Source organism: Miniopterus schreibersii (assembly GCF_964146895.1).
Source record: "Miniopterus schreibersii genome assembly, chromosome: 18".
In the NCBI taxonomy this organism is placed as follows: domain Eukaryota; kingdom Metazoa; phylum Chordata; class Mammalia; order Chiroptera; family Miniopteridae; genus Miniopterus; species Miniopterus schreibersii.
In genome coordinates this window covers 30353262-30495107 of record NC_138121.1, presented here as the reverse complement: position 1 = coordinate 30495107, position 141846 = coordinate 30353262, and the positions used below count along the sequence as shown (strand labels likewise).

General features: G+C 52.3%; 2 protein-coding genes across 4 annotated transcripts; both read right to left on the bottom strand.

Annotated features, from left to right (window-relative positions):
* Positions 1-43949: 43949 nt before the first annotated feature.
* KCTD15 (potassium channel tetramerization domain containing 15) lies at positions 43950-59571 on the bottom strand. 3 transcript variants are annotated; one of them, XM_081119980.1, is made up of 7 exons: positions 59428-59571; positions 57752-57850; positions 56333-56425; positions 55548-55723; positions 50535-50679; positions 47972-48297; positions 43950-46773 (listed from the first exon to the last, which is right to left on the bottom strand). In XM_081119980.1, exons 3-7 carry the CDS (start codon positions 56396-56398, stop codon positions 46635-46637), a joined length of 852 nt encoding a protein of 283 aa, XP_080976106.1. In that variant the 5' UTR covers positions 56399-56425; positions 57752-57850; positions 59428-59571; the 3' UTR covers positions 43950-46634. The 3 variants fall into 3 exon arrangements, with proteins under 3 accessions (XP_080976106.1, XP_080976105.1, XP_080976107.1); XM_081119979.1 differs by having other exon boundaries at positions 47972-48277; XM_081119981.1 differs by lacking the exon at positions 59428-59571 and adding an exon at positions 58127-58378 and having other exon boundaries at positions 47972-48277.
* Positions 59572-78312: 18741 nt separating this feature from the next.
* CHST8 (carbohydrate sulfotransferase 8) lies at positions 78313-141139 on the bottom strand. Its single transcript, XM_081118261.1, has 4 exons — positions 140483-141139; positions 136430-136645; positions 80411-80448; positions 78313-79882 (listed from the first exon to the last, which is right to left on the bottom strand). The coding sequence occupies exons 2-4, from the start codon at positions 136557-136559 to the stop codon at positions 78776-78778; spliced, it is 1275 nt and encodes a 424-aa protein (XP_080974387.1). The 5' UTR covers positions 136560-136645; positions 140483-141139; the 3' UTR covers positions 78313-78775.
* Between the last annotated feature and the right edge of the window lie 707 nt (positions 141140-141846).

Sequence of the window (141846 nt, the reverse complement as noted above, 5' to 3'; positions counted from 1 at the left end):
TTATTGAGGATGTTCTGTCTGCTTGTGCTTCTGAAATTATGGAGCTCACACTCTAGATTGGAAAATGTCAAAGAAGAAAGCAGTCAAAGGGAAGGATGGAAGGCTTTGCAGAAGAATTGGTGTTTGAAATGAGTCCTGACAGATGAAAAGGAGTTCCCTGGGTGGTGTCAGTTCATCTTCTGTAAGATGAGATGTTTAGGCCAGGTCTATAAGGAGGTCCCATTTAGTCCTAATAGATTCTATGACTTTAACCTGCCTGGAACCATTTTTAATTAAAAAAAATATTGATTTTAGAGAGAGGAAGGGAGAGAGAGAGAAACATCAAGGTGAGAGGAAGAGGGAGAGGGAGAGGGAGAGGGAGAGGGAGAGGGAGAGGGAGAGGGAGAGGGAGAGGGAGAGGGAGAGAGAGAGGGAGAGAGAGAGAGAGAGAGAGAAAGAGAAAGAGAAAGAGAAAGAGAAACATTGATCGGTTGCCTCCTGCGCTGGAACATTTTTTTTCTTCTGTGTGCATCCGTCCAGAAACTTTAGAGGCCACCATGGACTTCTTGTCATCATCTCTTATTTTGTTACCTGAAGCAATCCAACTTGAACTGTTGGTCTTGAATCTCCCAATTGTGTTTGGAGGCCAAAGCATGATCACACTAGCCAGTCTGTAAACTTCTTAGGGAATGGCCTCTTGGGCTTGCAGATTTATTTCTATCCATGTAGCTCCCAAGGTATTTCACTTTGTAGCCTTAGCTATGCATTTGCTGGTAGTTATACCCAGCCTTGGTAATAAAGCCTATTTGCTCATCAAAATGTGAGTGCCTGCAGTTGATACCTCAACTATAGGCATTGTCTTCTCTCTCTTTCTATAGGACATGCAGTTCAAGATACAGCCTACAGCCTGGCCTTTGGGTTACCAGTTCATCCTGATACTCTACAATAACAGGTTGAAATTTGTGCTTTTCTGGCCTTTTCACCCATGAAACATGAGCCATCTATTAGGGCAAAGCTTGAAACAGCAGTGGTTCTTTGACAAGTGGTTGGCCATATCGTATCTCTGCTCTGTTATGGAAAATTATGTTTGTGATTTCTGTTTATTCATTCATGGATGTTTGAACTTTAAAAGAACAAATTATGAAACTTTTGGAGAAGTAAAATAAGAGTCTTTAAACTTGGTTGCTATATGTTTGCTGAGTGAGTTTGCCTGTGCTAGGATGCAGGGTCAAATACATTATTTTCTTAGGGACCTGACAAACATCTTGCAGTGTTATCCAGAGCCTGGCAGAGGGCTTGGAATGCCAGGAGCTCTCCTAATTCTTGCTGCTATAAACCAAAGGTATATATCACTATGGGAAAAAGTATTGGGAAGTTAGCTGTAATATATTGTATGTTTCCAGTAACTGCTAAAAAGCTTCTTATACGAATTTAATTAGAATTATTTACCTTAATAGAAAACTATAATTTTCTACTTTTTCCAGTTAGTTGAACCAATTTGTACTTCGTTTTTGCCCACCCAGATGGAATTTATTACTTCACATCCAATACCCCAAACCTTCACTTTTGTGCTAACCATCGTTATAGCTGAGGGATTATGCTAAAGAAAGAGTTGAAACCTCTGCTTCTGGCTCTGGAAAACCAGCCTGGATCAAACCAAGGCTTCTGCCTCAAACAACTAGAATAGCTGGGAAATATTTAAAATCTGTCTGAAAATATCAGAGATCTACCCATGCAGTGAGAACTTGGAGAGGGCAAGTTCCTAGAGAGAAAGGGCGCACAGAAAGATGAACCTGACAGCATTTGTCTTAATGAACTTGGGCTGCTATAACAAAATACATAGACTGGGGGCCTTAAACAACAGATATTTACTTCTCACAGTTACAGAAGCTGGAAGTTTGAGATCAAGGTGTTGAAAGAGTTGGTTCTTGGTGAGGGCCCTCTTCCTGGCTGGCATATGACTGCCTTTTCTCTGTGTTCTTACGTGACAGAGAGTGGTATCACTCCCTCTTCTTATAAGAGCACTAATACTACCATGGAGGCTCTACCCTCATAACCCCATCTAAACCCAATTACCTCCCAAAGGCTTTACTTTCTTATACCATTATATAGGGGGTAAGGGCTTCAATATATGAATTCGGGAGCACACAAACATTTCATCCATAACAGCACTATCTATTTTCCTCAAGGCATTTACTTCTAAAAACAGTGACTTAAAGGCTAAGAAGCTGAGCAGAACTTTGGCAGTCTCAGAGAAGCCCTGGTAATATCCTAGGTTTTTGGTTAGGATCTGTGAAAGGTCATACTAACAGTAAGAGAAAATAAAAAAAGAATCAACTGTCACAAAGATACAACTTTGACTCACCAAATTAAGATGATCTGCCTCTACACTAACTGCTTTACAAAAGCAAAAGACAGTCTCTACAGAAACATAGCATGATCCACAGTATCACATTGGTTCCATAATTTTTCATATACAACATGTAGCATTTAATCTAAATTTCCTAGGCAAATCAAGAGATAAGACCAAATGACCCAAAACCAAGAGAAGAAATAGATAATATAAACTGACCCACAGGAAATCCAGTTATTGGAGTTATCAGATTTAGATTTCAGAATAACTCCTGATTAATACATTCAATGAGATGAAAGACAAAATTTCACAAAGAATAGAAATATATTTTAAAAAATTTTATAACTGAAAAAAATGTAGTAATTAAAATTAAGAACATATGAGATGAGCTCAAAATAGATTAAATACAGATGAAGAGAGGATTAGTGAATTGAAGAATACATCAGAAGAAAATATCTGGACTAAGGCACAAAGAGACAAAAGAATGGAAAGTACAGAAAGAATATGTCATATTTTGGATATAGGGAAAGGTTTAGTACTATTGTAATTGAAGTCCCAGAAGAGGGGAGAAACAGAGGGAGAGAAAGAGAGAGAGAATGGAACAGAAGCAATATTTGAATAGATAATAGCCAGGAATTTTTCAAAACTGATGAAAGATACCAATTCACAAATTGAAGAAGCCCTGTAGAATCCTAAATATAAATACAAAGAAAATCACATCTAAACACACCATAGTAAAACTACTGAAAACCAAAGAATAAAAGATACTCTTAAAAGTAGCCAAGTAAGCCCGGCCAGGCATGGCTCTGCGGTTGAGCATTGACCTAGGATCCAGGAGATCGAGGTTCGATTCCTGGTCAGGGCACATGCCCGGGTTGCAGGCTCGATCCCCAGTAGGGAGCATGCAGGAGGCAGCCGATCAATGACTCTCTCTCATCATTGATGTTTAAAATAAAATAAAAGTAGCCAAGTAAAATGACAGATTACCTTCATTGGAGCTAACATAGGACTTACAGCTAACTCTTCAACCAAAACCATTGAAGTCAGAAGTGAAATAACATCTATGCAGCACTGAAAAGCTAATCTAGAGTTTTATAATCAATAAAAATACTCACCAATAATGAAGTTTTCAAAATATACAAAAAAATGAGAGCATTTGTCACTAGAAAATATGCACTAAAAAAAATACTAAAGGAAATTCAGACAGAAGGAAAATTATCACCAAACTTTAGAAATGCAGAAAGCAGTGAATGTAGAAATAGCAAAGAGAGTAAATAGATAAATCTAAGTGAGTAATGACAAAAATAATGTCTTGTAGGGTTTTAAATACCTATAGAAAAGATTTTTTAAAATATGTAAGAATTAAAATGTATGACAATAATAGAACAAAAATTAGGAGGGAATGAATAGAGTTAAGATATATTAAAGTCCTTGCATTACTCTAGAATTAGTAAAATTACTCATTTATTTGAGATTTTAATAAGTTAAAGATGAATGCTGTAATCTGGATTAGTCTACCTGGGCTGCCATAACAAAATACCATAGACTGGGTTGCTTAAACAACAGAAATTTATTTTCTCACAGTTCTGGAAGCTAGAAGTCTGAGGTCAGGGTCTCAGTGTGGTTGGGTTCTAGTGAGGGCTCTCTTCCCGGCCTTCAGAAGGCCGTCTTCCCATTGTATCCTCAGATGTGTGTGTGTGTGTGTGTGTGTGTGTGTGTGTGTGTGTGTGTGAGAGAGAGAGAGAGAGAGACAGAGAGACAGAGAGACACAGAGAGAGAGAGAGAGAGAAGAAAGAGACAGAGGGTAGAGTGGAGAGAGAGAGAGGGAAAGAGAATTCTCTGGTGTGTCTTCTTATAAGGACACTAGTCCTATTAAATCAGGGCTCTACCCTTATGACCTCATTTAACTTTAATTACTTCTATGAAGGCCCTGTCTTCAAATATAGTAACATTGCAGGGATAGGGCTTCAACTCATGAATTTGGTGAGGGGGACACAATTCAATCTATAACATAATCTTTAGTGTATGGCTACTAAAAAAATGGTAAAAAAAATATAACTAACAAGCCAATGATAGAGGGGGAAATAATTGTTCCAAAAGAAAGCAAACGAGGTGTGGCCAATAGAAAAAAAATAGAAACATTGTATATTTAAGCCCAAATTTTTAAGTAATTAAATTAAATGTAAATGAACTAAACTCTGCCATCAAACCACAAAAATTGTCAGAGAAGATAAATAAGCGAAACCCAACTACATGTTGGGCCACACCTTAGGCATAAAGATAAGAAAGGCAGAAAGCACAAAAATAGAAAAATATATACCATGCAAACAATGACTAGAGAGATAGTTGTGAGGCAAAAAAGATAAATATTTCTAATGTGACCATACAAATTTGCCATTATCAATAGCAATGAGTGGAAAATGTGTTTTTCTGACTTTTATTGAGTCAAATAACTGTTCCCACATGCCTTTGAGGCCATTCATTTTCTCAAAGCAGAGTCACACTCTGTCTTACCCACTACTCCATCCATAGAGGCCTTCCTCCCAGCCTGGAGAATTTGGCTATCGAGTGTGGCAATCTGCGTGTAGGAAGGAAACTCTAGGCACTAGAAGTTTTCTTTCCATTCATCCATGTTTGCTGAGCGTTGCCAGGAGTCAGGCTCAGTGTTGGGCAGTGCCTGTCCTAGTGGAGCTCACAACACCACAGAGAGACAGACACACACAGAGAAGACCCCGAATCTCCGAGCGTGCACAGGAGCCTGATGAGAGGGACCCCTTCTTTCTGGACAGTTCCTTTGTTCCTTTCTTCTTTCCTCGAATATTTATTGAGCAAGTACTATGTGCCAGGCTAGTCAACAGTGGGTTTTTTTTCTGACCTAAGACCAATATTCTAAAATACTTTGATATCTTTTTAAAAAAAAGAAAGTGGGGAAGATTTTTCTCCCCAGTCGGTGAACCTTGTGAAATACCGATAAAATTAAGAGCAAATGGGCAGCTGCAGAGGCCGAGGTAGGAGAGAAAGAAAGAACACCAACCTTTATAAAGCTCCCATTACTTATCTCATTGATCCTCATTATCACCTAACACAGGAGGGATTGATACGCTTTAAAAATGGAAAGTTAAGGCACAGAGAGGTTAAGTAACTTGGCCTGAGGCCCCAGCTTACAAACAGGAGCTGATCTATAGATGCCAAGTCTTTTGACTCTTGATCAAGTGTTCTTCCTGGCATTTCAGGCAGCTGAGAAGTAGGTGTCCTGGAGGCACTTTTCCAAACTCATGGAGCCCCTGAAATTGGGGGTGGCATTTGTGAATGCACTGCGAGGGGACCAGGGGAACACATTTCAGGCTCTGTGTCTGCTATTCTGATGGGTTGAAATGCCCCGATGTTCCAGGTGAGGTTGGAGGCTGATGCCTCCTCCACCCCTTGCTCACCCTTTAGTCTCCTTATTTTGGGGACTTTGCACCAGCACTGGCAGGTGATAAGATTGCACATAGGAATGTGGGGAAGGCCTTGGTCCTTGTGGGGGATCCTCTGGTCTCAGGGTCCCAGCAGTTCTTTAACAGCTTCCAGAAGGTTCCATAGTCATTAAGAACTGGTCTGTGAGATGGCTCTGGCGCAAAGCACTCGCCTAGTCACTGTCACCTTGGTCAACAGTGTGGCTTCAGAACCAAAAAGGAGAAGAGAGAAGAGAAGCCCATTTCAGGCTTCTCAGCTCAGGCTGCCATAATAAAATACCATAGACGGGGGGCTTAAACAACAGAAATTAATTTTCTCAGTGGTCTGGATGCTGGGTGCCAGCACAGTGGGGTTCTGGTGAGAGCTCTTTTCCTGGCTTGCAGATGGTCACCTTCTTGCGGTGTCCTCACATGGCAGAAGGAACCAGTTCTCAGGGGTCTCTTCTGATAAGGGCGTTGATCCCATTATGAGACCTCCATGCTCCTGACTCCGTCTAACCCTAATTACTCTCCAAAGACCCCATCACATCAGAGGTTAGGGTTTCAGTAGATGAGTGTGTGTGTGGGGGGGCACAATTCAGTCCATAGTGGTTGGTTTTTTGCATTCGGGCAAATTCCTTAATTTCTCACTAGTATAGTGAACATATTATGATTCCAAAGGGGTAGCAAGTAGGAGCCCTTCCTCGCTGTCTGTTTTTCCCCCTCTCTCTTCTCAGAGGCAACTTTGGCAGGTTCATAGCCATAGATCAAGAGGGGCTAGTCTCCCCCGCTGAGAAACATGGCCCCAAGTAGGCTTCCTGCTGTTTCCCCAAGTGAGTTAAGTGTGTGTGTGTGTGTGTGTGTGTGTGTGTGTGTGTGTGTGTGTGTGTGTGTAGGGGATGGTTATCAGAAGTCCCAGGTGGTATTGAGCACGAGTCTCGATTCTTGGAAACCTAGGGAAGGTGGTTGCTGCTCCTGCTTGAAGGTCATTGATTAAGTGGCTTTTGTGTGTTTTATATCTTTCCAAATGAGCTTCTTTTAAAACGTCCAAAGCTTGAACCTTGTAGGTTCAGCTGCTGAAAACTGAGATGCTGTAGAGGCTGTTGCCCCATTTTCCCTTATATGGACTTATCTCAGTCTCCCTGCCCCAGCCTCAGTCCCTATCCTCAGGAGACCTCCAATACACTAGATCTTTCTTTCTGGGACCCAGCCTCCCAGTGTCTGGTAAGACGTCACCCTGTGTGCTCTAGACAGAGATGGGGCTCCAGGCAGAGGCCCAGATGCTTTATCCTGGCCCTCCTCGGGTACTGAGTTTGCAGCTTGGGTCTAAGTAGGGCATCCAAGCCTCAGCACCTTTAACAGGCTGAGGATTCCTGACTGCTTCTGACTGGCCTGGACCTAGACGTCTCCCTTGACTGAACCCCAGTCCTTGCTTCTGACTGGTGATGCTACCAGCCCCATGTCCTTGTGCCCCTGAACCACTGCTGACTCTTCATGGCTTCCCAGGCTACACCTCTGCACACGCACACCCGCTCCCCAGGCTGTGCGCGACTGACTGGGTCTTCCTGAGCCTCGAGTCCTCCCTGCCCGCCCTGCCGAGGTGCTCCTGTGACCACACCTGCCAGGTGGCTTGTGAGGAGGCTGGGGAAGCCTCCAGGGAGGGCAGACTGGGTGGGGCAGAGCCGGGGGTGTGGAATGCTCTGTTGTGGCCTAGAAACAAGGTTTTACAAAATTGCTCTGTAATGCATGCTCTCCCAGGCTCTGAAGCTTCTCGATGGGATGATGGATTCACACAGAGCTTAGAAATCAAAACCAGCACTTCCAGTTTTGGCAGCTTGGCTTTGACAAAGCAGCCCCGAGACAGCTGGATCAAGCTGCCCCACGCCAGGAGGTTCTGGGACAAAAACCACGACTTTGCGTGTGCTCTCTTATTTAGCTTTCACAACCACTCTGTGGGGCACAGAGTGCTGTCTCTTAAAACTGAGGCTCAGAGAAGTTGGGTAACTTGGCCATAGTCACACAGCACATCCATGACAGGATAGAATTCAGAGCCAGACCTAATGAGGCCAGGGCCCATGGGGCACTTGGGCTGGCAATGCCCCTTCTGTTGTTCCACACCGTGCAGGCTCAGGGTAGGGGTAGGGAACTGACATTTACAAAGATATCTAGTCCTTTCGTCTTTAAAAAGATATATCACTCTGCATCTCTTCAAGAATGGCTGTGTTTCCAACACTGTAGCCCTTGACTAATGTAGAATGCACAGGACCAAGGGCCACAACAGGAGCTCCCTGGCAGGTTAACAAACCAGCCAGTGGGGGAAGATGCTTTCACCCGGCCTCAAAGCCTGGAGCTGCCCTTCCCTCCACCCCCAGATGTCCAGACGCTGCTTTGGTGCCCATTAGGGCTGTGCACATGGGACTGGGTAACTGGCAAGTAAACCTTCACCTTCACCAAAGTGACCATGCATCCCAAGGGAAACATTTACTCTAAATAGCACCTTCTGAGACTTAGAGCCCCATCCTGAAGGGACTACACCCAGTTTCAGAGAGTCTGGAGGAGGGCCTCCTGCTCAGGCCCCTCTAGGGACAGAGTAGAAATCTCCTCTCTGCAGCCTCTGGACCTGACTCACTCTTCCCTTCCTTTACTTCCCAAATGCTCCTTTTTTTGCAGAAATGGCCCCAACTCCCTGGGCCTCTGACTCCTGGCAGCCACATCTACCCAGCCACCACTCCCAGCTTCCCTGCTCCCCCGCACCAGGCACAGGGCCAGGCCCTCTGACAGTGGCCAGCCCGACAAGGCAGAGGCCTGGGGATGGCGGCCAGGCTGATTGAAGTCCCCGGTTCCCTTGTACAAAGCTTGGCAGCATAATTAATCAGGCAGCAACGAATTCAGGTACCACCGACTCGTCACCTCGAGAGAGAGGCTATCTGTGAGGGCTGGAATTCAAAAGAGGGAATCAGGTCACTGCTAGGATTTTTCAGAATTAAATGATAATATTAATATTAGGTGGAAGATTTATTGGAATTTGACTAAAATTTGATTTGTTGACCTCCAGGATCTTTCTCTGTCTCTTCCTCTATCCCCCAGTGGGCTCCTGGAGCCAGGGCACCCGGGTCGGTGACCCTCTGGCTGACTGGCCCTCCACTGAGGCCCTCTCAGGTCAGGATGGCTCTCCCCAAGTGCTTCTGTTACTCAGCATCTTCTGAGGTGGAGCCGTGGGGAGGGGAAGGTGAGAGTTCCCCTCACTGAGAAATGGAGCTCCCAGGACTCTGCCTCCAGTGCTCAGGCGATGGACCAGGGATGCAGGTGCCGTGGAGAGGGCACTGGGTGGGGGTGCTGGGCTCTGTGGCTGGGTCCTGACCGCACTGACTACCCAAATGCTCCCTTTTTTTGCAGAAATGGCAAAAAAGATGCTCAATCCTCTCAAATCTTAAGAGAAACGAAACTTAAGTGAGGTATCATTTGTGACCCATCAAATGGGAAAAATGTACAAGTCTGATAGTAGCAGGTACTAGTGAAGCCACCAGGACGCCGCTCGCAGATGCGGCTGGGCCTCGTATTGGTGCAACTGCTTTGAAGGGCCTGGCGGTGTCCTTCAGAGCCTGGCATGGGCATACTCTGCCACCCAGCAGTCTTCCTTCTGCCTTATCTACCCTCGAGATCGTCTCTGTGCAAGAGAACCACTGCGGCCGCCCCTGTGGCAGCAGAACTAACTGCCCATCAGTGCATTGCCCGCATAGATGGGGGCGTCTTCACAGCACAGTTTTCTACGACAACTTCTAAAAACCGTGTTGGACCTATACATACGCAAATAGATCTCCAAGATTTTTATGGTTGAGTAAAAATACCAATCTACAGAACAATATATGTATAATTTATATTAAAAAAACACAACAAAACATCAATAACAACAAATACTACATAGTTTTAAATGGAGCCCCATGTATGTTGCAAAAGTATAGGAAAAAGTCAGAGTATAGACAGATTCAGTGGTTACCTTTAGAGAGGCTGAGGAGTAGCCATGGAATCCAGGAGTCCAGAGGGACTTGAGACTTCTCTACAATGCTGAAGGTCTTGGGGAAGAAAACAGGTTAATGTACCCTATTAAAGGTTAATGTACCCCATTATAGAGGATAAGTTTTTTAAAAGGTCTGGCTGGGGAAACTGCATCTAGGGCCTCTTGGCATCATACAAAGTGAAAAGCTGAGACAATGGCTTAGGAGGACTGGAGGTGAGCTACTCCGTGCAAACACCCCCTGGGGCTTGCCAAGGGAGGAAAGGGGAGGAGCAGACAGACCCGGGCCGGGGAGCCTGGACACACAGAAGGGACCAACAGGAGGGAAGGGAAGAGCCAGGGTTAGTGGTTGCCTTGGCCTTGGCCTGGCTGGGAACATGACACAGAGATGCTTTTCCTGATGCTTAAGTTTGCAGCTGTGGCCACCAAGATTCTTGCCCACCCCTCTCCTTTTCTTCTTTTGAGCTGGAGATTTGTTTATCCCGCTGCTCGGACAGGAAGTCTTGATAATTTTGCATGAGGACCCAGAATTAAAAACCAGGGGTCCTGCTGCTGACGCCCCTGAAGGCACCATGCAGAGGAAGTGGACTCTGATCCTGGGCACACCTTTGCTGTGCTGGGCTGCCCAGCAAGGCAGGAGGCCTGCCTGTTCCCACGGCCGTGCGGATGGGGAACCTGCCTCTGCTGGGTCACACTCAGGGGCCCTCAAGCTTATGGGGGCTGGTGATAGTGGTGGTGGTGGGAAGTCCCGATTGCAGCCTGGAGACCAACCTGCAGCCCTGGGTTCAGCGTCTCTGCACAGAGCTAGGCCAGAATAGGTGTGGCTTTACTCTTTCAGCAGCTCCTTTCTCAGGCAGGTGCAGGTCTGCCCAGGTCTAGGGGACAGAAACCAGGAGGTGGGCCCTGTGGACTCGCCTTCCATCAGCACAGGGAGGAGCTAGAAAACCTTCCCAGACAATTCTTTTTGGAGTATGTATATGTTTTCTTTTTAACTTTTCTTTTTTGGTGACTTGTTGAGCATATGAGAAATTTAAACAAAAATGAAAACAAGGGATAGGAAATGAGAGTTTACAGTAGAAAAGTACACTTGAAAACTGTTTTGAGAAAGCCTTCCACTTTCTATTGTGGGATCTTTCAGAAAACACCCAAGGGTTTGCAAAACCAAGAACAATCTTCCAGGTTTAAGGGCCTTCACTTTTCCCCAACAATACTGCTGTCATAAATACAGGTTCAAGTGTAAATCACGTCTGCCCCTCTAGGATCTGAGCGCTCCGTGTACTTGGCTTGAAAGCTCAGCTGATTTGATCTCAGGAACACCCATCTCAAAGCCTCCATCCCTGACTGATGGGGCTGAGTGCCCAGTCAGAGAGGATACTCCCACCCAGGAGGAGACAGGAAAACAACCAGATGTTGGTTCAATGAGACAACCCATTAATTGGTTGAACACTCTCCTGAAAAAAATGGAATTAAGGGGGGAAAAAACCACAAACTATTTTTGGAAATTGGAAGTCATGTGACTAAAACCATTTTTGTTACAATAAAATATATTGAAATCAAATTAAATGACTGATATTATAACCATATACATTTATTCTGCCATTCTTCTACATATTTTAAAAAATTAATCTGAGAATGTTTAGAAAAAAGGTAAGCTATTTGTGGCCAATTATTTGTGGTGTGTGTCTAAACGCACAGCTGAGGGGCCCCCGTTCTATGGAGGGGGGCAGTGGGGGCTGGCCCCAGGACAGGTGGAGGAAACCGGGGGGACAGGAGCGTCTTCCCAAAGAAACTTAGTGGTGGCTGGTGGGTGGGTTTTGTTTCAAGTTTTCATACAAACATGGCTTTTTAAAAAAATCCTCACCCAAGGATACGTTTTTATTGATATCTAGAGAGAAAGGAAGGGAGAGAGAGAGAAACATCCACCCGGGGATCAAACCTGCAAACTCGATATGGGAGCGTATACATACAACCTGGGTATGTGTCCTGACCGGGAATCGAACCCGCCACCATTTGGTGCTCGGGACCACGCTCCAACCAACTGAGCCGCCTGACCAGGGCGACAAATACAGCTTTTGAAAAATGGATTCTATAATTTCTTATCTTAATGGCATTCTGTAAATTATTACTGAAAATGCCACACAAGTGAACGGTGAGGTAGAATCCTGTTTGTCCTTCCCTTTATGTGTGGACTTCATTCGAGAATCACTGTTTTCAGTACCTTGGTTTTTGTTGTTTTGCCAGAAAGTAACTTTTCTGTTCAACAGTATATTAATGCAGAATAGAAATAAAGATGCTTTAAAAAAATTCTTTCAAGCACAAAAGGAGATGGTTTTCAGCCGATAATTTTACATATTTACATATTTTACCCTAAGCATTTTGTAGTCTCTGCCTAGTGGTGAATGGATCAGATTTTTACACTCTTTCAAAATGAACCCGTTCGGCTTCTAAGCCACTGCAAAGGACGGAAATGAACCCGAAGTTTTTTTCACTCCATTTTCGCATCTTCACATTTCCTTATTTCACATGGTTTCAAATAAAATGCCTCCAGCATTATTTTTCCTTTCTCAAGAGCAAAGCGAATGTGACTTTTCGGAGGGGTCACAGGATGCCCGGCAGGCCTGTGGGTGTTGTTGGAGCGCTGCCTGCTTTCAGCTGGACTGAAGGGCTTGTCGGACTTTTCATCTCCTAAGAAACGAGCCCCCGGCGCTGGCCAGAAGCGGGAAAGGCAGCACTGTGCGGCCCACGCTGGTTCTTTCCCACCGACATCAAATCCTGAGGTTTTCAAATGAATCCCACACAAAGATAGCCCTTCATTGTGGGGCCTGTTTTAAATTAGACTCGCAATAATGACCTTTCTAAGATGTCTTGTTGTTAAGATAGTCCCCTGGTGAAACTGAAAGGCTGCTGGAGGGGGGGGAGCCCGAGTGGGTGAGACGCCCCAGCAGCCTGGTCAAGGTGACCGCCTGGCCTGGCCCGGGGTGCTGCCTGGCAGTAGAAAGTGGCTGCCAGCCCAGATGGCCAGGCCAGGCTCTCCCGGGGCCCTGCACCCTGGAGCCACCGTGGCTTCCCAGGCCTGAGCTGCTCGCCGTCCCCGGCTGAGAAACTCTTCACCCCCAGGTCAGATTCCTTGAGTTCTAACCAGTGTTTTTATCAAAGGGAACTGGAGTCAGAAAGGGGCTAAAACAACATTAGCAAAGAAAGCAGTCATCCCTCCGAGGACCAGGGGGCACAGAGCGGGAGCCCCGGGGACCCCTGCAGAGCCCCCAGACCCCTGCTTGCGTTGCTCACTGTGCACAGCTCTGCTCCCCACGCACCGTGGCTTCCACAGCAAACCGCCTTTCCCGGGTCACGGGCGAGTGGGGACGGCCAGGTGGGCAGCCCGGGCTCGGGCAGGGGCCTCTGCCCCCCGAATCCAGGGCAGCGCAGCCACCTCTCCGCTGGGCGCTGGGCGCTCACCCAGGGCCTCTGTGGTGCCTGCCGGGTGGCTAAGGAAACATTTTCCAGGGAGAAAGAGCGCTAACAGCCACATCTCCGCACTTTAATAATAACTGAGGCAGGACTTAAGCTCATGGGCCTGGAGTCTGACCTTCTTACCAGGCTGGACCAGAATAACAATTTAGTTATTCTCAATAACTGCTATGCTTCTAAAGAATTAGGTATTGCGATCGTTTCCATCAGTGACTGCGCCGAAGTCCTGTCTTAGCTGAAATGATCATTGTGCCACCGTGGCCCGCATGTGGCTCTCGGCCTTTAGAAATAGAAAGTGCGTGTTAAGCGTCTATTTTCTGTGCCGCACACCCGCAAGCTGCTGCTGGATTTCCCTGGTGTTCTTCTTTGGAGAAGGGCTCTGTGGTGTTGGATTTTGAGCTCCAAGTATAGTGTCCCCTGCAAAGGTTCTCTCTCATTCAAGTTGCTTCCTTCAAATCCTTGGCAGTGGTTCTGAAGAGAAGAGGCACATGAAGACTGTCTGAGTATTTAGTAAACGACCAAAGCTGACTTATCAAAAGAGCACTTTTTAGAGCATAATGGTCCCTGTCAAAGTCCTTTCTCTGTTCTGGAGGCTGGAGAATGTGCTGTGTCTGGTCCTTGCATTGGGGAAGTTAGAAGGACGCCTCCTTCTCTGTTTTAATATATTTCACCTCTCTGAGGCAGACTGATCAGAAGCTCACAAGGAAAACCGATGCCCTTTCCTGCAGCAAAATTAACCAGAATCACGTGGAAAACAATCCAAGCCTTGTAGGAAAGGGGAGCCATTAAAATGTGCCCTGAGCGATGGGCTGCACCCAATCCTGCAGCCCGGCTCGCTCGGTGGCAGCAGACAGGAGGCTGCTCCCCGGCTCGGAGGGAGCCTTGCTGTAGCGCCACAATTAAAATCAGCTCCTCTGCCAAAAAATAAAAGGGAGGAGGGAAGAAGGCGAACATCAAAGACAGATTGAAATGTGTAGTTAGTAATAAGAGTGGTCTCCTCTTGAACCAAAGCCTGCAGCGATTCACGGCCCCCTTGTTAATGAGAAATTTTGACCTCTGGTTTGTAAGTTAAACTTGTAATCCCAGCTAATGAAGTAAATCACTTCCAACTTGAGTCTGTTGTTCCCCATCTGCTCTGCACACTGGGTCTGAGAGTGGGGATCCATGTCCACACACACGCACTGAGGGGAAATATAATTCTTTGGTGCCTACCTGGTTTCTTGCATGTTGAAGATATGCTTGTGGTAATGTTGAAGGTATTATTTTACTGTAAGCATGCTGATAAGAGAGAGAAAGCTCTCTAGACTGGGTTGAACAGCAGGATTGAATGTGCAGGGAGGTAAGCCGGGGACCCTACACACCGCATTTCTTCATTTCTCTAGCAAACAGAAGCTCGCCTTACTCAGCTGCAGGCCAACGACCGAGCATCCAGTTCAGCGCTTTGCATATGGTGGAAGGAGATGCATATTTTCCAAAGAAATGCTGCTGGTTGAAGGAAAGACTGTTTGGGTGATTAGGGTCTTGGAGGGAAGACAGCTTGGCTAAGGAATGAGTCCAAGAAAGACAGCGCTGAGGAGCCTGAGAACTGGGGGGAGCAGAAAGGCCATTGTGTGAAACCAGATACAGCTGGGACGCTAAGGGCCTTTCTTCTTATGGTGACAGCTTATAGCTGAGAAAAACGGGCTAAAAAATTACCCTATTTTAATTGCGTGAGGGCCAAAGTATTAGGTGATTGCTTCGTCTAAAATGGATTTCATTGAGGTAACTGCTGCCGTCCTGTTTAACACTCGGAGGGCCCTATTTTCATTCCTTCCCACGACAGATCAGGTTCTGTTTCTCTCCGCTGGTCTAAATTCTCTCAAGGCTTTCCAGATTATTTTGTAAACCATCTTAGCGTCTGACTGGGCAGTAATGTTAATTTTCTGCCAGGAAACAACTCAGCCACACAGTGTGGTACCACCGCTGGGGCAGTTACCTTGGGGGCATGCACTGCTTAGGGGTGAATCTCATCCCTCCTCACAGTGGAAGATGCCTTTTCTGGAGCTCAGGCCACCCCCTTCCAACCAAGGCTGACTTTACTGTGGTGGGGAGGAGGCAGCCCCTTGCACCTGCTGGGGCTGCGAGGAATCAGTGGGAGTCCCCCAGGGGCAGGGGTGGGCACTGCCCACCTTCTCTGAAATCAGGATCTTTGGACAAAACTCCACAAGAGAAAATGGCTCTTGCTCAGAAAATGTGGGGAAGCTATCCCTTTTCCCGTCTCTCTCTTATATTGGACACCCTCTTTCCTCTCATTTCCCTTTGCAAGTATTCGTCTAAAAGGTTTCCAGAACCTTCTTCCAGCTCTCTGGGCATGAGGAGGGAGTTTGTGAGGGGGATGTTTTTAAACCACTGACTTCTGTTATTTCCGTTGAAGGGCACTCAGACGTGTCTCTCTGGTTTTTCATTAGACAAAGTAAAGCACTTGGGCATTTGTCCTGTTTCTATGACCTGCAGAGAGCTCTGGGGTGAGTTCAGGCAGGAAAAGTCACTGACTGGTGTTTGAAATCTGAGGACGTCTGGGGCCTGAGGCTGGACATTTAGGTCTACTATAAACAACAGCATATTATACGTAAAGTGATTTGAATAATCCAATTTTTCCTCTAAATTTGAGCGTGTATAAAATGTTAATTTTGTCAACAAGTGGAGAAAATGCCACGGTGAATCTGTTCTCAGATAGTGTACCTGGTATGTGGAGAAGCCTGTTAAGAGGGGCCAGGAACATAATCATGGCTTATTAGCCGCACAGGCTTTTTCCTTTGTTTCTACTCATTTAATTCAAAGTGAAACAACTCAGCATGCAAAACTAAAATTAGCTGGGAAAAAAGGGATAAGAGAATAAACAGTCATATCCATTAGAGTCCATGGGTTATCGGATCCCTTGCCACTCCTCAGACGGCGGCCTATTAAAAGTGGTAATGTCTGCTTCAGGCGATGCCCCCGGCAAAGAACGGAGGCCAAGGCAGGCCTATTTCACATGCATCAGACACAGGAATTAAATAGACCAATGTTCCCTAAAAGACTGAAGTACATCTCTTTCTGACGTTCATCTCAGGCAAAAATTCATTGATCTCAGTATGTCCCTTGGCAATTATAAAATATTAAATCCAAGTCACACTTTTCTAGTTGGCTTAATTTTTTCTCTTTTCACAGCTTTCTATTTGATCAATTTTAACAAGTTAGGAATAGCATCTAATAATAAAAAGTGCAGAATAAAAAAGTTTGTTCTTTTGACATTCTTTCCCTTTTATTTTGTTTTGGGTTTGCATTAACTTTGTGTTATAGAAGAAGACTTGAGTGCTATTTTAACAAACAGAAAGAACATGAGTGAGCCAGAAGGTTCTTTACTGAGAATGATATTCATTAGTAGGCATCCAATGACAAGGGCAGCATGATTTAAAGATTGTTTTTTTAATCACATGCCCAAACAGTCTCCTTATTGTCTCATAGTCATTAGCGCTCCCCTATTCCAGAATTACCGTGTGGTTTGAGCTGGGAGTATCCAGCAGGGCTAGAGGTTTGAGTCTGTTCCACTGAGATTTACACAAGATGCTCATTCCTTTCCCCACTTTTATGCATAAGTAATTTTTTAGCGTTTGATATTTGTTAATTCAGAATATAACATAAATGCTAGCGAAGACACACATGATAAAAATGTAGAATTTTGGGAACCCATTTTCTTTAGAATATCAATATGGGAATTATTTGGGGGCAAATGTTGCATAACAGTAGCATTACTCTTCAATTCTCCTTGCCATAAACTATGAAAACATTCCCTCAAATGTATAAATTTATTTTTATGATATATAGAATCATTTTATGTGAAATAACATTTTCTAAAACAAAATCTGTAGTGATTTTCTCGTTATGCTTAGATTTTCATATGAGAAAAGTTGTTAATTAATTGCCTATCATGTACCAATTCCTTTATTAAATGCTTTATTTTTATTATTTAATTTGATCCTTACCACAAACCCAATGAAGTCATGGTATGATCCCCACTTTTCAGATAAGGGGGTTAAGGGCCCCACCATCATCCAGCAACTCCCCCCTCTGGCCAGCCAGGCCAGTCCTTTGGGGGTTTTGTGTAGGAGAATCAGAAAGAAAGGGAGGGGGAGAGAAGGTCAGGGTCAAGAGAATAAGTCATGAAACCATAAAAATCCTAGAAGAAGACACAGGCGGTAAAATCTCAGACATCTCTCCTAGCAATATTTTTGCCAATATATCTCCTTAGGCAAGGAAACAAGGGGAAAATAAACAAATGGGGCTACATCAAAATGAAAAGCTTCTGCCCAGCAAAAGAAACCATCAACAAAATGAAAAGGGAGCCCACTGTGTGGGAGAACACATTCGCCAATGACACATCTGATAAGGGGTTAATTTCCAAAATATATAAAGAACTTACACCACTCAACACCAGGAAGACAATCCAATTAAAAAATGGGCAAAGGACCTGAACAGACACTTCTCCAAAGAGGACATACAGTTGGTCGATAGACATATGAAAAGATGCTCAGTGTCACTGATCAGAGAGATGCAAGTTAAAACCACAATGAGGTGTCGCCTCACACCTGTCAGAATGGCTCCATCAGTAAATCAACAAACAACAAGTGCTGGCGAGGGTGTGGAGCAAGGGGAGCCCTAGTGCACTGCTGGTGGGAATGCAGATTAGAGCAGCCACTATGGAAAACAGTGTGGAGGTTCTTCAAAAAATAAGACATGAAGCTGCCTTTTGACCCAGTGATCCCACTTCTGGGAACATATCCTACAAATCCTGAAACACTAATCAGAAAGAATATATGCACCCCTGTGTTCATAGCAGTGCAATTTACAATAACCGTGATCTGGAAACAGCCCAAGTGCCCATCAGCAGCTGAGTGGATAAAAAGCTGTGGGACATTCACACCATGGAATACGACGCAGCTGTAAAGAAGAAGGATCTCATACCCTTTGGGACAGCATGGAGGGACCTGGAGATTATTATGCTGAGTGAAATAAGCCAGGCAGAGAAAGACAAGCCTCACATGATCTCGCTTATACGTGGAATCTAAAGAACTTAATAAACTGATGGACAGAATAGATTCAATGACATGGAAGCATAGATGAGACTCACGAATGTCAGAGGGATGGAGGAGGGTGGGTGGGGGAGGGGGAGAGAGTAACCAAAGAATTTCTCTGCAGATATGCACAACCCAAGGACAGGGACAATGGTGGGGAGAGGGACTGGGGAGGGGGGTGGGGCGGGGTGGAATGGGTCATTGGGGAGAAAAAGGGACATCTGTAATATTTTAAACAAACAAACAAAAATAATAATAATAATAACTGAGTGGTACAAATGAAGTGACTATAACATTAGATTTGGGGGTTGTAACCAACTATCTAACAAAAGCCCCACTCCTTTTGCATGCACTGCCAGTCCTCTGTGGTTCTGATTATTCTAGAAGGCTTGTGAGTTTTGTTTTATGAGAACCTACAAACCTAAGAATCCAATAATAAAGTTCTGACCCAATTTAATGTCAAAAAAAAAAAAAAAGCTGTGGTACGTTTACACCGTGAAATACTATGCAGCTGTAAAAAAGAAGAACCTCTTACCCTTGGGGACGACATGGAGGGACCCGGAGAGTGTTATGCTAAGTGAAATAAGTCAGGCAGAGAAAGACAAATCTCACATGATCTCGCTTATATGTGGAATCTAATGAACAAAATTAACTGAACAAAATAGAACCAGAGTCATGGATACATGGTACCGACTGACAAGGGTCAGAGGGGGGGATGGGGCAGAGGGGATGAAAGAAGGTGAGATTAGCCAGAGAACATACACGCACAGCCTGTGGGCACAGACAAAACAGCGTGGTGAGGGCCAGAGGAGGGGAGGGCGGGGTCTGGGTGGAGGGGGCAAAAGGGGGGAAAATGAGGGACATCTGTAATAATGTCAAAGAAAAGAAAATAAAATTTAAAAGTGGGGGAGAGTGCTAGGAGTGTGGGAAAGATGGGGCCACTGCAGTACAGGGGAGAAGCCTGAGAGAAGGGGCGGGCTCCAGAAGCAGCGCTGTGGCCCGCGTATCTTCTTCAGGCTGTTGGGGGAGTGTCAGGATTGAACTTGGCTGACTTTGAAATGACATTTCAGTTGGTTGATTCTGTCTCTTTGTCTGAGACTCTGCCCTGAGACCGGACCACATGGGTGATGGCTTTATAAGCGCTGCAGTTGTTCTGAATGGCCAATTATACACAATGTTTCTAAGAGAATCCAAAATAGAGTTGGAGCGTGGGGACAAGCCTGGTGGCTTCTGGGCTCCTAATAGGCTTTGCCTGGGCCTCTAAAGGGGCCTCAGCTGCAGAATTTTCTGCAGTCTCTTTATGGCTCCCCTTGCCATTTTCTTGTTTTCATTTTTCCTTTACATTCAACCTCCTGCTCTCTCTGACCATGCAATGGTCATGAATGGCATTTTCCTACCTGAGAGGGCAAGGACTTGACTTCCTGAGGAGATTATTGGTGTCCTAGGAGCCCAAACTATGCTGGGAGCCAACTCTTATAGTGGTCCAAGCAATGCAGGGCTTGCCTGCCTGTGGGACTCTGAGCCCAGGGCCAGCAAAGTGTACAACGGTGGTAGGCTCACCCACCTCTGGGTCTCCCATAGTGGTGTCCCTGTTCTGAGCCACCAGCCCCGTTCAAGGTCTGTTCCTTTTTGTGCACACTGGGACCTCTTTTATCACTCCAGCACGTAGAATGTGGCTTGACACAGAATAGGTGTCCAAGAAGGATCTGTTGAAAAGAAAGATGATGAATGGATGGATGGATGGATGGATGGATGGATGGACAGATGGGCAGACAGACTAGAGGATGGTTGAGAGTATCTCGTAAATTCATGTTAGGAACTGAGTATGCTGCCCCTCCAAGGAGTGCTGGTGTTTTTGAAAGACCTAGGAAGGTTGCTGCACACAAAAAAATGTGATCCAAAATCAGGGTTTCTCAAGGTGTGCATCTCTGACGATCTGTCATGAGACTCACCTAAGAAGCCTATTCCTGCAGGGGGTCCCTGGACCCCATTCCAGACCTTAGTCAGAAATTTGTCTTTTCAGCAGGTGCTCCTGTGTTTGAGAACCTCTGCTTCTCTAAGGGTGGGATCTCAGGAGTCAGGATGCTGATCTGCTGGAGGTGGGGTGGAAATGCTTACCTGACATCAGCAGCTGAAACCATTTTGCACTCCCTGCTATTGGTGGGGTCAAGGCAGCTTTGGGAACCAGTCGGGCCTCCTGGACATGAGGTGTTCTCCCTCCCTGCCACCAGGCAAAGGCTACGCTCCCACAGCCCACACCCATCTCTCTCAGCAGCAAGCTTACTCCTCAGGTCCTGGGCTGAGGCTCAGGGTGGACTTTTGCAGCTTTGCCCTGTGCCCCATGCTACCCACATCAAGCTCCTTGGGTCCAAGGGGCCTTGTGTAATGAGAGGCCTCAGCTCCTCTGGGACTGTGGGTCATACATCAGGATTAGCTACAAGCTTGTCCAAATGCCCCAAAGGAGGAGATCTGGACCTTCTTTCTCCTAGGATTTCATCCCCTCTGAGAGAGGTCCTTGAAATATAGCAGCTGTCGGTGTGGGCCAACAAAGTTGTTTCTTCATAGATGGAGCCTCAATTATATCATCTGTAAAATGGGGGCAAAAATAACATCATCCTTAAGTCATTCAGAGGGCCGCTTGGTTGCTCCAGGCACCTCATGAATGTGAGAGCCCTTTGCAAATCTTAAATACACAAAGTCTGTGTGCACATGTGGCACATTTTAACCTCGAACCCTGAAGTACATCTGGGATGACTTCCTTCCTCCACAGCTCGGGCTGGGGCCAGCCTCTCCTCCTCCCCAGGTCTGAACCCCTGTGTGCCTTGGGGGGAAAGTGACTCTTGGAGATGAGTGTGCAGTGAAATTTTGTGCAGATCCTGCGTTGTAGCTCTCCCCGCATTCCCATTCTCCAGTTTAAATGTTTGAGTCTCTTGTTATATTAGGAATTTGCTCTGGTTTGGGATCATTGCACCCAAGTACCTGTAAAATACAGCAGTGGTCTGTGTCTAGGAATTGGCTGTTTTTGTTGTGCATGCGTGTGTGTATGCATGCGTGTGTGTTTAATGTGTACTCGAGGTAGGCGAAACAGTTTACGTATTTCCAACCTGTGTTAACATGATGTTCTTTACAGAACAGAACATGTTTCTGAAAATTCCCAAATCTTCCCCTCTGAAACTCAACACTATTGTTATTAAAATGATTGTTTAAAGAACCCTTTGGTGAACTTTATTTCCATTTAACGACACAGTCATTTGAAAGGTCACGATGCTGAGTGGCAGGAGCAGTGACCTAAGAATAACCCTCCTCTGCTACCTGCACTTCTGATCCGTGGCGTTAGCATTTGGAAATGCTCTTCCCTTTCGAGTTTCAGCAGCTAAATAAGTTGCAGCCCCTTCAGCTATACTCATAAAAATTTGCTTCCAGACAACATGGTCCGTTTATTGTGTAATAATCGAAATGGCACTAAATTGCACTGATTGCCGAACACTTAGGAATTGTATTAACCTCTTAAGCGCTAAGCGGTTTTCTGCGGTCTCCTCGCTCAGACATGCAGCCCAAATGTGTTTCTGTCACTATGCAGAAGTGGTGTCTACTCAGTGTCTCAGTCACTGTCAGGGGGCGGTGCTGGGGTGGGGGGATGGGACTATGTATCCTCAGGCCCGGGTCCTGCCCTGGGAACAGGCTGGGCCCTGCTTGAACCCCGCTAACCAGGAGACTGTCCCCGCTTGGGGGGGGGGGTACCCTGAGAGGCTGGATTGGCCAGTCTTGACCCACAGGGTCCCACTGCTGTCCCCTGGCTTCAGAGTGTTTTGTGTTTTATGACAGTCGGTTTGAGAAGAGATTCTCCAAAGAGCTGTGGGGAAGCAGGCCTTTCTGCTGGAGCGGGACGCTGCTCCTAGCGGGTGGGTCCCCGGGGTCCCCGGCCCGGCCCGGCCTGGCAGCCGAGGCTGCTGGGCTCCTGCGAGCCGCGGGCCCGGGAAGGAAGAGTTAACCCGAGACGGAGCGGCGCTGCCCGGGGGCAGGCAGCCTCCCGCAGCACAGAGCCGCGTTCGTGCAAAGGCAAGTCATTTCCCGAAACACTGCAGACACACGGCCCCGGGCAGCCGCAAACCTTTGGAGACCAAAATGGCTCGCAGGGGTTGGAAGTAATAAGGTGTTTTTCCCCTTCTTTTTCTTCCACTGAAATTCTGCGAGGTCGCTGTGCATTGCTGGCAACGGTGGTGCTGTTTTTGTGTGTTTTCTATGGGTATTAAGATCCATTACGCGGTGACATTTTTAAGATTGGTTATCCTGTAGTTTGGTGTTAAATTGAAGTTGTTTGTTTTGAATTTAATTCTTTCATTTTTCAAATGGAAAGCGGCAGCTGTGCGGTGCGGCGAGGCTGGCTCGCTGAAGTGGGCCCGTGGCCGGTCTGGGGCAGGTCCCGGTCATCCCCGGACCCCGGCAGAATCAGCCAGGAAAGAACATGACCTATTTCTCTGTTGGAAAGTCTCTAAGAATCCCTGGAGGTGACTTTCAAAACTGAGGACTGGGGGTCGTCTCCATTGTATCTGGAGAGAAACAGGGTCTGAGGTGGTTCTGAACAGAATGTTATAATCCGATCTGTTATGCCTAATGCAGCGCGCATATAATTATTACTACTCTCGGCTCCCAGCAGCAGCAAAATCAGCTCCCACCCAGCAAACGACCAGCAGCAGTGGGCCAGCCGCCTCCGAAATGACATCTGTTAACTCTTTGTCAAATGCCCTTTCGCTGTCCCTTTCTCCCAAACAGCTCTGTGGTTAATTACGACCTGAGCAAATGACACAGTCCTTGGAGTGGAGAGAACTGCTTAGGGGCAGGGAGAAATCTAGCTCCAAGAAATTCTCTTCTCTCTCCCTTAAAAAAAATAAAAGCCATTGCAAATTGTTTTAAAATAAACATTCATCTGTAGCACCAGACTAGGTTGTTGGAATATGTTTTGATTAAGCCCCAAGATTACAGGGTAACTGTATAGCGTTGCGTCTAGAGGCCCAGCCCTTTATGGAAAAAAGAATCACATTAAATTCTTGTCAAACCATAAAAAAGTTTCCATCAGAGGAACATGGGCGGCCTGTGAGCCAGGGATCTGGGGTATGTTTGTGTTGCTGTTATCAACTTCATTAATGGGGAAAGGCAATTTCATCTTAATTGGTCACTGGGACTTGGAAAGACCAATCTGCTAAACCAAAACTTAGGCCCAACCCTAACTAAGGGGGAAAGTGATGTATCCGTCCTGTTGCCTGAGGTTCATATGGGCTAGATTTCCTTCCTGGAGCTTGTATGTAGTGGCTCATTTCTCGTACTGGACCTGGGGTTGCATCTGGGAACGTCCTTACTTTCACTTCCCAAGGTGAGCTCAAAGCTGCAGAATCCTAGGCCTTCTCTTTAGGATCCATGTGTTGGCTCAGGGCTGGGCAGAGCCCTGGATTTCTGTGTTCTCTGCCTGCTCATGACCCCAGATTCTTGCTAAGTGCCTCTGCTGGGATTGCCTGCTAGCTCCTTTACATGGGGTTCATCAAAGGATTGGCCAGGAGCTGGGCTGAACCACCCCTATAGAACCAGAACAGCTCCAGCCTGGACTGGACACCTGTCCTGGCAAAATCCAGAATGGCCTCCCTATACTTGCCCATCCGGAAATGGCACTAAGGGGTGCTGCATGCCTCAGGAGGAAGCTCCTGATAGCTGAACCCCTATCCAGATTGAGGGAAGTGCCTGGAACCCTGGCAGCTTCCAAAGCTTTCAATAGAGATAGCCACGCTTTGCCTTTGGGAGCCCTGAGAAGATTGTCCCATCACAGACATGAACAGGGACTGTTCTCCAGTCTGTGGGCTGTAAGTGGACTGACATATTTGGGTACTATTTTCATTTCCTTTGCTGCTTCTGATAGAAAGAATTTTATTACAATTCAAAAATCAGATTATGATCTGCCCAGATCCCTTCCTTCCAGCAGCAGCCGTCGAGACGCCACCCAGATGGGCTCTGAGGCCCCTTCCCAGCTGAGGGGTCTGTAAGGGTGAGAGGGGTCCCTGAGAGTTCAAGATGTAAGCTGCTTGTGCGAATACTCCAGTGCTGCCTCAGACATCAATTTCTTCAGACGCGGGTATTTAAATGTGCCTTTGCTTAGAAATCAAGGCCAAAGCAAATGGCGGTGAATTTTGGAGTAGAGGGAGACACTCTGGAGGTGGCAAGCTTGGGGAAGGTGGACCATCGTTTCTGCATGGATTAATTCACCAAGATCTTGACTCAAAGCCACCAAAAGGGTCCTAGATCTTGAATCAAAATCAGACATTTCGGCTCTCTCTTTTGGTGCTCTGTCTCCAATCCCTGTCCTGAGTAAACATCTTGCGTGAGATGGGTTTTCTAATTTTTGGCAATCAGTTACTCCAACTAACATAAGTATATTCAACATAAGTTATGTGACAGGAATAGAACTGGAAGAGAGGATTGAAATGAGCACCCTGGCTTTGTTCCCTGCTGGCTGTGCCAGCAAGGCCGTGCTGCGGAACAAGTTCCTTGAACCACACCTCCTGCGCAGCCACATGTCTGACCTGATCTTACGTGGTCTGGTGCACATTGGGGAGCCCCAGCCCTGGGTTATCTGAGGCTTCGATCCTGCAGACAGCATCTTCCGCATTGTCTCATGTCACCCCTGCTTGCCTCAGAGTTTTGAGGCCTTGATCCTGGGAAAGGTAGTAGGAAGGGCTGGAGGAGTCGAAGCCCTCAAGCACCAACCCCATCCTGTCCCCTGCCCGCTGGCCTCTTTACCTCCCTTCAGCTGCCCGCAGTTGCCTGGAGACACTGAAAGCCAGGTTGCGAGTCTCCTTTCCGGAGGCATGCCCCCTGCCTACCTAGGACACAGGTGGGACAGGGACTGCTTCAGGAAGGGCCCTAAAAGGTGGCTCAGGGACAGTCCTTCCTTGCCACAGCCAGGGGGCTGAGACTTTGGGTCTGGAGGACTCAGGACCTGAAGTTTCCTTTCAGCCTCTGTCTTGGGGATGCACATGTGGATTAAATTAGAGCAATATGTTTTTCTAACAGCATCTTGGCTGAAAAGTCAAGCAGATAAATGGAAACAAACCCAGCTTTATGTGAATGAAATGTGGCTGATGGGGGTGGGGGGGCACTTCTCCCGGAAGCACCATAGGGCTGGCCTCCTGGCTTCTCCCTACCCCCCCTCCAGCCCTGACCCCCTCAGCCTGGCCTCGGAAGCCCTCACCACAGGGCTCCCCCTCCACTCCACACCCCTCACCCCGCCTCTGCTCCAACCTAACTGGCTTCCTGCCCTTCTGCTAGTGCTCTCTGTGCTGTCCCACCCCTCAACCCATGCTGTGCCCTCTGTCACCATGGGCAGGTCACTTACCTGTTTTCACCTTCAGTTTCCTCTCCTGTAGGGGCAGTTCTGGGTGAAAGAACTCATGCGAAGCCCTTAGCACAGCGCCTGGGACACAGGTAACATTTGTTCGCAGTATCATTACTATCACTACCCGCCACCTCTCCAAACTCCACTGGCCTCAGGGCCCATTTCTGTCACCTCCACGCTCACCACTTCCCACGGATCATCTTCAGTGGGTTCTCTCTGTACCTCCAACTGCTGCTGCAGGTCAGGAGCCCTCAGGGCACGGGTTTGACAAGGCAGCAGCTGCGACAAAGATGGTGGGTATTTAGGTAACACTTATTGGTAGATTGGTTTGTGATTATGGGTTTTGTTGTTGGTTTTAAGGGAGGGAAGAGTTGACCAAACTCTCCCCTAAAGGCAGCCTGTATCCATCACCCCTGGGCCTGCTCACAGGTCCTCGGATGGAGCTGTTCCCAAGGCTCCCTGGGAAACAGGTGTCTGAAGTGGGGTGGGGGCAGCCTTGTGGGACTGAGCCCTTAACCCGTGGGACCTAGTGCTATCTCCAGGTAGACAGAATCGAGTTCGACTGTAGGCCACGCAGGGGGTATTGCTGAATGGCTTGGTGGGAAAACACCCCACACATGTGGTGACTAGAAGTGAAGTGTTATGTGTAAGACTAAAGGAGAAAGATACAGGCAGAAGGACTGGGTTTCCTAATACAGAGAGAGAAATTGTTAAGACAACGGCAGTGTGGGTTTATTTCACTCTTAGAATATTGTCACACGCATCCGGTTGTGAGTGTGAAAGCAAGCAAGGGCACGTGATAACCCCTCTGGGTGGTGACCTTCAATGAGAGTGGCCTGTGGGACTAAGTGCCCACTTTCCTGCCCCTCTCGCATTCCAGTCTTGAGTAGCAGAACCCCAGGGCCTGGACCCAACTGGAAGCCAGAGGCTAAGGAGCCCGGTAATGCCGTCCACATGGGCCAGGCTTGAGGGCAGAGAGCCAGGTGGAGAGGGTACCTGCCAGGGCAAAAGGAACACATTTGGCAGGGAAGTGGTCCCCCCTTTCAGCAGCGTGCTCTGACTGGTACAAAAAGGGCCTTTATTCGCTTTGCTGATCCTTTCCAGCTGCGATGCTGATGCTTTTTAAATTCCCCAAAGATGACCGACAAAGACAGACTGGGGAAGGGTCGTTGGTTAGAGACAAACCTCAGCCGTGCCCACCTCCCACCTTTCTACGCCTGCACCCAGCAGGGCTGGACATCGCAGCCGGGCTCCGCGTCCCCAGTGCTGCTTTGGGATTTGCAGGTCAGAGCGCACGGCAAGGAGAGAGCAGGTCGCTCTTTTCTCCTTTAGAAAAAAGGTTACACCCTCCAGGCTACTCTTATGTTCATGTCCTTTAGCGAGACAAAGGGCAGGTAGGAAATTAGCAAGTAGGTATGTATGTTTTTGTTTTATTTATTAATTATTTTTCAAGGATTTGATGCCAATGTCTTAAGAATCTGGGTTTTTATTAAATATGTGAAAGTGCCAAACCTCAAAGCAAGTCTGTGGAGCCAAAGTAAGTGGAATGGTGGGGAGAAGAGAAATGAGGGCGAGGCTGTGATGTGGATAGCGCTGGAGGCCCCCGGCTCCCTCATCTCGCATTCGCGGCTCGGGCTCAGGCTGCGGGATCACAACGTTTCCCGGCGCTTGTTCGTATCTTATTGCTGCGGGGAGGCGGGCAGGCCGCAGCATCCCTCACATTCAAAAGCCCTGCGCCGCTGACGGGGAGCTCGGGCTGGTCCCTGGTGGGGAGCATTAGGGTCTCAGAGAGGCCTTATCCACAGGCAGTTTCCAGCTGTTCACCCCAACACTGCCCGCTTCTGTCTCCACAAAGTGGGGACCCCTTCTCAGGGTCCTTCTAAGCACCTCCCTCTTTGGACAATATATATACATACACACACATGCACATATATATGTATATATACACACATACATATATATGTGATTTAAGTTAATATAAACTTATTATATTTAATATAAGTACATATATCTTTAGATCTTATGGCCATGTTGATAGATATAGATTTAGGTTATTCATTTTAATTACTGAGTATATTGCATTATATGGCTATATTGCATTTTATTTATTTATTGCTCAATCAATGGAAATTTAGGATATTCCCACTTTGGGGCCCTAATCAATGCTGTGCTGAACACATTTTAATGTCTCCTTGTGTGTCCTCATGCACCTGGCCTTGAGGACTTGGGCTATATAGCTAATGAGAAACTGCCAGGTGATAGGGAAGTCCACCTCCAACTTTCCTAGCTCTTGCCAAATTCACCTCCAATTGTCATTGAAGATGCCCTTCTGCTGGCAACATAAAACTCTTCCCATTTTCCTGCATGCTTGCTGACAGTTGGTGTTATCAGATGACCACAATTTGCCATTCTTGTTTCTATTGCCCTGTTTATTGGACATCTTTGCACATGTTTATGGACTATTTAGTTTTTCTTACCTGTGGCTTATTTTCCTGATGATATCCTGGCCAGATTATTTGTCTTTTTCTAATTGATTTATAGCAGTTTGTGAAATATTCCAGACACTAAACGTTTTTTGGTTATATGGGTTGTAAATATCTTCTCCCAGCCTTTGTACTGTTTTAATTAACATTGATGGTGGTGTCTTTTGATATGCAGAAGATTCTAATTTTAATGTAGAAGAATCCTCCTCCTTTGTGATTTATAATTTTTCTATCTTATTAAAAAATTATTCTTTATCCCCAATGACATAAAATATTTTCTCCTCTTAATTCAAGGTGATTGAGGCATATTTCACACACAATAAAATACACCTATTTTAAATGGAAAATCAGTGCATTTGACAAAGGTATACAACCATGTAACCATGCCCACTCCTCACCCCCTGAAAATATAGGACATTTCCATTCCTACCCCAAAAGAATTTTCCCTCACCCCTTCCCAGACAATCTGCCTCCCTACCCTGGCTCCAGCCAGTGACAAGTCTGCTTTTTGTCACTATAGATGAGCTTTGCCTTTTCTAAAGTTCACATAAATGGAATCATGCAGCATATACTCTTCTGGCTTCTCTTGCCCAGCATAATGCTTTTGAGGTTCAACCATGCTATCACGCACACAAGAGTTCAATCTTTTTCATAGCTGAATAGTATTCCATTGTATGGATATACCACATTTGTTTTTACATTTATCTATTATACATTTGGGTTATTTCCGGTTTGGGGCGATGAACATTTGTGTACAAATCTTGGTTGTGGATAACATTTTCCTTTCTCTGGGTAAATATCTAGGTGTTGAATCACGGGGTCACATGGCAAGTTTACGTTTAACATTATAACAATTGTTAAACTATTTGCATAGTAGAATCATTTTACACTTTTAAAACGTAGGAGCGTTCTAGTTGCTCCTACAAAACTTGGTATTGTCAGTCTTTTTCATTTTAGTCCATTTTTTGTGTGGGTGATTAGTGGTAACTTATTGTGGTTTTAATGTGTATTTCCCTAGTGACTAATAATGTTGAGCATCTATTCATGTGCTTCTTAGCCTGTGGAGTGTCTGTTCAAATCTTTTGCCCATATTACTGAGTCCTCTGTAAGATATTTTATAAGTCCTTTGAAAGATATGTGTGTCAAGAATATTTTCTCAGTTTGTATCTGGAATTTTTTTTTAACAGTGTCAGAGAGCAGTGTTTTTTCATTTTGATAAAGTCCAATTTATCAAAAAATTTCTTTATTAAAAGAAAATATGTGCCTTGTCTAAGACATTTTGCTTACTCCACGTTCACAAAGATTTTCTCCTATATTTACTTCTGTAAGTTTTATAATTTTGTATCTTACATTTAGGTTTATTAATCTATTTCAAGTTCATTTTTGTGTAAGTCATGAGGTAAGTGTTGAGGTTTGTTTTTTTTCATGATTGTCCAATTGTTCTGGTTCTATTTCCTGGTCAAATAACCGCAGCACCTGTGCCCAAAAATTAAATGGCCATGTAAATGTGGGTCTATTTATGGGCCTCTAATCTGATCTATATTTCAGAATCAATATCCACTTATCTACATGTCTATCCTGACACCAATTTCACATTCTCTTGATTACTACAGCTTTATTGAAAGTCTTGATAACAGCTATAAGTCTTTCAACTTTTGTTTTCTTTTCTCAAAATTGTTTCAGGTGTTCTAGGACTGTACATTTCCTTGTAAATTTTAGAATTAGCTTATCAATTTCAACTGAAACAAAAAAGCCTGCTGACATTTTGATTGAGATTGTTTTGAATCTGTAGATCCATTTGGAGAGAATAGATGTTTTAGCAATATTGTCTTCAGTCTATGAACATGAAACATGTCTCCACCTACTTAGATCTTCTTTGTCTTAACAATGTGTTACAGTTTTAAGTGTAGAAGTCTTATGTATCTCTTGTTAAATATATTCCTATATAATTTAATGGTTTTAGATGCTATCCTACATTTTTTAAAATCTCACATTTCAGTCGTCTGTTGCTAGTATGCAGAAAAAAGGCAGGTTTTGTATGTTGAACTTGTACCATCAGGCTTTATTAAACTCACTTACTATTTCTAGTAGGCTTTTGGACATTTATGATTCTTTGCGTACAATATTATGTCATCTTTGAAGAAAGAAAATTTTCTTCTTCCTATACAATCTGTATGTTAAAAAAATTTTGTGTACTTCCCTTAGTTCATTGGCTAGGATAGTCAGTACAGTGTTGAGTAGAAGTGGTAGGGGTGGAAATCTTATTATTCCTGATCTTAGAGTGAAAGCATTCAGTCTTTCAGGATTAAGTGTGATGTTAGCTGTAGCTTCTTGACGAATGCCCTTTGGGTTGAAGAAATTCTTTTTTAATCCTAGTTTGCTAAGCATTTTATTTTTAATGAATGAATGATGATTTTTTTTCAAATACTTCACTTTGCATCTATTGAGATGATCATGTAAATTTTTCTTTTATTCTGTTAATATAGTGAATTCCATCAATTGATTTTGAAATATTAAGCCAATTTTGCATTCCTGGGGTACACCCGATTTGGTCGTATATTGTTGAAATTAATTTGCTAGTATTTTGTTGAAGATTTATACGCCTATGTAACTTGGATATAATTAGTCTGGAGTTTTCTCATGGCTTTGCCTGATTTCATTATCAGATCAATACTGGTCTCATAAAAATGAGTTGGAAGTGTTTCTTCCTTTTCTACAGTCTGAAAGGATTTATGTATACTTATGAATGAGTTCTTCTTGAGTGTCTGATAAAAATCCCCGGTGAAGCCACCTTGGCCTGGAATTTTCTTTGCCAGAAGTTTTAAAAATTATTAATTAATTAAAATTTCAAAAACAGATGGAAGACTATTCAGACTTTCTGTTTCTTCTCGAGTCCATTTTGATACTTTGTATCTTTCAAGGAGCTGGTTCAGTTCATTTACATTATTAAAGTTATTGGCATAAAGTTGTTTATAATATTTTCTTATTCATTTAATGTCTGTAGGATATTTAGTGATGACTCCTTCTTATACTTCATGTTGATAATTTGTGTCTCCACTCTTTTTTCTGTGATCACTTTAACTAAAATTTTATAGATTTTATTGATCTTTTTAAAGAATCAGGTTTTTATTTTATTGATTTTCTCAATTACTTGTCTATTTTCAGTTTCATTGATTCCCACTCATTTATATTATTTTCTTCCTTCTATTTTGATTAGGTTTAATTTGGTCTTTTTTTCCTAGCTTTTTAAGGTGGGATTTTACATCATTGACTTTAGACTTTTCTTCTTTTCTAAATATATGCATTGAAAGCTCTGAGTTTTCCTTTAAGCACTATTTAGATGCACTCAACTCCACATTAGCTGTGTACCAATAATTTAGTGTGTTGCATTTCCATTATTATTCAGGTCAAGATATTTTAAAATTTTCTGTGACTTCTTAACTCATGGGTTATTTAAAACTGTATTGTTGTTGTTGTTGTTATTATTATTATTTTAATCCTCACTTGAGGATATTTTTTCCATTGCTTTTCAGAAAGAGTGGAAGGGAGAGAGAGAAACATTGATGTAAGAGAGACACATCAACTTGTTGCTTCCCTCATGTGCCCCGACCTGGGCTGGGGATCAAGCCTGTAACCAAGGTACGTGCCCTTGGCCGGAATCAAAACGGGGACTCTTCAGTCTGCAGGCCAATGCTCTAGCCACTGAGCCAAACTGGCCAAGGTTAAAACTGTATTATTTAATTTCCAAGTATTTGGGTATTTAATAGATATCATATTGTTATTGATTTATTATATTTTATTTATTTAGTAAATTTTTATTAAATTTATTGGGGTGGCACCATTAATAAAATTATGTAGTTTCAAGTGTACAATTCTATAATACATCATCTGTATATTGCATTGTGTGTTCACCACCCAAAGTCAAGTCTCTTTCTGTCACCATATATTTGACCCCCTTTATCCTTTACTACCTCCTCCCATCTCCCTTCCCCTCTGGTAATTACTACACTATTGTCTGTGTCATGAATTTTTGTTTGTTTGTTGCTTTCAATTTTATATCCCACATATGAATAAAGTCATATGGTTTTTGACTTTTTCCATCTGACTTATCTCGCTTAGCATGATATTCTCAAGCTCCATCCACATCGCAAATGGCAGTATTTCATCTTTTCTGATGGCTGAGCAGTATTCCATTGTATAAATGTACCACATCTCTTTTTATCCAATCATCTATCAAAAACACTTCAGTTGTTTCCACATCTTGGCCACTGTGAACAATGCTGCAATGTACATGGGGCTACATTTATCTTTACACATAAATGCTTTCAAAATTTTCAGGTAGATACGCAGAAGAGGGATTGCTGGGTCATACGGTAGCTCTACTCTTAATTTTTTATTTAACAGTTTGTAATCAGAAAATGTGTTCTATGACTTCAATCCCTTTGAATGTGTTGAGGCTTGTGTGATACAACAGCAAATAGTCTATTTTAGTGAATGATCCATGTGCATTTAAAAAGAATGTGCATTTTACCATTATTAAACCTAATGTTCTATAAACACCAGTTATATCAAGTTGGTTGATAACATTTTTCAAGTCTTCTATATTCTTACTGTATTCTGTCTACTTATTTTAGCAGTTGAAGAGAAGTGTGAAAATCTCCAACTATGATTGTGATTTTATTTATTATTCCTTTTAGTTATGTTAGTTTGTGCTTTATGTATTTTAAAGCTCTGTTATTAAGTGCATACACTTTTAGGTTTTTATGTCTTCTTGACCATTGATCCTTTCATCATGATGTAATGTTCTTGTTCATCTCCAATGATACTCTGTCCTGATGTCTACACTGCATGACATTAATATAGCTACTTCGGGTTTTTTATAAGTATTTGTATAGTATATATATTTCATCTTATTTTACTTTTAACCAACCTGTATTTTTATATTCAAAGTGTTTCTTAAATAGTATATAATTTCATCTTGCTTTTTTATCCAGACTGAAGATCTCTGACTCTGAGTGTTGACACCATTTCCATTTAAAGTAATTATTAATGTGGTTGAGTTTAAGTCTACCATCTTGCTGTGCTTTTTCTCTTTTTATCCCATCGTCATTGTTCTTTTGTTCCTCATTCCTGTCCTCTTTCAGGTTAATTATTTTTTATTATTCCACCTCTATGTTGGATGAATACTTCTTTATTTTGTTTTGAGTCATGCTCGAGTGTCTACTTTGTACATCTTTCACTTATCACAGTGTGCCTCCAAGTAATATGATACCACTTGGTGTGCAGTGTTAGAAATGTACAATAGTATACTTCCTTTTGCCTCCTAGTGTCCTTTGTAGAATTGTTATCATATAGTCTATTTCTATACATGTTATAAACCTCAAACTGGATTTTTACTATTTTTCTTTAAATAATCTAAGATCTTTTAAAAGAATTTTTTAAAAGGAAAAGAAGGGCTTACATTTATCAACATATTTACCATTTCCATTTCTCTTCCCTTCTTTGTGTTGATCCAAGTTTCCATGTGATGTCACATTCCTTCAGCTTGAAGAACTTCCTTCATCATTTCTTAGATAAAGGTCTGCTAGTGACATATTCTCTGAAATGCTGAAAGAAAGAAAAAGTCAACCTGTAATTCTGTATCCAGCGAAGGTAACCTTCAACATTAAAGTAAAATACATTTTCAGAGAAACATTTTTGAAGATTATCTTTGCTGGAGGTAGAATTACAAATGGACTCTTTTTTTCTTTGAGCACTTAAAGATGTTCTGTTTTCTTCTTGGTTGTATTGTTTTTGACAAGAAGTCAGCATTAACTATTATCTTTGTAATCCTGTATGTAATGTGCTTTTAAAGAGTATATCTGTTTTCAGGCATTTAAGTATGATTTATTTGTGCTTTTCCTATTTAGGATTTTTGAGATACTTCTATCTATGGGTGGACATTTTCCCCCTCCATAAAATCTGGGATGTTTTGGATTATTATTATTATTTTTTTAAATATATCTTTATTGATTTCAGAGAGAGGAAGGGAGAGGGAAAGAAAGAGAGAGAAATATCAATGATAAGAGAGTCGTCATTGATCGGCTGCCTCCTGCACGCCCCTGACCGGGGATCGAGCCTGCAACCCGGGCATGTGCCCTGACCGGGAATCGAACGGCGATCTCCTGGATCCTAGGTTGATGCTCAACCGCTGAGCCACGCACAGTGGGCTGGATTATTATTTCTTAAGAAAAAAATTCCCCTCCGCTTTTATGGGTGTGTTAGACTGATATTGTCCCAAAGGTCATTGAGACTGTTCATTTTTTAAAGTCTTTTTTCTTTCTGTTTCAATTTGCTTCTATTCTATGTTTTCAAATCCTGTCTTCATGTTTGCTGATAATTACCTTCTTCAGTGTTTATTCTGATTTAATCTCATTTAGTAAAATTTTATTTCAAAGGTGTATTTTTCATCTTCATATGTTGTATTTGTGTCTTCTCTTCCATTAGTATCATTATGTTCCCTTTAAATCCTTGAGTTTTAAAAACGACACTATATATGTTTAAAGTTTCTTTGTCTGATAATTCTATCGTCTCTTTTCTTTCTGCTATATGTACTGACTTGTTTTACTTATGATTATAGACTGAAACATGTGGTGTTAAATTGGAATTGGAAGTATTGGTGAGAAGCCATGATTTTTCTCTCTCTATAGAAACATAGAAATAATACTTATGAAAGCATGAGTGCATGAATACGGGTGCTCCTTGACATTGTCCACTGAGGGGGCCTGGGAGAACTGACTCCCAAATCTTGGTTTCTAAATACTATTCTAAATTAAAAAAACAACACAGGGTTTTGTGCTTTGTTTTTGTTTTTTTGTTTTTTGCACAAAGGACTGACTTCAGGGCTGGAGCAGGGAAAGTACAAGATGAGCTTGAAATACCTCGTGCCAGGAAGCCAGGAGGTACTAAAAAATGATGGGGACATGTCAAAAGAACTTTAAAGCCAGCATAAAGGGGCACCCGCTGGCCAAGTCTGGGCCAACTGGGGCACCAAAATAAATAATGAGAGTAACAGATTATAACCCACCTCATGTAATAGAAATGAATGCATAGGAAGTCACTGATGTAAACAGATAAATGAGTAGATGAAAATTTAATGAGGACCAGGTATTACATAGTTTCAAAATAGCTACCCATAAAGTACTTTATTAATTATAAAGAGGAAGGAGCCAGGCCGGTGTTGCTCAGTGGTTGAGCATCGATCTATGATCCAGGAGACTGAGGGTTTGATTCCTGGTCAGGGTGCATGCCCCGGGTTTCGGGATCGATCCCCAGCAGGGGGCGTGCAGGAGGCAGCCGATCAATGTCCATCTCTCATCATTGATGTCTCTCTCTCTCTCCCTCTCCTTTCCTCTCTCTGAAATCAATACAGACATATTTTTTTTAAAAAAGAGGAAAAGAGTAACTTTATGGAGCAGAAAGCTGGTAGGCACCACCTTAACCTAGTGAGCAAAGTGAGCCTCATCTGTAATGGAACAAACAGAAAGCACGTGCTGCCTGGTAGGACGCAGTGAGACCAGGAACATCCTTCTGGGACCTTCCTGCCAGATGCATAACCAGGTTCTTTTGAAAAACTGAGGCGAAATTCACACAGCTTAAACAGAAACATCTCAGAGTGAACAATCCGGTGCCATTTAGCATGTCCACGATGTTGTGCAGCTACCACCTCCACCTAGCTCCAAAATATTTTCATGACTCCTATTAAAACCCTGCGCTCATTAAGCAGTTGCCCCCCATGACCCCTTCCCCCAGCCCCCAACAATCCCTAATATGCTTTCTGTCTCTATGGATTTACCTACTCCAGATAGTTCATATAAATACAATCATACAATATGTAAGCTTTTGGGTCTGGCTTCTTGCAGTTTACATAAAGCTTTCGAAGTTCCCCCAGGTTGTAGCACGCGTCAGTACTTCATTCTTTTTATGGCTGAGCAGTATTGCATTGTATGGTCACACCACATTTTGTTTATCTGTTCATCCACCGACGGACATTTGGGCTATTTGCACCTGTTGGCTATTGTGAATAGTGCTGCTCTGAATGTTTGTGTCCACGTATTTGTTTGGTCACCTGTTTTCAAATCCTTTGGGTATCTAAGAGTGGAGTTGCCAGGTCACATACCCGATCTTATCATGAGAAAATATCAGACAAGCCTGAATTGAGGGACATCCTATAACATACCTGGCTTGTAATCATCAAAAATGTTAAGCATATGAGCGTTAGGGAAAGACTGAGCAGCTTTCCCAGGTGGGGGAACTAAAGAGACATGACTGCTGAAAGCAGCACACGATTTAGTAGCAGCCTTGCTGCTAAGAACGCTGCCTGGACAGCTGGTGAAACCCGAATGGGTCAGAGGAGGAGGTGCCGGTGATGCATCGATGCACTTTCCTGATGTTGGCGACTGTCCGATGGTTGTAGAGGAGAATTCCTTGTTTATAGAAACCACACTCTGAAGTAGTTGGTGGGGTAGGGTTATATCAACAAGTTCCTGTAAAGTGGTTCATAGAAAAAATAATATTGCCTGGTACTTGCAACTTATATGTAAATTTGGGATTGTTTCCAAATGAAACAATTAATTTAAAATATTTTATCAATTTTCCCTTAAGACTTGTCCATACTTGTTTCCAATTTTCTCCTGTTCTCTCTTGAACATTCTCTGAGTAGTTCTTGCCTCCTCAATCCACTTGATAGGGCCTGTATTCAAGTCCCTGATGAGCTCCTTGCAGCCAGCCCCAGGCCTCAGAGGACCTGCCTCACCCCCCGCATCTGGCAGGCGGACCCCTTCTTCCCCCGGGGCAGCCTCCTGGCCCTCCTCCCACCTCACTGGCTGCCCCTTCTCAAACTCCTCTGCTGGTCCCTTCTCCCCTGCCCTGACTTCCAGACATTGGGTGTCTGGGGTTCAGTCCCCAGCACCTGGGACTCCTCCCCTTTCTTTCTACAATCATTCCCTTGGACACTGCACCCAGTCGTGGCTTTAAATTCCCTCTAGGTACTGATGACCCTCCCACTCTTACCTGCAGCCTGGACTCCTTGAAAGTTCCCCACGGTGTCCCTGACCATCTGCCCACTCAGCATTTTCATTCACATGTCTAACAGGCATCTCAGCGAAACATGTTCAAAGCTGAACCTTCTGTTTTGCTCTCCTCCCAACAATCTTCCTCATTCCAGTAAAAGATAACTCTATCCGTTCTTTGCTCAGGCCAAAACCCCTGAAACCACCCTAGACCCCTTACTGTCTCTCATATCCCACATCCGAACAGGCAGCATATCCATTGGCTCTTCCTTCCAAGGGTATCCAGAATCCAACCACCTCTGACCACCCCACCGCTTCTACCCTGCTCCACGCCACCTTCATCTCTCCTCTGAACCGTGACAGTAGCATCGAACTGGTCTCCCTGCTTTCCCCCTTGTCCCCTTCAGCCCGCATTGCTCCTCTGCTTACCACTCTGCAGCGGCTGCCCCCCTCACTCTTATAAATGCCCAAGTCCAAACAATGGCCAGCAGGGTATCTTATGTTAGGATGCTTCAGACACTGATGCTGAGACAAGAGCTTGAGTACTTGTGGTTCATTTGGGAGGTGACTCCTGAGAGCAAGGGGAGAAAAGCAGGGAAATGACGTAAGGAGAGGAAGAAAGCCAATACAGAGAGTCACTGAGTTACCTGAGTGCACAAGAGCTCAACCTCCCTGGGGCCTCTGGGAGAGTGCCTATAGCATGCTGCACAATTGTCAAACACAAGACACCCGAGGCTACTCCCAGGGGCATTAACTCCCTGGCCTGCCCCATGCACGAGGGCCTGCTGCACTGCTGTGGCCAGCAAAGGCCTCAGACAGTGAGCTGCAGGGGCAGAAATAAGCTTCAGGCTCTGTGTGCATCCAGCGGGGAGTGCTGAGGGGCTATAGGCAAGGCACTAGCGGCACCTTCTTCAAAGGCCCTACCTGACTTGACTTCCCTCCCACCCAGGTAGCCCTGTGACCTCACCTCCCACCACTCCCCACTCCCACCCCAGCCACACAAACTTCCTTCTTGCTGTTTCTCAAACATATGGTGCATCTGTACCACAGAGCCTTTGCATTTGTAGCCGCCTTGCTCAAGATGCTCTTCTACCAGGTACCTGCCTATCTCCCACCTTACCTTCTTTGGGGATTTACCTAAATGTCACCAGCTCAGCAAGTCCTTCCTGGGAAAACAGATGGCACTGTCCATTCAGGATAATATGAGGAGAGTCTAATAAAATACTATTTACAAAATTGTGAGCAGGGTACAGGGAAACCAGAAGAGTCAGCGAGTCCCCCCAGGGCTAGGAAATGCAGCCACAGTTACTATCCCTAGGCCTGAAGAACTGAAGAAGAGGAGGTATTTTGGGACCTGAGTGTGCTGTTAGGAATAGTCTCCTAAAAGGAGCTGAGGCCTTTAAAGGAGGAATGAGGGATGCTGACCACACTTGCAATCTGCCCTCCAGTCTCCTGATATGGTGTTTCAAATCAGCCACATCTAAAGGTGATTTTATTTTAATTAATTAAATTAAAATATATCTTTATTGATTTCAGAGAGAGAGAGAGAGTCATCATTGATCGGCTGCCTCCTGCATGACCCCAGCTGGGGATGGAGCCCCCAGCCCGGGCATGTGCCCTGACCAAGAATTGAACTGCAATCTCCTGCATCCTAGGTCGATGCTCAACCGCTGAGCCACGCCGGCCGGGCAATATCAGCCACATCTAACAGGGAGCCAGAGGGCAAGGGAGTCCCTTCATGCTGCTCACAAATGTTAGTTACCAGACACAGGGCAAAGAGAGAGGGGCAAATGGTAGATGTCCAGCACACTGACCAAAATAGCAATACACAACTGCTTATCCCCTTCACTGCTTTATTTTTCCCCTTAGCATTTAGCACCATCTAATCTATGGTACACTTTGCTTGTTTATTTTATTGTCCATTTCCCTCCACTGGTATATACTCCACAAGGTCAGAGATTTTTGTTTTCTTCATTCACTGCTGTATCCCCAGCAGCACCTAAACTAGTGCCTAGCATTTAGCACGTGTTCCATAAATATTTTTTGAATGGATAAAGTTGCTACCCAGCTGTGGAAGACAGAATAATGTCCCCAAATAAGTTCATATCCTAAACCTAGGAATCTGTGAATATGTTAAGTGACATGGCTAAGGGGAATTAAGGCTGTAAATGCAATTAAGATTAATCTGTTGACATTAAAAAAGGGAGATTATCCTGGATTATCTGGGTGGACCCACTGTAATCATGAGTCCAGAAAAGTCAGAGAGATTTGAAGATGCTCCATTGCTGGCTTAGAAAATGGCAGGCCCATGAGCCAAAGAATCTGGGCAGCCTCCGGAAGCTGGAAAACAAAGGAAACCAAATCTCCCCTAGAGTCACCAGAAAGAAATACAACTCTGCTGACACCTTGATTTGAGCCTGGTGAGGCCCATTTCAGACTTCTGACCTCTAGAACTGTATGGTGATAAATTCCTGGTTTTAAGCCATTAAATTTGTGGTAATATGTCACAGCAGCAATAGGAAGCTAATACATACTAGCCTTTGTTTTCAAGCAGGCACTCAGGCACTGGAGCCAGTTGGGGCTGCTCTTCTGGCCCTGAAAGGGGAGGAACCTTACGTAAGCCTTTCCTCTGCTGTGTAAATAAGACTGTTATTTGCTCCTTCATCATGGGTGTGGTTTAAGGATTTGGTAAACTGATGTCTGTGACATGCATGGCTCAGATCCTGGCCTCCGGGAACCCCTCTGCTGTCTAGTCGGCCCTACAAACACGTGGGAGCCTGTAAACAATACATATTTGTGGAAGGGTAAATATATTTCATCAAATGGTGTTCCATAATAGACTTCATCTTTCCTCTGTTTTTAGGATGCTGGGGTCTCCTCTCCTCATTTTCTGAATTTACTGTTGTCAATGAAATTTGAGAATCTCTTCGTGAATACAATTTTTTTTTGGAAATTAGTCTTCTGCTTCTTCAAGATGGGAGCCCCAGTTGGCTGCAAGACTGATGTTCATCTCATATAAGACGTGCTGTGGACAGCTGCCTACAGCTCAGGGTGGTTCAGCTCACCTGCAGCTGGACAACTCTCAGGACTGGGAGCAGCCCCCACCCCCCAGGGGCCAGCTGGGGCTGGAAGGTGGGGAGGGTGGAGAGGCAGACTAGAGGCTGTGTTTGAAGGTGCTTTGATGAATTATCTTCTTAGGCTGGGCTTCCACAGGGCTCCTCCACCGAGGCATGGGAACTGGGGGGGGCTGAGAGGAGAGAGCACCGAGAGAGAGTGAGGTGCGGCAGTCATCTGAGCCAAGGGAGCCTCTCCCTGAGGCAAGTGTCAGGGGCCAGCTCAGCAGCTCGGGTGGTGCCTGCCAGGGTGAGCACATCCAAACCACCCTCCCTCCTGGTGCTCGTCCAGAATCAGTGCTCCTGAGGCTGCACACCCACTACCTATGCGAAGAGATGGGGTTTCCCCCAGAGGTGTGGGTTGGTGCGAGGGCCTGGGCCCTGAGAAGGAAGGCAGGGGACACAGAAAGCAAGAAAGCAAGTCCCAGCCTTCTGCAGTGCCAGACCACTTTGCAGGCAGCATCCATTTGCCCACCTCTGTGCTACTTAGAGCTGGTGTCCCTAAAACCCTCCAGACTTGAGTTTGCAGCACCAAGGGGCACAGGGTTGCGAAGTGAAGCGAGCAGAACAAAAGAGGCTTTTCTGGAGAGGGAGGCACCTTCGACTCAGGCCTCAGGGCCTGGGGAAGTGACTCACTGGGCCCCTGGGATGGACCCACCCATGGAGGTTCAGGGGGGCTGGGAATGCAGCCCGGCTGCCCAAGCACAGGCCCCACGAGGTGGGAAAGGGACTGTCAGTTTCCTGCCTTCCGTGGGTGGAGCTCTCGCCAGTGCTGCCTCCCACTGCCCTCCCAAAGGAGCTGGTGTGCGCCCAGCCTGGGGGTGTTGGGGGGGGACTGTGCTCACAGGGCACTGCCGCTCAGGGCTGTTGCCACTGCTGCCTCCGCTGGGGGCGGGGGGTGGGGTGGGGGGAGCAGGCAGGGTCCTCTGTGCCCAACACTCACCCCCACTGGCCCAACAGGGACCTGGGCTCCCAGCTCTCAGCGGAGCCACACTGCCCCACATCAGCGCGAGGCCATCAGTGCCATCCCAAGGTGGCAATGTTGGCATCTGGCTCTGCCCCAAGCCCCCCCGGACGCCGGTGCTGAGAACTTGGAGAGCTCTGCGCGCCCAGCTTCCAGGCAGGGCAGTTGCACAACCTCCCCAATTACGCTCCGACTCCTGTGTGGCAACCCGGCGAGAATTCCAAGACCTTGTACATACTCGCAAGAATCTGCCTTCCTGCTGTTTGGCCGCAGGGCGAGGCGGGTCTCTGTGGGCCCCGGGAAATGGGGGTGTGTTCGCGTCCAAGAGGGCGTGGCCCGCGTCCCGAGTGGGCGCTGCCACCCCACCCTGCTGGTACAGGCGGTGCGCCCCAAACCGCAGCTTCCTCGGGAGTCCTGGACCAGGTCCAGGACACAGAGCAGGAAGCTCTAGTGACACGCTCGACACGGGCTTCGAGGAGCAGGCCTGGCCGGGAACAGCTGGAGCCAGGGGCAGGTGGCACCCCCAGCCCATCTAGCCAGGCATGTGGGGGTCTGTGTGCTCAGGGGGGCAGGGTGGGCATCCTCAAGGGACCCTCCCGAGTCCACCCCTCTCTTTAACACTTTGTCCTGGTTCGTGATGTCTGTGTTAGGTCCTCCACCATCCGGAACCATAGTCCTGGGCCCAGCACGGGTGACCAGCTGAGAGAGAGCTGTCAGAACTGGCTGCTCTGCGTAATGGAAATTAAGTAAAGAATCCAAGTGCAGCTGACCTCCAGCCCTCATGCTTGTGTTTCCCCGGGGCTTGTGCCTGCTTCTTTCCCTGGGCCTGCCATTGGATTTTTGGAGAAGCCTGGCTCACCATGGAGATGCCAACACTGAGGCCTCAGAGGTCCTTAGCCCCATGTACAAGTCAAGGAACCTGGGGGTCATTCATGCTGATGTCATGACAAACTTGAAAAGTGTGATATGGGAATTTCTCTTCCAAGTTATGTTACAGAGCCTCAAGCAAACAATTCTTGCCGATAAACAAATGTCTTCTCTCAGTCTCATGGGCTCAGTCTCCACGTGCCTGCAGAGGTTGGCACATGCTGGGCCAACCCTGGCCCTCCCTGGGTGGTTGGGAAGACAGGATCTTGCAGTAAGCAGGGACCCTTTTGATAATGGACGTCCAAAGCCTCCATGGTCACATTAGGTCAAAATCATATGAGCCTAAAATCACACACATTCTATACAAGACATCCTTCCACTGAGAGTAGGAGGGTGGGACTAGAAATAGAGCCTTTCTCTGTTAAACAGCAACCAACTGGAAGTTGCATGGGGAGACACACCCGCAGGAGGGGTCCCTCACTCGTCGGAGACCCCACGCTGCCTGTGGCTCAGGCAGATGCCTTGTTTGTCCAGCTCTGAGGCTAGGGGAAGAGAGCTAGCATCTAGTGTCCCAAAAAGGATCAGCTGGGGGCGAGGGGCGGGGGCTACCCAAAGGCTGGGCTCCCCTCTCCACTGAAAGCTCACAGAGAGATGCCTTTGGGCTTCCCGAGATGTGAGGGCAAGGACTGAAGCCAGGGCTCGGAGTCCAGGGAGAGTTTCTGGTCAGCCCTCTTTTCTGACCCTCAGCCCTCACTGGGGTTGTGTTCACTTCACAAAACTGATGCTTCTAAGAGAACACCACTGCTAGTCTTGCTCCTAGCAGGAAGCTGCCCTTAGCTGCCACCATTTCCTTTATCTGTCCCTTGGCCCACAAAGGGCTACTTTATGGGCCCCCATCTCCATCAAACTGTGACATCACAATTCCTATAACATCCCACATTAGCCCAGGTGTCAGGCTCAAGGCCAGCAGCAGCCTTCTCTGGCCAACTCTTGTCCCTCCAGCTCTGTCTAGAGGTCCCCACTGGGTTGAACCAAGCACCCCGCCTTGAACTGAAAATCCTCTGGCACCCCCTATTTTTGTATGTTTTACCTTGTCATCTACTCCAGAGAAACACCAATCTTGTATGTCCTAGAATGTCCTTCAGGGTCACTGCAGCTGTTCTCCTGTCTCCAGAAAATCAGGAGAGAGAACAGGGCTCAGTGGGATGGGGCCATCTTGGTAGGTCTGCCTTCTGGATAAGGGGGGTAGCCCCCCAATCCCATGCTCATTGGATCTGCTGGGCTTGGCTAATGAGTCTTCCCTTGGTCAGGAGCTCAATGGAAATCACATCCACATTTCTCACATCCATGCTTCTTTGCCCGTTTTCAAATGTACTAGTGGTTTGGCTCACACACACACACACACACACACACACACACACACACACACACAGTCAATACAATGCAAAAGGCCCAACACACCCTGAACACAGGAATCCAGGTTGGGGGTTCAGGAGAGGCGAAGGTAGTCCAGAAGTCTGCCTGCACTGCCCCTACTCACAGCAGGGTGCATGCTAGGACACTGGGGACCATCCAGCCCCTCAGATTGGGAAGGTTCAGTATTGGGGACCTGAGCTACTCAAGCCCTAAGTGACCAAGCGAAGCCCCAAGTGTGAGGAGTGGTGGCTCCAAAAATCATCCAAGCCAGAGTACCTTCTTGTGGCTGCCTCAGTGGAACAGAAACGAAGCACTAGCCCTGCATGTGTAATTTATAAAATATCATTTATTTATTCTAAGGAACATGGTCAAGTGGTAGCTTTAAAAAAAAAAACAAACCTTTTAAAAAGATACTATTTATTAGTGCTGTGACCTGGCTTTGAGCCCCATGTGAGCTGAGCAGCGGCAGAAGCCACCTGCTATGGTTGTGCCCAGGCCTCTCCGTCCAGTTGCTTATAATCAAAAGTAATTACTTTTGAGGTTTACAAAGAGCAGAAGTTAACATTTGTACTGCTGGTATTTGATCAAAAGATTACTTATATTCATTCCAGGAAGTATATAAATGTTTTAAAGGAACTGAAAATTGGTACTTACTGTTTTGGGGACTGTATATTAGAATTTTAGCATTACTACGGGAGCATAGTATTTCTTTACAAATTCAGAAATTCCCCAGTTTATGTAAAATTATACTTCCTGATTTTACTTAGTAAAGAAGAAATAAATTAAAAGTAACATTCAGTAAGGTACTTTTTTGTTTTTTAAGCACTATGGTTTACTCAAAGATCGTTTGCTTAGAAATGTGAGGGCATCTCCACCAACCAGCAACCGTGCTGGCTACCATACCAGAAAAATCCATGAACATACGTCGCAGTAAGCTGTTCTCACAAGACTTTCTTTCTAATAAACACACCACTTTCTCCTCTCAGATGCCAAAATGCAGATGTGCCAACTGGAGGCGCGTTGCTAAGCAAAGGAGGCGGCCAGCAAGTCTGTCCAGCAAATTAGACTGTAGCGGGGTGGCGGCTGCTTTGCAGCCGACAGGAAGCAGCTGTGCTCTCGTCCTCCAGGCAGGTCGAGGCTGGTGGCCTTTATCCGGCACATAAAAGGGTCCTCATGGGTTGAACATAAGGGCTTTGAGGAAAAATACAAAAAAGCTCATTTAAATTGGAGGCCTCCGTGAACACCTTCAAACTCCTTCCCTGGGTAGAGATGCACTGAGGTCTTACGCTGCGCTCTGGCAATCTACCCTTCTCAGGCCAGGGGCTGCATGTCCCCTGGCTGGCCCGAGCTGTGAACTGTCACCTTCTACTATTCTGTGGGGCTCTAAAGAGGACGTCAGCCTAAACCAAAAGCCAGAGAGGGAAAAATCTCAAACACTTAAGACTGGGTTCAAAAGCCCCTGGACACCTTTCGTCTGCCTCCCCTGGTTAGGGGCTGTGAGAATTCAGTCTGTGCGGCCCACAGGGCACAGGCACAGCAGTGAGGAAACAGCCAAGATGCAATCATAAATAATGGCCAGCTTGGGACCTTGCCCATCCCCCTCGAGTGCTGATGACACCCCCACCCCCCTGCACGACATCCAACGCAGGAATCCATTGCTGCTTCTGCACAGGACAGAGCCTCAGTCTTTTGCTTTACAGCATCGTTTATGGCATGAACGAGGAACGTAATGTGTTTACACCAACACGACAATTGTACATCAGCATCTTTACAATATTAAAGGAGTCATATACAAGTCTACAGGCATTGTATGCAGGATGGTGCCGGCTGGGCGCCCCACCCACTGAGCAGTTGTCTGTGGTTTCTCCACCTGGGAAGAGCCAGCTTGGTCAAGTGTGACAGGCTGGGGTGTCCATCTTTGGGCCTGTCATCTAAGAGGCAGGAGGTCTATGAGGAACCCTCAGAGCCAGTCCTTGTTAGAATCTGGGGCAAGAGTCCCAGGTATGCCTATATCCAGGTCTTACCAGCAGGCCAGTATAACAAATTTCATTAAAATTCAGTGTGCATATTAGTGTGGGAAAATCAGAGCTGGGACGGCTTCCTGAGGTGGGGACCCAGAGGATGCTGCTGACAGGTGGGCCCCTTCCCTGAGGGGCCCATTCATGAGGTAAGGATGCTATGTGGCCCTGTGGCTGGTCTGGATGGGGAGAGACTCCTCTGGGAGCCCAGGTGTGAGGACACACAAACTGGACTGGAAGCCCCTGGGTCAAGTGATCCACCAAGTGTGGCCCGCGCCCCAGGTGGCAGCAAGGTGAGGGTCTTAGGTGGTTCCACAGCCACCCGTCCCCCTCGCCCAAACCACCCTCCTCCCAGAAGCCCGGCTCCAGCTCCTACAGAGCTGCCCTCCCTGCATGTCCCTAGAGCAGGGACCAGAGCTCGGCAGCTCTTCCCCACGTGGCGGGCATGCCGCACGTCTGACTGAGAATGGAGCACCAAATAAAGAAGTATTGGTTCTTGTCCGCCTCTCTGGCTTGTGCAGTTGCAGTTACTTCTGTTTTAAATACTGTAGAAAAATAAGCCATCTCTGATGCAAGGAGGCCCACGGGAGTCTGCGACATGTGGGGGAAAGATGAAGAGCTCCTCTGCAGTGGGCTGGGGACGCCAGTGCGCACTCCGCCGTGGGGGGCCCCAGGGCCTTGGAGGATGCTGTGCCAGGCTGGGGAGCCAAGGGGCCCCAGGAAACTGGTGGCAGAGTTCCAACCGAGGCATCTTTGGGTCACATCAGCAATCCTTCGGTGAGCATGCCTCCAGCACCCCACATTCTGTTGACTGACACATGGGGTCCTGGGGCTCCCTGGGCTGGCCTCAGACCCTCTAGTCCCACCTTCAGTCTCACGAAGACCACTAAGCAGGTATATGCAGAACTTCCCAGCACTGTTTCCAGGTCCCTGGGCTGTCCCCAGGGCCAATGGGCCTCAGGTGGGCACTGAGGCAGGGCCTAGTCCAGGGGCTCCTGCTTTATCCGGACAGCGGTGGGGGTGGGCTGTGGTCGCCGCTCTTCCCGGCACAGCACATACTCGCTGAACTGGGAGGAGTCCACGCCACCCCCGCAGGACGCAGCCACGCTGAAACCCCTTTGGAACAGCCTCTCCAGGACCTGCCAGGAAGAAACACAGGTCAGCAATGCCCAGCTGCAAGTCTGCCCGGCTAGGCCTGCTGTGGAGCTGGGCCCTAGCTTGGGCAAGTCACTTTCTCCTGTTAACGTATCAAGTCTCATGACAGAGGTTCCAGAACCACCAGTTGGGCAAACGGGCAGTACAGAAGCGGCCAGGCTCCGGGGCCCTCCAGTGACCAAACCCAAGGGCTACTACACTGCTGCCTTCAGGGCCTCACAGCCTTGGTTCAGGGAGGGAGAAAGAGCCTTTGAGCCCTTTGTCTCTTCTCTAGGGTATAACCTGCCCTTGTCTCTCCAGATATGTGGTCCCAGGGCCCCCTCTTCACTCAGACCTTTCTAATAATAGAGAGACCCTGCCCCCGGCCTCTGGGCAGCCACCTGCTTCCCTGAGCTTCGAGTCCCAGATGGTCTGGGGCCTGGGGGCTCATCAGCTCAAGGGAGCTGGGGGTGGAGGAGGAGGTATTCTCTCTGTGTTTGAGTTTCTGTAGGCCTCCATGTCCACGTGGGTTTGTGCTTCTGTGAGGGATGGGTCTAGTCACTGTCTGACACCTGTGTCCTGCAACTAGCAAGTCTGGCTGGCAGCCCATGGAATGTGTGCATGGTGGGCACTTTCCCAGCAAAGTTCACTCTGCCCCAAGTCTGAAACAGGGGTGTGCTCCTGGGTCTGGAAGAGCTGGTGGAAAATGGGCCCCACTCCATCTTGGGCTCCCCAACTCTTAGACCCATCTAGGGAAAGCCAGTCCAGAAATGCTCCGGGCAGCTGTCTGGGTGCCTGTGGCCCGGGTCAGCAGGGTGAGGGAGGGGCTCCAGGCTGCCTCCACGCTCAGCCTCTGACCTGCCGCTCCTGTCGTCTAGGTTTCATTCGAATCCAAACTCAGACTCTGGGTGTCAAACGAAGCACACTTTGTGAAAAGTACTCTGGACAATTTTTATAGAACATCTTTTTGGACCCAAAAAAAAAAAAAAAGTACAGATCAATTTTTTTAAGTCCATCCCCCAGGCACCATCATTTAATTATGAGCAGGACATAAATTATGCATCCGTACATTGTTGCCTTTTCTGTGAGATGGCAGGGAGGGCTTCGCCATTTCAGGGACGGCGCCTCCCTCCACCTCTCTACTGCCGGAGGGCTTTGGGGAGACGGGGTGGGGGAGGCAAGCGGGGCAGACGGAGCCCTCACCTGTACCGAGTTGAGCCGGCAGTAGCCGTTGAGCGGGAAGCGGATGACATGCGTGGGGTCCTGGTTCCAGCCAGCGTTGACAGAGTTGCACATGACGTCCCCAGTCTCTGGGAAGACCTCCTCGATGAGGGCCTTCTCGCCACTGAGCGCAATCCGCTCACCCAGGTCGGGCGTGACCCGCACCACCAGGCAGTCACAGGCCCTGCTGCGGCGCCGCTGCTCCTGCTCCTGCTGCCAGCGCTCCAGCTCGCGGACCATGGGCTGCAGCTGGTAGTATCGCGCCTCCTCGTACAGCAGGCTGAAGTCCTGCAGGAACCACAGACAGGCTGGAGGGAGGTGGGGGGCTGCCCTTTCTAACTCCAAGGGGCCCTCCTCTCACCATTCTACGGAACTGTGACTCCACCCACCCACCCACCCACCCAGGGCACAGTGTGGACTGGGATTGTGCCCATTGTACAGATGGAGAAAATGTGGCTCAAGTGAACGCGGGCAAGCACAAGGAGTCTAGCCTTGACCCAAGGGCAGTGGCTGGTGTGCATCTGTGCCAGACCCCGAGCCCTTCCATCTGGCCCCAAGCACTCAGGAAGGCTTCATCCCCCTAAAGTAGAAAGAAGCCTCTGGAAAGACCAGGAGGCTCGACTAGAGGAGCTCTGTCTACGCCTGGGGACCTGCTGCCTTCTTAGAACCCCAGAGAGGAGGAGCTCACCTGCCCTGAAAAAGCACACAGCCCAGCAGGGAGGCAAAACAGATCTGCCTAGGCTGGATTTTCTTTCGGCATCTTCATCTGCCAGCCCTGAAGCCTCTGATCATCTGTAACTGAGCTTCTCTGAGCCTCAGTTTTCTCTTCTAAAAATGGATGTAGACACCCAGAGAAGGGGGTGAGGATTTTAAAGGACAAGATCTGCCAAGTGCCCAGCCAGCCCCTGCCCTAGTAGGCTGTACGAGGGGTCTGGTGTGGGGAGCCCATCTCTCATCAGGCAGGCAGCCCCATCCCGGGATGGACGGGCTCACACCAACTGTCCCTTAAACACGTGCTCACCACATCTGCTCCAGCCCTGTGTAGCCGAGTATCCATGACTCATGCCACTCATTGGGGCTCAGTTCAAGGTTGGCTGGTGAACCTAAGGACCCCTTGGGGAGAGGCAAGGAAGCCGAACCCCAAAGGAGGGCCTACCCTGCCATCTGCTGGCCCCAGCCTTTGGAACCACCCCGAGGGAGGCCTGCCGGGGGACCCATCCTATCCCTCTACAGGGGTTCCTCAGGGCTCCATCCTGGGCTTCTGCTCTCATCTGCTCCTTAAGTGGTATCTGCACACCACACAACCATTTTCAAGTCACGTCCCACAGCATTTCCATGCAGGAGTAGGACGCCACACTCCCCCCAGCCTGTTCCACCCTTGGGGCCTCCACTATCCACTCAGACAGAAGCTGCAGGCTGGGAGGTACCCTCAAGAAGCCCCCGACCTCCACTCCCCCATAGCCTTTTGTGTCTTTTTCGTAAATATAAGTCTAACCTGCCACTTCATTCCTTCTTCACTGCCTCCACCCTGGTCCAAAGCCTTCAAATAACCTCTCTTGGCTTCCTGCTCTCCCCCACCCCCACAACAGCCAGGGTGATCAATTTGAAAATCTGATGGTCATTCCCCCAGTAAACCCTATTCATGACCCTTCTACTGCATTCAGGGTAAAATGACAAATGCTGAGCCAGCCCCCAAGGTCCTGACATCCACCAGCAGCCTCCCTTCCTGCTCTGCCAGTTCACACAGCCCCAGGTTGACCCCTCTCCAGGTCAGGACAGTGTGGCTCCTTGTCACCGCGCCTCCTCACCGGGGCTGTCACACCTGTCTGCCCCCTTCCTCCTTCGCTTCCCAGAGAAACATACTCCCCAGCTCCTTCTCTGAGTTGGAATTCTGTGGAATTCAGGTGTTTTTTGTTCAACATGTCTTCCCACCAGACCGTAAGTGCTGTGGGGACAGGACCCATGTCTGCCTTGTTTCACTGTATTTTCAGCATGAGTTCAGTTGTTGGGACGCAGTAACTAAGTTGGATGGAAGAAAAAACAGCCCCGGGGCCACTGGTCCTCTGGGTTCCAGAAGGAAGGAAGGACACTTGCTGTGAGCCAGGGTAGCCCAGCCTGAGTTTGCTTTCTCTGGGATCCCCAGGGCCATGATGGGGCCCAGCACCGAGTCAGGACTCAGGACCTGGACAGGCTCACCCCAGAACCTGCAGGTCATCTTTTGTTTGAAGGGTGTTTGGTTTGGATCCGGGTCTCCCCCTGCAAATGGCCAACAAAGCAGATCTAGGAACCTCTAGCTCCTGTAACTCTGGCACACGACAAACGTGAAACCAGGGTAAGTGCAGCCGCTTAACTGTTGTTACACCCTGACAATAAGCTAAAAATGTGAGAAAACAAAATTAGTTTAGAAAAAACTATTTCGCCCTTGGCTTCCTTGAGTAACTTTTTATGGTTGCCATGACGACCGTGGGTCCACTTATTAAGTCACAGCGTCCCCTGTGTAATGCCACCACACAGGCAGCAGGGTAGCCACCGGCTGCAGACTTACCTTGAAGTCATCCGGGAGCAGCAGTTTTGACGTCCGCAGGAAGCTCAGGACATAGCGGAAAATCTCCCCGTCCCGGTCAATGAAATAGTGTTGCTTCAAACTGTCCAGAACGATGGGCTCAGTGCCATTGAAGAGGCGGCTTATTCTAGAAGAGATGGAGGGTGGGATGGAAGGAAGGGTCAGTCCACCTACCCCAGCCCCATTCCTGAAACCGTGCCAAGCCTGAAGGATGTCTGCACACACCGGAGGCAGCCAGGCCACCGTCGGACAGGACACCGGCTCAGCAAGCGTCAGATGCCACACACTCCGCCTACATTCACAAGCCACAGCCAGGGAGACACGCCCAGCTACACATACCTGCTTGCCAACACATGCTGTAGGCCTGGAAAACTACAGCAACACACACACACAGCCTCCTTCCCCCCACACACAAACCCTAGCCAGACAGACCCACCCAGAAAACTCCCACCAACCATCAGACACCCCAGCCCAGAGCCACACAACCAATGAACACCCGTAAACCAGCCAAGACAGTCTTGGCTCCCACACATCCACATCACCCAACCCACAGGGACGAGCACCAGATGTGAAACACCTGGGCAACAGGCACAGGGTCACACGGCCCCCTCCCTCACAACACACCAATCACAGGCACATCCAGGCAAAGGCTACAGCAGCCAACACAAGTCCACCAGGGACACAGCTATGTACATGAGGCAAACTCACAGATAAACCAACAACAGCCACTCATTCAGGGAGCCCTAGGGGAGATCCAGGGCAGGGAGGAGGTTCTGCACATGTGCATGCATGCCACAGTGCACACATGTACACACACACCACTGTGCACGTACAGGAACAGTGCGGGCACATACACCACAGTGCACAAAGATATGCACACCTGGGAGGGGTCTGGGAGGGGAGACAGGACGCAGCACCCTGTCCTCTGAAGGGCAGTGGTTCTGGCAGAAACTCAGGTCTTGGGGAGCTCCCAAGGCCTACCCCCATCCATTCCAGGGAGGAGGAAGCCGGCCTGGAGCCAAGACTTTGTCCATCCCATGCCCAGGGAGGCAGGCTCTGGTCTGGCTAACTTCCCCTGCAGACCCCAGGCCCAGCTGTGGACAATTAGGAGCCACAAAGAGGGGTGATGAGAGCCAAGAGCCTGGCTTGGGAACAGGAGGAAGGCTGGCAGAGTCTTCCCAGTGATGGCACCTCTAGGCACCCTTTCGTAGGCCACACACTCGTCCAGAGCTAGACCCTTCCAAGGCTGCATCCTGTCTGCACAGCCTGGGAAAAGGGTGGCCCTGACCTGAGATCAGGCCTTCCAGTCCAGCCTGCACAATCTCATCCCTAAGCCCCTTCACTCTCTGACATGGACCTTCCAGGCATGAGCCTCTCTCCCCCAGCAGCCCAGGGCTGTATGTATCCCAGGTCACTATGCCTGAGGCCCTGCCCTGCCCCTGCCATTGTGGGCCAGGGACATGAGCTGGGCGGAAACTGAGGGTTAGAGCTCAAAGCCTTTCAGGGTCTCCCATCTACACCGCCCTCCACTCAGTGGCCTGGTACACTCAGGCATCGGCCATGAGAGTCTGCTCAGGTACTGACCTGCTCTCAGTCTGGGGACATGGCCCAGCCCTGGTCCCAGTGGGGCTGTATAAAAGGGCAAGGCTGCCTCAGGGATGGGCATAAGCAGGTCAGAGCCTGTGGTGAGGTGTGGAGAGGAACCAGTGCTGCAGTCACCCAGATACAACTCATCTCGGGGCTCCAAAGGCCATCGAGCCCTATCAACCCCCTAGGCCTGGTGACAATAGTACTGGGGGACACAGCCTTACTGGAAAGCCTTGGGGGCTCCATGGCCTGTCCCAACTGTCAAAGCCCCCGAGACCTGGCCTCAGCAGAGCTTGGGCATTCAAATGTCAGACTGAGCGCCACCCAGCATATCTGGAGACAGATGGGACTAAGCAAGGCTGCCAGGTGCCATGGGCAGTCACCATCAGACAGCTAAGGGCCCCCACATGGCATCAGCAGACAGAAGTAAAAGCCACATCCACAGGTGAGCCAGCAGGTCCTAAGCCGAAGGCTCCCTGTGGAACTTTCTCCACCCTTCCTGGTTTGAGCTTAAAAACTCCATGCAGCCAACAGCGTTCTACGTTTGGCTGCATTGCCAGTCCCGCTGACGTCAGGGGTGGATGGGGCTCAGACCAGCCTGTCAGTCCAGAGGACTCCTGGTCCACCCACATTCTGGGGCTGACTGGGTTCCAGGTTGTTTACTGGTCCAAGACTAGAAAGTGCTCAATCTGCCTTATTTTAGAACTGGCTGGTTTCTAGATCTTTCCAGGATTCAGTGTATCTTCACAGGAACAAGGTTTTCATGCTCTTGGGGTCTGAGGCTACCAAGAATGTGAGCAGGTTGAGGGGAGGTTAGTCATCACCGCAAAGGAGCACAGACACCTACAGGGTCTTGAGTCAGCTCCTGCCCCAGGTTACCCTCTGAGGAGGCTTCAGGGTTTGGGGTGCCACCTTCAGAAGTCCTCCATGGTATAGGCTAGCCCGTTCTGACCCCCACTGACAGGGATCTTGTCTTTCTTACTTTCTTTTTTAAAGCTTTGGTTCCAATTTTCTCAACATTCCAGTGGAAGGTTTTGTTGGTTCTGAAACTCCTGGACATCTCAATTTGTTGCTTCCTGCAGCCAGGAGGGCTGTGAGAGTTAGGCTACCATGGCAGCAGCTAAACCATGTCCAGCAGGCAGGAACGAGCTGGGTGTCAGCTGCAGGGAGTCCACTCCCAGCCCCTGGCAGCTGTGTTCCAGTCTCTGGGAAATGACTGACAGCTGTTCCTGAGCCAACCAGTGGTGGCACCTGTTCCTTGTGTCGCCACTCCCCTCCCCACCCCTGCCAGCCAAGAGTCAGAAGCACAGTTCTGTGGGCACAGGAACCCGAGGGTCTGGTGGCAGGAGCCACTTGTCTCCCAGCACTGCCCAGGATGGGACTTTAGCACTTTTATACAGAAACCCTCCAGGGGACCTCAACACTTTTAATTCTCCATTTCCAGGTGACTGACAAAGTGATACTGGGTAAGGGATTGCTCTTGGTTCCAGAATTGATGAAAAATAGCTTTTTAATTTTAATGATTCACTCAAGGACGGATGAGAAGATCTAAGGGGCCCTTGCCAGCACAGCTGCCCAACCCACTTTTCAGGCCTGGCCTGACCCACTATCCCCTGGCTGTCCTATAGGTCATACCACCCCCTGGCCTCTAGGCCAAAGCTTCAGGCCTGGGGAGCAGGTTGCCTGTGAGCCAGAAGCCATCCAAGCAGAACGGCAGATTCATTTTGAGTCCCAGCCTCAGGAAAAAATGCAGACTGCCACCTCCTCTGAGCACGTCCTGCAGCCAAGGGGCTCAGCTCCCCAGCTGGAGGGCCTGCCCCACCACAGAGCAAGACCACGGGGTAGAGCAGGACCAAGGACAAGGACAAGCTGCTCTGGGGGCCTGGGGGAGGGCCACCCACTGCCCTCCCGACTCCCAGGCAGCAGCCTGGACACAAGAAGGAGGCCTGAGCTGCAATTACTCCATAAGGGGCAAGTGTTTGATTTCAGGAAACTCTCTTCAGAGAGGCTGTGGGCAAGGGTTTTATGAATTTCACTCACAAACGTCGTCCACCGATTAAGGGGTGATCTATCTCAAACAACTCGGGAATGCCACAGAGGGAAAAACTGAAATTAAATAAGCTGAATCCATCTCTTGTCCTCGACAAGGCTCTGCAAGCTAGCGGACCAGCCAACACTGCTGGTGTGGCCTCACGGCTCCCCCTCTCCCCTCCCCTGAAGCCCCAAGTTCACAAATGCCCCAGGCCTAGCTTCTGTTGGGCCAAGAAAATGAGGCTTCAACCACCATCTGCCCCCCCAGAATCCCCAGATTCCGAAGCAGACACTGCATTCACCTCAAAGTTCCCTCTTTGAGGGAGCACCGCAGCCCCATGGAGGGCTCCACCCCGGCCCTGCACCAGCCACCTACGCACAGTAGGAGTCCGCTGTGCTCTGAGCAACTGCACTGACGACAAGGCAGCCTGACAAGAAAGCTTCCCAGAGATGATCCCTCAGTGTCTGGGGGATTAATTAACTCCTCTTGCTATTTTAAATGTATAAAACGGGCGGTGCCCGCAGCACTAGCCCTCCTGCTGCTCAGCCCTCCGCAGTGGCTGCCTCACTGTGCCAGGAGCAAGCAGTCGCGGGCTCAGCAAGCAGCAAACGGCATCACCTCTGGGACAGGCTCAAGGAGACCCACCCCAGCTCAGGTCAGCCCCGCTGCTGTGCCAGTGGGAAACCAGGTCTGTGGAGGGAAATGCCCATGAGGCAAAAGCAGGATTCGGCAGCACCCAGCGCCTCCCACAGATGGGCGCACAAGGCAGGAGTGCCAGGGAGCTCTGGAGTGTGAGGCACCAGGCTGGGAGGGTCCTGGTCAGAGACACTATGTGCTGATGGGATATGAGGCTTATGCTTCTCCACAGCAGTCACTGGACCTCTCCCCCTCTCCCTGAGGAAGCCTGCTGCTAGCCCTCAGGATCTAGGAGTAGCCACCCCAACAAAGATGGCAGATTGTAGTTTTCCTTCCTCCCTCTCCTTATGTGATTTCCCAAGTGTTAGAATCAGAAGTAAGACTAAATACAGGACCCCAAGGACACAGCATTGCTCACAGATGATACCCTGCAAAGGCCAAGCCTAAGTCCCACTCAAGAGGAACCTAGAGACATGTCAGATCCCCCAGCCAGCTGCTGGCCAGCATCAGGAAGGACTGCTCTGAATAAGTGGCTTCTGCCAGTGGTTCAGAATCTCCACCTAGCACTACCAATGCAGCGAGCTAAGGGTTGCACGTCCCTGTACAAACCAGCCTTCAACTGGAAGACTCAGCCTCCCAAGCCCTAGTTCCCTGGGTGGGCCAGGAGAGCCCTGTGTGTTGGCTGGCAGAGGAGACAGGCCCTACCACACGCCTGGTACCACAAGGGGCTGGGCTCTTACCTGGAGTCGGGGTACTTGGTGAGCGTGGCCAGGCTGCTGGTGTACATGTGGCCGCCCACGTCGATGTGCACAGGCGCGTTGGACTTGGTGAGCTGGGCTGGCAGTGGAATCCCCTGGGCAGCCAGGGGAGACACAGGTGACCGGGTGAGAGACAACCGGGACATGCTTCCTCCCTCCTGGAGATGGAAACAAGGCAGAAACAAGAGTTTCTTCACAACAGCCGTGTACTCCCTTTATTGCCAATGTGATCACAGATCTAATCAGATCACTTCGCCTGTGCCTGATCACATATTCAGCTGACAAATTACGGCCACCACTGTAATTAAGGGTATCTGCATCATTCTCTTCAAAGTACCAGAGGGAAAAAGAAAGATGCTTATTAGCAATAAGAAATCAAGAAAAAAAATTTTTCAAGGTGTCAGCCTCCAGGGGCATAAAACAAACTGCAAAATTCTAATTAAAGGTCGTGGGCTTATGTGTTAGATGTGAAATATCCCCTGACAAACGAATCACCAATTTGTGAATTGGGATTCAGGGGTTTTTGCAAGTTTGTCTCAGTAACGAGACACCTCTAAATTAGTGACTTCCTCAGCACCTAAGGCGTTGAGTTTTATACATGGAGTAAATTTCACATCAAATTAAGAGCATTTCTGTTTCAAAAAATACATAATCGTACAGCCAGTCAACAGTCATCTCTTGAATGCTGCGAGGAAGGGCAGCCTCAGGCACCCAGGAAGGGGGCAAGGAGGTGGCCACCACTGATCAGCCCACCCTCTGGCTCTCACCTCGGTGCCGGCGCTGCCTTGGGTGTGAAGCGAGGACCCGCTCGGCCGCTCCTTGCGGTGAGGCATCTAGGCTTCCATCGCTGCCCAGAGTATCTGTGGGAAGCACCAAGAAACCAGAGGGTTTACTCCTCAGAGGTCACGGGCGCTGTGTCTTCCACGGAGTCAGACACTTAGAATCGTCCTGCACAGGCTCTCCTGGACCCCATGCCTACTACAGTGTTCTCCAGATTCCATCTACCACTGTCCTGTCCCCATACCCCAAAGCATGCCCTCGGGCCATACCAAATCACTCACACACACACACACACACACACACACACACACGTGTTTTCTGGGCAGCTCCAAGTCTGCTAATTCAGCTAATGACAACACTGAAACATATGCTCACCGTAATTGCTCAAAATGTTTCAGAACAAATCTGATTTTCCTGGTATTTTGGTTTAGAGCCATGTTACCAAGCGTGTCTCCTCTTGCATCAACAGAGAACCCCATGGACCACTGTGCAGGGTGTGTTTCAGCCCCCTTGGGATCATACCCCTAAGGCATTAGAGAGCTTCCAGAAGGAACTCCACAGCAGCTCAGCAAATGGACCCTATCTCCCGCTCCTCCCCACGGTCACTTAGCACCTTTCCTTGGCTCCACAGCCACCTGAAAAAAGATCATTCCTCATTCTCTGGAAGCCACTCCAGGGAACTGTAGGGACCCTGTGCAGGACGGTAGAGAAGAGCGGGTTTCTGCAGCCCTTCCAATCCCATGGGGGTGGCGGGGGCACGCACAGCGAATATCACCCTCCCTGCTGGCGTCCACAAGCCTAGCTGGACTTGTCTCTCACAGGTTTAAGCCTTGAGGGAGCACAGGCGTTGACTCTGTGCCTTGAAATTCAACATCCAATTTTGAAACATGGACCAAGGTCCAATGAGCACCAAACCGTGCAAATTTAAGTAAGCTTGCTCTGTCCCGAGTATCCTGGCAAGTTCCCTGACAGGAAACCGGGTGGGGGTAGAGGTGCTATTAGCAGACAGAGATGTTTAATTTATACCCTCACTGAGGGGGGTGGGGGCTGCTGCTTTTGGCATTCCTGAGTTCCAGTTAGCTTTTTTTAAAAGCAGGTCACTTATCTCAAGGAAGTTCTGAGAAACCAAAACAGAGCTCAAGAATGGGTTGTCCTGCCTGGCAGGCTCTGCTGGGTGAGGAGTCTGCAGGAAAGCCGCACTGACTCTAAGGATAAACTGCGCTGGGAGGAATTCCGCTGGATATTTATCAAAGCAAGCTGCACAGTTTCTCCTACTGCCAGGTCACTACTCAAAAGTGATATTTAACACCAAGTACCCATCCCGAAAGCTGCTCAGTCCCATTGTCACCCAGCCTCTTTTCCCATCGCAAGCACAGTCTGATGGTCACAGCAAACCGGAAACTCACCATTGGAAGCCCCAGGCTTTACGCCTTGACCAGAACCTCCAGTGCTCCCTCTGACCAACGCATCTGTGCTGGACAACGACCCTTTCTCCGAGGCCACTGCTGAGGGCAGAAGCATAAAGTGGGTGCAGTTAAGAGTCACAAGTTCATTCCGCCAACACCAGCATCAAACCCATGACCCAGCCCCAACAACGCGGGCCCTCCCGGGGCTGGCCAAACAGCCTGTTGCAGGGCCCTGGGGTTTCCGAGCCGGCTGGGTGTCGACCCGCTTCTTGGAGCTGCGGCGGGAGCCCCCGGGACCCGCGCCCGCCCGCCCCCGCCGAGCCCCGCCCGCTAGAGCAGAGGGAAGCGAGCAGAATGCCACGCTCATTTACACACAAAATGATTTTGTGTCCCATTGTGCTCGCAGTTGTTCAGCTCTCTGGGGGTGATTAAACTGGCTGTGCTGCGGCAGCTTGAGACGATTTCACTAAATCGCTTCTTCGTGAAGTCGCTTCTTTGCTAAGCTGTTATTTTAACCATAAAAGGTAAACAGAAGGCGCCTCGCGAGTCCTCTATAGCTCGGCGCCCGGGGCGCCAGCCCGCGGGGAGATTGCCGGGGGCCTGCAGAGCGGCCCCGGGGGCGAGGTCCGCCGGCCTCCGGGTGCGCGCCAGCCCCGGGCCGCGGAGCCCGCGGGCCGGAGTGAACTTCAGGGCGCCGGGAGCCTGCTGGGCCGAGGTCCGTGGCGCCGCGGGGCGGGGGTGGCCGCGGAACCCGAAGAGCCTGGCGGGGAGGGGAGGGGTGTGCGGTGGGGGGCGGAGAACAAAGTTAAATCAAGAAGCAGACACTTGGAGACCACAGATGGGAAGCTTGCCTAATTAAGGACGTAAAAGCGCTTTTGTTCTCAAAGTTTATTGTTGGCGGGATTAAAAAAATTAATTGAAACTAATGCTGTTATCCCATGCAGTTAAATTCCTTCATGCACATTTGAGAGGCGGAGTGAAAACTTGAAGCTTATCTTTCTGCAGTCGGGGTGCGGGGGGGGAGGGGGTGTCGCGGGAAGACCTAAAGGTGCTCCGGATACCGAAGGAGGGATGTTGGAGAGTGTGTGTCCGGTGCGCGCGCCCAGGCAGTGAGTACCGGCGGGCAGCAGGGAGGAACCCGGAGGCGGCGATCGCGTGTCCGCGCGGCCGGCCCCGGAGCCCCAAACCCCGCGCGCCCGGGACGACCAGCGGCGCGCCGACCCCTCCCGCCCCGTTTCGCACTCGCGGGGTGGGCGTCAGAGGACGCACATCTGTCCCGTTAGAGACTTTTTCTCTCTGATTTGAGCGCCAAGCTGGGCACCATCCGCCCCAAAGCCCCAGCTGCGTGTGCCCAGTTGTGACCCCGGAAACTCGCCGGCCCTGCACTGGGGCTCCAGCGCTGGGGCCTGAACCCGCCCCCCCTCCCCCCCGCGCTGCAGGAAGAGCCGAGCCCGCCCGCGTGGGGAGGGTCTACCCTGAGCCAGGACCAGCCCACGTGGGCAATCACCCCTCCCGCGCCAGGCCTTTGTGCTGGGTGCCCCCGCCGACCAACACCGGGACAAAGCAGCCGCCCCCGCCCAAGTCCGAACCCCGGCCGGGCGACTTTCTGAGTATCGCAGCCACTTTGGGGACAGGGGTGCGCGGTGCTGAGCGGTGGCCGCCCGCGCTGGGCTTACCTCGGAGCCGGAGCGGGGGATCGGGCTCGGGCACAGCCCCCGCCCCCCGCAGCCGCCGGTCTCGGGCGCCTGGCGCAGCCTTGCCGCCTGTGCTCGCAGCGCGGGTCGCTCCGGTCTCGTCCTGGAGTTACTTTCTCTCTCGCCCCCAACCCTCCCCCCCACCCACCCCTCCCGCCCCGGCCCCCGCTTCGCGCGGCCCCTCGCGGTGCGGCGCGCCGGGGCCTCCCCTTCCCGCCCTCCCCTCTCCTCCTCCCCTCCTCGCGGCCGCCGCCGCCGCCTCCTCTTCGCGCCGCTCTCCGGCTGCCCTCCCGCCGCTCCCACCTCTTCTCCCTCCTCTCTCTCCAGCGGCCTTCCCGGATCGCTGGCGAGAAAACCAGCCCCCCGCCCGCGCCCCGTGGCGGCCGAGCCTGGACGCAAAGGGCAACGATTCGGCTCCAAATTACCCAGCGCGGCGAGCGCGAGCGGGAGCGCGCGGCGACTCCTGGCTCCGGGCTCGGCTGCGCCGCGGGGCAGAGGATTAGAGTCGCAATTAGCTCCGCGCGCCCGCGCCTGCCGCGCTCGGCGACAGAAATGCACTATTTCCCCTCCTTTCGTCGGGCGATTCCCACCCGCCTCTCCCGGGCCCGGCGCGTTCCCGCCGGGGCCTTCGCCAGGACCCTCCCGGGAGCAGTGCGCCCAGGCCCCCCGCCCCCCGCCGACCGGCCACGCGGCGCCCGGGCCTCCTCTGGGCTCAGAAGGGGGCGGGGGAGAAGCTGATTTTAATCATTGTCATTTCATCTGATGTAATATTTCCCCGGGCGCTTTCAGCTGGGCATAAATTTTCGGCTCCCAAATAAGTAACACAGGGCACGTTTCTCACATTTCTTGACTCCTCGGTTACAAAGAGGAGAGCAGCCGCCGCCACAGCGCCCGGGGCCAGGGGCGGGACTTGGGAAGAAACTGGGCTGCGAGTCGGCCGGGACTGGAGCGGAGCCGGGGGCCAAGTCCGCCCCTCCCCCTCCCCTCCCCTCCCCGGCCTTCTTCCCCTGGTCTCTGCCCCGACTGCCCGTCTCCCGTGGAGCAGCGCCGCCCGTGACGTCTGCGGACACGCGGTCGGCCACCGCGGGGGAGGGGCGCGCGGGGGGCGCCCGGCCGGCCGCCCGGGGCCAGACGCGCCATTTCCTCTCCGCGCGCGGTGCGTTGGAGAAGTCCGCGGCCAAGACACCCCACGGTGCCGAGGCCAACGCCCGAGGCGTCCCTCCCAGGTCCCCGCGTGAGCTGCCCCCTCTCCTCCTACCTCCCCCTCCCCTTCCTCCGCTTTCCCTGGCGCCCTACCCGTCCCCCACACCCCGGGACCATTTCCCGGCTCCTAGGAAACGGAGCGCGAAGCCCGGGGCGCGCTGGGCCTGCACTGCGCTCGGCGTCCGGCTCCAGGGACGCCGGGGCCCGAGCCAGGCTCGGGCTGGAGGGTGGGTGCGTTCCGTCCCGAGCGGCGCCGGGGCCCCCACCCCGAGCTGGAGCCGGGCCTGGGCGCCCTCTAGCGGCCTCACTCACTGGGGGTACTGGGTCCGGGTCGACCGTGGGCGGGGCGGGGTGGGGTGGGGTGCTGGTAGGAGATGGGCGAAGTGGGGGGCCTGCTTCCCTTGGCTAGGGGATCTCGCGCGTGGAAAGAGCGCCCGGACGGCGCTTCTGAAACTTCTCCACGCGGGAATAAGAAACTTTCCTCCTAGGGGGAGATGTTATTTATTTATTTTGGAGCTTGAACTACAGGAGAAGGGGGAAATTTTCTCATTAAAGTTACATCCCTGCAGTTAGTTCAATTACTTGATATATGCAGAAGATGTTGTAAATTTATAGATTTAAATAGCTTATAAGGATGCCGCAGGCCCCATCAGTTAATATTCTTAATTTATGGACTTTTAGCTGCTCCTAGAACAGAACGGGGCCGTGGAAGTAGGTCAGGGATCTGTGCAGCGGCTGCGGCCGGCCCGCGGACTGCCCGCTCTGCCCCCCTGGCGCCGCGAGCTCGCCCTGGGCTCCCAGCTCCCGCCTGACAGCGCCCCTCTGCGGCTCTCCGCACCCCGGGCCTGCCGCGCCCGGGAGGCTCACAGCCCCAATCTCTTCCGCACTGCGCAAGGCAAGGGGCAGCAAAGTCCCCGTTTACACCCCCCGCCCCCCAACCTGGCATTGAAGAAATGGACCCAAATAAGAAGTGAAGCAATACTTGGACCTCCCGAATCCCTTAAATGGTGGCTGGGATCACAAATGGAGGAGGGCATTGTGGGCACCCCAAACTTTTTCACGGACAGAATTTTACCCCTTCCCAGGCCTTTGACTACTTGCGGGGGGGGGGGGGGGGGGGAGCATAAGGAAAAACGCCCCAGGCTTATGTTTGAGGACCACAGACCAGCTGACAGTCTGCTAGCCTGGTCCTTATGGCCCCCAGCGCCCCTCATGCCGCTCTCTCCCCCTCCTAGGTGCTGCTAGAGATTCTGTTTTGTGTGCAATATGGATGAATATATACATATAAATTAATACTTTAAAGATTGGTATGAACCAAACTATTTTAGGGAGCCATGTGGCAATGTGATTAGTATTGGTCTTCATGATTTAACATTTCTTTTCCCACTAGATGAAGTTTCTAAGATTTGCAAGGTACATGTCAAGGACGGGTGTATAAATGGATTTTTATTTATTCACAACTCCAAGACTAATTGCTTCTCTTTGCCTCAAGGCCACGGGATTGGTTTTAATATGACACTTCAAAAGTATTCATGGAACTACACAGATACTAAGTGTCATTGTTTAAGAGACAAATCTCACCGCAGTACCGCAGTACCGGTGACCCTGAAAACAGGATGTTCCACTTATTTTAAATTCCTACATTTTTTTTTTTTTTAAAAAAGAGTTTCACTTTATACCAACTATATTAAAAATGCACAATTTAATCAAAACAAGAAATGACCATTTTGAAGGCCCTTTATTTCCTTCATATTGCTGGGAACTTTGTTTTCATGATCCAGAATTATTTTATTAAAGAGTCGAACTTTATATGTATTGTTAAGGAGTAAATTTGGGTCCTAATTTATTCTCAGTGCTTTAAAAGTTCCTGTGGTATATAAGGCAATAGTGAGGCTTTTTTGGGTTTGCTTTTTAATTGCAGATGCATAGTTAGGTCTGAAAACATATTGAAACATCTTGTGAAATACATCTTGGTCCAAGAGATGAAATTCGATGTGAGTCTAATCAGAATGTAACTTGCTGTATCAGTTGATTTGGCTAGCATGTGAGCCATTACAGTTCATATTTTAAAAAGCAGGATCAAACCTGCCTTGCTTTGAGGCACCTCTCTAAGTGCTTGTGTGAAGCACAGGCAGGTCAGGCCCTGCATCCAGGGGCTGCAGACAAGCCCTCAGTCTCCAGATGTTTCAAAGTGGCTTCCAGAGTGACTTTGTACTTTGTTGTTGCTGTCGCTTGCAGACTGTATTTAAAAATGGGGACCTTAATAAGGAAAGTAAAATGAGCTCAGAATGAGATCCCAGAGTCTGCTGAACTCAACCTTCTCAGGAAGGCTGTGACCAGACAGCGGATGAATAGGCTGAGACACAGTTGGTACCCTGGGGGGGGGGGGAGGCGGAACTGGGGTTTTAAGGCAGGGCTGTCTCCTCCCCCATCCCCAGGCCCCCTGGGGTGAAAAGCCAGACCCTCCTAGGTCTGTGCCCAACTCTAGGCTCAGAGATGGCCCCTGACCAGGCTAGGATGGAGCCAGCCTGGCCCAGAGATCACAGTCTGACATCCACTTGGCTTCTGCCTTCACCCCAGGCACCCCCCTAACCCCTTTTCCTGATTAGGACCTCAGAGAACCTGGAGAATAAAGGGAGTGATAAAACATGGGGCTGTTAGTGCTGCCAGGTGGCCCCACCGCATCCCCCAAACTGGGCCTCTTGCCTGTCAGGCAGCATACTCACTCCCTGGAGAGCAGAGATCCAAACCTGCCTGAGGGGTGGGGGTGGGGGCAGATTGCCCCTGTCTGTCCCTTAAAGAAAAAAATGAGACCAGCCAGCTCTCACTGAGCTCTGCCCAGTCCCCGCACTGTGCTCAGTGGGTACTTACGGTTTCCGGTGGGAGAGAAAGCAGGGGCTGTCTCCAGGTGCTGCAGACCACCCACCCCCATCCTGCCGTCTGCCTGCTGGTGGTATCCTGCTCAGAACCAAACCAACCTGCCCTCCCCAGGAGCCAGCATCGCAGGGACAGCAATGAGACCAGGAGATCTGACCAGGAATCCCAACGTGTTGTGGACAATGGATGGCCCCTGGGATACCAGGAATGCCCCAAATTGATCACTACTCTGAGCCTTTTTCCAGAGAAACGGTTCAGCATTTTTATCAGGTTCTCAAAGGGTCTTTGCGAATTTGGGTTCAAGTAACAGAACCTACTTTGGGTTGGCTTTGTCATGAAGGAAGCTGATTCACGCAGTGGCAGGTGGGAGTCTGCAAGGACCCAGGCTCTCTCCACTTTCCTCTGCCGTCCTGCTCACATTGGCCTGGCCTCAACCGGCTCTTCTCTGATCTCAAGACAAATGAACCTCAAAGCTTCACATCTCCCCGCACAAGCATTGGGAGCAAGGAGGTGATCCCAGTGGCCCCCCAGCCCTCTTTGTCACATCCTATTGGCCAACTTGCAAGCCAACCCCTGGGAAAGGGGTTAGCCTAGACTAACCAGGTCTAGCCCCAGGCCTGCATGGGGCTGGAGTTGCTGCCCTGATCCCAGGGAAGGTGCCTGGGGGAAGGAGGAGCGGAGGGATTTTGTGTTGGAGGCTGCTCTCCCTCAAAGGTGAAGAGCTGTTGACCAGAACCCTGAGCTGGAAGGAAGGTAGAAGCTAAGCAGTGAAGAGAGGCCCCAAACCCCAAAGGGTACCTCCAAGGAAGCTTGAGACAGTAATGCTGCCCCAAGTCCTTCTAGGATCCCAGGAGACAGGAGACACAAGACCAACCAGGGAGGTGGCCTGACAGAGCATGGCTACTTCCAGGCCCTCTGAACCCTTACCTGTGGGACCCTCTCCGTGCTTCTCTCCCGCTGCAGTCCTCCCAGCGGCCCCTCAGGGCTTGGGGGGTGAGGCTGCTCCCTGTCTACAGCACCTGGGGTCCTGCAGGCAGTGGCTCTGCACTCAGGCCTGGTGCCCAACGGGAGGAGCAGCACAAATGCAGCCCCAGGATGCTCCCACCATGCAGCACATGGAGAGGATTTCCAGCAAGGTGAAGCTGCTGCTGTCGCTGGGGGACAGTGAGGCCCTCTCTGGGGTCCTCCAGGTCTCTCAGTGAATGGAAGCCCCGTCTGGATCCCTGGGAGAAGAGCCTGAAGCACTATTCCACTCCTAAGTGACTGTGTGGCTGCCATTCTGGTTCAAAGTGACCACATCGAAGTGGCCTGGGGGGTGTCACAGGACAAGGGGCCCAGCAGATGCATTTGCCCAGGTCTGAGGGGGAAAAAAGAGATGAGACAGTGAGGAAAGCAGCCTTTGGTCCAGCAGAAGCCCTGCCCGGTCCTGGCCGGTGGCTCAGGTGGTTGGACCGTTGTCCCATACACCAAAGGTGGCGGGTTCGATTTCTGCTCAGGGCACATATAGGTTGCAGGTTTGGTCCCCTGTCAGGGCGTATACTGGAGGCAGCCGATTGATGTTTCTCTCTCACGTTGATGTCCGTCTGTTTGTCGGTCTCTCTCTCTCTCTCTGTTTCTCCCTCCCTTTCTCTCTAAACTAAAACTAAAACCTGCCCAGGGTTCCTTCCTGGGGCCAAGCTCAGCATGCTGGTCGTCTTATCACAGGCAATTCCTTCTCCTTGGGCCTATTCTGTAAGGAGACAGCCTGTGGGCAGCATGAACTCCGAAGTCTGAATCCAACCGGGTGACCTTGGGCTTAATCTCTGGAAGCCTCACTATGCTCCCTGCGACACAGGAACAGTAACAGTGCCAAGCTGATGGGGTCGCCGGGAGAATTCAATGTGATAGCATATGCGAAGAACTTGGCCAGCCCAGTGTAAGCCCTCTTGAAGTGAGATGATTGGCTTCCTCTTTCAACAGACCTCCCAAGAGCCTCCAGTGGGGCTGTGGTTACACACTCACCCCCATCCCAGGCACTGTGGGCCCAGCATCCACCACAGGGGGCAAACAGGAGCTGGGGAAGTGAGTGAGAGGGAGTCCCCTTGAGCGGCCCCTTGACTCCAAGATAAACATGTACATGTACATTACAGGGGGAATGTAAAGTTGCCTAACACTTAAAGATAAAACACAAGACTTCAGAGAAATTGCGTGCTTGCTTTGGTCCATGCCCCTGGGGTGGAGCTAGGTAGTGTTCTCAGGCTCCTCTGTCCTCAGGGCACCTGAGGGTGGATGGAATCATGGGTTGGGGCCCTGGGGCAAAGAGGAGCCCTGGAGGGCATCAAGGGGAAATTCTTTTCATTTTTTTTTGAATTGTGAAACTGCTATATTTTTAAAAATATTTTTAAGTTTTAATAAAGAATAGATGATCATTTTTAAATGCATGCACATACAGTAAAATGTAAGAAGGGGAAACAAAAATCCTGTCTCCCCTTCCCAGAGAGAAATGTGTCAATGATTTGCCTTCTCCCTTTTCATGAACACACAGGTGTGTAGCACACACAGACACACAACTGCACAGACTCACACAGGTGTGTGCACACACACAAACACAACCTCAGACACAATTGCACATACAGACACACAGACACATTCAGCCACAGATGCACACACAGTCACACAGATACATGCACATAGATATACAGATGCTCCCACACAAGTGGCAGACACAAAGGGACACGAGGACACACACATAATATTGCACAGACACCAAGATACAAGTGGCCACAGGCCTGAGCACAGACATGCAAACATGCATAGGTACACATAGGTTTTAAACTATGGCATCAAATTATTGATACAAATCCACAGGCTGTCTTCCCCCCTCCCACGTATTTCAAAATATAGAAAACAATCTAGCAGACACCCACATACCCACCACCACATATTAATATTTTGAACATTTCCTTCAGACCCCTCTTTAAAAATCAGATGAAATGATGCGGATCAGTTTAAACCCCTTCCTTCTCCCCCCCTGTAATTGCTAACCAGAAGCTGCAACATTCCTGAGCACATTTGTATACTTTTTGCGACATATGAACGTATTTAAACAATGATAACATTTGGGTATGTTTTAAACTTTTACAGAAATGTATCCAAGCCATGTATCCTCTTGCACTGGCTATTACCACTCGCTTCTCTCACATCACTGGACATGGCTGGTGCCCTCCCTCGTCACTCCTTTGATCCACGCCAGGCCTCTGCCTCCTTCCCTAGCCCCCTCCCCCAGCCAGCTCTTCTTTGCATTGTAGGCCCGGCCCCATAGGGGCTCTCATGCTGGAATTGGGTCTTTGATGCATTTGTTGAAAACAGTGGTTTTTGACCAGGGCTGTCAGAGGGAAGGAAAGGCTCCCCTCCCCCCTCCCACCACCCGCCCCCTGCTTTGGGAAGAGGGCATTGCCTGGCAGGTGTTTGGGTGGGTGACTGCCACTCTTCCCCCTCCTCCCTTCCCCTCTCATTTCTCCTGCCTCCTCCTTCCTCCTGCCCCTCCTCTCTCTCCCCCCTCCTTTCCACCCTCCATACCCCTCCACCTCTAGGCCACGCAGGCCTCTGGCTGAAGAGCTGGAAGGTCGCCCGAGGAAGTACAGAAAGAAAAGACGTCTTGATGTATTTGCAGCCTTGTCCCATCTTCTAATTAGTCTCTTTCCAGGCCCCTGACCACTTCTCTTTCCACAAAGTGGATGACCATGGGAAGATTTCGTTTTCCCACCACCTCTCAAGGCCACCCCGAGTGGGACAGTACAGCCACCATCCCGTTTTAACTCGGTCCACGTACCACGCCAACACTTCTGCTGTGAACCAAGCTCTGGCCTTTCCCCCTCTCATTGCCGCTCATTCCTCCCGCCATGTGGCCGGGAGTCCAGGGAGAGAGCCTGGTGCCGTGGTGGTAGATAACAAGGGAGCCTAGGCTACCTGCCCACACAGCTTGTTTGCGGCCTGTAGTCCTGCTCACACCTGGCCCTGGATGGACCACTTCTGTCTTCTGGATGGGTGCGTCTGGGCCCACGGGACCCTCTGACGTGGTGGGTCTGACAGCACTCAGCTCATGATGGGCATGCTATGATCTGAATGCTTGTCTCCTCCCCCCAACAATTTATATGTTGAAATCCTAACCTCCAAAGGTAATAATATTAGGAAATGGGGCCTTCAAGAGGTGCTTAAGTCATAAGGGTGAAGCCCTAATCAGTGGGATTAGTGCCTTATAAAGGAGGCTCCAGAGATCCCTAGCCCCTTCCATCCTGTGAGGACACACACAGCAAGAAGGCACCGGCTATGATCCAGAAAGAGGGCCTTCACCCAACTGTGTTGGCGCCATGGTCTTGGGCTTCCCAGCCTTGAAAACTGCGGGAAATAAAAATCTGTTGTTAATAAACTACTCAGTTTATGGCATTTTGTTATAGCAGCCAGAAAGGACTAAGACAGACAATTATGGCTGCGTTTTCATTTGGTGTCCCATGGTCATGGTTAGGTACTGTATACTAGGGCTCCTAGCGTGCCAGGAACTGCTTTTCAAAAGATTTATAGTTTGGCCTTGTGGCAGAACCTTAAGAGTCTTGTCAAAAACTCTACATGGTGCCTTTCCCAATACTGATGCCTCCAATACCATAGGGTCCTCGGGGTCGCGTAGCCTGAGCCAGCATCTCTGGCACCACAGCCTGGATGCACCGCAAAGCCCTCTCCATCTCTGGACTAGCTCAGAGCTGGGAGCTTTCCACGCCTCCTGGTAAGTGGTCTGGGGTATTCCTACGTGAGGACTATGCCCCCAGAACCCAGGGAGGCCTGCCAGGCACCGCCTCCTTCTTGGCGGTGGGAGGCAAAGATGCCACGATTTGTCCTTTACTTCGGTTGTCCTGCCGTGCCCCAGCCCACTGCAGCTCCTCAAAGCTTTTCTGATATAACGGGCCCCTGGCACTTCACCGGCTCGTCCCCCCACCCTCTGCAGTGCGTGGATCTTCCGAAGGCCCACAGTGTACTAGCCACTTCTGCTCATTCATTCTGATCAGCGTGAGGTTACTGATATATGGCCAATATGACACTCTACAGGATATCCAGCCAATCCAGGTCTTCTTGGTCTATAATTGGACAGAGTGCTGGGGAGTTAACACATTTCTGGGGCAAGGCTGTGTAAATGTATGCATTTACATTTTGTTCTCAATGCAAACTGCACCCCATTCCACCTGGATGCAAACTGTTTTGGGTCATCTTTTTGACAGAGGTGGAAAGTAATGCATTTGCTAGATCAGTGGACAAATACACACACTGAGGTCATGGCACTTTGCGCTGGCAAGGGGACCACTTTGGGCGCAGCAGCTGCAGTTCCGACTGCCAGTTGGCTGGGTCTGCAGTGTTCACTGCCGCCCTCCAGGATCTGTCTTGTTTGTGCAGGAGCTAGACTGTCAGTTCAATGGAGCTATCACGACGACCACTACCCTTGGAACTTTTAGGTTTTAAGAGATAGCTCCAATCCCTGCCACCTCCCTCCACACACTCCCCTCCCTGCCCAGGATGCAACAGTGTTTTTTATTTACTATTTTGGAAGGGGGCGGAGGGCAGTTTCAGAGGCTTCGTCTTGGCCTGTCTTACTGCGAAAGCTCTTGCCCTACAGGCCAAGGAGTCCACGTGGGTGTTGTGACAACTGCTTAGTAAAGTCTATTCGAATCACACAATTGGGGAGTGAGGCATCGAAGCACGGTGGATCCTCTGTAAGCCAGGCCTGGACAGCATTCCATTTAGTCTCTGGTCCCACACGCCCCCAGTCTAATGGAGGGTCCCCATGATACATCATCGTATCAGTCTCAAGTCAGACTGTCCGATGGTCCTACGTCTGTTTGGGCGCCTTGTTTCCCCAGGGCACCTTTAGGGGAGGGCCGGAGGGTGTGATTACATATATATGTGCTTTGGGTTACAGGTTCGTCTTGGGAGCTTATCTCTCCTTCACCCTCTGGGTTTCTGGTCTGAAAACTGGCTCAAAGTTCAGCAACTGGGCAAGGAATCACAAATATTTTTTATTGGGAGGATTGCTGCAAGAGCCTCTTGTCCCTTACCCCTGACCTACAGATGCCAGCCGGCACCTGCCCTCTCAGGGACGCTGGGTTTGGTAAGCTGGGTGTCTCCCGGGCCCTCCCTGGGACCACAGTCCTCTGGCCTTTTCCCCCGGCCTCACGTAGCACATTCAGTCCAGCACGCCCACCTCGCGGAGCCTTCACCATCGGCTAACACAGAAATTCTGGCATTTCTAAAAGCACGGGCCATTACTTTCTCCATGCTTCTGGAACCCATCCTAGCAGTATTTTTGCACCATCTCCTGTAGTCCTTGCTAGGACACTGAATGCTGTCACCCAGGAAAGTGCTCTCGTATCGATAAGCTCACCAACCCATTTCAACCTTATGTGTCCGACCTGGGACCGAGCACCTTCAGAATCAGTCCCACCTGTGCTCTCCCGGCTCCTGCCAGTACCTGTGGGCTCTAGGTCCCTCCTTTCCTATCAGGCACAGCACTTCCTTAGCCCAGGTATGTTGTGACTTGACCCCAGTTGTAAGGCTAGTGGCCAGAAGGGGAGGTGGGAGCAGCTCCTGGAGGGCTGCAGACTGTCTTGCAGGGCAGAGACCTCACACTTCTTGGAGGAGTGAGGGCCATGAACCCTTCAGAGGGAAGAATGGGCCACCTCTGTGGGCTCAGAGGGTTCAACGCAATCTAGGGATTTACAGTTTGGGCTGCATCAACTCAGACATCCCTTTGGAAATGCCAGGGTGTCATTCTTTCCCAACCAGAGCATGGCCTTGGTGCAGCAGATCTGCTTAGGCTGAGTTTGACCTTCTTTGGAACTTGGTTGCTCCCAGGTCCTCAGCTTTGCCCGCCCTCCTACCACAGGACCCGAGGACCTCCTTCTGGGCTACCATGGGCCCTCTGGCTTTCATGCTTAGCTTTTCGCTGCTCTCGGCCTTGTTGTCTTTTCTCAAAGTGTTAGTCAGTAGCAGTGGCCACCTAACTCTGCTGACTTGCTTTCCCTGATATTTCTCCAGTGCCTGGATACATTGCGCTCAGCACTGTGTTTCCCTGCACGTGCAAACCACCCCAACTCCCCAAAGGTGCAAGTTTGTTTGTGTGTTTTGTTGTTAATCCTTACCTGAGGATATTTTTCCATTGATTTTTAGAGAGAATGGAAGGGGTGGAGGGAAGAAGGGGGGGAGAGAGAGAGAAACATCGATGTGAGAGGGACACATGGGTTGATTGCCTCCAGCACATGCCTCAACCGGGGCCTGGGATCCAAACTGCAACCCAGGTACATGCCCTTGACTGGGAATCAAACCCAAGACCCTTTGGTGCGCGGGCTGACGCTCCAACCACTGAGCACGCCAGCCAGGGCCAAAGGTGCAAGTTTGAACAGTAGTGTAGCCACCTTGTGACAGGGGCTACCTGTGTCCCACCCACAACAGTGGCTGGGCAGACGAGATAGTGAACCTGCTCTACACCACTGCCTGCCTCTGCCCTCTCTGACGCCTGGGCACTCACTGCTGCAGGTGGGGCTCCCTAGGGAGCAGAAGTCAGCAGCAAGAGGTTGTTAGGGAGGGCTCCCAGGACCATCACCTGTGGACTGGAGGGGAAGAAAGCAGGATTGGGGGGGAGAGGTGGGGCTCTGATGCTGTATTAGCCTCCTATTGCTGCTGTAACACAATACCACAAACTTCAGTGCCTTAAAACAACACAAATTTATCATCTCACACTCCTGGAGCTCAGAAGTTTAAATGGGCTGTGTGCCCTCTGGAGGCCCTCGGAAGAACAGGTTTCCTTGCCTTTTCCAGCTCCTAGAGGCTAGGCTGCCTGCTTTCCTTGGTTCATGGCTCCTTTCTTCCATAACTTGGGCCTTTACTTCCGTCATCCTATCTGCCCTCTACCTTCCTTTTATAAGGACTCCTGAGATTACACTGTGCCCACCTGGATAATCCAGGATAATCTTTCCATCCGAAGATCCTTAATCATATCAGAAAAATCCCTTTTGACTCATTACTGACCTTTTTAGATATGGAAATGTGATCACTGCTCCCCTTCAGTGGCTCCCACTGTTTTCAGCACCAGATTCAATCTCCCTACCTAGTATCTGTCACCCCTGCACCCTGCATGTATGTGTTGCAGCTTCCACACTGTGTCTGTGCACATGGCCCTGGGCTCCAGCCCGCTCCAATTCAGGGTGGTCCTGAGTCATGTCCTTGGAGCCAGCCCTACAAGGTCACACACTCTTGGGCCCTCAAATACTCAGTTGGGGTCTGGGCTCCCCAGACCAGGGCCCTCAGCCCCACCCTGAGCCCTGCCCTGGCTACTATCCCTCTTGGTTAAGTTAGGACCCCATTAGGCAGCAACCCTGACTGCAATTCCATGGAGAGCCCAACCCCTGAAAAATGATGGTGGGCCCTTGTCCCATGTCATTAATTCTCCTGTGACTGAGGCCTTTCCCCCAGGGTGGGCATAGGGCCAGGGTGACTGATTGCACCTGCTCTGCCTGCGAGGACTTTGGCCAGTGGGAGGCTTGGGCGGCATTTCCCTAGTGAAATGCTGCATGGAGATTAATGACCCCTGAGCTGGGGGCTCTGGGTGCGAGAGGCCAGAGCGAAGCCAGGCTGGGCCTGCCGGGCCTGAGCCCCCCAAGACCCAGCCCACCCCGCCCAGCCCCCTCCAGCAGCAGGGCTGCAGGTTCTGCGCCTTCGCCCAGGTTCCCTGGATCTCCCAGAATTGGTTGCCTCAGCCTTATGCCTGAAACCTCAAACACAAATAATTTTCAATTTGCCTGGGAGTTTCAATCGCACAATCCAATGTTAAATAATAGATTAGATGCCTCAGGGAGAGAAACAGGATTTAAGAAGAAATAAATAGAAGGAAAAGTAAAATTCAGCACATCAGCTTGGAGAGTAAGAATGAGCTTTCCCTCCTGGCCTGCATTCAGCCACCCTGTCCCAGCGCGCCCAGTGGGCCCTCACCGCGGCTCTGTAGGAAATGCCCTTTGCGCACCTGGGTCTGTCTCCCCAGGAGCAGGTTCCAGGCGTCAGCAGCCCTGGGCCCCACCTGACTTCCTGCTCCCGCCTCTGCACCCCGAGCGAGGAGAGGCCTGACTTGTGGCCCTGGCAACCACCGCCAACCCAGGCTGGCACACGGACCCAGACCCAGGCAGAATCAGACAACAGTCACAGAGCGCAGTCAGGCTGTCCCAGGTGATCTGGTGGGGTGGGGTGCAGACACAGGGTAGGATGGTGGTGTCTCCGGGTCCCAGAGGAGGCTGGAGAGGAGGTGTCTGTGGGACATGGCCTGTCTATAAGTTCAGGAACTGGTCATGTCTGCCCAGTGACCTTCCCCACTGCCCACCCTGACCACCCCTCCCCACCTCCGACAGTTGCCCTCATCACCACAGGAAGCCACGCCGTGTCCAAGGTCCCGGATTCCCGACTCCCACCTTCCCTCTGCCCATCAGCCCTTCCTGTCCTCGTGCCCCTCCTGGTCAAGCCTAGATCCACGGGCCAGCGTTTCTCTGTCCCCTCCCTTCTTCCCCCACCCGTGCCTGGGAGGAGCCCAGCTCGGACCTTCTCCGTGCTGCTGGGGATGCGGGATGGCACCTTGGTGGACACCGGGGTTTGAATCTTGGAACATCCTCTTAATAGCTGTGTGGGTTCGGGCAAATCACTTCACCTCTGCGCCTCAGTTTCCCCATCTGTACAAAATGGGGATGACATAATTACATTTATCTTGCAGGGTTGTGATGCAGATTAAACAAGACAATATACGTGAAATGTTTCGAACAGAGCCTGGTAAAGCAGTGATACCATCATTCTTACGATGGAGCCTAGGCGGGAGGTGGGGCAGCTGGGGTTGAGGGGTGGGCGTGGGGGGGAGAAAAGCATCCGCTCAGGGGCGAGAGAAAGGCTGTGCAGGAACAGGCCGAGCCGGAGGGGCGTGGGGCCAAGGCTTTTTCATCTTTGAAGATGGGGCCCTGATGAGAAAGTCCGATGACCCAGCAGCCCGCGAGTGATTTTCTTGAGGGGAAGACACAGGGCTGGGGATCCAAGAGGGAGTGGAGGGCCGACCCCTGAAGGGACAGCTCAGAGAGATGGGGACCAGGGGGCCGTGCAGAAGGAGAATGATTTTGACATATGGCAGTGAGGGGCTTTCTGGTCCTTCCCTTTTATTTCGCTGGGGTCAGAAATATACCATTAGCTGAGCATCTTTCTGGGGGTGTCTTTGTGAGTGTGTGGATGTGTGTCTCTCTGTGTCCATGTGCACCTAGGGCTGTGTGCACGTGTGTCACAAGCATGTGTATGCGTCTGCAGGTATGTTTGTAGCTGTGTATCCACGGATGTGTCTCTGGGTCTGATGTGTATTTGTGAGGATGGGTATGTGTGTGTCTGTGTGTGTGTGCATGTCTTGTGTGCCTGTGCCTGCGTCAGGGTGTGCGTATTGTGGTTGAGGTCACAGAAGGCCTGTTGTCACCCTCACGGAGAGTGGAGCACAAAGGCCAGCAGTCTGCTGAGATGGCCCTGTGGGGTCTGTGGCCCTGGGTGTAAGGAAGCAGCAGGGAGCCCTTGCCCCCTGCGGTGTGGGGAGCGGGCTGGAGGGGTTGCCGGGCTGGGGTCTGCCAGGGGAGGGAGACAGAAGGAGCAGCGGGCAAGGTGGAAAGGCGGGTCAGAACACACCCCAGTCAGCTGGCCGAAGAGGGCAGTGAAGCTGGCCCGGTGGTGACAGCTCCCCACGCCCCTGATGACACTTGGCCCTTCCACACACGGCATCCTCCCTGCTGACCAGTCTGTGCTTTCGAAGCATTCCTGGGACATTCTGGCTCCCAGCGGGCCCAGTGCGGGGGGGTGAGGGCTGCAGGGGATATTTGAAGGCTTGGTGTTAGGCAGGTGGGTCCCCTGCAGCTGGTGGGCTCCAGACTGACTTCTGGGGACTGTCCGGACACACCTGGCTAGGCAGGGCCCCGGCGACCTCATGACTGGGAGGCAGAAAGGGTAGAAGACCACCCACTGGGGCGGGAGGCTGGGCACGCGGTCTCCTGTGGGCCTGGGAGTGCTCCGCCCCGCGGGGAGCCGCACACAGTCGGGCTGTTGCTGCCACCTCGTGGGCCGGCCGGGGATACCCAGGCCGCTGCTCAGGAGCGAGGACTTAGCACCCCCTGGTGGCCGCGCGGTGTCTCCGCCAGGGGAGGCCTGCTCCGGCCCCCGCCCCTCCTGGGACCGCCCAGATGCCGAGGGGGATGGGGCGGTGGGTGGCCACAAGAGTGAGAGGGGTCACAACCCGACTGCGGGGTAGATCCCAGCTCCAGGTCCTGTCCTGTGCATCTCTGTGCCTCTGTCCCCTCACCCGTAAAGCAGGACCAGGCAGGCACGGTCAGAGCTGCTGGGAGAGGCCAACGCAGCACCCACTGTCCCGAGTGCTGGATTCAGGCAGGTCCGCCCTAGGCTCTGCGGTCTAAAATGACTCTCTTCTGACCTCTGACCCTTGTCCTAGTCTTCGAGTGTTTTTGGGAGTAGCCCCCAGCCTACTCTGGCCGGCCCTCCCTTTTGGAGTCCCGCCTGGCGGTGGGGAGGGGGCAGAGACATCTGTTCCTAGGTGGCCCCAGCCCCACCAGGTTCTGGCCACCATCTCACCCCCGAGACACCTGTGTGAAAGGCCCTTCTGGGCAGGGTGAAGAGCCTGGGAGCAACACGGGCCTCACCGCCAGGCCAGGCCACCCAGAGGGACCAGAGGGCAGCTGTGACCTCCTCACTCTCTCCTCTCCCCACACTAGGGTAAGCCCCCCAGCTCTCTAAGGGTGCCCGTTTACTCCTCTTTCAGGCCATCGCACTGTCAATATAGGGTCCCCGGAGGTGAGAGCAGCTGTATCTCAGCCTTGCTCAGGCCCAGACTGCCCACCCCCAGCTCCTGGAAACTGTCCAGTCCATTCCCGCGCCCGTGGGTCAGCACGAAGCTCCCTGTGCCCAGCTGTGGATCCTGCTGCGCTTGGGTGGAGTGGGGAGGAGGCACCAGGAGGGAATTCCCTTGATGAGCCATGGGTGTCCCCCAGACAGGAGAAGCTAAGAGGAGATGGGGGGAGTGAGGGGAGACCGCCTGCCAGTCCTGGGCTCTCCTGAGGCTCCTGTGCCCCACCCCCCACCAGGGGGTGCAACTCTGAGGCTGAACTTGGCATATGGAAGGGGAGGGGTTGCTAAAGGACTGTCCCTCCAACCACTGCCTGCCCGTCTCTGTCCTGGGCCCTGTGTGGGAGGACAAGCCAGTGGGGATGGTGGGAGTAGAAGGGTTTGGCTGTGTTTTGGAAGCTGGAGGTGCGTGAATCTCACACCTGGTGAGATTCACCTGGTGGACTTCAACTCTCATCTCCCCAGAGGACTTAAGGTCTTCTGGAGCCCACAGGCCTCCTGGGGGACCTTATATCTATTCTCTTCACCACTCAGAGGGGAAGGCTCATGTCTGGGGAGGCCTGAGCTGCTCTGAGGGCAAAGCCTGGCAGGGACTTCACTGTGGGCTGCCCCGGAGAGGCCCCCATCAGGAAGACTGAGCTGGGGAAGGGCACGGGGGTTCAGTGGTTATTTTCCCAACTTGGCGGGTCTGCTTGACCTCTGGGAGGAGCCTGTGGGCCCTTCTTGGGTCCCTGACACAGACAGCCCCTCCCTCCAGACTATACCCACAAAGTGGGAAGCAGATGAAGTGGGGCAGGGACTGGCAGCACAAGATGGTCCCAGGGAGGAGAGGATTGTCCACAGTCCCCCTAACCCTGACACATTACACAGGCTCACACACATACATACTCCCCCACCCCAGACACAGACACCCATAAGCCAGACGTCTACCACACCACTTACACCCGCCCCCCCATACACATAGACTCACATGCTCACCCCCACACCCAGACACCTACACACATGCACACAGACACACATACCCACACAGACAAACCCACACCCACACAGATACACCCATGCCCACAGACACACAGACGCACATACACAGACACATACATACACACAGACACACTCAGACACAAGACATATACACAGACTCACATGCTCACCCATCCCCTCCCCAGCCCAGACACCCAACACACACACATGTGCACGCGCGCACACACACACACACACTCACACATGCTCACACTGTAGGAGGATGGGCCCAGGGCAACCCTGATTGATTCCAAGCTGCAGACTGCCCCAGCTGGCCTTCCAGGTGTCCCCCTTGCTGAGTCAATGACCAGCGACACTGCCTCAGGCTTGGCTAAATGCATCGTGAATTCTATCTCACTTTGTGAGCACCCAGCCCCGGGGGCAGCTGTTTCTGGGTCATTGTTAGCCTTCCTCGCCTCCTCTTACACTGCCCTTGTCCTGGCCAAGGTGCCGGCGGCTCATCCTCTTTGGCTCTCTGAGCCCCTTGGCATCCACCCTCTTGCCTTCCACACCCAGGAGCCCCTCAGGCCCTGACCACAGCCTCCTCCCTGCCGCACTGGGTCCTTCCTGTCAGATGGTCCAGGCCGCTCCAGCTGGAACCTGAAGGGAGGCCTCAGCCTGCTCAGGGTTCTTGGACGCATGTGGCCCTAATAGGTAGGTGGCAGCCTCAACTCCTTGTTCCACCTTTGTAAGTTTCCAGAGCCCATGGGGAGGCCCAAAGGGAGACGGAGCAGCTCATGCCAATGTGAGCCTGCCTGGAATCCAGGGTGGGGTCCAGCAGGGTGTCCCACCTTGGGGATCGCAGCGTCTCCTTCTCAGGGTCCACCAGCATCTCCCCCAGTGAGTGGGAAGAGACTGAGAGCAATGTCCTGGGAGAGACCCACAGAGAGACCACAGAAGGACCAAGAAGGGCATGCAGCAGACCCCTGGAAGACGGACTGACAGGAATGAGACCCAAAAGGAGGCAGGCAGACAGACAGATCCCTAGAAATAGTCAGGCAGCATTTCCGATTACAAACAGGACCCCAAACGGTCACCCCCCCCACACACACACTCAAAGATCCAACAGACACTTTCCCCAAGACCTTTCAGGAATCACTCTGGCTTTTGACAATTTCAGAACCATTTCTCTGTGTGAAATCTATACTTTTGGAGACCTTTCCTCTGCAGCTTCTCCCCCACCTCCCCCAGATCTGGTTTACTCAGGGGAAGACGATTCTGACAACTCTGAGGTGGTTTTGTCTGGTAGATGGAGCCAGGGATCAAGGCCAGGGTCACATGACAGCTTTGGTCCAAAGCCCTGCATAGCCCAGAGATTCAAAAAGCTGGGGATGGCATTACTCCCTGCCCAGCAATGCCATGCCTACTGAGACCCACGTGCAGTGTGACATCGAGTCCAATGGCAGCCCCAAGTGGCAGCTTACCCAAAGAGCTCATCCTCGCTCTGGCAGTCCTTAGAGCCCCCCCCAAGTGCACTGACAAGAAGAGACCTCAGTGGGCCTCTGTGGGGCAGGCCTATCTTTTTGCAGGGTGAGGGTGCTGGTACTGAGACAGGCGGACCCGTTAACCAAGTCCTGGCCTCAGAGGCCTGAGTGTGAAGTGCTGAAGCTGGCCCTGAATGAAAGCTGTGGGGTCTCCTGATCCTGTCACACACAGGCCATTCCTGCCCTGGACTTCCGTGCAGCTGGGCCTGCAGGAACCTGGTCTGGCTGCTCTGGGGAGGGAGAAAGAGCCCCGGACAGCAGCGGGTAGGGAGGGAGAAAGAGCCCCGGACAGCAGCGGGTAGGGGGCCCACGTTCCCACACCAACACACAGAGTGTAGACACTGCTGCTCTGGAAACCATGTGCTTTATTAGGAACCTCATTACAAGGGAACCTCCTCCTGGGTCATAGAAAAGCTGCAAACCACGCGGTTTGGTACAAGGCAATGGCTAAGGGACTGCAGGAAATCCCTCACTGCTGGGCCCTGGTCCTCTGGGCCTCAGCCTTCCCTGGTCATCCTGACTCCTGCCTGAGCTGGGTGTGGGCAGCGGGGGCTCCTGGGGCGTCCAGCTCACACCGCCCCCCCCCCCCGTATGTTTCTCAGCCAAGGAGTCAAGAAGTGGCTGTGAGACTTGGGTCAGGGTCCCCATCCAAGGCCTGGGCCTCGGTGCCCCAACCTCGGTGCCCTGCAGCCGCCGCCGCGGCTCCTCACGGCCTCAGAGCGCGGTGGCTCTGGGCACGTCGGGGCGCCTGGCAGAGGAACCACGCGCGTCGGGCAGGCGCGTGGCGGGCAGGGCGGGGGCCCCGGCGCTCAGTACAGGTCGGCGAAGGGCTTGGAGTAGTTGAACATCAGGTAGTCCATGTAGTAGAAGTCGTAGGCGCGCTGCCGCTGCGGGGCCGAGAGCTGCGCGAAGTACTGGCGGGTGATGCGCGCCGTGGTGCGCGCCTCCTGCGCGTGCCGGTCCTTGAACCGCGGGAAGGTCAGGTTCCGCGGCGCGCGAATGAGGCTCAGGAAGAAGTTGGCATCGTCCTCCAGGCTCTCGAACTTGCCCACGAAGTCGTAGTCGATGAGGCAGGGGCTGCAGAGCCGGCTGACGTGGTCCCAGTGGATGTCCATGCCCACCGGCCGGTGCACGTCCAGCAGGTACTGGACGAACTCGGGGAAGCGCACGCCCGAGCCCGTCCGCAGGGCCTCCCGGGAGGCGTTGGCCCGGTACCGGGCCAGGATGGCCTTGCCGAAGACGGGATGATAGTAGCTATTGGGGTGCTCGAACTTGTCTCGGAAGGCGGAGACCAGCCTCTCGAAAGGCTCGCGCACGAAGAGCATCTTGGTGTAGGTGCCCAGGCGGTGCAGGATGCCCTGGCGGTCGAAGGTGTCCAGCCGCCGGAGGGCGCTGCCGTAGTGCACGGTGTTGTGCTGGATGTCGGCGGCCGACGAGGCCAGGCCGGCCAGCACCATGAGCACCCGCTTCCAGTTGGAGCAGCCCGCTTTGGGCACCTCGCAGTACAGCACGCGGTGGCGGTCCTCCACGAAGATGCGGGACACGTGGCGCGGCGTGACCGCGCGGCGGCTGCTGCTGGCGCGGTACTTGGCGCACGCCTCGCCCATCAGCCGCTTGCGCTCCCGCTGCCGCTGCTGCAGGCCCGCCCAGCGGCCGTCCAGGGCGCGCGGCGCTGGCGGGACCGAGGCGCCCGCGGAGCTGTTGGCCGCGGGGGCCCCGCCAGCGGGCATCTTCTTGATCAGCAGCCGCCGGCGGCGCTGCCGGGGTCGCAGGCGGGCGCCCAGGCGGAGGGGGGCTGGAGGGTGGTCAGGCACCAGCAGGCGGAGGCCTCTCGGTGCCCGGCTGGACAAGCCTCGGGCGACCGTCTCTGCGGGCGTCTGGAAAACGCCGCTCTGGGAACTGCCTGGTGGGAAGTCCTGGAGCAAGAAGAGAAACGGTTACCAGGGTGGGCAGGACAGCTGGGCCCTGAGGGTCACGCGCGCCAGGCCCTCGCCAGTGGCCGAGCTCCCTGCCCGCTCTGCGACAGGAGTTTTTCCAAAGCTGAGGGAGAGGGAGACAGGCTGACCCTGCGGGATGTGACCTGTCTGATCCGAGCTCCCTCCCGGCCCTGGAGGTCCCCCTCCTCTCAGCGGGCCACCTTCTGAGGGGCAAGTGTCACTTTGGCCACAAGGTGGCGCAGGCCTCCCAGGAACCTCGGCCTGGTGGCTGAAGGAGGCTGGCTCAGATTTACTGAGTCAATTAGCACGCTCCGAGGCTGCCATCCAGTGGGAAAGGGAAATTCATGGTCCAAAGCCCCGGGCTTTGTTCCCAAGGCTCGTGGGAAGGACCGGGCACATTTTCCTTTCCAAGAATGGGTGTGATGTGAGCGCCACACTTTCTGCCCTGCCCTCGCCAACTTTCCCCAGGCTGCCCCTGCTGAGATTTATCTGACTCTCAGAACTCACATCGCGGGGCTGCTGCAGCCGGATGTTGAACTTTACTCCTGGAAAGCAAACAGAGAGGACAGTATTAGCAGCAGAAGTACCACGCGGTTCCCAGGGACCTGCTTATGGTCTCTAGACTGTGTGTGTCCGGTAGGGAGGGCGCTTGGGGTAGGCTCCGTAAAAGGCAATTCAGGGGGAACGGAGGAGAGGCGAGGCTCAGTGTGAGTGCCCCTCCCCTATCCACATGGAAAATGGGGGCGCAGGAAAGACCTGGTTCCCCTGGCTGCCCTCTTGGCGTCTCACCTCCCGATGTGATCTGGACCGTCTGGAAAGGCGCCCTGCCCAAGTGTGCCCGCACGCCTGCCCAGTGGAGCAGCCAGGAAGCTCACAGCCCACTCCCCACCTCACACTGTCACTAAATCAGAGGTGAAAGGTCCCCTCAGAGAGTTCCGTCCATGCTCCCTTTATGCCCTGTTGGCCCTGCCCAGCTGCAGCCGATGTGGACTTTCTGTACTTGGAAAACGACACACTTGTACCCACACTTTTGCACACAGCAGGCCTGGGACTGGAACATACTCATTCCCCTCGGACTGGGGTCTCCCCACTTGCTCTGGCCTTAACTTAGCCATCCGCATTACGGTTTTGGCTTCTCAGCTGGTCCTGGGGCTCTGGGGGTGAGCTGACCACATTCTGCTCTCCTCCAAAGCAGAGCCCAGGCGCAGAGTGTCCAGCAAGAACTCACTGGTGACAGGGGGAAGATGGAGAGAGACCAGCGCATCACTGGCCACACTCCAGAGTGTCCACTCTGCCCACCAGGGAGGCCCTTTGCCTGGGCTGGGGCTGGGCTCACCCAGGATAACAGGCACTGGGGAGGCAAACCTATGACAAGAGGGGATGATTCTGCTTCATACTTCATTTGGTCTGTTTTGGAGAATGTCCTGGGAGGACAAGAGGATTCCTTTTGGAGGAACCTACTTAGCAGTCTGGGCCTCCTTCCCCCATCCCTGCAGGGCCAGAGGCATCAGGGGCTCTTCCTGCTCCTGTGCCATGTGAGTGACGTCTGCTTTGAGGCTTTGCCAGAAGCCAGTCACAACCAGAACCAGCCACCCCTTTAACAAGTGGAGAGCTCGAACTCCCAGCTGACCTGGTGGGGCATGGTGTCCGACCCCACCTGACTGAGTTCTGGCGGCTGCCTGGGGTGGGGTGCTCTGGATGCCCGGGACTTCCCCTGCCGTCTCTGCGTACTTGGCAGAGGTCCAGTGGCTGGAGCCCAGATGGTGAGGGGATGTCCAGGTCTTCTGTCCCTGACCCCAAACTCCACTGATTTCTCTGTGGGGTCCAGTTTTACAGGCTCAGCTACTGCTCTGGCCCTGGCCTCATCCTGGTCAGTCTGAGGATGTGCCCACATGTCTCCTTCATTCATCTGCAGTTGAGGAGAGGGTACCCGAGGTCACCCTGGACTGAAAAGCCTAACGTCCCTGGGCCTGCTGAGGCCTTTCTTGAGCCCCAAGAGAGATGGGAATAAAGAGGAATTTGGGCACAGTGCGTCTTTCTTCTGTTGTATTATTGTGTGATCTTTGGGCTTGGAACAGAGGTGTGCCCTTCCCTGGGCAAAGGGCAGAGTGTTCACAGCTTCCTGAGCATCCCCGGGGTTATATGCATATGTGTGTGTAGGTGGCAAGCTCTGAAGCAGACTTTCTGGACTCTTCCACAGAGGCTGAGAAGCTCTACGTAGAACTGGTTGCACCCCCCAGGATACAGGATGTGAGCAGGGGGTGCCTGACTGTGAGGCAGGAGCCTTTAGAATTAAGCCCTTTGCCAGGGTCCCCTTCCCAGCCCAGAGGCTGCTTCCTGCCACCTCCCCCCTCCCCCCTCTTCCTGGCAGCCATCCCCAGTATGAGCTTCCTGGGCTCATTTTTTCTGGCATGTGCAGTTTCCTCCCGCAGCCGATGATCACAGAGCCCGCCACACACTCAGTTTTCCTCCACACTGCTGGGTTTCCTTAATTATTTTCTTCTGGTGACGGCAGCTGGCTCTGCTAACTCACCTCTCCTCCTCAGAGTTTCAGACACAGGAATTTACTCTGCTTGTCAACCCTGTCAACTTGTCAAGGTGCGATGCGCTTATTTATATTCCTTTTTTGGAGAAAATGAGTCATGCCAGGATCGCCCAAGAGTAGAGCGGAGGGGCCACTTACAAAAAGCATCCTGCCAGCTGGGGGACTCAGGCGATGATGTGTTTATTGAGGTCGCAGCTCCTACGCTGTGACCTCCCACCTGCACTGTCCCCACAGCCTGGAGGGTGGTGGGCTGTGGAGCCTGTCCCATTTTATCTGTGCAGACTGGACAGGAGTTCCCAAGCATGGCCCACTCAAAGCCCAGCTCCGGGTGCGCCTCCTGACCTTTGGCCACGTCTGTTTAACAAAGCCAGCCTGGCTGCAGTGGCCCCCTTTGCAAAGAAAAACTGTCTGGGGAAAACCCAACAACAGATCTTATGGGGAGACTGAATTTGTCACAGGCTGTATGCTCCCAACTCTTAAACTTATGGCAACTTGCTGAGCAAAGACTGTCCCTTTGGAATAAAGACAGAATTTTAGCAAAGGAAATGTTCTGGGCTCTCCCCCAGCCAGAGGCCCAGTGTCCCTTTACCCACAAAGAAGGATGCTCTTCCACGCACAGTTTGCATACAGGCCGAAGCAAACACCACCCCAGCTCCAAGCAGGGGAAGGCCAGGGGCCTGGGGCGCCTGGACACTGGGGGATGGGGCTGCACTTCAGGACCCTGGACAGCTCTGTGAGAGCGGGGGGGGGGGGGGGGGGGGGGGCTCGCCTCTCCTGCACCCACGAGAAAGGTATTGTGACCAAGAGGCGGCAGAATTGGCACCAGGGGGGACTTACAGAATGGGCAGCTTGGTCTCAATATTACCATGACCAGCCCCTCCCAACCTGCCAAATAAACATACACTCTGGATAAAAACTGGGCTTTCTGAGCAACACAAGACATGACCTCATCCATCCAATGCTGCCCTGCACAGCCCCTGCTCCCCCCGCCCCCCGGGACAGGGGAAGCCCAAGGCCAGTCATGTACACGCCACTTCCAGTGTCTGAGTTACCTGTCCCCTCCTTTCGACACAGCATTAACACTGTAAGGGATCCATCCCCTGCACTTTGGTAAAATATAAACAACCACTTTCTCTTTCTGGACAGACGACATTCGTAGAGCTGCTGGAATGCACACAATACAATAATAAGGGTTAGCATCGGTGAGAACAAACAAGGTGTGAGTTATTGGGACTGCCAAGTGTGTTCCGCATGGTGAACTCTTCACGGGTTTCCTTCCCGGTGTCTGGCCGAAAGGCGCCCTGGTTACCTGCCAAGGCTGACGAGGGGGTGTGAAGCCAGTGCTGAGAATTAGAGTGTGCAGCCTGGGTCGGGAGCAGAGCTGGGGAGAGGGCTTTGCTGGCCTGTGAGCTGTGGGAGAGGAGGGCCCCTTGCCCTATGCCAGTCCCAGAAGGGAGGCTTGCTGGGTTCAACTCAAAAGCCCCAACTCCCTGATGCCAGTTAGTGTAAACAGGGGACACTGGAATGTGTCAAAACAGGACCCAAGTGCCTAGAAAGGGCTGGAGGTGTGTGCGGAGCCAACCCTTGGCTGATCGTATTTAAGGTGAGTGGCTGCTATTCTGGTTGCTCAAATCCAAGCTCCAGGCCCTGGCAGGCAGCAGGGAGAGGGTCCTGCCACTCTGAACACTGTGGCCTGGGGGAAGGCAGGGCCATCTTGAGAAGTCAGGCCCTCAAAGAGGGACAGGGATGGGAGAGAACTGGAGGGGCCAGGAGAAGCCACCGGGCGTGGGTGTAAGTCTGAAGCCCCTGCCTTGTGCTGAGTTTGCCTTGTGCTTCTTGGACCCCTGGAGTTTCCTGAACTAAGCTGCATTTCCTTGGCTCCCTTTCCATGTCCTCCATCCTCTCATGGTTGAGTCTGTGTGGCTACATCCACCTGTGTCATCCACTCACATGTTCACTTAGGCTGCCCATCGGGCCAGCAAACTCCCAGGAGTTTCAGGCTGACCTGAGCCAGGGGAGACACTTGAAGGCGAGGCGCCCACTGTGTCTTGGCTCCCCCATGCCCGAGAGCCCGAGTTCAAGCTTTGGTCCCATCCCAGGTTCCCTGGCAGTTGGTGGGACGGAGGCTGTTGCCCTGTTCTGTGCCTCCCACATCCCAGTTGAGAAAGGCCTCCTGCTGGTCCGCGTGTGGGCCTAACACAGCAGTGATGGGCCACAAGGTGGGACGCAGGGCGCTGGCAGGAGAAAGTGCAGCCAGGGTGGGCGCGCTGCCCACAGGGGTCAGGGGAGAAAGCTGTGGGGGAACTGCCCGGCCCCACGCCATAGGAAGTATGGAAGGTTTCTGAATGACGGACTGTACTAGTCAGGGTCCTCCGGAGAAACAACCAGTAGGATACATACATGGGTGGGGGAGGGATTTATTTTAAGGAATCGGTCCATGCAATTGGGAGGTTGGCAAGTCCAAAATCTGCAGGGCAGGCCAAGGCTGGAGACCCAAGGAAGAGCTGGTGCTACAGCTTGAGTCTGGGGGCAGAATCCTTTCTTCCTTGGGTGACCTCAGGTGACCAAAGGCCTTCAACTGACTGGATGAGGCTCACCCACGTTATGGAGGATAATCTGCTTTACTCAAGGGCTACTGGTGTAAATGTTAATCACATCTAAAACATACCCTCACAGTAACATCTATACTGGTGTTTGACCGAACATCTGGGCACCATGGCCTAGTTAACACGTAAAATTAACCATCACAGGGGAGTGTTAGTTTCCTAGGGCTACTATAACGAACTACCACAAAACTGGTAGCTTAAAACAACAAATTTATTCTCTCTGGAGGCCAGGTGTCTGAAGTCAAGATGTCAACAGGGCCATCTCCCTCTGAAGCCTCTTCTAGCTTTGGCAGCCCCAGATGTTCTTGGTTTGCGGCAATTTAAGTCCAATTTCTGCCTCTGTCTTCACATGCTTGTCTTCCCTAATGCCCTCACCTTAACTTGATTACATCTGCAAAGACCCCATAAGGTCACATTCACGGGGGCCAGGGGTTGGGACTTCAGTGTATTTTGGAGGGACACTATTCAGCTCATGCCAGGGGGTAAGGTGACTTCATAAGGGGTTTTACAAGCACTCGGGAGGCGGGGTGGCAACAACTTGGAGGAAGTGAGAAAAATTTCCCCTGCTGGGTTGGTTTGTCTCATCAGTACTGAGAGATTGTGTTAGTTCTCGGTGTTCTTGGGGGAGGGACCGTGTCAGTCCATCTGTGTCAGACAAAGCCTGGCACAATGCCTGGCACACAGCAGGAGCTCAACAAATGCTTGTGGAAAAGCTGCCGCTGCTGCCTGGGCTGAGAGCTGGCCCTGGAGGCGGGGCTGGGCATTGGGATCCTCCCCGAAGAAGTCAGGCCCAGGGTTCTGGCTGGAGTCCATCAGCTCGGCCTGGCAGCCTGGGAAGGGTCTGCATGTCTGGGTGGTGGCTGCCAGCCAAGTAGCTGGATACAGACAGGAGCTGCCCGGGCTGAAGGTCTGTCCACCCCACCCAGGCTGTGAGGGGCTGTGAGGTCTGAACTGTGACACACTCAGCTTGTTGTCTCCCACTGCATCTATGGGGCACAGGCCAGAGCCTGCTCTGGGGGCCTGGGGCCTCGTGGTGGCCACACCTGCTCTGGCTCTTTCCTCTCCTAGCAGTTCAGGCTGTGCCTTTTGGAGGGGCACCCCCCCAACATCCGCCTCTGACTGCCTCATTGTGAGCTGCTCCCTTCATCTGGGCAGACGGTTAATTTATGCAGATTAGATGCAAAACTAAAGTTTAAACACACTCAGCAATTAGAGGGCAGCCTGGACTCAAGGCCAGGATTCAGGTGGAAGAAGCCTCACCAAAGGGCCTTAAATTCTCACTTGTGTTCACAGCAAAATCAACCTCATTAAATTCTTTGCTAAGGCCTCAGTCCAGTCTGGAGACCAGCCTCAGTCACAGCCGTGCCTGCCGGTGCTGCTCCAGGGTGCAAGGCAGGGAAATGGGGTTCCAGGCAGTGGGGCTGCCCCGGACAAAGGTGCCGGCTGCTCCTGGAACCCAAAGGTGGCTCTGTGGACCTCGGGGAAAGGCAATAGTCAGGCCAGGCATGCTCCTGGGCAGGGCCCTCTCCTCTTGCCTCAGCCTCTGGCAGGCTTCCTCTAGTTTGCTCTGAGAAAACCAAACCTATAGAGGCTTTTAGCCTCTCCCTTCGCCAAGAGACTCTATTCTGAGCCATAGCTTTTAACAAGGAGTTGATATTTTAAAGAAGGGGAGAGGGAGAGATAGAGAATTTGGACAAGTCTTTTAACTTAACTGAACCTTAGTTTCCTTATCTGTAAAATAGGATAAAAAATACCCATCTTGCAGGTCCACAAATGTGCAAATGAAAGGATGCACAGTGCTGGGCACAGGCAGAACCCATGGGATGGAAGCTACCAGTCCCTGGCTTTCCTGACACCTGGCCACCTTCCTAGCAGCTGACTTTCCCTGACTGCCTCCTGCCCCAGTGCAGAGACTCTGGAACCCGTCTGTGTGGGAGGGACGCAGGAGTCTTCCCATCTCGGGCTGACAGGCACCTGACAGCTCAACCACTACTTGTTTTGTTTAGCGATTCCATTCCCTTGCCTCCGTGATTAGGATCCACGATTTGACTGGGTAGTTCCCTGTCAGCTCAGCCTGGGCTGTGAATCCCCTTGAAGCTGTCAGAGCGGAGCATCGGCGCTGCCTGTCAGTCAGCCAGCCAGCCAGTTAGCTGCTTTTCAAACCCAACAGCTGTCCTGCCACTCCCCACCCACTCATCTGCCCATCACTGCGGGCGCAGGGGTGTCCCTGAGCATCCTGCGTGTGCCCACCTGCCCATAAGGGAGAGATCTTCAGCTCTTGCTTTGAAGCTGTTCTCTGTTAGAGCCTGGTGGTGACTCCCACCATGTTCGGGGGGGGTGTGGCCCCAGCACACATGTGCCAAGCACTGCACTGCAACCATGTGTGCATGTTGCGTGGAGCAGACTCATGCCAAGGGGATGAGTCACACCGCATCTCTGTGCTGCTCCTGTGCATGCTTCCCGCTGTTGCTGGGGCGTATGTTGGTGGGGAGTGTGTGTGTTCATGTCCATGTATGGTTTCTGTGTGTTCATGGCTTGCAGCAGGTCATGCCCTTTTCTCCCTTTGTGTGTTCTTTCAACATACGTGGCCTGGAAGGATAAGCAGGAGCTGGTGATGCTGCTGCAGGTGAGCGAGACCTCACTCACCAGCAAGGTCGCCGTGCCCCTGGCACCCCGTCTCTGCCTCCCTGCAGTACGTTGGCAGCAAGGATATCAGGGGGAAGAACAGTCAGACTATCTAACACCGTTTGCAAGGATATCAGGGGGAAGAACAGTCAGACTAACACCGTTTGCAAGGATATCAGGGGGAAGAACAGCCAGACTACCTAACACAGTCAGACTACCTAACACTCCTGAGCACCTGTGTCTTAGGCACTGGTGACGGTGTCTTGGCCACGAATGAGATGAGACAGTCATGGTCCCTGCCCTGTGGAGTTTACAGTCTAGCAAGGAAGCGAGGCACTGAACGGTGACCCCACGTGTGGTGGCAGCCTCGGAGGACCAGGCAGGCAGCGTGTGATGGGGGAGTGTCAGCAAGCCCAGGGCATCAGGTGAGGGCTCCCTATGGTAGAGACAATTACTTGGCACCTGAGAGTGATGACGGTCTTCCTGGCAGAGCTTGGTGGCCTTGCACCATGAGTGCAGGGCTCCTGGGATGAAGGGATGTAGAGACCGAGGGTCAAGAAATGGCAGGACCGTGGTGGCTGGCAGGGGCCAGCATGCAAAGAGCCTACGGTCCTGGCAAAAGCACTAGGTCTTACACCCTAAGGTCCAAGGGAGACTAGGAGGGCTTTCAGCTGGGAGTTATTTTGAATTTAAGCACCATTCCGAGAGGAGAAGCTGAAGACAGAAGGGCTGGTCAGCGAATGTTGACGTTGTTGGGGCAGGAGAGGTCCAAGGCCTGGCCTCAGGTGCTGATGGCAGAAAGTGAAGGAAGACATGAAGAATATTTCAGGAGGGTAGTCGCAGGGTGGAGGGCTGGTAAACGTTTAACCTCTGGCTCCCGGGTGATGGGAGAAGCCTAATTTGCAGTGCGTGCTGATTTCCATGGGGTATGCTTCCATCGCCACAGACGTCAAGCTGCTAGTGTGAGCGTGGAGTTGGGCCCACGTGGGCTGGTACAGACCAGATCCTGCATGCCACTGCGCCAGCAGGACTGGCACTGCCTGGGAGAGGGACAGGGGGACTCTGGTTTCCGACTTGAACGGTGGGTGAGCACTAGTGCCAGACCGTCCCTGAGTTTGAGATGCCTGTGGGTCTCCCAAATGCAGATGTCCTGAGTGCAGATGGAGGGTGGACCGGACAAGTACACATGCTCAGGAACAAGTTCTGCTGCCTGTGGCCCCCCAGAGCCCCGTGAGAGAGTGGGACCAGCACTTCTCAGAGAGAACACAGAACTAAGAGCCAATACCTGAAGCCCCAGCAGCAGGCCAGCCCAAGTCCTGCCTTTGTCCAGAACCCACAGGGCGTCCTGGCGTTGGCTCTGAGCAGCTGTGGCCGGCCAAATGGGACGAATGTAATGACTCCTCCTGTTTGCCTGTCAGGGCACCTAGTGACCCCTCTCCAGCCAGCTCTGCAGGAAGTGGTCTAATCTGGCTTAAATACTGGTGAATTCCCGCTGGAGTTTACCAAGAAATAAAAATGAGTGAGTCACACTGGAGCTCGAGCAGAGTGGCCCCAGCGAAGGGCGGCCTGTTTGCAGGAACAGTGCCAGCAGAGCCGACTGGCCCAGCCAGTGACGGGCACTCCTTTCCTGGAATGGAGTCAGGACATCGGAGGCCGCCAGCCGGGCAGCCTCATTACTGAGGTGGCCGGGCCACAAGATAATGATCGGTCCAGCTCTTGCCGGTCTCAGGATGTGTCATTCCGGCTGCGGCGTCAATTACTGAGCTGGCCTGTGGCTGTCAGAACGGTCACAGCTGTTGCCTGAGCCACAAAAAGCAAATCCCTCTGAGCTGATGGTTCCCTGACGCGCCCCCAGCCCCAACATGCTGCAGGGGCCTCTCTCTCCTGGGGGAGACTCTCCAGGCCGGGGCAGCCAGCTTCCTTTTAAGGGCCTCGGGGCTCAAGGAAGGATGTACTGATCCTCATAAGAGAGCCCCGAATGGCTGTGCACCAGTGGTTACCACTGTTCACTGACTATCCCAATTCTGGGCAGAAGACCCCTCCTGGACTGACTCAAGCACTGCAAATGGGCGGCTGCAGCTCCAGGCCTCAGTTCACCAGTGTCTCCTCAAGCACCACAGGGATCAGAGGGGCAACTGCATTTCTGGGGTCATCCTGTGTGCCCCCAAGCTGAACAGGGCCTCCGACAACTCACAGATGGAAAGGGCAAGGCAGGAGGTGCCCGCAGCACCTGGGAGCCCTGGCAGTCAGTCCAGATGTTCTCTGCCACGGGTCTGGGTCTCCACAACGCACATCTGAGAGGAGAGGTAATGCTCCATCCGAAGGCAAGGCCTTGAACCTGGAGTTGGGTTCAGCCAAGTACTAGGCCACCAGCAGCTCAGGAAGCCTCTGGCCTGAGGATTTGGCCAGTTTTTCCGAGGGGTAAGGCTCAGAATACAGACATTAATCCTGCCCTTTGCAGCGGCTGGCTGTGGGGACACCACCATCCCTGGACATCTGGCCAAGACCCACTTCCTCTCCCCTCTGGCTGGCGAGCCCTTGGCTATGCTCTGCCCAGCAGCACTCTGGGGTTGGTCTAGCAGTGAACCCCACTGTGGGCTGACCATGGCAGCCCCAGGCTATCCTGGGGAGCAGACATACTATTGTCCCATGGCCCCTCCACACCGCACTGGGGCTGCGTTCCACACATATCACACAGGCACGCAAAGTCCCCCAGGCCCTGTGCACCCAGCTCCAGGCTCTTGAAAGGTGACCAGTCCTGGAGTGCCAACCAACCACAAGGCTGAGATAAGAGGGGAGCGGGGAGAGGCCTGCGGCTGTATGCTCCATGGTCTTTCTGGAGGTGACCCGGGGACGGCCTGAAGAACGGTAAAGACTAGAGGAGGGGGAAAGGATTAGGCTCCTTACATCCTAAGGCAGGTGGGGAATGGTGGGGCCTGGCCTCAGGCAGGGCGGGGAGATGAGGAGGGAGGCAGATTATTCTGGAGAGCAACCTCACGCAGGGCTGGCGGGCTCGTGGAGTTAGAGGCCCGAGGGGTCGGGTGAGGGAATGTCTGCCCCCACCCTTACATGCCGTCCAAGGGAGGTTGGGGGAGGGAGGGGTTGATGGGGAGAAGCCCCCACCCTGGGTTTGGCCATTTGAACCAGAGACATAAGACCTGCAGGTCGAAGCCCTCAGCTGGAAACAGTGCGGAGTGTGGGGAGAAACAGAGTCCAGACACAGACAGGCAGCCCAGCCCTTCGACTCCCAACATCTGTGACCCTTAACAGAAGTAGGACTAAACACTGGAAATGTCACCCAGAATCTTCATAACTGTCATGTGGACCGAGAATTTGCCAAAGGCTTTAAGGCAGCCCCTGAGCTGAGGCCCCCGTCCCCTCCCCTCTCCAGCATGAAGGGACTGCTCCTGAACTCGGGGAACTTGGGGTGGTGTCTGTGTCTGCCTGGTGGGGTGGGGGCCGCTGGGTTCCCCTCCAGGCTCGGCCGTGGCCTGCATGTCTGCAGCAAAGCCTGGGAATTAGACTCGTGGCTTTGCAAATAGAATTTGGTCCCCGCATAATGGCTGCTTGAAGGATGGCAGGGTCACGGTGAGAGGAGAGTGGAAGATGTTTGAGCTGCTTTCTTGCTGCCTTTGAAGTCCGACCAGCGGGAGCTCTGGGGGACGAGAGACATCACAGGCGCGGAGGCGGCCCCTCCCGGCTGCGTGCGTTTCCTGCCGAATGAAGGCTCCTGTCTCCATTACCGGGCATGTGTTTTGGGCACCTCTTTGCAGTCGTGAATGCTCTATTTCAAGACACAAAGCAGCCTGGCTTGTGCCTTTGGCCTTCCACACCTGTGTGTGGTGGTGAGGAGCTGCCCGTGGAGGTACGTATGGGGCCGTCCTCTCCAGAATTAACGATTCCATAGCTGGGTACGAGTTGCTCAGCCCACCGAGGCATCTTCTGCAGGATTAAACGTCATTCTTTCTAATGACTTGATTTATGCCTCGAGGTTTACAGCTCCAAACAAAATATTGTGATGATGGCAATAAATCACACCGAGGATGCTTATAATGGCAACTAGCATGTTCTCTGTTTGTAGGGAGGTGATAGTAGAAGGAGGGGCTGCTGTGTAACGCACCCACGGGGCAGGGAGAGCCCAGGACAAACATGGTGTCAGGCGCTGGGAGTTTGACCGGGGGCATCAGGCTCTGAATGCCTGAGACTGTGGTGAGAATTTGTGCCTGTAGTTGGCAGGGAATCCACAGGAAGGCGCTATCCTGGGCACTGGGGTAGCGCATGGGTGGTGCACATCCTGAGAATGTCATTTGCAGCTTTCTACTCCTGTCTGCCCTGCTGCATCCTCAGTTGAGAACATGAGCCAGCTGAGGTCAGGCCCTGGGACCCACATGTGCCTCCTGAGGGTTGCACCTCTCTTGTGTGCTCTGGACAGCTTCTGGAATACACTGGGGCCATTTTCCAGTCTGTAGCTCTGTCTTGGATGGGAAAGACCTAGATGGGGCAGGCTAGGGTGGCTCTGCAGGGCTGAGCCCCTCGAAAGAATGACAGGTGCCCCTGGGCCGGCATCTCTCACTCACTGATCAGCAGAGAGTGATCCCTTTCCACCGAGACCTCGCCCTGCAGCAGAGCTCAGAGGAACTGAAGGCAGCGACAAGGTTCACCTCCATGACTGATTTAGGTAAGGCCCAGCCTGGGCCCAGGAAGAAACGCGCAGCTCCGCTTCCCCAGCTCCATCCTAGTCCTTGGCTAAGGTCTTCCGTCAGAGACGCTGTCACCCATGCCCCCAACATCTGGGACTGGCTGTCCCTGTGAGGCAGGGCAGAGGCTGGAGATGGCATGCAGGCTGGGTGAACACTAGGGGGCTGCCACAGAGCAACCTGGACGGCTCCCACCAGCCCAGCTAAAGCTCTTTCTGGCCAGAGGTCTGTGAGAGCAGGAGCCTCCTCACTGGTGAAATGAACCCTGCCCCTGGCATCCACACGGAGGGACGGGATGGGAGGAGGCGGACTGCGGTCACATTTCAGGGGAAGGTCCCTTCATCCCAGGGGAACAGTCCGGCCCCTGTGTTCTCTTCCTGAGGCATGGAGATGTGTTCTCAGAAGAGCCTCATGGCCTAAAATGCCACACAAGAAGTCATGATACAGGGCGACTCAGGGATGCTGGGTGCTGAGGGAAAGCGATCCGTTACCAGCATGTGGCCCCGGCACTGTTCATGGCACATTTACCTGGGGGCATGGGCAGGGGAACCAGAGTGGGAGAGCTTCACGTGTTGCACAAGCAAGTTCATGTCTTCCGTGGCAGAAGTGATGGAGCACAGGTGACGGGGGGACGGCACATGGGTGGCACATGGCAGCAGCTGGGATGTTGGATGGATGTGCATAGAGGATGGTAGGCAGGTTGCGGGTGGATGTCGGGTGGTTGAATGGTCGTGGGTGAATTCATGGCAGTGGATGGACGGTGGGTTGCTGGTTCAAGGTTGAGAGGAAAGGACTTGAGATGGGGGGAGGCAGGCAAGGGCTGGGGCTAGGCTGGTGAGGGTGACAGAGGGATGGGGAAGCCTCCCAGCCACAGGCAGGCTCCAGGCCAGCTCTATGAGCCAAAGGGGCAGTCTCTGCTTGTGCCTTCCCTGTGGGCAAGACGAACAGGAGGCTGGGCATCCCTGTTTTGGCTTCCCTGATACTCAGGAGGTGGCACAGGTGACAGCAGTGGTGCCACCTCCCAATCAAAGGTAAGCCAGAGCCCTACTGACCCCCGTGAACCCTGAGGGTTCACCTGGCTGCCGCAAAACTTGGCGCTTGCTCGCCCCCCGAGTGCTGAAAGCAACTTCCCTCATCACAAAACAAAGCTTCTGTCCGTCTTTGATTAAAACAAGGGCAGAAAAAAAAATGTTGTTTGCTTTATAAAGTCTGGCAAATTTTGATAATGAACCCTTTAGAGCATATAATACCGAAACCTAATTCCAGGCAGATAAGAAACAGGGTGATGCATTTCAACCTCAGACGCAAGAAATAACCTTTATCACCTAATTTAACAACGTTACTGGGGAAATATGTTAGGAGAATGCAAAATGTTGTTTAAATGATAAAATATGCTGTCTTGGATGGCAAGGATTTTAATTGTCACAATTAGAATCCAAACACACTTCCCGCAGCTCTGACAGACACCACGGAAGCCCACGGTGCCCGTCAGAGGTGAGGTGGAGGGTCAGCGTCGGCCTCGCTGCCCCCCGGGAGCTGCCAAACCCCACAGCTGTCTGGCTCCCGTGTTCATCAGCATCGTCGCCTTGTGAAGTATGAATTGGTTCAGATATTAATATTAATCGGCCAACACATTAATATTAATCAGGTAATATATACTTCCCATGACAACAAGAGATAAAGGGAATCTTATTATGTGGCAGCTCAGGGAACACGGAATATCTAAGTGGATTTCCTTGGGACACACAGCACAAAGGAGCCTAAGCCTCTTAGGTTTGTCATCTCCGGGAGAGCAGGGCTGGGGCACTCGGGGCAAAGTCACAGCAGGAAAAGCCTTCGGGAGTGCATTCCTCTGCAGGGGCAGGGGGCTGCTCCCCCGGTGTGTGAGCAGGTTGGTGGGTGCAGGAAGCCCCCACACCCCTTCCCCTTGGAAGGCAGCTGCAGAGCCTTCCCCAGGGGCAGGCAGGCTGCACAGACCCGGCCCCTGACTGCCCAGAAGGAGAGAACACAGGGAGGCTGCCCTTCGGTAATCACTCATCGGGGCCTGTGGGCGCTGAGGACCCAGGGCGGATAGAGAGACCTCCAAGCTCTCAGTGCTGCAGCAGGATTGATTTTACCACCAGTGTTTTGCAGGAGGGCAGGGAGTCTCAGAGGTGATGCGTCTTGCCCTGGTCCACATTGCTGGCCTGTTTGACTCCATATGCCCTTGTTCTAACATTATGCGACATGCCTGTCGGTGCCTAGGGCCAGAGGGCAGGCTGAGCAGAGGGTCGCAGCAGGTCTCACCCGGCCATCAGTGACGGCACACGGTCTTGGCCAGAGGCTGTCTACACCAGGGTTGCTGGGGGGCCAGCCTGCTCCTCCTCGCGCCGGATGGCCGTCCTACATGCTCACTGGCAGGCAGCTTCCACAGGCAAAGGCACATCTGAGTGCAATTATCATTTGAAGTACTAATTATTTCACTTGGGTGTCTGTGTCTGAGGATCCTTCAATTTTAGTTTAATTGGAGAAAAATGGTCATCAGTTACTAAACAGTGGGAGGGCGCTCCGTGCTTCCCTGACACGGAGAGAGCCGAGAACCGTGTGAACATATGTGTCCCCCCAGCAGCAGGCAGATGTGCCAGGGAGAGTGCGGTGGGCGGGCCGTGGGCACCCTGCCCCACAGTCCCTGGCATCTGCTGGGAAGGCTTTTGGGCTGAGTTAATTACTTGCCTTTTTATCTTGTCCATTTTGTTCCATTTTCTGCAACAGCATCTGTTGCAAGAAAACCAACTGCAAGAGGAAATGGGATTCATTATTAAAAGGAGAGCTTACGCCCAGCTGGCATGGCTCAGTGGTTGAGTGCTGACCTATTAACCAGAAGGTCATGGTTCAATTCTAGGTCAGGGGATGTGCCCGGGTTGCAGGCTCGATCCCCAGTAGGAGGCGTGCAGGAGGCAGTCGATCAATGACTCTCTCATCATTGATGGTTCTATCTCTCCTTCTCCCTTTCTCTCTCTGAAAAAATAAAAGAGAGCTTATAATGTCCCCTTCACTCCCTCTTGTACTTGATAAAAATCTGAGCTCATGAAATCCTCAGGCCCCCCTCGGCATGGCAGGGCGGGTGAGGGGCTGGTGGGTGCATTTACCTGCTGCTACACAGGTGTTGTCCTGCAGGGGAGGCTCAGTCTGAGGGTGTGAGGGTCTCGTGTCCAGGGTCTCACATGAGAACCACAAGACTTTGGTGCCCACATTTAAGGAAAACTAAAAAGAATGTTTTATTTTGCTTTGTCTGTTTTATTTCTTTGGTCCCCTATGGGCAACCAGTTAGGAGCCAATCGACAGTTTCAGAGTAGGGTTAGGGAGACTGAGAAGGGGGGCCCCAGGAGGCTGGCTGCTGGTGGAGTGGGGGTGTGGCTCTCTTTGTTGGCAGTCTCTGCCAACTGATGGCCTGGTCCAAGGCTGAGGTGGGTGGCATAAAGAGAAGGGTGGCCCAAGGAGGTGCCAAGTCTGTGACTTTTCCTCAGGGACAGGCCCACAGACCCAGGTAGCCCCAGAAGGAATGAACCAGAGACTCTGAGGATGGCCTCGTTGGGGACCAGAGCCCCCAGCCAGGGCATCTAGCTTTACAGGCATCTGAAAACACTGAATTCAGTTGTGACCCTCCCTGGACACGTGACAAGCCCCTGCTCAAGAACACAATCCTCCACCCCAGCAGAGGGGCTCAGTGGGTTGGAGCATCACCCGTACACCAAAACATTTGCGGGTTCGAGTCCCAGTCCCCACGTCTCAGGCAGGCCTGCCGCAGAGCACCCTGATGCAGGGCCTGTGTCCTACCCCACCCCGATCCCTCTGGTCTGTCTCTGCGCACTGTGGCCACTCACTCATGCCTGCCACCTGGGACCACCCCTAGCCCAGGCACCAGGCTTCATAGAGGCCCTGGGGCTGCAGGACTCATATGTGCTGTGGACAGACGAAGGGTGAGACCCTCCTGGAGATCTTGTATGCCTGGATCCTGCAGGGATCTGCTGAGTGGGGGACTGGGCTGCCCCTGCCTCCTCTCCTCAGCACTGAACCACCCCACCATCCCACAGGCCTCTGTGGGTTGACTCAGGGTGGGGACACTCCTTGCTGCCCCCTCCAGCTTCAGCCTAGGCTTTATCTTAACGGCTTCTGGAACTTCTCGGATGCCCTCAGGTGTGTGTGCACCTGTGGGACATCAGCTTCCCTGTTTCATTTCCTTCTCTAGTCTTTCCTTGGCTCACTGCCTTCAGTCCTGGCTGCCCTCCCTGAGCTGTGGTCCCTCTTCTCCTGCTTCACTGCTTCCAGGTTCGCGCAGGTGGCCTGAGGACCGAGGGCCTGAGCTGTGAGACCCCTGCGGCCCCATGACCAGCAGCAGCCTCGATCTCGCTGTCTCTATAAAGGGAAGTCAGAGGCTTTGTGCCCAAAGACGAATGTGTCTCAGGGAGGAAAGGACCACGTGAACCACCTGGCCTGCAGGTGAAGGAGCGCGCAGGAGCCCCAGTCATGTTCAGACAGTAAGAGCCCCAGGGTGCCCAGGTCAGGGCCAGGCCCTATATGTCCCCCTCCCCAGCTGGGACCCCAGCTAGGCTGCATGCAGAAGCAGAACCTCGGGGAAAGAAGACTCTGGTGACGGGGAACCTGAGCTGCCGGAGGGGACAGTACCACAGCTGCTCAGTGGCGCTGGCACCAGACTGCAGGTGGCTTCGAGTGGCTACAGGAGCAGTCCATCCTGTGGAAGTCTTGGCCCCGCTTCCCACCAGCTGTGGGGCTTGGCCAGTTCCCGAGCTGCTCTAGTCCTGCATCTCCTCACGTGGACGATGGGGCTGACATTGGGGACTGTGGAGACGGCTACCCGAGCTCACCTGCAGGAGGGAGGCGGGATGCCTGCAGCTGGTAGGTGCCTGGGCATATTTAGATGTTCAAAGTCCGAATGCTGAGTATCAGGCAGTGGGACGACTTGGATCTAAAAACCCACCAGGTCCAAAGAACTGCACTGGGTGAGGGGAGGGGTCTGCATTCCCCTTGGTGCTCAACGGGAGGGGGCCCTGGACAGTTCTGTCCGCCACCCTTGCTCACATGCTCCCGCTGCCCATCCCGAGGAAAGCGGCAGCCCCCACCCACGGACCACGCTTCCCCCCACGGAACCCGTCAGGAGTGTGACTCTGCAGCTGAACCCAGCAGGCAGACGTGCGGGCCGCGACCAGCCTTCGAGCCGCCAGCTCCGTCTCCACCAAAAGCCATGCCCCCCCCATGCAGGTGAAACAAGCTCAAAGCCTAAAAGGCTTCCTTAGAATTGTTTTTGTCCTGAAATTTCCATTCACATCAAAGGAAATATATGACAATATGTACAGTATAAAGAATAAGAACACCCCCCCTGGTATTCACCACCCAGTTTAAGAAACAATTTTATCAGTATCAGCAAACTCCCTCTGCCCCTCAGACATCCTCCCCCTCCCCAGCCGCTGCACTGAATTCGGTGGTTATCACTCCTTTGTCTTTTTCAATGTCTTTTTTTTTTTTTTTTTGCATGTGCGTATACCCCTAAGCAACTTATCATTTATTTTTGCGAGGTAGCTTGGAATTGGCCACAGTGGGAGTATTTACACCACAGAAGCTGACAAATGGTACAAGCCAGGGCTTTGCTTGTTGGTTGGTCCCTTGCCCCAGAGCACATTTACTAGCATGCGACCGGCTGTAGGCCACCTCCCAAGGATGGCATCACCTTCGGGGAGAAGAGGTCAGATCTCTGATTTAAGGATGCTGCTGTGAGCTGGGAATGTAGATCTGGGCAGGATGCTCACAGCATCTGCTACATCGACTTACAGAAAGGTCCAGACTAGAAGTGACCCCACAAATCTGTCCCCTCATTTTTCCCCCCCTGTGGCTCACAGTATTTACAGGTCACTCCCTGAAGTCAAACACATGCTTACCAGAGCTCTTCCCAACCTGAAATTATTTATGACTTGGCATTCAGGGAGGAAAAGCAATTTTCTCAGAATGTCTGATGTCATGATATATAGTCCGTTCAGCATGCACGTGCCCAAGCAGATTGCTTGGCAGGTCTGCCCCTCCATTACTATTACCCTGAATTAACAAAGGATGCTAACTCAAGTAGCAGCCCAAGAAAATGCCTAGAGCATCTTCTGGAAAAATACACACCTTGGAAGGAATTACAGAATGCACCAGCTCTATTTGGCCAGATCATTGATTTCTAGGACTCTTTTGTTAAGTGATGCTGGAGTGAAGTCCAGCCTCCTGGCCCGTGGAGCCGCCCTCCCAGCACTCCTGGCTGCATCGCTGTGGACAGGTCACATGCCCTGTCTGAACATCCCTAAGGACCATGCTGCGTTTGTCCACGTATGTTGTGATACACTCAAAGAACATGCCCATCGACAGGCGAATGGGTAAACGAACAGTGGGTATCCGTACAATGGAATGCTGCTGTCTATAAAAAGAGACCAACTAACAATATACACAACATGGAAGAAAGCTCACAAACATTAGGCTGAGCAAAATAAGCCATCCTGTACCTCCTGTGGGGTCTCACTTATATAAATTCCACAGCAAGCAAAACTAATCTCTGGCCATGAAATGAGATCTGTGGTTGCTGGGGTGGGGCATGGTGGAGGGGGTTTGAGTGAGCAGGGACACCAGAGGATGTTCTGGGGTAAGGGAGATGTTGTATATCTGGATTAGGATGATGGTATACGTTTTCTTTTTATTTTGTTAATCTTCATCAGAGGACATTTTTTCCATTGATTTTTAGAGAGAGTGGAAGGGAGGGAGAGAGAGAAGGAGAGAGAGAGAAACATTGATGTGAGAGAGACACATGGATTGGTTGCCTCCTGCACATGCCCTGACTGGGGCCAGAGATCGAATCTGCAACCCAGGTACGTGCCCTTGACTGGGAATCGACCCCTCAGCCCCTCGGTGAACGGGTCAATGCTGTAACCACTGAGCAACACCAGCCAGGGCAGATGATGGTATACATTTGTCCAAGCTCATAATGAATGTGCTCTCTTGTATATGAATCATACCTCAAGTAAACTGGTGAAAAGTTGTGAGAACATATTCTAGAACTCTCAAGTGCCATGTTAAAAAAAAATGTGATTTTTGTTTTGCCGAGATCTTGCCTGTATCTCAGAAACAAAATGGCAATGCCTAGAAGGAAAAAGCTTTCATAAAACTGACAGAAAGAAGTGAATTCAATAACATCAACTTCAGTCCATTTCCAATGATCCTTGAGTAAGCTGAGCAATTTGGAAAAACTGACCCCTCACAAAGTAAGCCTGTGGCACTCCTAGTCACGCGTGGGGTAGGGCCAGGTGAGGCGGTGCTGGGAGCCAGAGGCGAAGGCTGCAGGGAGGCTGGGGTCACATGAAATTGTGGGGGTGACTGGGTGCAGTGGCCGCCGTGGAGACACAGTGAGTGACACAGCTCACAGCCGAGCTTCCCTCCAACAGCTCTCGGCTGCTGAGAGTCGCCTCGCCCAAGGTCACATCTTGCTCCCAGGGGCTACCTGCATCCAGCGACTGGCTGATGTGAAGCATAAAAATTCGGGCCCTTGCATCAGTCCTGGACTGCTCTGCAGGGCCATCCCAGCTCAGAGCGCCACGTGGGACTGGCTGACTACAGCAAGCCGGACCTCCCTCTGCCCACTCTTGCTTCCTTCCCTCCCCCCCCAGGTGCTGATCCAAGGGAACCCATTCACTCCCTCCACTGCCTCAGATCCTCCTCAGGAATCTAACGCTGGGTGCCAGTGGCCCAAGAAAGCAGATCCAAGATGCAATGTTAGTGCTGAATCACCTGGTGACCAGCCAGCAGCAGGGACCCCAGACTGGTGGTAGGTGGGGCACACATAGCCCCTGGCAGGAGATGGCATAGCGGTGGAAGGCAACACTGGTGCGTGTAAACATGTGTCAGAAGTCTGTGAAATATGCGGCAAGCAGTAATCTAGAGACAACGGAATTGGTTGGCTATTGCTTCTTTGGCAGCCTATGAAGAGACTCATCTTCCGCAGCAAGAGAACCACTCCCAGTTGCAGAAGGTTCATTCTCAGCAATGTCAGGGAACAAGGCCCTGAGAAATAGGATGGGGACACCCGGACTGATGCATGTGAAGAGGGGAACCTATATCCCAAGAGGTGTGTGACCCAGAAACCGGTCCTGGCAGGAGCCAGGCACGTACACGGAACTTGACTTGAGGGCGCCGACTAAGAGAGCAGAACCTAGAGTTGGATGAGTAAGAAAAATCCACAGGGGAGCATTCTCCTGGGACAGAGGACTTAATGGCACAGCAAGGCCCCCAGGTGACGATGCTGACACGCTGCTAGGAAGGCTCTTGGACATGCGGAGGGGGCTGTGGCCCACTCAGTGAAGCAGAGGTGAGGGAACTGCGTGCAGGACATTGAGTCTCACAGAGGCGACCGTGCTGGAGACCCAGGAGGCTGGGCACCACGACACGGCTGTGCCCTGTGGGAGGGCGCAGGTGGGAAGGGGGGGAGGAGAGATTTTCTGCTTCCACAACGCCTGGGATGGGGTTAAGCTTTCTCTGCTCGTCTGCTCCTGGTGGGAGTGGGGAGAGTCCGCTCGGGCTGGTAACAGGCACGCCTGGGAGTGAGCTGGGGACGAGGTTAGGTGGTTGGGACCCAGTTAAAATGAGACTCTAAATCTCCGTGAACTTATATTTTCCTTGACGTCTCTCTCTGCAGATGGAAATGGAGCGAAGAGAGTCCAGGCCAACCCTGTAACTTTAAGTGGTAAAGGGATTTCGGAAGAGGGGCAGGGTTGGGGTGGGGAGCTGGGCCTGGTCTCCTTGGATACTGCCCACATCAGGGAGCCCTTCTAGAAGGCAGGGGGGGGACTCTCACAGCCTTAACTAATCCTGGCAATTCCCTCTCCTCCCACTGTCTCCCTCTCCAGTCAGGGAGGGGTCTGTGCACCGGGCTAAAGAATTTGCACCCCAACCCTCCAGATGCCGAAGACAACCGATATTTACATCAGAATAATAGCACAAGCCCCTCACTAGCTTTCCGATTCACTTGGAGACCACTATGCTCTGCTTCTGGGAGATTGCAGCTTTGAAGTAATAAGGGAATGTGTTCGCTCTACTACAGCCAACTGGTTTGTGGCATTTTGCTGAAAGCCCAGGGCTGGGAGCTCGGAATGATCACAGACTCTTTACAAAGGTCGGCAAGGGTTCTCCTGCTCCTGCTCCTGTTCCATTTTCCCAATTGATGACTCGGGGAAGGGCAGAGGTCAAATGCTGCAAACATTTTCCAAACGTATATTTTCAGGGCCTTTTAACGTGGCCAGTCCATGACCCCATCCTCTCACACAGGCTGGTGGCGTCAGGGGGACACGAAGCCCCCACATCAGCCCTGGGGAGTTGTGAGCAGTCAGAGAAACTGATGGATTTATCTAGCAGGATGTTCTCTAGCCGCGTGTCATATCCTCATCAAGAGCGGGAAAGGGTAATTGGATTTAAATGTCAAGATGTCCCCAGTGTGAGGTGGAAGGCACACATCTCTTTTCTCAGCTACAGGTTTTTTTGGTGTGGTTTTTTTTTAAGTCTCATAATGAAAACTGCAACCACTTGTTGCAGAAGATGACAGGAGTAAAATTCTCCAGGACTTAGAGATAAATGCTGTCACAGCCTGGGGGCCAGGCGTGTGGCTATCAAATGCAGAGGCCGAGTGACAAGTGGTTGGGACAAGTGGTCGGGACTAGCGAGAAGCCCAGGATTAGGCAGGAGGACTCAGCTGGGCAGAGAACAAACTGGGGGAGGCCCAGAGGGAGCCCAAGGGAAGAGCTGGTTACACCACCTGTCCTCAGAGAGTGTGACAAATCCAGAGGACATTTCCCTCTTGAATTCTGTCCTGTGGCCCTTTTCTGGATTTTGAAAAGCTGACTGTTAGAACATAACAGGATGGGGAGGTGAGCTGTCTCCCCAGTTTGTCTCAGCTCTGATCACAGCCACGATGAACCTTTATTTCTGGTCCATTGCCAGTGCTGGGGACTTTCTTTCATGTATGTTGTGGACTCTATCTCACATGGCCACAGCCCCCCAACCTCTTCAGTATGAGAGAGAGGCAGCAGTGGCGTGGCCAGTGTGTCTGCTGAGTCTGACAGGACATTTTCCACAGACCCAAGGACATGAGTCCCCCTGCAGTGCCCCAGGTCCCCAGAGCTGCCCCCACGCTCTTCTGCCAGGTAAGGGTTCACCCCAGTTGGCCCAGCAGGTGCTGGACTATGCAGCCAGTCTGAGCTCAAGGAAACTGCCCGAGTGCCTCGAAGGGGTCCTCAGAGGGATCCCTTCTCTGTAAAAGTGAGGTCTGCTCTCTGGAGATGGCAGTGCCAGGTTAAAGGCCCAGCCAGGTGCAAATCATAGGCAGGGGAGGGGGAGGCGTAGGCAGGCTGGCGAGCAGTTAGGCCAGAACTCACCAGGAAGCCCCTCTAAATGCCCTTGGGAACCCCCCCCATTCTGAACAGGAGGGTCTGGGAGAGTCCGGTGGGATCCTGAACCTCGTCCAAGGTTGAGAGCTCTGGTTGACTAAGGCCCCCTCCTCCCCAACCTGCAGGCTCACAGTTGACGAAGAAAGGCAGGGGCCCAGGAGCTGGGGTGCAGTGGGGAACGCAGGGGGTGGCTTTGGGAGGCACCGGGAAGGTGTGCAGGCCCCAGGTCAGCACTGAGCCCATGGCCAATTCTTCCCTCCCAATTTCCAAACGCACCTGGCCTCAGACGCTCTCTTGTCAGTCCTGCAGCCTCTCTCCTTGCCCTTCTGGGGCCCAATTCCCAGTTCAGTGGGCATAGTGGATAGTGACAAGAACGCCAGCCAGTCATCCAGCCTGGGGGCAGTTTGGGTGCTGCTGGGCTCCCCAAACCCAGTGGAGCACAGGCTCTGGCAGGAATCCCACAGGCTGCCTCCACCCAGGCGACCTCCAAGACTGTCCCCAGGCTGAGAGTCCATGACTGGAGGCAAGAGGCTGAGGGCAGGGGTTGGATTCCCAGGCACCCCTGGTGTCTGTCTCAGTCACCAAATTCTTGGCTTTGCTGGGCTGAGGCCTCTGCAGCCCCTCAAAAGGGGACAGTCCTGTTTGTCGGTGGTGGGATGGTGCCTTTGAAAACGCGCATCCTTAACTGGAAACAGGTGGAGTGGGCACCTTGTTCCATTCTCAGGTGTGAGCAATGCTTCTGGACGAAGGCAGAGTATGATTTTCTATGACTGCTGTAGAGAGCTGTGTGGTGTGTGTGTGTGTGCGTGAGAGAGAGAGAGAGAGAGAGAGAGGGAGAGAGAGGGAGAGAGAGGTGGGGGGGAGAGGAGGCACTAGGACACACCCTCTGGCTGCGGTGGGCTGGGGAGTCCGGAGGGAAGCACTTGGCTGCGGGCAGGCATGTCCCCTCTCACATCCAGTTCTCACACTGCCAGGGGCACATCTGCTGCCTCTCCTTTATCATCTGAGAATCCTCTTCTCCAGCTCAATTGCTCACTCTGTGTGAGGCATCTGGAGCCTGTCTGGGTGTGCCCCTTAGCTCCCTGCTGGGAAGCAAGCTTGGCCACTGTGGCAGGAGGCTGCGTGCCAGTGGGGGAGGGGCCAGGAGCTGTCCCTGCCCACTTCCATCTTTGCTCAGCCAGGCTGTTTCAGGCATTGTCTTGGTCTCTGCCAATAGTTGGGGCTTTCTGATCAAAAGCCAGGCTTGGCACTGCTGCCTGCCAGCAAGCCGGTGCCTTTAAAGGCTGCCTCCTGACATTTGCTACAGCCTCTGGCCTTGCTTGGGCCATGGCGTGGAGGACCCTCGGACAGAGAGCCCACTCACCCTCTGCTCAGCTCGACGATGAATGGGGCAGGGGATGTTACTGGGACCAAATGGGAAGGATGCATGATTGTCAATGGGACCTCACCCTGCATGATCTTCGCCTGTTCCCCCAACCCAGGCAGGGAGGGCACAGAAGATAAACCAGCTCCCAGGGTGGTTTGCTGCATAAGGTGGCAGAGACAGGTGAGGACAAGCTTGGGGCAGCTCTGAGAGCAGGAAGGTGGGTCCCCACTGCCAACAGACTCTGCTGCTGGTGCCCCTCCTGACCTGGGCACTGACTGCTCTCCTGCACTTGGGGTGACAATGAAAGGGCCTGCTCCTGGAAGTTAGCAGCCTAGGGTCTGGCCTGGCTAGCCACCTCCCACCCCTGCATCTCCACCCCATTTGTGTCATGCCACGTGGGTCCCTGTCACTGTCTACTCTTAGGAGAACCCACAGGGTCAGCCACTGAAGTCTCTGCAGCAGGTGTGGGGAGGGGCCCTGGAAAGTGCTCCCAGGTGTCTGCGTGACACAGGAAGCTCTCGTGTTACGTGTTCTTTTGGAGCTGAAGCTGGGGCCAGCATTAACTGTCTGTTCTACTCCGTCTAATGCAGAGGCTGTGGGATGAATACAAGAAATAATGGCACAGATTAAACATGACAGGAGAAGGGAAAACAAGCGAGGGCGTGTGGATGGATCCAGAAGTAAGGCTGAAAGTGGATTTCACGGAGACGGGTTCTCGTGGGAATGAATGGGCTGTGGAACAACAAAGTGTACAACTGGTCTTGGTCCTCAAGTTCCTGGCACAGAGCTTCAAAACCCTTGGCATTTCCTGAGCGACCAGTGTCTTTGTTACGCTACTGAGGTGAAGGTTCCAAGACAGCTTCAGGATGGCGGCTGGGGCCCAGGAAGGTCAACAACCTGGCCAGAGGGTTGGAACTTTCAGACCTGACCGAGGAGGCGAGAGGGGCTGGGGATTCGGTCCCACCTGTGATTAATGGAACATGCCCTGTAGCCTCCATAGCAGCTCTGGACAGAGACCCAGGAGAGCTCCTGGCTGAGCACTGATGTGCTGGGAAGGGACATGCCCTGACTCCTTGGGCGAAGGACATGGACGCTCTGCGTTCAGAGCCCTCCTGGACCTTGACCTACATGTCCCTTTATGATGAAACTGTGATTGTAAATATGGCACTTTCCTAGGTTTTGTGTCTTTCTAGTGTATTATCAAGTTCAAGGGGATCATGGCATGCCCTGAATTTGTAGCTTGCTGGACATCGGTGTGGGTGGTGTCTGTAGTGAGCTCACTTGGAGGACTCTGCCCTTCACTGCGGGGCAGATGCATCTCCAGGTGTTGGCGTCAGAATTATATTGTAGTGCAGGCCAGCCGGGGAGGAACAGCACGGGGCCAGGCGGGAGCTTCCTAACAGCCAATGCAGAGCAAGGATTCTCAGTCTGAGGATTAGACAGAGGGTCTCCTGTGTGCTTCACCTCATCTTTAAAGGGCAATCACTAGCCTCTGGAGCCTGCTTTTCAGACTCTTCAAGGAAGGAGGCAGCATCCCAGCAGAGCACATCCAGCTCTCAGCTGAACTCATAGAGCCGGGTCAGTGTGCTGGCAGACCTGGTGGGGTTGAAGGGGAGGCTCAGCTGTCCCGGCATGCGGGTAAGGGCCCTCCTACCCTGCACCCCAATCTCTGCTAAGTGATCGAGGTGCTGAGATGGCTCTCCTGTTTCCCCGAGGCTGCGAGCTACTCCTGGTGGAAACGGGGGGGGGGGGGGGGGGAGGTGTCTTGGGCAGCCCACAGGGAGAACAGCTGATCCTCACACCTCCCCTCTGCCCAGGCTCTTCTTGGGCAAACCAGAGAATCGGCTGCCCCTCCCGCACAGGGCTGGAGCTCCACGGGAAGAACTTGAACCTTGTCTCCAATCCTTGTTTACATACAGGTGGACACACAAAGACACATCCAATGAACTAAAGGGAGTGGCAGCAAATGCCAGGCCCTGGGGAGTGGGGTGGGCAATGGTGTGTCCAAAGGAAAAAGACCACATGTCTTCCCAGACCACATGCCCTGACCAGCAAGATTCCCATATTTTCTCATTTAGTTCTCACGATGCCCTCTGAGGAAGGCTCTATAATTAACATTACATCAACATAACTAGTCTCAGTGAGAAGTTTCTTCCAAAAGATCTCCCTGCTCCATCCTTGCCCCACCCCAACCATTTCTCCAGTGGCCAGAGTGTTGCTTTTACCCAGTAACTACCCTCACGAAAGCACCTTGGACACCCCACCTGTGGTAGGCAGCCTCCCACGGCGCCCGGTGGCCCCACCACCTGATCACTTCCCCTTGCCCTGCAATCCTGTCTCCCTGAGGTGGGCTGACCCCAGAGACTAGCTTTGCACGCAAAGGACAAGTTAACACCATGGGATGTCACTTCTGAGAGTAAGTCACAACAACACTGAGGCTTCTGCTTTGCTTGCCCTCTCTCCTACTTGCTCTGTCGGCAGCCAGCTCCCCGATGTGAGCCGTCCTATGGAAAGGACTGCACGGCAGGAACCCAGGGAGTTCTCTGGCCAACAGCCATCTGGCTGAGCTTGGAAACAGTTCCGCCCTCAGTTTAACCTTCAGATGATTGTGGCCTGTTTCCCTCTGAGTTTCTGCTGGATTTCCCTCTAAGTTCCACTGGCGACTGAGGCCTGGAGCTCTTGGCGTGCCCAGATGGCAGGGTGTTCTGGTACAAAATGGGGTGGGCCCACCTTTCCTCCTGGATGCCAGCAGAACAGCCCCCTGTGCCAGAATGCTCCGTAAGCATTTGGTAAGATGCTCTCTCTGTCTGTACCCAGCCCCTGCCATGGAACTTGGATGTGGTCCACAGAGGGGGGGGCCAGAGGACGGACTAGAGCAGCTAACACCATGCTTGTGTGAGCTCGCCTCCATCCTGAGTCTCAAGGCTCCCTTACTGGGGCAAGACTGCCTGTGGTGCATTCTCTCCCTAGGGGGTCCCAGGTTCTCTCGACCCCAGCTCAGTTTCCCAGAGAGCTGGAAGGGGTGGGGTCTGCCTCTCTCCCTTTTTCCCTCTCTCCCTCCCTCCCTTGCTCTGGGCTCCCCTGCACCTCTCTTCCCAGTGGACTGTGAGCCTCAGAGCACAGGTGCCCCCAGCCAGCTCAGGATGGCAGAGGAGAGGCTGGGAGGCCAATCAAGCCAAACCCAGGATCAGGGGCCACGCTAGGAGCTCTCTCCTAGCTGCCTGAGTCTGCAGGCGTGGTGATGGAGGTTCAGCCCAAATATGCCCCTTCTTTGTCTGGCACCATCCCCACACGCCTTCTATGAACCTGGCAGCTGCCCCAAAGGACATCCTTGCTGAACTTGTGACATGTAGTCTTGGGAAAAGCCAAGGGGAGAAGCAGGTGTTACCCAGAAAGCCGAAGGCACCACCTCCAAAGCAGCCTCTACATGCAACCAGACTGAGGCCATGGACGCCACCCCTCGGCCAGGCCTGAGCCTGGAGAGAATTCTGAACTACATGGGAATGTGTCAATTATCCTGAATTTGTTGAGGAAATCACGGGTTGGGCTGAATTTACCTGAAAGAGTAGCTAAGTAGTCTGACACAAGGCAGGCCGGAGGTCTAGAAGACAACTAAAATCTGTTCGGGAAATATAGACAGTTCTGCCTTTTAGGCCAGAATCTGTGGACTGTCACAGGTGTGGCTGGGAACCTGCCACGGAGCTAAGGCGCTTGCTGGAGCCCCCTCTGCTTACAGCAGCCCTGCCCTTGGCCCTCTGGGGAGAGCACCCCCGCAGGGATCCCTCTGTGCCCCACCCACAGGCCATGTGGCCTGGCTGGGTTCGGGGCTCAGCAAGGCAGTGGGGGCCCGGGACAGAGGGGCTTGGGAAGGGAGGGCATGGGCTTTGTGCGACCCCGCACACCACGGGCCTGGAATGCAGCCACGGGCCGCTGCAGAGGGAGCTTCCCCGGGGGAGCAGCTGCACTTGGCACCTGGTCACGGTAATTACCGCTGAACTTTAAAAACTAACGCAGCAAAACCGCAAATATTTAACATGTGTTCCTCCTCCCGGGGGGCTCGGAGCAAACGGGAGCAAATGGCTAGATTCACAACATGAACTCCCGAGCCTGCTCACAAAGCGGATTAATAAAGAAGCCAGCCACGGCTAGATGCGCGACCCACAGCAAGCAGCATGCCCAGCACCCCCGCACTGCCGGGTGCCGTGCCTCCTCAGGGCAGGGGACCGGTCAGCTACAGTCACTCAGTTCCCCCAAGGCACACACATGTGCACAGACACTCATGTGCATGAATGCACATGTCCACAGTCTTGTAGGAGCCTGGACACACATACCGCATACGCAGGCTCAGGCCTACCCCGCAGTCCCGGGCACCATGGGGCAGGGACTTCCCAGGCAGTGCTGCTGGCTGCCGTGGGAGCCTGGTCCAGCCTCCTGGGTCAGCATGAGGTTATGGCTCGTCCATGCCTTTCTATCCCAAGCTCTACAAATGGAGGACCAGGAGGGGATGTCAGTGGAACCAGGTTGCTCCCCGGGAGGGCAGGCTCAGCCTCAGAGCAAGAAAACTTGTGGTTCTGAAGAAAGGAAGGTAGTGTGAGAGGATCAGGACTTGTGGGCCCATCTGGTCACAGGGCCACCAGTGGCTCCTGAAAGATTCTGGATGAAGCACATCGTCCCGGCACCTGCATGTGTTGGGAGGGAACCTGCCAGGTCAGGAGCAATCAGGGACCGTGGCCAGGCCAGGGTGCTGGTGGGCCGTGGGAGCAGCAGCCCCGAGGCCAGGCAGATGGAGGGCCCTGAGAGCCAGGCCTGTCACATTTCCCTCCCACTATCTCTGCTCACAACCCTCGGCCCACATCTCTCTGGCCCTTGCCAGGCAAGCTCCCTCCTCTGCGGCAGTCGGTCAAGAAGCAAACCCAGACCTGCCGTTGCCAAGTCTGGGGCTCGGCACTGCTGCTGAGAGGCACACGTGATGGCTGCTCCCGGGAAGTGGACCCAGCCTGTTTCCCACCTAGAAGGAGCTCTAGGGCTCTCACCCCCGCCCCCGGCTGAGGCCTCACATTTAAGTGGTCCAATGCCAGTACCCAGTGTGGCCAATCCCATGAGAGCCTGTGTGTGACTTACTCTGTCCCCTGCCCTACCGGCCACCCCATCTTGCATTCTAGGCAGGAGCACGGCCATCTAAGGAGATCAGTGGCCCCAGGCCCCTCTTTCAGGTCCATGGAGGCCTCAGGGCAGAGCTGGGTTAACTTCAGCTCCTAGCCAACCTTGCAGATCCAGAAAGGGAAGAAGAGGGAAAGTGAAGGGAACCCCACCCCTTGTGAGCAAGGACCTTGATGCCCCATCCTGATAGCAGCTCTCTGGCCTCACAGGGATAAAACCACCGCAGACGACAGCCCTAATAGGCCCCATTCTTGGTGTTTCGAGCCAGCAAGTCCAGCTGAACCCAGGCCACTCTGACTGAGCCTCCCAAAAGCATCCACTATGGCTGGATGAGGGGACACGAAGGGACAGGGAACGCCGGAGCCAGAGGCAAGGGGTCACCCACAGATGAATGCCCCAGCCTGACTCTTCCAGCTCCCCTCACACCCCAACCCTCCCTCCTCATGCCTCTCTCCTGAGAGCCCCGAAGTCCCAGGTGGGAGGGAGAGCGGAGGGAGGAATCCGGTCTCCCATGCGTGTGGCCTTTGGAAAGGATGACAAGGTCACCCCTTTCTACTAATGAGGCAGCCGAGGCTCCTGTAGGCAAGCAGAGCTATGGGGGGAAGAGCGGCTTCAGCTTCAAGATCCCACGCAGGGCCCGGCAGGGAGCCTGGGCTGGCGCAGTGACCAAAGGATGTGGCAGTTGGCTTTTAATTTTCACCTTTTGCAAACTTCATTACCAGGAATTTCAGGTTTGAAGAATTAGGAGTTGAGGCTCAGCTCTCAGGGTGAGGGTATGGAAGGAGCCCAGATGGCGGTGGGCAGACAAACTCAGGAGGAAGATGCCCTGGGGGTGCCCTGGGGCTGTGTGTGTGGGTCAGCCTGGAGCCAAAGGAGATGGCCTTCCAGGCCTGGGACCTCCTGGCCCCATTCAAGTCTCTGTGACACACAGAGCTGTAGATGTGGAGACCCAGGGGTGTCCCCTCAATTGCACAAGGCCACACAGCTCCCCAATATACCCACACAGTGTGACCTACCTGCACACGCACACTTGTGGCCCTCATGACAACACCAGCCCCACCCCACACTCAGGTGCACATGCACAGCTGAGCTCAATGGCTCCCTGGAACTCCAGGCAATCCTCTACCTGCCCTGTCTCCCCATCACTTGCCTGGTCCTTCCTCTAGGGATCTGCCTTAAAGCAGCCACAGGCTGGCTCTGCTCCAGCCCAGCCCCTCAATGGGGTCTAACAGGGTATGGTCTGTCCCTCTGGGCTCCCTGGAATGGCCCCAAGTCAGTCCTCCCCAGCCCTGCCACTGCCTCACTCAGAATCGAGCCTCTTTGCAACCTGGCCCAGAAGCCCTTTCGGGAGCTTGCTGGGCCTGCCATCTGCAGCAGGCCCTCCTGGCTGGCCCTTTCATGACCCAGGGGCTTGCAGGGTGGAGGGGAAGGAGAGAGAGGTGGGCCAGGGATGGGGGGAGGGGGACAAGCCCAGGATGGGCAAGCCTGGCCTGGCCTCCCCCTCTCTCCAGAGCCGTCCCTAGCAGATGGGGCCCACCCAGGGGCATTATCTGGGCTCAGCTCCTGCACACAGTGGGGGACGGATATCCTCCAGCTGCAGGCCCACATTTTAAGGTGTCTTCAATTATTCATGGGGACTTGGAAGAGCTGCTGCCTGCCCAGAGCAACCCTGTAGCCACACTTTGCAGACGCTGCTTGAGCTCCTCTGGCTGTGCCCCAGAGGGGCCATGTGTGTTCTCATCTAGGATGGGAGGACCACTGGGGGAGGCAAGAGCCCCCCGCCCCTACACTGTACCTGACCCCATGGGGGGGCCTAGCTTAGGACCTTTCCCTTCTTCTGAGAGGCTTCACAGGGCCAGGGGCCCCAAGCCTGGGGCGAAGATACTGCCTGCGGTCAGGGTCTGGCCAGGGAGTCTGGGGTAGGGTTTGGGTTTGAGGGGAAGGAATCAGCTCAGGGCCTGGATGGCTGGTAACCAGTAGAGTCTGGTCAAGGGCATGTGGCCAGAGACCAGGGTCGCTGAAAGCCTGAAGCAAGCAAGAGCAGCTGGCCTCACCCAGGGCCTGGTACTGACTGCTGTGAGCCCTGTGTGGGGCTAAGGACACCGAGGAGGCAGGCACAGCATTCTTTAGGATGTACCTGTCAGCGCCTGGGATGTGAGACCTATGTCAGGGAGCAAGCACACACAGGCTACTTCTGTCCCCTTCCCTCCCCTCCCACCAGCACCTGCTTCCCCCTCCTCACCCTCAGGCCCTGTGCTTTGGATGAGGTGACACCATATACACCAGCCCGGGCATGTGATTCAGCTGGACCAACTAGCTCGGTCCTTCCCCCAGCCACAGGAACTGGTCATGAAGGGTCAGGTGACAAAGCTTAGGCTGATGATGGAGGCCTGGAGATGCCAGGGCTGCCCCTAGAGGAAAGGCTGCCTGGGAGTGAAGGCCATCAGAGGAAGCTGAGTGTGATGGCACCGAGACAGCCTGGGTAAAGCCCTGTCTGATGCTGTCCCTTTCAACAGAAATGTTCCTGTCAACCCAGGACCTTTCTTTCAGGAAGGGGACAATGGGTGGAGACAGGGCTCCAACCACCATGCTTCCCTTCCAGGCAATGGCCCAGGGTGAATGACAGCGGATGGCCCAGGATAGGGCATCCTGCAGGCACCCCTCTCCTAGAGAGAACTCAGGAGCAGCCAAGGGGACTACAGTCTCTGGCTTGCACAGTGACACTCTGACGACAAACACAGGCACCCAACACACACCTTCATGCAGACACACATGTGCACGCGCAGAGAGACACATGTTCACAAAGACATGCACTCCCGTACACCTGTGTGTTCACACTCACACGGATACTCAGAGATAGGCACACATGTGCACACAGTCACACACACACACACACACACAGACATGCATATTCTCAAACAGTCACATACACACACTTGCAGATGAGCCCTCATGCCCAAAGCCAGGCATCCCCCCTCCTGCTCACCCCCATAGGCACACGGGTTCTCATGAGCCCAGGCCGTGTGCACGCTCCCACTAGACTGCACACTCACGTGTGCTTGGAGTGGAAACAGGGCCTGAGCACGCACCCTCGGCGCGGTGCGGGGCAGAGTCCGCTGCCGCCTCTTGCCTCCAGCAGGCCTCAGAGCGCAGCCTGAGGAGCGCAGGAAGGGTGACCACCAGATGAAAATGATTAGCTGTCGCTCAGCACTTGATTGATGCGGTTTGCTCTTGGCAAAGGGCTGACACGTTATTGATCCACTTAGTGTACTCATACCAGCAACCCCAAAGCCTGAGCCAGCACCAGCTGAAGAACATAAGGAGCAGGGGAGGAAGGGAAGGGCCACGTCAGTGTGAGGGGTGGGTGCTGCGGGAAACAGCAGCTTCTCCTCGGAAATCGCAGCTGTGCGGCCACAGCCCTTCCAGGCTTGTGTTCCTAGTTGTGAACGCCCAGCCAGGTTGGACAGGGGAAGGGGTATGACCAGGGAACAGGGGGTCAGAGACCACAGAAACACTGGTCATCAGAGCTACAAAAAATTTTAAAAATCAGCATTTGGACTCTTTTCTTGAAGATGTTATTAAGCTTTCTCTGTTTCCTGACAGAACTTAGTCCTCAGTGGGTGCTACGGCTTTAGTCTATCAATAAACCCTTCCTGACATCCCTCTCAATTCCTTCTTATAGTATATTTGCCTATCCATCTGTCTGTCTGTCCATCCATCCACCCACTCATCTGTCCCTCCACCCATTGCCCATCCATCCATCCATCCATCCATCCATCCATCCATCCATCCATCCATCCATCCATCCAACCAACCAACCAACCAACCATCTGCTTGTCCCTCCCTTCCTTTCTTCCACTCAACAGACATTAAGTACCCAGCGTGATCCTGGCTTCCATTATGCTTACAGGAGGCGGGGAGGTGGCTAGAAGTAAACAGGTAGGAACAGATCTGGGCCCTGTCCGTAGGGGTGGCCAGTCTCGAAGGACCAGAAGGACCGAGGACTGAGGGCAGATTAGTACCTTGTGAGCTGGCTCAGGGCGCCCTCTGCTGGTGGCAAAGCAAACGCACACTTCTAAAGTCAACACTGGCTCTAGAGACCTTGGAACTGGGCTTGCAGGGGTGGCCATGGGGCTCCAAGAAGGGGGCCTCAGAGACCATCAGCCCTCCTGTCAGGCCCTCCCACTTCCCACAAAGGTTTCATTCATGGATATGTGGACTGTGGGTTTCCTGTTGCTACAGACTAGGCATATCTGGGACAAACAGCCTTGAGCCTGGGTGTAGTGACAGGTGCAGGCCAAGTACAGGTAGACCATTTTGGTCAGACCAAGTTTTGGGCACCCTGGCTTGGGCCAGGTTGGACCACCATTCATCTTTGCATCCAGGCTGGGCCAGAGCACAGTGTTGGCCACTGATGCTTTCAGCAACGACAGGCATGGCCATCTTTGACAGGGACTCCCCAACTGGCCCCAGCTCCCACGCTAGGTTGGCCCCTGCAGGGAGAAAGGAGCCAAGGGGTGACATTTAGGATAGGCAAGCAAGTTCTTGCTTCTGGAAACTCCTGCACTGCACACCAGCTCCCTGTGTCTCCTGCGTCCTTATGGTTTTGAAGTGGAGAAGTCACCTACCCCTCCTCAGTGTGAGGTGCTGAGGTCACTGTGGGAGCCCAGAGGGTTAAAGCAGGGAAAAGAGCTGCCCCTCTGCAGTGAGTAGATGCCAGGCTTGGCAGAGGAGCTTTGGCTGGGCATGACTTTGGCTGGTGAAGGGTGGCCAATAGGGTAGAGTGGTATGTGTGTGAAATCTGAGTGAATATGTAGTGTGTATGATATGTGGTATGTGTTACGTGTGTTGGATGTCTGTGTGTGTGTGTGCGTAACACAGGGACTAGACAGTCCCTCTCTAAGGTACTGGGAACCTTGGGTCCTTCTCTCACCCCTGATAGCAGGTTCTCTAGTTGGGAAGGCCTGGTGGGGGTTCTGTGGCTCAGAGGGGTCAACTCCCAGCCTGGGCAGGAGGGAGACATGAGGCCCATGGAGCAAAGGAACAGTGCAGAAGCCCTTACAGTGGGGAAGCCAGAGCCCAGGCGTCTCCTCTGGGACCCGCCACCTTCCTATCAGCACCCGGCAACTGTGGCTGCAGCTGCGGCCCTGTCACACAGGCTGGCTGGAGAGCTGCTTAGAGTCCAGGCTTGCTGTGAACAGTTCGGGTCCCACTGCACAAGTTTCTTTTATTTCTTGTCACTCAAAATGTATTGCTCCAGGCCCCATTCTGCTGAGGGCAGGGTCAGGCTCAGCTGTGTAGGACCTCCTTCCTCTCTCCAGGGTCCGGCAGAGCCCCCAGAGTCTGGGGTGTCGGGAGGGTGCTCTACCTTTGTTCCTTCTTGGTCATTACAGGTAGGTGGATGGTCCAACTCTCAGGTATCCTCCAGTCTCCCAGGTGTCTCCCACAGTCCTGCCACTACTACCCAGGGACCCCAAACACCTATCTCTTCCTAGCCTCAGGCAAACTCCCATTCCTTTCAGCTTTGGACATTGAGTCTGCCTCGCCTCTTTCAGAGCTGGCCTTCTGTCATTTTCCCTAGAACAATTCCTCGGTGAGCTCTGGCTTTCCAAAACACCAGTTAGAAATGGGGAGTGTGTCCTCAGGCACAAGCTCACACCCACAAGGACACCGAGAGACCTTGGGAGGGAAAATTCAACCAGGACTAAAAACAGATTAGCATCACCATGGATATCTTGCAACTGCTCTATAGCCCCTACCTGCCTGTCCTGCAGCCCCACCCACAGGCAGAGGGCCCTCCCCCAGGCCTGCTCTCCCCAGTAGCTTACCCCTGTGGGGGGGGGGCAGGGGGACACACACACACACACCAAAACCCAGAGATGCTCTGATCCTGCTTCTCCAGTTCCAGCCCTCCCCCCACCTGACCCACACCCAGCGCCAGAAGGTGTTTGCCTTATATTAAGGGAAGTGCAAATGGTTAAAAAAAAAACCAAAAAACATTTTAGCAGTTTCAGCGACAGTTTAGAAAACACATATTATTTTGGAGGTGTCAGACGCCCACCTTATCTCTGGCTCTGGAGTGTCACACCTATGACATCACCAGGGGGAGAGGGGACTGGCAGGCAAGGCAAGTTCCAGGCCCAGGGAACCCGCGCCTGGGGTCCAGAGCCCGCCCCGCCCATCCCATGCAGTCCAAGGCCTGGGAGCCTCCCTCCCTGTCTCTGAGTAGCAGCAGGGATTCTGGATTCAAAGGGCAGACTCCAAGGTCCAGCTGCAGCCTCGTCTCTGCCCTCCCAAGCTCAGGTGGCACAGCCCCCCCCGCGGATCCACCGGGCCTGAGCTCTCTCCGTGTCCCAGCTGCGTCCCCGCAGGACACAGTGGACTGAACATATACATTTATCTCACCTTCCTCCCAACATCCCAGCGTAACGACAGCGAGGGAATAAAACCGAGTCTCACATGAATAAAGAGACCTGGAGGGAAGACAGCAGCAGGTGCCAGATTCCAAGTTTTTGGAAATGGGAAAGTGGGTGCAGCGAGGTAACCGATGCCCCAGGTGAAGGGGTGCGTGTAGAGGGCCGACCTGCCTCACTGAAGCCAGAGGTTGACATGCCCCCCCCACCTGCCCCTACCTAGCAGGAGATGGGACATGGCCCTTCCCGGGAACCGCTAAGGACAAAGGACCAGCACTCAGGCTGGGAGGAGAGCCGGGCAGCACGGAAATAAGAGGATTAACTGGAAGCCTTCAGAGGGACGGAGGCCAGCGCCCCAGGCTCCCGACCCAGCCTGTACCACCAGGAGCCCCCCAGGCTGGAGGTCGCAAGTCTCTCAGTTATGGGCTGAGCTGCGTCCTCCCGAAATTCGAATGGTGAAGTCCTAACCCCCAGGACTTCAGAATGTGACTCCAGACAGAGCCTTTAAAGAGGTAATTAAGTTAAAGTGGGTCATTAGGATGGGCCCTAATTGAACCTGACCGGTGCACTTGCAGGGAGAGGAAATCCATGCCTGGACGCGGGGAGACCATGTGAAGTCACAGGGAGGGGACCGTCTACAAGCCAAGGAGAGGGGCCTCAGAAGCCACTTCTGCTAACACCTCGGGCTTGGCCTTCTAACCTCCAGGACTGTGAGAGAATAAACTCCCATTGTTTAAGCCCCCCAGTCTGTGGCGGCTCGTGGCAGCTAGCAAACTGGTCCACTCTTCCTTGGAGCGCTCCTGGAAGGTGCCAACTCCTTGTGGCACAATGTGCATAGAGCCCGGTCCCCGTTTACATCAGTCAGGCATTTGGTGTCCCACTCTCAACAATGAATAGGTAACTAAAGGTCACCGGGCATCTGGGGACAGCCTCCCGCACAAGCAAGACCAAAAGAAGCAGAAAAAGGTGACCCTAGAGGGAACAAAAATAATTCATAAACTAGCCAAAAACCCGCAAACAGCTTAAACATAAATCAGTAGGGAGCTGGTTAAATGAACCAACAGAGCATCTTTACAATGAATACCGTAAAGCTGCTGAAAGGGGTTCACCCCTTTTATACTCTATGTATCAACGTGGAAAGAGGTCTACCACGTAGCATTAGGTGAGAGAAAAGAGATTCCAGCAGGAGGCGGTGATTGCGTTCACGCAGTTGCAGGTATGTAAGAAGGGTCAGGCAGAAGGCGGTAGGCAGGCTTGCGGTGGGCATGTGCTGAGAATATCTTCTAAATGGGCCCACACGGGTGCCAGGTAAAAAAGTTGCCGTGGACTTCCTGACCTCTCTGCTTGCTCAGATAACTCTGAGCCCACAGAGGGTTCCTGTTTGACCTGGAGGGTGAGGAACTCACATACCTGTTTGCGGAAACTAGCATGATCGGAGACACAGCAGGTGGTCAGTGACTGCTTACTAGACAAAAAGATGATGGATGGATGGATGGATGGGCAGATGAGTGGGAGGATGGACACGATCATATGGTTGTGAAGGTAGCTAGATGACAACCAGGGACAGCTGACCCAGCAAGGAGGAGAGTCATCCTGAGCACCGAGTGTCTGCCCCCTGAAGACCTGCACACTTCATGGGCCCTATCACCTCCTGCCAGAACAGATACAGATGCCCAGAAAAGAAGTTGAACCTGTTGAGTTGCCAAGGCAACCAGAAGTGTGCTGGGATGCAGAGCAGACAGTCCCAGGGAAGTCCTGTCTTCATTTCCTGAATCACAGTCCTATCAGTGCTCCCTCAAGGCCTGTCACTGTCAGTGCTCCCTCAAGGCCTGTCACTGTCAGTGCAGAAACCCGTCCTCTGTGTCTCCTTGACCCCGGCTGTCAGGAGAAGCTGCAGCAGCCCAGCGAAGATCCCCACGTTACCTACCCCTGGGAATGGGGGCCTGGGTCCAAGCTCTCGGAGGCTCAGATCATACCAGGGACAAGGCAGGGGAAAGCACAGCCAGACAATAGATTGTGAGCTTCAGGCTGGTCACAGCACATCCCTGGCCTTGACCGCAGCATCCCCAATGAGTGGGGAAGGGGAGGCCCAGGGTGTGGCATGTTAGGAAGTGACTTGTACAAGGGCAGGGCTGGAGCTCTTCACTGGCTGGAGAAGGGGGGCAGCTCAGAGGGCAACAGGGCAAACATGAAAACAGAGCAGATGAGTTCCCAGGAGGCGACGCGACCTTGGTACTAGGGTCGGGCCAGTGGAGGGAGGGGCTGGCTGGGTCTCTCAGGGTGGGGCGGAGTGGGGCTGCTGTGCTGAGAGAGCGCTGTGCAGTCAGCAGGCTGTGCCGAAGCCTGGGCGCAATTCAGAGGTTTGGGGCAGCGTGGGGCAGGCCTGGAGTGAGAGCCCCGTACCAGGAAAGAATAGGCAAGGGGGAGGCTAAAGCAGGGGGCTTGGGGAGGGCAAAGAGAGAGGCACGGCCAGCTGAGTACCCTCCCAGAGCAGACAACAGGTAGGAGAAGAGAGAGAGAGAATTAAAAGAGCTACCCAGCTGGAAGGACCCAAGCCTGGGCTCTGTCATTCTGATGACAAAGAGATATTTGCCTGCGACCCCTGATGAGGTTAGAAAGCACCCTCCATTTCTCAGACTTGCTGGGCCAGTAAAGTCTCCTAAACCACCATTTCTCAGCCTTTCATCATTCAGACCACCTGGGGATCGCGGTAAAATGCAGACTCTGGTCCAGTAGACCTGGGCCAGGCTGGAGTGTCTGCATTTTCAGGAAGCTCCCACATGTAGCTGGTGCTAGTGTCTAGAGCTACACTCTCAGCTGCAGGGCTCTAAGTATAAGCCCTGCTGTTAGAAATGCAGAATCTTGGGCCCCACCCAGACCTGCTGGATCATCACCTGCATTTAACAAGTGGTCCCAGTGACCTGTAGTGAGGTTAAGGTCTGAGAAGCACTATTCTGAACCAAAGGCTTTCAAAGTTGCTCACACAGTAGAGTCACCTGGGGAGCTTTGAAAACTGCTGCCTGGGTCCCTCCCCTAAGGCGTGGATTGGATTGGTCTGAGGTGCAGCCTGGACATCAGGTTTTAAACATTAACACCTCCGCAGGTGATTTTGACAAGCGGCCCAGGTAGAGAACTGTTCTAGGTAGCAGCTGCCCCTCCTGGTGCAACGGAGATGGAAGCCTTGGCATTGGACTTGGACTTCTGAGGCTACTCTCTCCAAGCCCTGCACTCCTCAGCCAGGCTCTGTAGCTCAGAAAAACAGCAGATTCAGAACTCCAACCCCAGCCTCTCCAGCCACAACTTGAAATGCCTGGGTTTGGCCTTGAGGAATGGAGACCCCAGGGAGGGAACGGGGGAGGCAGCTGCCTCGCCAGCACACTGACCATGCCACGGTGGCATTTGAGGGAATGTGTCCAATACCACTGAGGTGGGAGCCTGCCATACTGCTACTGTCGACCTAGTATGCCAAGCAATGGTGCCCGCCGGGGTGACCAACCCATTCCTCCCCTGGGAAGGCAGATGCTGGGATATGTGGCACCTCCACAGACCCCTGTGAGCCAGAAGAAGCCACAAGTGGCCAGTGGAACCTCACTTCACCCAACCATTGACTACATTGGTTCTTAAAATGGCAGCAATGGGTCAAGAATGCAGGGCCTTTGCCAGGGGAGGTTGGAGTTACCTATCCAGGCAGGGAGTGCAAGTGCCAGAAACCCCAATGTGAGCTCAGAGCTTCATCACCGAGGCCTGGCTGCTGTCCACATGAGGGTCCACACTGGTTGGACAGTCTCCATCTATGACAGTTCTGAAGGAGTCACAAACCAGGCCCTGGGGCTATGGGTTTCTATACCATGTGCCTGTATATGAGGATGGACAGGTGGTAAAGAGAGAGATGGGCAGGCAGGGTGGAAGGACAGAGGCTGACCAGGGCAGGAGTAGAGCAGGGTGCCAGCACCCTAGCTGGGGTGACAGTTCTGAGGCTGAGCAAGGAGCCTCCCGTCTGGCTCACATTGGCTCAGGGCTGCCCCCATTCAGGATGAGGTGTTTCTATTCTCCATTGGGACAGTCTGCTGCTATGGTGAAAGGCCTTACATTAAGGCCCAATATCATGTGCTTCCTGGACATCTGGTGAAATTGGGAGGCCTCCCTCAAACAGCCGAACTCCTGCTGATGAGGTCCCCTAGCCAAACAACCTCAGAAGGGGACAGAAGGCAGTTCTTTCTTACCCCTGGTAGCAGGTTTCAGTGCCCTCCCAGCCCATGGGATTATTCAGACAAGCCAATAACACCTCCCTGCAAGGACCAGGGTGTCACCCCACCCTCTTGATACTGCTAACCTGCCTCTACAGCCCCTGCTTGCTTGCTCTCCATGTGATGTGTGTGACATGTGGTGTCTGCTCCCCCAGGCTGCCAGTTCATGTGACTAATCCACTGCTGTGGGGCTCATCTGTCCAGTGCTAAGTATTGGCCATCCCTACAATCAAGGGGGGAGACCCCTTACTAATGAGGTGACTAGGAGGTGATTAAACAGGCACCCAGCTGTAGTGGTGGGGCTACACTGAGAGAGGCCAGTGCAGAAGTTCAGAAGATAAACTTCCAGTGGTCAGCTTTATTTTAAAATAAAGGCCCAAGTTTACCACCCTTATTTTCCTCCCTAACAAGATATTAGAATTCTTAACTCCAATTACTGTCCCCTATCTAAACCTGCATGTTATTACAGTTCCTAAACTCCCCCTCCCCAAATTAGGGTTGTTTATTATTTTTAAAGTAAGTACTTGTTCACATTTATCTACATGCCTACAATTTATTTCCTTACCATTATTTTTTTATACCCCATTCTTTCTGGTTAATTTTTTCTTTGTACGGAAGTATACCTATACAAAGATTGATCGTAAAAATGAAGCCACTCCTGAGGGTGAGGGGGGCACTGATACAACTTACACCAGGCCACAGCATAAACTGGGACCTTCCCAGGCAAACTGGGCCAACGAGCAGAGGCTGGACGGCTTGTGAGAGCAATATCCACAGAGGTCGCCCTCCAGCTCAGCACCCGGCTCAGGTGGACCTGCAGTATTGATAGTGCTCTCTCATCCTCGTTAGTGATACTCCCTCTTTCACTCCTGATTTCAGTAATTTGTGTATTGTCTCTTTTTCCTTTGCTAAGTCTAGCCAAAAGTCTGTCAATTTTGTTGATCTTTTCAAATAACGAACTTCTAGTTTCATTGCTTTTGTCTTTTACTGTTTTCTGTTTCATCGACTTCTACTCTAATATTTATTACTTCCTTCTTTCTGCTTGCTTTCAGTTTAGTTTATTGTTCTTTTTCTAGTTTCTTAAGATAGAAGCTTAGGTTATTGATTTGAGATCCTCCTTTTCTCATATAGACATTACAGCTATATTAATCTGATACCAAAGCCAGGCAAAGGCATCTCAACAATAGAAAACGATGTACAACTATCTCTCAAAATATCCCCAAAACAATCCTAGCGAACTGAACCCCACAATGTATAAAAAGGATCATACACCATGACCAAGTGGGATTTATCTCAAGTATGCAAGATTGATGTATTAATGTAATACACTATGTTTACAGAATAAAGGGTAAAATCACCTAAACGTCTCAGTAGATGTAGAACAAGCATTTGACAAAACCCACCACCCATTCATGTTAAAAAAAAAATTTTTTTTTTCCAACAAAGTAGCAGTAGAAGGAAACTTCCTTAGACGGTATAGGTCATCTTTACCTATCCAATAGCTACCCTTATACTTACTGGTGAAAGATTAAATGCTCTCCCTGCTAAGATCAGAATTTATTACTTCTATTTCATATTGTACTAGCCAGTGCAATCAGAAAAGAAAAAAAAAGGCATTCAGATCAGAAAAAGTAAAACTCTCTTTATTTGCAGACATGACCCTGCTGTCTGCAAATAAGCCTAGGGAATTCACAAAAAGAACTACTAAAATTAACCAACACGTTGAAGGGTACAAGACTGATACAGAAAAATCAGTTGTATTTCTCTATATTAGCAGTGAACAATCCAGAAATAAAATTAAGAAAGTAATCTCAGTTACCAGCATCAAAACTAATAAAATACTTAGGAATAAATTTAACAAAAGAAGGGTAAGGCTTGTATACTGAAAGCTACAAAATACTGCTAAGAACAAAAGAAAGTCTAAATAAATGGAGAGGCATTCCATGTTCATGGATTGGCAGATTCAATATTGTTAAGAGAATAATTCTTTCCAAATTGATGTTAGATTTGATGCAACGCCAATCAAAATCCCAACAGGCTTTTTGTTGGCAGGAATTGACTAATCCTAAAATTACATGGAATCTTACATGGTTTTACAAAGGCCTAGACAGCCAAAATGATCTTGAAAATGGACTTATACTTCCTGACTTCATGGTGTGTGGTCCTTTTTATAAACTTATGGTAATTAAGACATTGTACTGTTGGAGTAAGGATTTATATATAGATCAATGGAATAAAATTGAGACACCAGAAATAAAACCCTTATATTTATGGCCAATTTATTTTTGACCACAGTGCCAAAGCAATTCAATGGGGGGAAATGATGGTCTTCAGAAAGTGGGGCTGGGACAGTTGGATATCCGCACTCAAAAAGATGAAGTTAGGCCATTATCTCACACAAAGCACAAAAATGAACTCAAAATAGATCACAGACGTAGATATAAGAGCTAAAACTATAACAACTTTGAGGAAAACATAGGAGAAAATCTTTATGACTTTAGGTTAGGCAAAGATTTCTTAAATACAACACTGAAAGCAGGATCCATAAAAGAAAAAAATTGATGAACTGTACTTCAAATTAAAAACTTGTGCACTTCGAAGACACCATTAAGAAAATGAAAAGACAAACCACAGATGGAAGACATTATTTGCAAATGTAATAAGTACTTGGATCTAGAAAATAAAGAGCAACTCAATAAAAAGACAAATAACAATTTAAAAAATGAGCAGATTTGATTAGATTATTCACTAAAAGAGATATTTGAATGGCTAATAAGCACATGAAAATATGTTCAATATCATTAGTCATTAGAAAATGCAAATTAAAACCACAAGGAGATACCGATTCACACCCCCTTGAATGGCTATAATTTAAAAGACAGATAATAACAAGTGTTGACGAGAGTGTGGAGATTTTGGAGGCCTCATGCTTTGCTGGTGGGAATGTAAATGGTGCAGCCATTTTGTCAACAGTTTGGAAGTTTCTTTAAAATTTCAACATAAATTTACTATACAACCTAAAATATTTACCCAAGAGAAATAAAAACATATGTTCACACAAAGACTTGTGTGTGAATGTTCATAGCAGTATTAGTCATAATAGCCAAAAAAGTATAAACAATCCACATGTCCACCAAGCGGTGAACAAATAAACCAAAATTCCACAAACTGGAATGCTGTTCAGCAATAAAGAGGCGTGAACCACGAACACAAGCTGTAACATGACACATTTCAAAACATTACACTAAGTGAAAAAAGCCCAAGAGACTACATATTTTATGATTACACCATGTGAAATGCTCAAAAAACAAAATGAAGACAGAAAGTAGATTAGTGGTTGCCTGGGAGTGGCTGCAAGTGGGCATGGGAGATTTGGGGGGCAATGGAAATATCCTAAAATTGGATTGTGGTGATAGTTGTACAGGTCTGTAAGCTCATTAAAAATCATTGATTTGTACACTTAAAATAGATTAATGTTATGGCATGTAAATTTTAACTGAATAAAGCTTTTTAAAAAAGGCCTGCTCTGGCTCAGTTGGTTGGGTGTCATCCCAGGGACCAAGAGGTTTTGGGGTTTGATTTCTGGTCAGGGCACATGCCAGGTCGCAGGCTCAATCCCTGGTCAGGGGCATGCAGGAGGCAGCTGATCAATGGATATTTCTCTCTCTCTCTCCCTTTCTCCCTCTCTAAAATCAATAAAAACATAAAAATAAAAAAAAAGGCCCTAGCCCCATGCCCTGCGGCAGGCATTCCCTGGAGTTCCCCACTTCCCTCATCTTCTCTTTTTCTGGCTCCTGAAATTCTTCCTGAGTTTCAAAAAAGTTTTTGGTTCCCTTTTACCCAGGGCAGGCAGACACATCAGCTCAGTCAGCCCACACTGGCCACATTGCTGGTATTTGCTTTCATGAGATTCTGGCATTTTCCACTCCCCGAGAAAGGCTGTGTGCTGCCCTCAGTGAAGCCAATGGAAGAAATGCGAAACAGGCTTGGTGGTCCCCACTTTGGTGTGCCTGCTGTTGGGCCTGGCTCCCTCACTCTCTAGGACACAGGAATGGTCAGATAGGATAAAGCCACGCTAATGCCCTTTCTTTCTCTGATCGGCCAAAGTCCCAGTCTGGTCTCAGCCGCAGACCCCGGTTTACAGCCGCAGAATGGAAGGGGGAGGCAGTTCTGGACGTTGAGAGCTCCTGGGAACAGCGCCGAAACCCCTGCTTGGGCAGGAGTGGGGGTGGATACCAGGAACCCCCTATCCCCCTGGTCACTGACTTCAATTAGAACGGGGACCTCATGGTTCCATCCTCTGTAGAATCCCAGCGCCCAACCAGGTTGGGGTTCATAGACATTTCTGAAATAAATGGGTGCAAGTGGGAAAGTGCCCCAGCAGTAACAACCCACCCCCTCCTGGCTGTGGTCCTCCTGCTGTCACTGACTGTCGCTCCCTCTCACTCCCCAGGAAGGGACAAGGCCCATACACATTTTGAAAGCCCTTGTATATTGTACCTGCTTGGCAAGCAGGCTTGGTTTAAGCCCAGAAAATCCTTTAATTACTGCTGCTACTTCTGACTGGGTCCTGGGAAGGAACTAATTCAAGCAGCGATCACTTGGCCAGAAATATTACGAATGTAATTTCATCACTTGGTCTGCCCAGGTCTCAGGCAGGGGGTTACAATAACTGGTTTTGCCGACTTCATGCTGAAATGGCAATTCCTCACCCACTTCTGCGGCTTACAACTGTGGTGCCAAAGTCACCTGCCCCATCCTGGGCCCTGTGTCCCAAGCCTGCTCATGGCAGGTTAAAATGTCAGTGTGCACCCGGAGCAGCCAAACCCAAACTTCAATGGGAAATGTTTCCCACGTGAGTTGTGAGCCCGAGGCATGCACACAGCTCATGATTGTGCACACACACACTCGTTCACGCGATTGTGAATGAGAGCCAGACATGCACACAGATTCACAGAGGTCCCGTGGCTTCACCAGCACCCACACGTGCACAGGTTGGAACACGTCTGCCATGCACAGAAATGAAGCACGCCCCAGACATCAGTGTGGGGGTGCCGTGCTGGCCCCAGGCTTGCCCTCCAACACCGAGTGTCACACAGTGTGGCATTTACAGCTCTGAGTGGCTGTCAGTCACCATAAGACCCTGTGTGTCTAGGATCTGAAGACCCAGGTTCTAGTTTAGGCACTGACACTTCCTGGCTGGATAATCTTTGGCAAATGACTTTGCCTCTCCATGCCTCAGTTTCCCCATCTGTAAAATGGAGACAAGGTGCTGTGAGGCTTCTGTGGGAGAATATTTGTAAGGCACGTAAAGTGCAGTGCCCGGCACACAGTAGGCACTCAGCACTCCCTACCTCATCACTGCTCAAGCCACTCCCCGAGGTGCCGCCTCCAGGATCCTGTTGGGACTCTCTGGTCCCATTCACATCCCTGGTGGCTTGGCCCCTGCCTAATGTGGAGGAATTGTCTGCAAAGTGCCTCTTGCCAGGCCTGGCCCCAGACAGTGTCCTAGGAGGGGAAGAAAGGCCAGTGCAGCTGTCCCTGACGTGCTGTCACTGTGGGAAACAGGAAATCATTTTCTATTTACACCCAAGTGCACTCCACAGACACCCACAGCCCACTTCCCAGCTCCTTGGTGAAGGGCCCACCTTTGCAGGAAGATGATTCATCCTTTAGTCACAGCAACAAAAGCTTGCTCTGGGGTGCTGATATTTGCATATGAATAACTGCAAATGAAGGGAGGTTTTCACTGTGTGCCCCACCCAGACCCCCACAGGGCCCTTGCCCATCCACACACCTCTGCTGACCAGTCACCTTCTAGGCGCCCAGGTCTCATGCCTGACCAGTGAACAGTGAACGGTATCTGGCAGGGCTCCTGACCCTCTGAGCCAGAAGGAGGCCCTGCTGGTCAGCAGGCACCTGGGAGGGCTCTGCCCATGACTCCCTTGGGGTCTGGCTTGATGCAGTCCTGTTGGGGCTGCAAAGTTAAGGAGTCCCCTCCTCATCAGGGGGACCCACCACCTCTCTGTCGTGGGGTGACTGACGGGAGAGATGCCCAGGGAGTGGGGGGCAGGTCTCAGCCTGAGGGAGGCTGGGATATTGGACAGACCCTCTCCTTCCAGCCCATCCAACCAAGATGACTTATTGTCCGACTCTGAAAACACCTAAAATTTGAGCTGCCATTTAAAAATCAGGAGACTTCACATAAATATGTTACAGATTCCTAGTTTCGTTGGAAAAATGAAGAGGAGGATCTGGCCACTTTGGGCAGCACCCAGCACAGATCTCTGGGCTGGAGCCACGCAGCTGCCCACCCAGGGGCTGCCTGTCCACTCCCCCTCCCGGCCCCACTCAGTGTGCATTTCCTGGTAAACTGGAGACCCCACACGGTTGCCACTGACATCCCCCCTCATCACCCTCCCCCCGGGCTGGCCCAGGCTCTGAGGGCAAAGGTCGAATGCATTCAGAAATGGCAGCTTGGGGGGGGGGAATCCCAGACTCCTTTCCCGCTGCCTTTCACAGGACAAAGCACAGGACCCACAGCCAAAATGTGGCGAGAGGTTCAGTCCAGCCCAGGCTAGGAGCCTACCTGGGCTGAGAACCACTGGCCAGGGCCTACACCCTTGACCTGCTTTGGGGACAACCAAGTTGGGGAGAAGGGAGAGCTTGGATGGAACCAGGTACCCTATAGGTGGTCTTTAGGACTTCTGGCCAAGCCTTAGGGCTCGCTCAGTGAGAGGCACCCTAACTTCCTGCCTGGATCCCAGGCCGTGAGAATGGGAGACCCCTGTGCTCCTGACCCTCTGTCAGAACAGCTAGCCGGGCAGGGGGCCCCAAGCAGAGGCTGTCGGGGGCAACGGGACCCATTTAAGTTTAGCTGTTTCTCCCACATAAATAAACATTTTGAATGAAAGAATTGTCCACTGAGTTCCACCGTGATTCAAATTAATTCTGCAGAGCCACAATCTGGGGAAATAAGATTTATAATGAAAATATCAGCAGATGTGTAACTGTGAGCTTCTGGCTTAGGTGGGATCTGCCTGAGCTCCCAAGTTACTGCAAATATTTTGGGAAGGAGAACACCCACATTGACCCTAAAGCCACATGAAATGTGCCACCATAAACAGGAGAAGTGCATCAGCCTCCAGATCCAGCCCTTCAGCGCCTCCATTGTCATAACTACCACCATGACCTTTTCAGGATTTAAAAAACCAAGAACTGCCTAGTGGCCATGGAGAAGGACAGCAACCATAGCAACGGTCCTGTCCTTGGACCCTGTCCTGGCACAGAACCATGTCTCCACTGCCCGCGTTAATAGCGTAGGATGGCAGGGAGGTGGGTGGGGCCTCGACGCCTGGGCTAGGGTTCTACAGACCCCCCCACACCGCAGTGAGCGTGGTCTTCTGATTCCCTGTGTGTCCTGAGCCCACCCCTCCACCCCCCATCCCACAGCCCTGAGACTACAAGCCAAGTGGGGCTGAGCAGGGAGGCCAGCCAGGCAGAAGGGGCCGCCCCTCCGGGTCCTTGCCACTTCGGGGCTGCAGTCCCGCTCTGCCCTCCGCTCTTCCTGGCAGATCTCCTGAGCTCGGTGGGGGCTGGGCTCTAATGTCAGGTGGCTCTGCTAAAGATGCCTAAGCAGTGAATGGAGAGAGGTGGGGGAGGTGGGGGGCAGCCCCCCACCCCGGTCTGGAATACCTCCCCAGCACCACCCCAACATTGGGCTCAACGCCAGCCTAGCTGCAGTCCCAGCAGAGTAATTCTGGGGCATCTCACACAGAGATCTTTCCTCTCCTCTCGGGGTGTCTCCAATTCATTCTGGGCTTGGCAGAGTGGGAAAGGGGTCAGCCCACACCTGAGCCCCGCTCTGGGCCTGCGGACTCATGACTCATGTCGCAGGTGAACAGAGCCCGATTCACGCCCTGAGTGGGGGGCCCAGGGGAACAATCGGCCTTGGTGCAGACACTACCTGAAACCGGGTCTTCCGGGCACCGGTGCCAGCATCGGAACCGCCCGCCCTGCTCGGCTCCCACCCAGGCCCGGACACAATGGCAGACCCAGTTTTCCAGCTGGACTGTAATTTCAGAAGGCTTCGCGTGGGCATCATTAACCAAGACACCAGAGCAACCTGGGGCTGGGGTCAGGGAGGCGGCCGCTGCCGAAATCGGCGGGGTGTCAGCAAGAAATGCCCGTTGAGGAAATGGTAGAAAAACAGAGAATACAAGAAATGCAGACCATGACTTCAACTAGTAGCAACAGGCGAGGGCAGAGTGAGTCCAACGAAAGTTTTGTAATCAGTCAGGCACATCTGGGTTCGAAACCTGCCCTGGGCCACTCTGGCTGCAGGACTTTGGGCATCTGACTTAACCTCTCTGAGTCTAAGTTGAGGACGATGATGCCCCACAGGGTGAAGGAAGGTGAAATGCAGGACAGTGTCAGGCGCCAACAGCGATAACTGCTACTATGTTCCATGCTCATTGAAGCTAATTACATTGTCTTGTTTTAAAAATTATTGTCACGCATGTGTGGAGCTCCATGGCTTTCAAAGCCATTTCTGTCCTTTACTTCATTAGAGCCACCCGATGATCCTGTCTTCTATTTTTAGCATTTTACTTTAGTTCCTTTAAAACCCAAGTCTTGCTCTTATTGGATATAATTGTCCCAATATTCTGTTCTGCTCTTCTCTTTAATTTCCCCACCCCTAGGAACCTTTAGCATAACAATTCTGGGACCATTTTCTATTAATATGAATTTTCAGATTACAGCAATATGATGTCTGTTTCCTAATTTAATTAGGTGATTCCCGTTATTAGTTCCTACACGCTCATTATTTTTCATTTAGCAGATTTTAATGCACCAAAGGAAAGAGAGGCTCTGGCTGCAGACCCTCAGGGCATCTTCTGCAGGGAGGAGGGAAATGTTCTCGGCCCCTGCAGGAGGGCAGAGGAACCCAGGAAATGGAGACAACACCAGGGAAGCAGAGGCAGGGAGCTGAGGGCGGGTGCTGCCACTTGGAGCAGCCCAGTCTCAGGTGAGAGAGGGTTGTGGCAGGTCAACTCCCACTGCAGAGATGGGGCCCACGGTGGGTGCCCTGAGGTCAGGGCCCAGGGAGGGCAGTAGTGAGGATCCTTCATGAAGCCCTGCCCCTCAACACACAATCAGAAAAGGCCCAAAGCCAGCATCCCAAGGGCCCCCCAAACCCACTAGACTCCGGGTGCCCACACCTGAGGGTTCATATCTGACACCACCCCCCTTTATGTCACTCACTGGCCAACTGCCAGGTGGGGGCCCCATGTCTCCCTCTGCACCAGTACTGCCCTCTGCACAACTCCAGGGGACACCCTTCACAGTGCAGTTTAAGTCAACACTTCCCGAGAATTAACACAGAACACAGTGTGAGTGGTGCCCCCAAATGTGCAGGCCCTGCCTCGGTGAGCCCACCCCATCGAGGCAGGCTAGGCCATCCCCGGTCCCCTCTCTGTCTAAACCCTCACATTGTCCACACAGAACCCACCAGGGCTCCAGCTCACTGACCACTCCATGGCACCAGAAAGAACCCCCACAAAGCTGTGCTGGAGATGACAAGGAGGAGGGGGGAGGAAGCCAAGGGCCACGCTTGGAAGGGGCACTGTTACAGGCACCTGACCCACAGCCTGACTTTGAGAGCCTGGCGCATGCTGTGACGAGGAGAGGGCACTCCAGAGAATGAGAGCAGTGGATGGTTTCCGCAGAGCACACTTTCTTTGCTGTGGCCGCAGACAGGCGAGTGGAGGGAGGGCAGAGCGGCCTCGTGAGCCCAGCGGCACTTGGCAAGAGCTTCGGCTCACTGAGGCTGAATTGCCTAGAAACACCAGGTTCCGAGAGGCCCAGCCCTGCTGATTTTGCGATGATAGATTGCTAGCTACTTAACAGGATGGATCACTGCAATTACATGTCACTTCTGATATTCACAGTCACAACAAGGAAGTGTCAGCCTTGCAAGGTTTGTAGGAAATATATATGATGTTCCGCAATGCCGTTAGAAAACGGTTTCAGGAAACAGACTCGAGAGGATTCCAATAAAACCCACCTGTCCAGAGAGGATTCCAATAAAACCCAGCTGGCCGGGGAACGCAGGTGGCTCCACGGAAACTGGAGGGGCTGGCTCCCTGGCCCAGAGGACCGTGGGCTTGGACACCCCGACCCAGCAGGCTGCCCCTCCCCCGACAGCCAAGGAGGGATGGCCACCAAGTTTCCATCTCCCCCATCAGCCTCACACAGGTGATGTTAGAGCTGTTAGAGCCTCGCAGCAGTTACGCTGTGGCCCTGGCCCGCCCCGGGCTTGGGCCAGTGGTGTGCGCTCAGAGCTCCCAGGGTAAACACCTGGACAGAAACGGTCATTGTAGGAACAAGACAAAACCTCTGACGTTGCAGTGTAGCCTCATCACTGGCACAGGCAGGGCTGTGTGTCCCTGGTAACTGTGGCACCGAGAGTGAGGGCCACACCGCCTCCAGCCAACACAACCCCGCCTCCAGGGAATTGGTCAGGCCCATGGTGTTAGGATTCTGTTTCTGTCGATTTCTAGCTGTGAGATACTGGGCAAGACACTCATCAGTGTGTGCTCCGGGGAGAAATTCCAGACTCACTCAAGCCCACTTCACTGCTTCTGCAAGAAACTCACAAATCCCCTCCTCCAAGAAGCCCTCCTGACCCTGCCAGGAGGACTCTGCCCTCAGGTGTGTGAGAGGGAAGGAGTGGGTGTATGACCTGTGAATGAAGATGTGGGTGGAGGCAAGGTGGGGCAGTCGGGGGCTTCCTACTTCTCTCGCCTGGTTCTGAGGTCTATGGGGCTGGAGTGCTGAGCGGAAGAGTTATAGAGTGACTCCTCACACCCTACCAAGCATCTCAGATGCCATCTGCTTAAAACAGAATGTGTAGTCTACAGCCCCTCTGCCCGACCACTCCCTGTCTTGTATGTCTGCCCCAGTGAGTGGCACCCCTGACCCCCATCTGCCAGAGCCAGAAACCCACGTGGAAGCCAGCCTGAACGGAGATGGCTGCCTTCCTCATCCTCCACACCCTCTCACCCACGGGATCCAACTCTGAACCTGACCCCTGATGCCCTGAATCCACCCCACGCCGTCCCCGCTCACCCTAGGCCTCACTCACCCCCTCCCGGCTGCTCTCCTGTGGTTGTCCCCTCCTCTTCTCCTGCCTACATGCAGCCACTAGAGAGGGCCTTTTAATAGCCACCCCCCCTCAGAATCCCGGGCACCCTGTGACCTGCGGAGAGGCTTGCTCTTCCGCAGTGCTCCAAGGGCTCCCCGGGCCCCAGCCTGGCTGTGTCTTCAGCCACGAGTCTAGATCCGCAGGGCGCACTCCAGCCCCGAACCCACTGGGAGTTCCTGCCACGCCGCACTCTCTCACGCCTCCAAACATCGATCCACGCTCTTCTCTCTGCCCAGGCTCTGCTCCGGGCCCGCACCAGGCAACACTGAGCATCACGGCTGCTGGGAAGGCAGCAGGTGCGGCGGGCAACAGCCAGCTCCGAAGCCCAAAGCGAGTGGCCTTGGGCACAGCTCTTAACCTCTCCTACCTCAGCAGGCTCATCCGTCAAATGGTGTAACAGCACTTAGCTCATGGGGTTTCGAAAGGATTAAATGAATGCCAAATACATGGAGAGAGCTGCGGCAGTGCCCGTCACGAGCGAATCCCTGAGAGCGTCGTGCACCACATTGGTAGTGGTGTGTCCACCCTAGGGAGTGCTCGGCACCTGCCTGCAAATGTGAATAGTCATTGCTTATAAGAATCACATGCATTAAAACATGTGAAGTGCTAACACAAGACGTGGCGTGTGGTACATGCCCAGAGGTTGTTTGTTATTATTATTACCCTTGAAGGCCCTGTGCCCTGGAAGGAATGACCTGGGGCAGGCTGCAGACCGAGACATCATCCGAGCTGCCCAGTCCCCTCTGCCTGCACTTGGGGCCCCTGAGCAGGATCTCTGCCATCACCGCGGCTGCCCTCCCACCCCAACACCCCAGTACCAGCCCCAGCCCCCAGCACCACCACCCACAACTCCACAGCTTTGGGGAAGCAGAGTTACATTACTGAAATGGGGGAGGCCCACTTTCAGACAACTCACTCTACAAAAACCAAACATTAAGAAAAACGATTTATAGTGTGCTCGCAACAGAATTTGTGTCATAAAGTCAATTTTTTAATGTATCAATGAATAAGCCAATCAACCAGTTGGTCACTTCGGCTTCATGGGTCACTACCTACGACTCACTTCATCCCATTAAAACGAAATCCATCCCACTTAAAAGAATGAGGGCTGATAAAATAGAACCTGGAATCCTGCAGCCCCACCGAAGGGCTGGACCTAGGCAACTGGCATCACAGAGGAGGGCCGGGCAGATGTGCGCCTCCGGAAGGAAGGACCTGGTACCGCATATGAATTGGGGACAAAGAAAGAAGGGAAAACCAAATCTGTATCCGATTGAACAGCTAATTTACTTAACTTATAGGGAAGACAAAGGACAGAAGGCGATATTGAACTATACCAAGCAGACACAATCAGCAAAATTCCCAACTGTGGGCAACTCTACAGGACTTGTGACCCAGTTTCCTCCAACAAATAGCAAGAGACAAATAAAGATGGAGAGGGAATCTTACAGGCGGAGGAGATTCAACGACTCCCCCACCAACTGCAGTGTGTGGGCCTGACCTGAGTTCTGAATACAAAACATTGGAAATAAAGGTATTTATAGTATTTGTGAGACAACAAGCTATCCAACACCGGCTGGATATTTGACATTAAAAAATGGTTGAATGTTAAAAAAAGAACTCTTCTCTTTTACACTGAGAAATATATTGCAATAGTTATAGCTGAATTGACATTCCACCTGGTATATGCTTCCAAATCATACAGCAGGAGGGAAGTGGGTGGCGATGTGGATGGGGCAAGCCTGACCACGTCGGGGGTGCTCGGGGCATGGGGTTCATTGCACTGTTCTAATTTTCTTCTGTGTGTTCCAAACTCTCCGTAATAAAAAGTTCATAAAGAAAAGCAGCTCAGCCCTAGCCAGTTTTGCTCAGTGGTTAGAGCGTAGGCCTGTGGACGGAAGGGTCCTGGGCTTGATCTCCAGCCCCAGGCAGGGAGTGTGTGGGAGGCAACTCACATCAATGTTTCTCTCTCTCTCTCTCCCCCCCCCCCCTTCCACTCTCTGAAAAGCAATGGAAAAAATATCCTTGGGTGAGGATTTAAAAACATAAAAAAAAAAAGGGAGGGAGGGAGGGAGGGAGGGAGGGAGGGAGGGAGGGAGGGAGGGAGGGAAGAAAGAAAGAAAGAAAGAAAGAAAGAAAGAAAGAAAGAAAGAAAGAAAGAAAGAAAGAAAGAAAGAAAGAAAGAAAGAAAAGAAAGAGAAAAGCAGCTCATAAAAATAAACATTGAGTTCGCCCAGCCATGGGCGTGGAGCCTGCCTCCCGCCTCCCAGGGCCAGTGTGTTGGGATGCTCTCCGAGTCTTCCACTTAGGAAAGGGGCAAGTCTAGTCTTCTGGGTCAAGAGAGGTTCCTGAGGCCTCAGAGCCTGGCAATATTGAAAAATAAAAAGCTGGATAGGTGAATTCTTTGATACACAAGGAAATCTAATCTTAGACTGAAGGTAGGTTAACTGGCAGCGATTCACATTTCAAAAGATTTGATTTAAATATAGCAAATGTTTTTGAAAATATGGCTTGATTTACAAGAGTTGGCAACTCCATAAGATTACATCTAATGCACGAGCCAGGTGATGTTTGCTGACTGCTCCCTGAGAAATTCAGCTGCTGTTAACACCTGGTAGCTGAGGGGAGAAATCTCAATGACACCCCAACCCTGAGGGAACACAAGTAACTAAGAGCTCCGGCGCACCCTCTCAAGCTAGTTTCCAGATCTTCACCTGTCTTCCTCCCTCCTCCCACCTTGGTCAGTGCCACCAACAGCAGGTGCCAGTGACTCTGTTCCCAGGGAACTTTCTGCCACTGGGAAAGACGGAGCAGCCTGCGTAGAATTTCCTCTGTAGCTCCCCCCGCCCCCTCAGCCTCGCTGGATCCGGATGGCAAGGCAGCCTCCCGTGTCTGCAACTCCCACGGGCAGAAATCCACCCAGAGAAGGCTCGTCCAGGGCCCTTGGGGCCACCCACCCATGCAACTGGATACATACACTTTGTAAGCACTGGTTTCCAACAGATAAATGTAATCAAGGTTTATATGCTCAGAGAAGCCAACAGGATGGGATTGTTTCACTTGAAAGATCAGAAGAAAATTGTAACTAATGTTGTGGAAAATTACTTTGATATTGCTTTCTGGGTACCGAATCACAATTAGGCTGCTGTGAGAAGTACAGGGAAAGAATAAATGAATTGTAACAAATCAACACAAACAGCCTGTGTCAGGAACACTTTGCTCAGGGAAAGTAACGGAAGCATTATTTAAAGTTTTATGACTGTGTTTGATGTGATTTACCTAAAGTGTCAAGGCTGCCCATCACCTGGCGTGTGGCGAAGGTGGTCGAGCTCCATTTACAGCCAGAAGAACACGGCTCGGGACCCAAGCGTGCTCCTTGCCTGCATCGGCCGGGCGCACGTGGTCCATGGCTGCAGGGCATGCTAGCTTCAGCTCCTTTCCATCCTTCACACCCTGCCAGCCCCAGCCTCCGAGATCCAGCCCCCAGCCCCCGCCCGGCTCACCACTTCACCCTAGAAATCCCAGGGATACAGCACCTTCCCCTACAGTGCACCACGGATGCGTGTATGGCCCCTGTCCCTGCTGGACACCACAGACACACTCCCTCTCTCCCAGGCTTGTCCACAGAACACAGACCTCAGCCATGAGGACCCTCTGCCCATGTGTGCACCCCAGCACACACACGCACAGACTCGCAGCACGGATGTGTGTTTCAGGACCCCTTCTCAGGAGCTTGCTTCCTCACAGATAATACACACTGCGGGGTACACACTGCAGGGTCAACTCTCAGTTCGTCCTAGCGGCGCTGCCCTGTGGGGCCCGATTCGGCTGACACAGTCATTATCTCACATAAGGCTGCAAAGTCCCCACAGGGGAGCCAGCTTGGTCACATGTCCTTGCTGGGGAGCAGCCAGACCCACTTGTGACAGCCACCATCTGTGAGGGTCCAGCCAGGCGTGAGTCAGCACCAATGACTGGCTGCCGTCTCCTGGGACACACGGCCTTGGCTGCCTCTCACTGACTCAGTGATGAAAGAATCAACTCATAGGCCTCCCCCGCAGGGCCTCTGATAGCAGCCGCCAAGCCCAGGCTCTTAACTCTGGCCTCCTAGAGCTCCTTCTGCCTTCCCACCTATCGCCTACAGGCCCACACTCGACCCTGAGAGTGTGAGCCAGCCAGCGCTGAGGGTGGCTGGGGGGAGGCTCCCTGCCTGAGGACCCTGTGCCCCTCTCTGAGGGCCAGGTGCCCCCAGGAAGTGCTCCGCCCCCATCCTGTGTGCTGCTGGCAGGGATGGCGTAGGAACCTTCTGCCTGAGCGTCCAGCCTCCTCTCCTCCCCATGTCCTAGAGCACAGAACACTTGGGTGTCTTCATGGACACCCCCCCAACAAGGCCCCCGGGACCACTGCTGAGAGACGCTGGGCCTGGCAATGGTGCTTTCCTCTCATTCCAAAGCTGAGCGAGCTCTGGCCTTGGCCCTGTGTCTGCTGCCCTCCAATCCTGCTGTGTTCTCTGGGGCAGGGGCTGTGTCCCACAGGCAGGCACCTTGCCCGAGCTCCCCTCTCCACATCCCACCTGCCCAAGGCTCCAGAACCATCTATCCTGCTCTCCCCTCACTGCCATCCCCCTAGTCCCCAGCAGACACCTGCCAGTCAGGGAGGGTTGCCCTCCAGTGGGCCACCAGAGACAGGTGGGATGGGAGGCAGCAGGTGGGGCGCCAGCAGGAGTAGACTCGGCCTCAAAAAGCTAGGAGGTACCCCTAATCCCTCTGCCCAGGCCAGAGGGGCTAGATTCAAGGGGTCCCCAGGGTTGGACAGAGAAAGAGTCCCATTTGGAGACATGGGTTAAAGGAGACATCATTCACCCTCTGATGACCCAGATTATGTGGAGAGGTGGCAGACTCCTCCTTAAATCTGAGTTTCACGGAAGGCAACAACCAGCTGAGAGATGGGCAGCCTGGCCATCATTCCCAAAAGGAGTGCAGAGGCTAGAGACCAAGAGGCCAGAGGTCAGAGGTCAGAGGTCAGAGGCCAGAGCCCTAAGGCTAGCAGTCTGACACCAGGTACAGTGTTCCCCATATTGAGGCTGATGCCCGCCAGGAAGAGGCCAGGACCCCTCCTTTGCCTGCCAGGGGTCTCGGCACAGATTTGGCACCAGGGCAGCCTTGGAGGGCAAGCAGGCGGCAGGGCCGAATGCAAGGGCTCACCTGGCACCTGCTGGGGGGCGAGCTCCGTGGAGTCCTGCAGGCTGATGAAGAGGAGGAGGCCTGCGGCTCCGAACAGCAGGATGGAGGAAAACATGCAGGCCAGCCGCATCGTTCCGGCACGTAGGGTCATCTGGGCCTTGCTCCGGGGTCACCTCTTGGGTGTGGGAGGCGAGTTCTTCCCTCATTGTCTATACCAGGTGTCCATCAGGCCACAGTCTACAGGGCAGAGAAGGGGAGAAAGATGGTCCATCACCGAGGCGCAGGGCCCCCTGGGCGGGCTGGAGCCCCAATCACTGTGAGTGACCGACTGTAATCCCTAGAGCCCTCAGCCCTTCGGAACTTACTCAGGTGTGTCCCTTCCACCTTTTCAAGTCCAAAGAGGCTGAGGGAAGTCCAGTCACCGCCTGTGGCTGGGACACCAGCTTCCCTCCAGGGTCTCTTGTATGTATTGGCACCCCCAGAAAACCATGGAGAGAGACACACTCTGGCCTCTGTCTGGCGTAGCCCGAAGTAAGGCCCCGAGACCCAGAGCCAGGGACAGTGGCCACCCACCTGCACTGTCCAGACTGAGCCTCTAAACAAGCACACACGCACTCCTTAGTGGGTTCTAGGTACAGGCAGGACTCCAGGTCCTTGTCCCTTGCAACTCGCCCTGTGGACAGTGAAGGCCTTGGATCTTCTTCTGTCTGGTCCCTCCCTGTGAGATGTGCGGGACAAGGTGTCCACAGTGCAGGAAGCTTTGAAAAGGAGCCTCTCAGGCCCAGAGGATGTCAGGGACATATGGACTCCCCAACCTGGCCATTCCCCACACCAGCCAGAGCTGTCCCTCCCTGACAGACTGGATGGATGGGCTGGTGGGATTGTGGACAGTCACACTGGCGGAGCTGATGCTCTGGCCAGATCACGGTTGTCTCCGATCTTGAGGCCCTCAGGCCTGGGGTTGATGCAGGGCAGCCAGACCAAGTCTGGCAGATCCCAGGCTCAGAAGCTGGTACCAACAACCTCATGTTCTTACAGATGGGCACTGCAGACCCAGAGCTTACATGCAACTTGCCACTTACCCTGGTTCCTCCTGAAGGGGAAGAAATTCCAAATATCCCAATATCAACCAGTGACCCTGGTTGGGCCAGGCTGGGGGCAACCCTTGCCATTTGCTACAAGGAAGGATGCCAGCTCCTGCAGTGGGGTGGCGTGGGTGCTAAAGAGGAATCCAACCATGAAGGCCAGACGGGCAGATATCCCAGGACCTCCCCCTTGAGAGTCACTCTGTCTCCCTACTTTCTCCAGTCCTTACCAGCCCAGGGGCACCACTTTCTTTCCATCCAAGGAGCCCTAGCTTCCCCATCCTGGAACAGGGCAGTGTCCAAGGAAGGCTGAGCCAGGTGGGCAGCTCCCAAAAGCCTCTGAGACCACAGGTGGGTGGCTGGTTGGGCCCCAAACTGGATGTGCTGCTCAGCACAGGACCTTTCTCTGCTCGGGGTCTCCTCTGTTGCAGGGAACCCATTCCTGACCTGACACCCAGGGCTGGGGCAGGAAGTCCCAGCTATTGTCCCCTCTGCGTCCAGCCTGTGGGGCATGAGGCAGGAAGTGATCATAAGAGAAGCCCCTCCCTCCCCTACCCACATGAAAATGGACTGGACTGTTCTCAGGAAAGCTCTGGGCTGAAGAGTGTTAAATTGCAGGTTTGGGTTTCTCCCCTCTGCAGTCTCTGTAATTATTTTTTCACTCAGTTAACTTTAATTAACCTGCCCCAGGCCTCTACACACAAGGAACGCACTGGGCTCTCTGGGCTGTGCTGAGCAGGTGGTTCCCACGACCTCCCAGCTTTTAGGTTTGGGAGGAAGCACTGAGCCAGGCTCAGCTTTGTTTCTGGAGCTGGCTCTGGGGTGTCAGGTTGGTCCCCACCTCACTGCAATGGCCCCCACCTCAGAGAGAGACTGCTGCTTCCTGCCATTACAGGGGAAACCCTGCCCTGGGCTTGCAGTGGTGAAAATGCGCATCCACATGTCCCCTCCGCAATGGCTCAGACCCTGAAGCTCTTCATGTGGGGCCCTGGCCTCTCCATCTGTGGCTTCCCTGGATCCGACTGTCTTGGGGGCCAGTGCAGGCCCCGGGCTGTGCTGAAGAACAGTCACTCTCAGTGCTACCCACAGCATGCTCCATGCCCTGTGGTCTCCCAGGCACTGCTTTCGAGGCCCACTGGGGCCAGCCCTGAGGTCCAGGGGACGTGTGAGCACTGATGGGGGGGGTGAAGCTATTTTCTCCTATCCTTGTTCTGCTCCCTACCCCTAGCAGTTGGCTTAACCCCTGGAAATTCCCAGGCATCACAGAAAAGAGCTGAGAGAGAGTGGGTATGACATCACACAGAGTGAGGCAGGGGGGATGGGACACGTGCACTGACATGTACACACACATGCCTAGGTTCACTAGCGAGCACCTGTACACCCACGCCATTGATGGTCCCCAGGCAGACCCCAGCTGTAAATAACTTGCCACAAAGCCCTGATTATGCCGGTCATGGTGTTGGCACACATTCTGCAGCCACATGGGCCCCCTGAGTCTGACATGAGGCCGGGAGGACAATCTGATCTAAGGTGACCTCCGACATCAGGACATTTTGTAAGAAAGGAGCAAGGGAAGGAGAGAGAAAAGGGGAAGAAAGGATGGCAAGTTTATGGCTAAAAGCTCCTGGTGAAACAACTGATAAAGTGCCACCCAACCTCAGCCCAAACACTCTGATGAAGAAAGGGGACTCAGATGCCCATATGACGATCATCACATTTACAGTAGCTGGCACTGCAGAAGTGACTAGAGAAAAGCTGGCCAGTCTCCTCTTCTCTGCAATCTGTCACATTGTCACCGTTCGACTTCCCCTGTCCTGCAGCCATGACCCGCACTCACTTGTTTCTGAACTTGCCCAAACCAACCCACCACATGGAGCTAGGCTCTGGCAGCTCATGAGCCAGGGAGCCAGGATGACAACCACACCCTAGGCCCCAAGTCTGGGGGAGAAGTTACGCAGCCTCAGGATCTGCACCTTCACTGTGGCGAGAGCATCAGCCATTCACATTTCTCTTTTCAGAGACCCTTCCCTTTGTTGACCCCCGAGAGGATACAGTCACCCTCTCCACGCCAGGGAGCTGGAGTTAGAGCCGTGCATGGCCTCCCCTGCCCAGCCCCTAAGCATCAGACCCTCCCGTCAGTGTGCGCTCTCACTGCAGACCATTTGACCAGCTAACTCCTTGCTCCGTGCAAGCGGGAATGAAAAGGTTGCCATGCCTCCCCTCCTGGGTGATCGTTCAAAGTCTGGCTGCGTCTCAGTGTCCCAGGAGGGGGCCAACATCATAGAATCAGTAAGAATCTCCTTCTTTTAAAGGCGGGGGGTAGATGGGAGGTCATCAACACACCTCCAGACACTCCAGAGAGTGTGCACAACTGATCTCCTATTGTTCCCCTAGGGGTCCTTGTCTTCAAAGTCAGAGGTTATTTTCAAGGCAATGGGGATATGCTGGTCCAAAGGCTGCTTGTCTCCTGGGAGTCGAGCAGCTGCCTGGGTTGTGGGCACTATGATCTGTCACAGGCAGGGGTGGACTGCCCAGGCCCCCCTAAACACATTTGCAGCCTACCTGGGACTGTTGCATCACCACCATGCACTGCATCACCCTCAGTTCCAACGACAAGTAGGAGACCCTCTTCTACCCCCTGCCTCCTTCCAAGACCAAAAGACAATAAGAAAAGTCATATAACTGAGGGTGGAGTGGGGAGCCGTAAGGCAAGAAAAATAAACAGCCCGTTGAGTTTCCAGAAGGCCCTGCCCTCATCACAATTCCTAGGACTCCCAGCGGCTTCTCTCCCCGCCACCTGAATGGCGTCACCAATTTTTACTGTAAGAAAAAAAAAATCCAATTAATCTTGTAAACACCTCCTGGGACACAGGGCAGGGCCAAGGATTCCTCCCATTTCCTTATTTATCTGATTTAAAAATTTGTCTGTTCGAAAAATTCACTTCAGGGTGCAAGCAAGGACTTGGGAATTCAGCCAAAACACACGCACCTCCAGTGGCGACAGGCCGGCAGGCGGACGGACGGACGGCTCCAAGGACACGCTTGGCTGCGGCTGCTCCAAGGCCTGGATGCTTCCCCCAGTCACCCAGAGGACCCCTTCTGGCTGTGGGGACCCACCCCATACCACAGTGGAGGCAGCAGGAGGTGCCCGGGCACGTGCCCATGGGTGCACCCACTTGCTGTGCGGACCCCGGGCCGGGAAAGTTCTCTGGCCAGTCGGTCTCCTCCTCGCAGGAGCTAACGATGACGTCCCTCCCTCCCAGCTGAGGGCTCCAGGAGAAGCTGCTCATTGAGAGAGAGAGGCTGCTATGGCAACTTGAGGAGAATGGAGCCAGGCACTGCCGTCACCTTGAATCCGGCACCGAGCGTTAGCCCTGGCGGCAGAAGGGCCAACCTTGGCTCTGCCCCCGCCCGGGTGCCCGGGTGGCTTTGGGACTGACCTCCGCTTCCCTCCTCAGCCTTCTGGCCTCAGGAACTCCTCTGCTCCTCACTGAATCGGAGCACACAGCCCAGTCCCTAGGGACCACCACCTCCATCTGTTTTGTCAGACAAGTTCTTCTGTGTGCGCGGCTCCCGCATTACTTCTGAGATGGGCTTCTTCTTGATTTCAGATCATTAAAATCCTGCGGCTAATTAAAACCGCTCTAATGGCAGCGGCGGCGGCAAACTCTGGGATGAATCCCTCCAATTTTTATGCGTAGGCATAAAGTTGCAATGCTCTTGGAGGATGACGAACGGCTGCCAGGGCTGGGACTGTAGGGCGGGGCTGCAGGCTCCAGGCTCCGAATAGCTCAGGCCCGGCGCCTGGCAAGGGCGGGCGTGGGCGAGGGGGCGCTGGCCAGGGTCCTGAAATACCTGGGCCCCGCCCGGTCACACGCTTCTTGGGGCAGGAAATTCTCCTGCCCTCCGGCTCCCTGTTACAAGGGAGGGATTCCCTTCACCCCCTCGTGCTTTCTGCAGTGGGGAGAAGGGAGCCCTAAGGCAGAAGCCGAGGTATAAATCGGGCTCAAACAGCCCCAAAGTCCTGTCCCACGGCGCCACTAGGAACCTCACGTCCCAGCTTCCCATGGTTGCTTATACAAAGAGGCTGAGGGGAAGCCCACAAAGACACAGCTGTGGCAGAGGGGTCCTGAGACCCTGGCCAAGGTGCCAGAGGCTGCGAGGCCCTCCAACAGCTGTCAAGGGTAGAACCACACCAGAAACACCACCTGTGCCCAGGACTTCTTACATTTTCAGGGCATTTTATGCCAATGGGGCAGGGTAAGGGGATAGTAATTCTGCAGGTAGAGAAACCGAGTCCCTCCTTACCCCCATCCTGGCAGAGTCTGGAATGGGGACTCACGACCCCAAATC

Excerpts from the sequence above, each read along its gene's own strand:
- KCTD15 (XM_081119980.1), bottom strand. The coding sequence starts at position 56,398 with ATGCCTCACCGCAAGGAGCGGCCGAGCGGGTCCTCGCTTCACACCCAA. Across the intron at positions 48,298-50,534 it reads TGCTCCCGGATGACTTCAAG|CCTGTCTGTGGTTCCTGCAG; the intron begins GTAAGTCTGCAG and ends ACCTCCCTCCAG. Across the intron at positions 46,774-47,971 it reads GCCGGCTCAACTCGGTACAG|GTCCTGGAGAGGCTGTTCCA; the intron begins GTGAGGGCTCCG and ends TCTTCCTGGCAG.
- CHST8 (XM_081118261.1), bottom strand. The coding sequence starts at position 136,559 with ATGACCCTACGTGCCGGAACGATGCGGCTGGCCTGCATGTTTTCCTCC. Across the intron at positions 80,449-136,429 it reads CGCCCCCCAGCAGGTGCCAG|GAGTAAAGTTCAACATCCGG; the intron begins GTGAGCCCTTGC and ends TTTGCTTTCCAG. Across the intron at positions 79,883-80,410 it reads GGCTGCAGCAGCCCCGCGAT|GACTTCCCACCAGGCAGTTC; the intron begins GTGAGTTCTGAG and ends TTCTTGCTCCAG.